Source organism: Cetorhinus maximus, unplaced genomic scaffold (assembly GCF_964194155.1).
Source record: "Cetorhinus maximus unplaced genomic scaffold, sCetMax3.hap1.1 HAP1_SCAFFOLD_380, whole genome shotgun sequence".
NCBI classification, from domain to species: Eukaryota; Metazoa; Chordata; class Chondrichthyes; order Lamniformes; family Cetorhinidae; genus Cetorhinus; species Cetorhinus maximus.
The window spans coordinates 22,078-166,256 of record NW_027596326.1 but is presented as its reverse complement, the minus strand read 5'-3'; the positions used below and the strand labels follow the sequence as shown (position 1 = coordinate 166,256).

At 48.6% G+C, this 144,179-nt stretch overlaps 1 protein-coding gene across 1 annotated transcript; it reads right to left on the bottom strand.

The window, feature by feature from the left end:
• Window positions 1-38,556: 38,556 nt before the first annotated feature.
• Window positions 38,557-120,615, bottom strand: LOC144673548 (BTB/POZ domain-containing protein 9-like). The gene is made up of 5 exons (XM_078535312.1): window positions 120,407-120,615; window positions 101,760-101,949; window positions 89,622-89,729; window positions 72,763-72,841; window positions 38,557-39,782 (listed from the first exon to the last, which is right to left on the bottom strand). The coding sequence occupies exons 1-5, from the start codon at window positions 120,447-120,449 to the stop codon at window positions 39,606-39,608; spliced, it is 597 nt and encodes a 198-aa protein (XP_078391438.1). The 5' UTR covers window positions 120,450-120,615; the 3' UTR covers window positions 38,557-39,605.
• Window positions 120,616-144,179: the final 23,564 nt, after the last annotated feature.

Genomic DNA, 144,179 nt, shown 5'->3' with positions numbered 1-144,179 from the left:
TCACACCTTGGGAATCTTTCACCTCGGGAATCTCTCACCTCGGGAATCTCTCACACCTCGGGAATCTCTCACACCTCGGGAATCTCTCACCTCGGGTCTCTCTCACACCTCGGGAATCTCTCACCTCGGGAATCTCTCACTCCTCGGGAATCTCTCACTCCTCGGGAATCTCTCACTCGCTCGGGAATCTCTCACTCCTCGGGAATCTCTCACACCTCAGGAATCTCTCACACCCTCGGGAATCTCTCACTCCTCAGGAATCTCTCACACCTCAGGAATCTCTCACACCTCGGGAATCTCTCACACCTCGGGAACGTCTCACACCCTCAGTAATCTTTCAGTCCTCGGGAATCTCTCACTCCTCAGCAATCTCTCACACCTCGGGAATCTCTCACACCTCAGGAACCTCTCACACCCTCGGGAATCTCTCACACCCTCGGGAATCTCTCAAACCTCGGGAATCTCTCACTCCTCAGGAATCTCTCACACCCTCGGGAATCTCTCACACCTCGGGAATCTCTCACACCTCGGGAATCTCTCACACCTCAGGAATCTCTCACACCCTCGGGAAACTCTCACTCCTCGGGAATCTCTCACTCCTCAGGAATCTCTCACTCCTTGGGAATCTATCACTCCTCGGGAATCTCTACCTCCTCTGGAATCTCTCACAACTAGGGAATCTCTCACTCCTCGGGAATCTCACACTCCTCGGGAATCTCTCACACCCTCGGGAATCTCTCACACCCTCGGGAATCTCTCACACCTCGGGAATCTCTCACACCTCGGGAATCTCTCACTCCTCGGGAATCTCTCACACCTCGGGAATCTCTCACACCTCGGGAATCTCTCACACCCTCGGGAATCTCTCACTCCTGGGGAATCTCTCACACATCGGGAATCTCTCACACCCTCAGAATCTCTCACTCCTCTGGAATCTCTCACACCTCAGGAATCTGTCACACCTCGGGAATCTCTCACACCCTCGGGAATCACTCACTGCTCGGGAATCTCTCACTCCTCGGGAAGCCTCTCACTCCTCGGGAATCTCTCACACCCTCAGGAATCTCTCACTCCTCGGGAATCTCTCACACCCTCGGGAATCTCTCACTCCTCGGGAATCTCTCACTCCTCGGGAATCTCTCACACCCTCAGGAATCTCTCACTCTTCGCGAATCTCTCACACCCTCAGGAATCTATCACTCCCTCGGGAATCTCTCACACCCTCAGGAATCTCTCACTCCTCAGGAATCTCTCACACCCTCAGGAATCTCTCACACCTCGGGAATCTCTCACTCCACAGGAAGCCTCTCACACCTCGGGAAACTCTCACACCCTCAGGAATCTCTCACTCCTCGGGAATCTCTCACACCCTCAGGAATCTCTCACTCCTCGGGAATCTCTCACACCCTCGGCAATCTCTCACTCCTCGGGAATCTCTCACACCCTCGGCAATCTCTCACTCCTCGGGAATCTCTCACTCCTCGGGAATCTCTCACACCTCGGGAATCTCTCACACCCTCGGGAATCTCTCACTCCTCGGGAATCTCTGACACCCTCGGGAATCTCTCACTCCTCGGGAATCTCTCACACCCTCGGTAATCTCTCACTCCTCGGGAATCTCTCACACCTCGGGAAACTCTCACACTTCGGGAATCTCTCACTACTCAGGAATCTCTCACTCCTCGGGAATCTCTCACTCCTCGGGAATCTCTCACTCCTCGGGAATCTCTCACACGTCGGGAATCTCTCACTCCTCCGGAATCTCTCACTCCTCGGGAATCTCTCACACCTCAGGAATCTCTCACACCTTGGGAATCTCTCACTCCTCGGGAATCTCTCACTCCTCAGGAATCTCTCACTCCTCAGGAATCTCTCACTCCTCGGGAATCTCTCACACCTCGGGAATCTCTCACTCCTCGGGAATCTCTCACACCCTCGGGAATCTCTCACACCTCGGGAATCTCTCACTCCCTCGGGAATCTCGCACTCCCACGGGAATCTTTCACTCCTCGGGAATCTCTCACACCTCGGGAATCTCTCACACCCTCGGGAATCTCTCACACCTCGGGAATCTCTCACACCTCGAAATCTCTCACACCTCTGGAATCTCTCACTCCTCGGGAATCTCTCACTCCTCGGGAATCTCTCACACCTCGAAATCTCTCACACCTCTGGAATCTCTCACTCCTCGGGAATCTCTCACTCCTCGGGAAGCCTCTCACTCCTCGGGAATCTCTCACTCCTCGGGAATCTCTCACTCCTCGGGAATCTCTCACTCCTCGGGAATCTCTCACTCCTCAGGAATCTCTCGCACGTCGGGAATCTCTCACACCTCGGGAACCTCTCACACCCTCGGGAAACTCTCACACCCTCGGGAATCTCTCACTCCTCGGGAATCTCTCACACCCTCGGGAATCTCTCACACCCTCAGGAATCTCTCACACCCTCGGGAATCTCTCACACCCTCGGGAATCTCTCACACCCTCGGGAATTTCTCACACCCTCGGGAATCTCTCACTCCTCGGGAATCTCTCACACATCGGGAATCTCTCACACCCTCAGAATCTCTCACTCCTCGGGAATCTCTCACACCTCAGGAATCTGTCACACATCGGGAATCTCTCACACCCTCGGGAATCACTCACTGCTCGGGAATCTCTCACTCCTCAGGAAGCCTCTCACTCCTCGGGAATCTCTCACACCCTCAGGAATCTCTCACTCCTCGGGAATCTCTCACACCCTCGGGAATCTCTCACTCCTCGGGAATCTCTCACTACTCGGGAATCTCTCACACCCTCAGGAATCTCTCACTCTTCGCGAATCTCTCACACCCTCAGGAATCTATCGCTCCCTCGGGAATCTCTCACACCCTCAGGAATCTCTCACTCCTCGGGAATCTCTCACACCCTCAGGAATCTCTCACACCTCGGGAATCTCTCACTCCACAGGAAGCCTCTCACACCTCGGGAAACTCTCACACCCTCAGGAATCTCTCACTCCTCGGGAATCTCTCACACCCTCAGGAATCTCTCACTCCTCGGGAATCTCTCACACCCTCGGCAATCTCTCACTCCTCGGGAATCTCTCACACCCTCGGCAATCTCTCACTCCTCGGGAATCTCTCACTCCTCGGGAATCTCTCACACCTCGGGAATCTCTCACACCCTCGGGAATCTCTCACACCCTCGGGAATCTCTCACACCGTCGGGAATCTCTCACACCCTCGGGAATCTCTCACTCCTCGGGAATCTCTCACACATCGGGAATCTCTCACACCCTCAGAATCTCTCACTCCTCGGGAATCTCTCACACCTCAGGAATCTGTCACACCTCGGGAATCTCTCACACCCTCGGGAATCACTCACTGCTCGGGAATCTCTCACTCCTCGGGAAGCCTCTCACTCCTCGGGAATCTCTCACACCCTCAGGAATCTCTCACTCCTCGGGAATCTCTCACACCCTCGGGAATCTCTTACTCCTCGGGAATCTCTCACTCCTTGGGAATCTCTCACACCCTCAGGAATCTCTCACTCTTCGCGAATCTCTCACACCCTCAGGAATCTATCACTCCCTCGGGAATCTCTCACACCCTCGGGAATCTCTCACTCCTCGGGAATCTCTCACTCCTTGGGAATCTCTCACACCCTCAGGAATCTCTCACTCTTCGCGAATCTCTCACACCCTCAGGAATCTATCACTCCCTCGGGAATCTCTCACACCCTCAGGAATCTCTCACTCCTCGGGAATCTCTCACACCCTCAGGAATCTCTCACACCTCGGGAATCTCTCACTCCACAGGAAGCCTCTCACACCTCGGGAAACTCTCACACCCTCAGGAATCTCTCACTCCTCGGGAATCTCTCACACCCTCAGGAATCTCTCACTCCTCGGGAATCTCTCACACCCTCGGCAATCTCTCACTCCTCGGGAATCTCTCACACCCTCGGCAATCTCTCACTCCTCGGGAATCTCTCACTCCTCGGGAATCTCTCACACCTCGGGAATCTCTCACACCCTCGGGAATCTCTCACTCCTCGGGAATCACTCACACCCTCGGGAATCTCTCACTCCTCGGGAATCTCTCACACCCTCGGTAATCTCTCACTCCTCGGGAATCTCTCACACCTCGGGAATCTCTCACTCCTCGGGAATCTCTCACACCTCGGGAATCTCTCACTCCTCCGGAATCTCTCACTCCTCGGGAATCTCTCACTCCTCGGGAATCTCTCACTCCTCGGGAATCTCTCACACGTCGGGAATCTCTCACACCTCGGGAACCTCTCACACCCTCGGGAACCTCTCACACCCTCGGGAATCTCTCACTCCTCGGGAATCTCTCACACCCTCGGGAATCTCTCACACCCTCAGGAATCTCTCACACCCTCGGGAATCTCTCACACCCTCGGGAATCTCTCACACCCTCGGGAATCTCTCACACCTCGGGAACCTCTCACACCCTCGGGAACCTCTCACACTCTCGGGAATCTCTCATTCCTCGGGAATCTCTCACACCCTCGGGAATCTCTCACTCCTCGGGAATCTCTCACACCCTCGGGAATCTCTCACACCCTCGGGAATCTCTCACACCCACAGGAATCTCTCACACCCTCGGGAATCTCTCACACCCTCGGAATCTCTCGCACCCTCGGGAATCTCTCACACCTCGGGAACCTCTCACACCCTCGGGAATCTCTCACACCTCGGGAACCTCTCACACCCTCGGGAATCTCTCACACCCTCGGGAATCTCTCACTCCTCGGGAATCTCTCACACCCTCGGGAATCTCTCACTCCTCGGGAATCTCTCACACCTCGGGAATCTCTCACACCCTCGGGAATCTCTCACTCCTCGGGAATCTCTCACACCTCAGGAATCTCTCACACCTCGGGAATCTCTCACTCCTCGGGAACATCTCACACCCTCAGGAATCTCTCAGTCCTCCGGAATCTCTCACTCCTCAGGAACCTCTCACACCCTCGGAATCTCTCACATCCTCGGGAATCTCTCACACCTCAGGAACCTCTCACACCCTCGGGAATCTCTCACACCCTCGGGAATCTCTCACACCCGCGGGAATCTCTCACACCCTCGGGAATCTCTCACTCCTCGGGAATCTCTCACACCCTCAGGAACCTCTCACAACCTCGGGAATCTCTCACACCTCGGGAATCTCTCACACCTCGGGAATCTCTCACACCTCGGGAATCTCTCACACCTCGGGAATCTCTCACACCCTCGGGAATCTCTCACACCCTCGGGAATCTCTCACACCCTCGGGAATCTCTCACACCCTCGGGAATCTCTCACACCTCGGGAATCTCTCACACCTCGGGAATCTCTCACTCCCTCGGGAATCTCTCACTCCTCGGGAATCTCTCACACCTCAGGAATCTCTCACTCCTCGGGAATCTCTCACTCCTCGGGAATATCTCACTCCTCAGGAATCACTCACACCTCGGGAAACCTCTCACTCCTCAGGAAGCACTCACACCTCGGGAATCTCTCACTCCTTGGGAATCTCTCACACCTCGGGAATCTCTCACACCTCAGGAATCTCTCACATCTCAGGAATCTCTCACACCTCAGGAATCTCTCACATCTCAGGAATCTCTCACTCCTCGGGAATCACTCACTCCTCTGGAATCTCTCACACCTCGGGAATCTCTCACTCCTCGGGAATCTCTCACTCCTCGGGAAACTCTCACACCTCGGGAATCTCCCACTCCTCGGGAATCTCTCACACCTCGGGAATCTCTCAGGCCTCTGGAATCTCTCACTCCTCTGGAATCTCTCACACCTCGGGAATCTCTCGCACCTCGGGAAGCCTCTCACTCCTCGGGAATCTCTCACTCCTCGGGAATCTCTCACACCTCGGGAAGCCTCTCACAACCTCGGGAATCACTCACTGCACGGGAATCTCTCACTCCTCGGGAAGCCTCTCACTCCTCGGGAATCTCTCACACCCTCAGGAATCTCTCACTCTTCGGGAATCTCTCACACCCTCGGGAATCTCTTACACCCTCGGGAATCACTCACACCCTCAGGAACCTCTCACACACTCGGGAATCTCTCACACCCTCGGGAATCTCTCACACCCGCGGGAATCTCTCACACCCTCGGGAATCTCTCACTCCTCAGGAATCTCTCACACCCTCAGGAACCTCTCACACCCTCGGGAATCTCTCACACCTCGGGAATCTCTCACACCCTCGGTAGTCTCTCACACCCTCGGGAATCTCTCACACTTCGGGAATCTCTCACACCCTCAGGAATCTCTCACGCTTCGCGAATCTCTCACACCCTCAGGAATCTATCACTCCCTCGGGAATCTCTCACACCCTCAGGAATCTCTCACTCCTCGGGAATCTCTCACACCCTCAGGAATCTCTCACACCTCGGGAATCTCTCACTCCACAGGAAGCCTCTCACACCTCGGGAAACTCTCACACCCTCAGGAATCTCTCACTCCTCGGGAATCTCTCACACCCTCAGGAATCTCTCACTCCTCGGGAATCTCTCACACCCTCGGCAATCTCTCACTCCTCGGGAATCTCTCACACCCTCGGCAATCTCTCACTCCTCGGGAATCTCTCACTCCTCGGGAATCTCTCACTCCTCGGGAATCTCTCACACCCTCAGGAATCTCTCACTCTTCGCGAATCTCTCACACCCTCAGGAATCTATCACTCCCTCGGGAATCTCTCACACCCTCAGGAATCTCTCACTCCTCGGGAATCTCTCACACCCTCAGGAATCTCTCACACCTCGGGAATCTCTCACTCCACAGGAAGCCTCTCACACCTCGGGAAACTCTCACACCCTCAGGAATCTCTCACTCCTCGGGAATCTCTCACACCCTCAGGAATCTCTCACTCCTCGGGAATCTCTCACACCCTCGGCAATCTCTCACTCCTCGGGAATCTCTCACACCCTCGGCAATCTCTCACTCCTCGGGAATCTCTCACTCCTCGGGAATCTCTCACACCTCGGGAATCTCTCACACCCTCGGGAATCTCTCACTCCTCGGGAATCACTCACACCCTCGGGAATCTCTCACTCCTCGGGAATCTCTCACACCCTCGGTAATCTCTCACTCCTCGGGAATCTCTCACACCTCGGGAATCTCTCACTCCTCGGGAATCTCTCACACCTCGGGAATCTCTCACTCCTCGGGAATCTCTCACTCCTCGGGAATCTCTCACTCCTCGGGAATCTCTCACTCTTCGCGAATCTCTCACACCCTCAGGAATCTATCGCTCCCTCGGGAATCTCTCACACCCTCAGGAATCTCTCACTCCTCGGGAATCTCTCACACCCTCAGGAATCTCTCACACCTCGGGAATCTCTCACTCCACAGGAAGCCTCTCACACCTCGGGAAACTCTCACACCCTCAGGAATCTCTCACTCCTCGGGAATCTCTCACACCCTCAGGAATCTCTCACTCCTCGGGAATCTCTCACACCCTCGGCAATCTCTCACTCCTCGGGAATCTCTCACACCCTCGGCAATCTCTCACTCCTCGGGAATCTCTCACTCCTCGGGAATCTCTCACACCTCGGGAATCTCTCACACCCTCGGGAATCTCTCACACCCTCGGGAATCTCTCACACCGTCGGGAATCTCTCACACCCTCGGGAATCTCTCACTCCTCGGGAATCTCTCACACATCGGGAATCTCTCACACCCTCAGAATCTCTCACTCCTCGGGAATCTCTCACACCTCAGGAATCTGTCACACCTCGGGAATCTCTCACACCCTCGGGAATCACTCACTGCTCGGGAATCTCTCACTCCTCGGGAAGCCTCTCACTCCTCGGGAATCTCTCACACCCTCAGGAATCTCTCACTCCTCGGGAATCTCTCACACCCTCGGGAATCTCTTACTCCTCGGGAATCTCTCACTCCTTGGGAATCTCTCACACCCTCAGGAATCTCTCACTCTTCGCGAATCTCTCACACCCTCAGGAATCTATCACTCCCTCGGGAATCTCTCACACCCTCGGGAATCTCTCACTCCTCGGGAATCTCTCACTCCTTGGGAATCTCTCACACCCTCAGGAATCTCTCACTCTTCGCGAATCTCTCACACCCTCAGGAATCTATCACTCCCTCGGGAATCTCTCACACCCTCAGGAATCTCTCACTCCTCGGGAATCTCTCACACCCTCAGGAATCTCTCACACCTCGGGAATCTCTCACTCCACAGGAAGCCTCTCACACCTCGGGAAACTCTCACACCCTCAGGAATCTCTCACTCCTCGGGAATCTCTCACACCCTCAGGAATCTCTCACTCCTCGGGAATCTCTCACACCCTCGGCAATCTCTCACTCCTCGGGAATCTCTCACACCCTCGGCAATCTCTCACTCCTCGGGAATCTCTCACTCCTCGGGAATCTCTCACACCTCGGGAATCTCTCACACCCTCGGGAATCTCTCACTCCTCGGGAATCACTCACACCCTCGGGAATCTCTCACTCCTCGGGAATCTCTCACACCCTCGGTAATCTCTCACTCCTCGGGAATCTCTCACACCTCGGGAATCTCTCACTCCTCGGAAATCTCTCACACCTCGGGAATCTCTCACTCCTCCGGAATCTCTCACTCCTCGGGAATCTCTCACTCCTCGGGAATCTCTCACTCCTCGGGAATCTCTCACACGTCGGGAATCTCTCACACCTCGGGAACCTCTCACACCCTCGGGAACCTCTCACACCCTCGGGAATCTCTCACTCCTCGGGAATCTCTCACACCCTCGGGAATCTCTCACACCCTCAGGAATCTCTCACACCCTCGGGAATCTCTCACACCCTCGGGAATCTCTCACACCCTCGGGAATCTCTCACACCTCGGGAACCTCTCACACCCTCGGGAACCTCTCACACTCTCGGGAATCTCTCATTCCTCGGGAATCTCTCACACCCTCGGGAATCTCTCACTCCTCGGGAATCTCTCACACCCTCGGGAATCTCTCACACCCTCGGGAATCTCTCACACCCACAGGAATCTCTCACACCCTCGGGAATCTCTCACACCCTCGGAATCTCTCGCACCCTCGGGAATCTCTCACACCTCGGGAACCTCTCACACCCTCGGGAATCTCTCACACCTCGGGAACCTCTCACACCCTCGGGAATCTCTCACACCCTCGGGAATCTCTCACTCCTCGGGAATCTCTCACACCCTCGGGAATCTCTCACTCCTCGGGAATCTCTCACACCTCGGGAATCTCTCACACCCTCGGGAATCTCTCACTCCTCGGGAATCTCTCACACCTCAGGAATCTCTCACACCTCGGGAATCTCTCACTCCTCGGGAACATCTCACACCCTCAGGAATCTCTCAGTCCTCCGGAATCTCTCACTCCTCAGGAACCTCTCACACCCTCGGAATCTCTCACATCCTCGGGAATCTCTCACACCTCAGGAACCTCTCACACCCTCGGGAATCTCTCACACCCTCGGGAATCTCTCACACCCGCGGGAATCTCTCACACCCTCGGGAATCTCTCACTCCTCGGGAATCTCTCACACCCTCAGGAACCTCTCACAACCTCGGGAATCTCTCACACCTCGGGAATCTCTCACACCTCGGGAATCTCTCACACCTCGGGAATCTCTCACACCTCGGGAATCTCTCACACCCTCGGGAATCTCTCACACCCTCGGGAATCTCTCACACCCTCGGGAATCTCTCACACCCTCGGGAATCTCTCACACCTCGGGAATCTCTCACACCTCGGGAATCTCTCACTCCCTCGGGAATCTCTCACTCCTCGGGAATCTCTCACACCTCAGGAATCTCTCACTCCTCGGGAATCTCTCACTCCTCGGGAATATCTCACTCCTCAGGAATCACTCACACCTCGGGAAACCTCTCACTCCTCAGGAAGCACTCACACCTCGGGAATCTCTCACTCCTTGGGAATCTCTCACACCTCGGGAATCTCTCACACCTCAGGAATCTCTCACATCTCAGGAATCTCTCACACCTCAGGAATCTCTCACATCTCAGGAATCTCTCACTCCTCGGGAATCACTCACTCCTCTGGAATCTCTCACACCTCGGGAATCTCTCACTCCTCGGGAATCTCTCACTCCTCGGGAAACTCTCACACCTCGGGAATCTCCCACTCCTCGGGAATCTCTCACACCTCGGGAATCTCTCAGGCCTCTGGAATCTCTCACTCCTCTGGAATCTCTCACACCTCGGGAATCTCTCGCACCTCGGGAAGCCTCTCACTCCTCGGGAATCTCTCACTCCTCGGGAATCTCTCACACCTCGGGAAGCCTCTCACAACCTCGGGAATCACTCACTGCACGGGAATCTCTCACTCCTCGGGAAGCCTCTCACTCCTCGGGAATCTCTCACACCCTCAGGAATCTCTCACTCTTCGGGAATCTCTCACACCCTCGGGAATCTCTTACACCCTCGGGAATCACTCACACCCTCAGGAACCTCTCACACACTCGGGAATCTCTCACACCCTCGGGAATCTCTCACACCCGCGGGAATCTCTCACACCCTCGGGAATCTCTCACTCCTCAGGAATCTCTCACACCCTCAGGAACCTCTCACACCCTCGGGAATCTCTCACACCTCGGGAATCTCTCACACCCTCGGTAGTCTCTCACACCCTCGGGAATCTCTCACACTTCGGGAATCTCTCACACCCTCAGGAATCTCTCACGCTTCGCGAATCTCTCACACCCTCAGGAATCTATCACTCCCTCGGGAATCTCTCACACCCTCAGGAATCTCTCACTCCTCGGGAATCTCTCACACCCTCAGGAATCTCTCACACCTCGGGAATCTCTCACTCCACAGGAAGCCTCTCACACCTCGGGAAACTCTCACACCCTCAGGAATCTCTCACTCCTCGGGAATCTCTCACACCCTCAGGAATCTCTCACTCCTCGGGAATCTCTCACACCCTCGGCAATCTCTCACTCCTCGGGAATCTCTCACACCCTCGGCAATCTCTCACTCCTCGGGAATCTCTCACTCCTCGGGAATCTCTCACTCCTCGGGAATCTCTCACACCCTCAGGAATCTCTCACTCTTCGCGAATCTCTCACACCCTCAGGAATCTATCACTCCCTCGGGAATCTCTCACACCCTCAGGAATCTCTCACTCCTCGGGAATCTCTCACACCCTCAGGAATCTCTCACACCTCGGGAATCTCTCACTCCACAGGAAGCCTCTCACACCTCGGGAAACTCTCACACCCTCAGGAATCTCTCACTCCTCGGGAATCTCTCACACCCTCAGGAATCTCTCACTCCTCGGGAATCTCTCACACCCTCGGCAATCTCTCACTCCTCGGGAATCTCTCACACCCTCGGCAATCTCTCACTCCTCGGGAATCTCTCACTCCTCGGGAATCTCTCACACCTCGGGAATCTCTCACACCCTCGGGAATCTCTCACTCCTCGGGAATCACTCACACCCTCGGGAATCTCTCACTCCTCGGGAATCTCTCACACCCTCGGTAATCTCTCACTCCTCGGGAATCTCTCACACCTCGGGAATCTCTCACTCCTCGGGAATCTCTCACACCTCGGGAATCTCTCACTCCTCGGGAATCTCTCACTCCTCGGGAATCTCTCACTCCTCGGGAATCTCTCACTCCTCGGGAATCTCTCACACGTCGGGAATCTCTCACACCTCGGGAACCTCTCACACCCTCGGGAACCTCTCACACCCTCGGGAATCTCTCACTCCTCGGGAATCTCTCACACCCTCGGGAATCTCTCACACCCTCAGGAATCTCTCACACCCTCGGGAATCTCTCACACCCTCGGGAATCTCTCACACCCTCGGGAATCTCTCACACCTCGGGAACCTCTCACACCCTCGGGAACCTCTCACACCCTCGGGAATCTCTCATTCCTCGGGAATCTCTCACACCCTCGGGAATCTCTCACTCCTCGGGAATCTCTCACACCCTCGGGAATCTCTCACACCCTCGGGAATCTCTCACATCCACAGGAATCTCTCACACCCTCGGGAATCTCTCACACCCTCGGGAATCTCTCGCACCCTCGGGAATCTCTCACACCTCGGGAACCTCTCACACCCTCGGGAATCTCTCACACCTCGGGAACCTCTCACACCCTCGGGAATCTCTCACACCCTCGGGAATCTCTCACTCCTCGGGAATCTCTCACACCCTCGGGAATCTCTCACTCCTCAGGAATCTCTCACACCTCGGGAATCTCTCACACCCTCGGGAATCTCTCACTCCTCGGGAATCTCTCACACCTCAGGAATCTCTCACACCTCGGGAATCTCTCACACCTCGGGAACATCTCACACCCTCAGGAATCTCTCAGTCCTCCGGAATCTCTCACTCCTCAGGAACCTCTCACACCCTCGGAATCTCTCACATCCTCGGTAATCTCTCACACCTCAGGAACCTCTCACACCCTCGGGAATCTCTCACACCCTCGGGAATCTCTCACACCCGCGGGAATCTCTCACACCCTCGGGAATCTCTCACTCCTCGGGAATCTCTCACACCCTCAGGAACCTCTCACACCCTCGGGAATCTCTCACACCTCGGGAATCTCTCACACCTCGGGAATCTCTCACACCTCGGGAATCTCTCACACCCTCGGGAATCTCTCACACCCTCGGGAATCTCTCACACCCTCGGGAATCTCTCACACCCTCGGGAATCTCTCACACCTCGGGAATCTCTCACACCTCGGGAATCTCTCACTCCTCGGGAATCTCTCACACCTCAGGAATCTCTCACTCCTCGGGAATCTCTCACTCCTCGGGAATATCTCACTCCTCAGGAATCACTCACACCTCGGGAAACCTCTCACTCCTCAGGAAGCACTCACACCTCGGGAATCTCTCACTCCTTGGGAATCTCTCACACCTCGGGAATCTCTCACACCTCAGGAATCTCTCACATCTCAGGAATCTCTCACACCTCAGGAATCTCTCACATCTCAGGAATCTCTCACTCCTCGGGAATCACTCACTCCTCTGGAATCTCTCACACCTCGGGAATCTCTCACTCCTCGGGAATCTCTCACTCCTCGGGAAACTCTCACACCTCGGGAATCTCCCACTCCTCGGGAATCTCTCACACCTCGGGAATCTCTCAGGCCTCTGGAATCTCTCACTCCTCTGGAATCTCTCACACCTCGGGAATCTCTCGCACCTCGGGAAGCCTCTCACTCCTCGGGAATCTCTCACTCCTCGGGAATCTCTCACACCTCGGGAAGCCTCTCACAACCTCGGGAATCACTCACTGCACGGGAATCTCTCACTCCTCGGGAAGCCTCTCACTCCTCGGGAATCTCTCACACCCTCAGGAATCTCTCACTCTTCGGGAATCTCTCACACCCTCTGGAATCTCTTACACCCTCGGGAATCACTCACACCCTCGGGAACCTCTCACACACTCGGGAATCTCTCACACCCTCGGGAATCTCTCACACCCGCGGGAATCTCTCACACCCTCGGGAATCACTCACTCCTCAGGAATCTCTCACACCCTCAGGAACCTCTCACACCCTCGGGAATCTCTCACACCTCGGGAATCTCTCACACCCTCGGTAGTCTCTCACACCCTCGGGAATCTCTCACACTTCGGGAATCTCTCACACCCTCAGGAAACTCTCACACCCTCGGGAATCTCTCACACCCTCGGGAATCTCTCACACCCTCGGGAATCTCTCACACCCTCGGGAATCTCTCACACCCTCGGGAATCTCTCACACCTCGGGAATCTCTCACACCCTCAGGAAACTCTCATACCCTCGGGAATCTCTCACACCTCAGGAATCTCTCACACCTCGGGAATCTCTCACACCCTCGGGAATCTCTCACTCCTCGGGAATCTCTCACACCTCGGGAATCTCGCACTCCTCGGGAATAACTCACACCCTCGGGAATCTCTCACCTCGGGAATCTTTCACACCTTGGGAATCTTTCACCTCGGGAATCTCTCACCTCGGGAATCTCTCACACCTCGGGAATCTCTCACACCTCGGGAATCTCTCACCTCGGGTCTTTCTCACACCTCGGGAATCTCTCACCTCGGGAATCTCTCACTCCTCGGGAATCTCTCACTCCTCGGGAATCTCTCACTCGCTCGGGAATCTCTCACTCCTCGGGAATCTCTCACACCTCAGGAATCTCTCACACCCTCGGGAATCTCTCACTCCTCAGGAATCTCTCACACCTCAGGAATCTCTCACACCTCGGGAATCTCTCACACCTCGGGAACGTCTCACACCCTCAGTAATCTTTCAGTCCTCGGGAATCTCTCACTCCTCAGCAATCTCTCACACCTCGGGAATCTCTCACACCTCAGGAACCTCTCACACCCTCGGGAATCTCTCACACCCTCGGGAATCTCTCAAACCTCGGGAATCTCTCACTCCTCAGGAATCTCTCACACCCTCGGGAATCTCTCACACCTCGGGAATCTCTCACACCTCGGGAATCTCTCACACCTCAGGAATCTCTCACACCCTCGGGAAACTCTCACTCCTCGGGAATCTCTCACTCCTCAGGAATCTCTCACTCCTTGGGAATCTATCACTCCTCGGGAATCTCTACCTCCTCTGGAATCTCTCACAACTAGGGAATCTCTCACTCCTCGGGAATCTCACACTCCTCGGGAATCTCTCACACCCTCGGGAATCTCTCACACCCTCGGGAATCTCTCACACCTCGGGAATCTCTCACACCTCGGGAATCTCTCACTCCTCGGGAATCTCTCACACCTCGGGAATCTCTCACACCTCGGGAATCTCTCACACCCTCGGGAATCTCTCACTCCTGGGGAATCTCTCACACATCGGGAATCTCTCACACCCTCAGAATCTCTCACTCCTCTGGAATCTCTCACACCTCAGGAATCTGTCACACCTCGGGAATCTCTCACACCCTCGGGAATCACTCACTGCTCGGGAATCTCTCACTCCTCGGGAAGCCTCTCACTCCTCGGGAATCTCTCACACCCTCAGGAATCTCTCACTCCTCGGGAATCTCTCACACCCTCGGGAATCTCTCACTCCTCGGGAATCTCTCACTCCTCGGGAATCTCTCACACCCTCAGGAATCTCTCACTCTTCGCGAATCTCTCACACCCTCAGGAATCTATCACTCCCTCGGGAATCTCTCACACCCTCAGGAATCTCTCACTCCTCAGGAATCTCTCACACCCTCAGGAATCTCTCACACCTCGGGAATCTCTCACTCCACAGGAAGCCTCTCACACCTCGGGAAACTCTCACACCCTCAGGAATCTCTCACTCCTCGGGAATCTCTCACACCCTCAGGAATCTCTCACTCCTCGGGAATCTCTCACACCCTCGGCAATCTCTCACTCCTCGGGAATCTCTCACACCCTCGGCAATCTCTCACTCCTCGGGAATCTCTCACTCCTCGGGAATCTCTCACACCTCGGGAATCTCTCACACCCTCGGGAATCTCTCACTCCTCGGGAATCTCTGACACCCTCGGGAATCTCTCACTCCTCGGGAATCTCTCACACCCTCGGTAATCTCTCACTCCTCGGGAATCTCTCACACCTCGGGAAACTCTCACACTTCGGGAATCTCTCACTACTCAGGAATCTCTCACTCCTCGGGAATCTCTCACTCCTCGGGAATCTCTCACTCCTCGGGAATCTCTCACACGTCGGGAATCTCTCACTCCTCCGGAATCTCTCACTCCTCGGGAATCTCTCACACCTCAGGAATCTCTCACACCTTGGGAATCTCTCACTCCTCGGGAATCTCTCACTCCTCAGGAATCTCTCACTCCTCAGGAATCTCTCACTCCTCGGGAATCTCTCACACCTCGGGAATCTCTCACTCCTCGGGAATCTCTCACACCCTCGGGAATCTCTCACACCTCGGGAATCTCTCACTCCCTCGGGAATCTCGCACTCCCACGGGAATCTTTCACTCCTCGGGAATCTCTCACACCTCGGGAATCTCTCACACCCTCGGGAATCTCTCACACCTCGGGAATCTCTCACACCTCGAAATCTCTCACACCTCTGGAATCTCTCACTCCTCGGGAATCTCTCACTCCTCGGGAATCTCTCACACCTCGAAATCTCTCACACCTCTGGAATCTCTCACTCCTCGGGAATCTCTCACTCCTCGGGAAGCCTCTCACTCCTCGGGAATCTCTCACTCCTCGGGAATCTCTCACTCCTCGGGAATCTCTCACTCCTCGGGAATCTCTCACTCCTCAGGAATCTCTCGCACGTCGGGAATCTCTCACACCTCGGGAACCTCTCACACCCTCGGGAAACTCTCACACCCTCGGGAATCTCTCACTCCTCGGGAATCTCTCACACCCTCGGGAATCTCTCACACCCTCAGGAATCTCTCACACCCTCGGGAATCTCTCACACCCTCGGGAATCTCTCACACCCTCGGGAATTTCTCACACCCTCGGGAATCTCTCACTCCTCGGGAATCTCTCACACATCGGGAATCTCTCACACCCTCAGAATCTCTCACTCCTCGGGAATCTCTCACACCTCAGGAATCTGTCACACATCGGGAATCTCTCACACCCTCGGGAATCACTCACTGCTCGGGAATCTCTCACTCCTCAGGAAGCCTCTCACTCCTCGGGAATCTCTCACACCCTCAGGAATCTCTCACTCCTCGGGAATCTCTCACACCCTCGGGAATCTCTCACTCCTCGGGAATCTCTCACTACTCGGGAATCTCTCACACCCTCAGGAATCTCTCACTCTTCGCGAATCTCTCACACCCTCAGGAATCTATCGCTCCCTCGGGAATCTCTCACACCCTCAGGAATCTCTCACTCCTCGGGAATCTCTCACACCCTCAGGAATCTCTCACACCTCGGGAATCTCTCACTCCACAGGAAGCCTCTCACACCTCGGGAAACTCTCACACCCTCAGGAATCTCTCACTCCTCGGGAATCTCTCACACCCTCAGGAATCTCTCACTCCTCGGGAATCTCTCACACCCTCGGCAATCTCTCACTCCTCGGGAATCTCTCACACCCTCGGCAATCTCTCACTCCTCGGGAATCTCTCACTCCTCGGGAATCTCTCACACCTCGGGAATCTCTCACACCCTCGGGAATCTCTCACACCCTCGGGAATCTCTCACACCGTCGGGAATCTCTCACACCCTCGGGAATCTCTCACTCCTCGGGAATCTCTCACACATCGGGAATCTCTCACACCCTCAGAATCTCTCACTCCTCGGGAATCTCTCACACCTCAGGAATCTGTCACACCTCGGGAATCTCTCACACCCTCGGGAATCACTCACTGCTCGGGAATCTCTCACTCCTCGGGAAGCCTCTCACTCCTCGGGAATCTCTCACACCCTCAGGAATCTCTCACTCCTCGGGAATCTCTCACACCCTCGGGAATCTCTTACTCCTCGGGAATCTCTCACTCCTTGGGAATCTCTCACACCCTCAGGAATCTCTCACTCTTCGCGAATCTCTCACACCCTCAGGAATCTATCACTCCCTCGGGAATCTCTCACACCCTCGGGAATCTCTCACTCCTCGGGAATCTCTCACTCCTTGGGAATCTCTCACACCCTCAGGAATCTCTCACTCTTCGCGAATCTCTCACACCCTCAGGAATCTATCACTCCCTCGGGAATCTCTCACACCCTCAGGAATCTCTCACTCCTCGGGAATCTCTCACACCCTCAGGAATCTCTCACACCTCGGGAATCTCTCACTCCACAGGAAGCCTCTCACACCTCGGGAAACTCTCACACCCTCAGGAATCTCTCACTCCTCGGGAATCTCTCACACCCTCAGGAATCTCTCACTCCTCGGGAATCTCTCACACCCTCGGCAATCTCTCACTCCTCGGGAATCTCTCACACCCTCGGCAATCTCTCACTCCTCGGGAATCTCTCACTCCTCGGGAATCTCTCACACCTCGGAATCTCTCACACCCTCGGGAATCTCTCACTCCTCGGGAATCACTCACACCCTCGGGAATCTCTCACTCCTCGGGAATCTCTCACACCCTCGGTAATCTCTCACTCCTCGGGAATCTCTCACACCTCGGGAATCTCTCACTCCTCGGGAATCTCTCACACCTCGGGAATCTCTCACTCCTCCGGAATCTCTCACTCCTCGGGAATCTCTCACTCCTCGGGAATCTCTCACACCCTCGGGAATCTCTCACTCCTCGGGAATCACTCACACCCTCGGGAATCTCTCACTCCTCGGGAATCTCTCACACCCTCGGTAATCTCTCACTCCTCGGGAATCTCTCACACCTCGGGAATCTCTCACTCCTCGGGAATCTCTCACACCTCGGGAATCTCTCACTCCTCCGGAATCTCTCACTCCTCGGGAATCTCTCACTCCTCGGGAATCTCTCACACCTCGGGAATCTCTCACTCCTCGGGAACATCTCACACCCTCAGGAATCTCTCAGTCCTCCGGAATCTCTCACTCCTCAGGAACCTCTCACACCCTCGGAATCTCTCACATCCTCGGGAATCTCTCACACCTCAGGAACCTCTCACACCCTCGGGAATCTCTCACACCCTCGGGAATCTCTCACACCCGCGGGAATCTCTCACACCCTCGGGAATCTCTCACTCCTCGGGAATCTCTCACACCCTCAGGAACCTCTCACAACCTCGGGAATCTCTCACACCTCGGGAATCTCTCACACCTCGGGAATCTCTCACACCTCGGGAATCTCTCACACCTCGGGAATCTCTCACACCCTCGGGAATCTCTCACACCCTCGGGAATCTCTCACACCCTCGGGAATCTCTCACACCCTCGGGAATCTCTCACACCTCGGGAATCTCTCACACCTCGGGAATCTCTCACTCCCTCGGGAATCTCTCACTCCTCGGGAATCTCTCACACCTCAGGAATCTCTCACTCCTCGGGAATCTCTCACTCCTCGGGAATATCTCACTCCTCAGGAATCACTCACACCTCGGGAAACCTCTCACTCCTCAGGAAGCACTCACACCTCGGGAATCTCTCACTCCTTGGGAATCTCTCACACCTCGGGAATCTCTCACACCTCAGGAATCTCTCACATCTCAGGAATCTCTCACACCTCAGGAATCTCTCACATCTCAGGAATCTCTCACTCCTCGGGAATCACTCACTCCTCTGGAATCTCTCACACCTCGGGAATCTCTCACTCCTCGGGAATCTCTCACTCCTCGGGAAACTCTCACACCTCGGGAATCTCCCACTCCTCGGGAATCTCTCACACCTCGGGAATCTCTCAGGCCTCTGGAATCTCTCACTCCTCTGGAATCTCTCACACCTCGGGAATCTCTCGCACCTCGGGAAGCCTCTCACTCCTCGGGAATCTCTCACTCCTCGGGAATCTCTCACACCTCGGGAAGCCTCTCACAACCTCGGGAATCACTCACTGCACGGGAATCTCTCACTCCTCGGGAAGCCTCTCACTCCTCGGGAATCTCTCACACCCTCAGGAATCTCTCACTCTTCGGGAATCTCTCACACCCTCGGGAATCTCTTACACCCTCGGGAATCACTCACACCCTCAGGAACCTCTCACACACTCGGGAATCTCTCACACCCTCGGGAATCTCTCACACCCGCGGGAATCTCTCACACCCTCGGGAATCTCTCACTCCTCAGGAATCTCTCACACCCTCAGGAACCTCTCACACCCTCGGGAATCTCTCACACCTCGGGAATCTCTCACACCCTCGGTAGTCTCTCACACCCTCGGGAATCTCTCACACTTCGGGAATCTCTCACACCCTCAGGAAACTCTCACACCCTCGGGAATCTCTCACACCCTCGGGAATCTCTCACACCCTCGGGAATCTCTCACACCCTCGGGAATCTCTCACACCTCGGGAATCTCTCACACCCTCAGGAAACTCTCATACCCTCGGGAATCTCTCACACCTCAGGAATCTCTCACACCTCGGGAATCTCTCACACCCTCGGGAATCTCTCACTCCTCGGGAATCTCTCACACCTCGGGAATCTCGCACTCCTCGGGAATAACTCACACCCTCGGGAATCTCTCACCTCGGGAATCTTTCACACCTTGGGAATCTTTCACCTCGGGAATCTCTCACCTCGGGAATCTCTCACACCTCGGGAACCTCTCACACCTCAGGAATCTCTCACCTCGGGTCTCTCTCACACCTCGGGAATCTCTCACCTCGGGAATCTCTCACTCCTCGGGAATCTCTCACTCCTCGGGAATCTCTCACACGCTCGGGAATCTCTCACTCCTCGGGAATCTCTCACACCTCAGGAATCTCTCACACCCTCGGGAATCTCTCACTCCTCGGGAATCTCTCACACCTCAGGAATCTCTCACACCTCGGGAATCTCTCACATCTCGGGAACGTCTCACACCCTCAGTAATCTTTCAGTCCTCGGGAATCTCTCACTCCTCAGGAATCTCTCACACCTCGGGAATCTCTCACACCTCAGGAACCTCTCACACCCTCGGGAATCTCTCACACCCTCGGGAATCTCTCAAACCTCGGGAATCTCTCACTCCTCAGGAATCTCTCACACCCTCGGGAATCTCTCACACCTCGGGAATCTCTCACACCTCGGGAATCTCTCACACCTCAGGAATCTCTCACACCCTCGGGAAACTCTCACTCCTCGGGAATCTCTCACTCCTCAGGAATCTCTCACTCCTTGGGAATCTCTCACTCCTCGGGAATCTCTACCTCCTCTGGAATCTCTCACAACTAGGGAATCTCTCACTCCTCGGGAATCTCACACTCCTCGGGAATCTCTCACACCTCGGGAATCTCTCACACATCGGGAATCTCTCACACCCTCGGGAATCTCTCACTCCTCGGGAATCTCTCATACCCTCAGGAACCTCTCACACCCTCGGGAATCTCTCACACCTCGGGAATCTCTCACACCCTCGGGAATCTCTCACTCCTCGGGAATCTCTCATACCCTCAGGAACCTCTCACACCCTCGGGAATCTCTCACACCTCGGGAATCTCTCACACCCTCGGGAATCTCTCACACCTCGGGAATCTCTCACACCCTCGGGAATCTCTCACTCCTGGGGAATCTCTCACACATCGGGAATCTCTCACACCTCGGGAATCTCTCACACCCTCGGGAATCTCTCACACCCTCGGGAATCTCTCACACCCTCGGGAATCTCTCACACCTCGGGAATCTCTCACACCTCAGGAATCTCTCACATCTCAGGAATCTCTCACACCTCAGGAATCTCTCACATCTCAGGAATCTCTCACTCCTCGGGAATCACTCACTCCTCTGGAATCTCTCACACCTCGGGAATCTCTCACTCCTCGGGAATCTCTCACTCCTCGGGAAACTCTCACACCTCGGGAATCTCCCACTCCTCGGGAATCTCTCACACCTCGGGAATCTCTCAGGCCTCTGGAATCTCTCACTCCTCTGGAATCTCTCACACCTCGGGAATCTCTCGCACCTCGGGAAGCCTCTCACTCCTCGGGAATCTCTCACTCCTCGGGAATCTCTCACACCTCGGGAAGCCTCTCACAACCTCGGGAATCACTCACTGCACGGGAATCTCTCACTCCTCGGGAAGCCTCTCACTCCTCGGGAATCTCTCACACCCTCAGGAATCTCTCACTCTTCGGGAATCTCTCACACCCTCGGGAATCTCTTACACCCTCGGGAATCACTCACACCCTCAGGAACCTCTCACACACTCGGGAATCTCTCACACCCTCGGGAATCTCTCACACCCGCGGGAATCTCTCACACCCTCGGGAATCTCTCACTCCTCAGGAATCTCTCACACCCTCAGGAACCTCTCACACCCTCGGGAATCTCTCACACCTCGGGAATCTCTCACACCCTCGGTAGTCTCTCACACCCTCGGGAATCTCTCACACTTCGGGAATCTCTCACACCCTCAGGAAACTCTCACACCCTCGGGAATCTCTCACACCCTCAGGAATCTCTCACACCCTCGGGAATCTCTCACACCCTCGGGAATCTCTCACACCTCGGGAATCTCTCACACCCTCAGGAAACTCTCATACCCTCGGGAATCTCTCACACCTCAGGAATCTCTCACACCTCGGGAATCTCTCACACCCTCGGGAATCTCTCACTCCTCGGGAATCTCTCACACCTCGGGAATCTCGCACTCCTCGGGAATAACTCACACCCTCGGGAATCTCTCACCTCGGGAATCTTTCACACCTTGGGAATCTTTCACCTCGGGAATCTCTCACCTCGGGAATCTCTCACACCTCGGGAATCTCTCACACCTCAGGAATCTCTCACCTCGGGTCTCTCTCACACCTCGGGAATCTCTCACCTCGGGAATCTCTCACTCCTCGGGAATCTCTCACTCCTCGGGAATCTCTCACACGCTCGGGAATCTCTCACTCCTCGGGAATCTCTCACACCTCAGGAATCTCTCACACCCTCGGGAATCTCTCACTCCTCGGGAATCTCTCACACCTCAGGAATCTCTCACACCTCGGGAATCTCTCACATCTCGGGAACGTCTCACACCCTCAGTAATCTTTCAGTCCTCGGGAATCTCTCACTCCTCAGGAATCTCTCACACCTCGGGAATCTCTCACACCTCAGGAACCTCTCACACCCTCGGGAATCTCTCACACCCTCGGGAATCTCTCAAACCTCGGGAATCTCTCACTCCTCAGGAATCTCTCACACCCTCGGGAATCTCTCACACCTCGGGAATCTCTCACACCTCGGGAATCTCTCACACCTCAGGAATCTCTCACACCCTCGGGAAACTCTCACTCCTCGGGAATCTCTCACTCCTCAGGAATCTCTCACTCCTTGGGAATCTCTCACTCCTCGGGAATCTCTACCTCCTCTGGAATCTCTCACAACTAGGGAATCTCTCACTCCTCGGGAATCTCACACTCCTCGGGAATCTCTCACACCTTGGGAATCTCTCACACATCGGGAATCTCTCACACCCTCGGGAATCTCTCACTCCTCGGGAATCTCTCATACCCTCAGGAACCTCTCACACCCTCGGGAATCTCTCACACCTCGGGAATCTCTCACACCCTCGGGAATCTCTCACTCCTCGGGAATCTCTCATACCCTCAGGAACCTCTCACACCCTCGGGAATCTCTCACACCTCGGGAATCTCTCACACCCTCGGGAATCTCTCACACCTCGGGAATCTCTCACACCCTCGGGAATCTCTCACTCCTGGGGAATCTCTCACACATCGGGAATCTCTCACACCCTCAGAATCTCTCACTCCTCTGGAATCTCTCACACCTCAGGAATCTGTCACACCTCGGGAATCTCTCACACCCTCGGGAATCACTCACTGCTCGGGAATCTCTCACTCCTCGGGAAGCCTCTCACTCCTCGGGAATCTCTCACACCCTCAGGAATCTCTCACTCCTCGGGAATCTCTCACACCCTCGGGAATCTCTCACTCCTCGGGAATCTCTCACTCCTCGGGAATCTCTCACACCCTCAGGAATCTCTCACTCTTCGCGAATCTCTCACACCCTCAGGAATCTATCACTCCCTCGGGAATCTCTCACACCCTCAGGAATCTCTCACTCCTCAGGAATCTCTCACACCCTCAGGAATCTCTCACACCTCGGGAATCTCTCACTCCACAGGAAGCCTCTCACACCTCGGGAAACTCTCACACCCTCAGGAATCTCTCACTCCTCGGGAATCTCTCACACCCTCAGGAATCTCTCACTCCTCGGGAATCTCTCACACCCTCGGCAATCTCTCACTCCTCGGGAATCTCTCACACCCTCGGCAATCTCTCACTCCTCGGGAATCTCTCACTCCTCGGGAATCTCTCACACCTCGGGAATCTCTCACACCCTCGGGAATCTCTCACTCCTCGGGAATCTCTCACACCCTCGGGAATCTCTCACTCCTCGGGAATCTCTCACACCCTCGGTAATCTCTCACTCCTCGGGAATCTCTCACACCTCGGGAATCTCTCACACTTCGGGAATCTCTCACCACTCAGGAATCTCTCACTCCTCGGGAATCTCTCACTCCTCGGGAATCTCTCACTCCTCGGGAATCTCTCACACGTCGGGAATCTCTCACTCCTCCGGAATCTCTCACTCCTCGGGAATCTCTCACACCTCGGGAATCTCTCACACCTTGGGAATCTCTCACTCCTCGGGAATCTCTCACTCCTCAGGAATCTCTCACTCCTCAGGAATCTCTCACTCCTCGGGAATCTCTCACACCTCGGGAATCTCTCACTCCTCGGGAATCTCTCACACCCTCGGGAATCTCTCACACCTCGGGAATCTCTCACTCCCTCGGGAATCTCTCACTCCCACGGGAATCTCTCACTCCTCGGGAATCTCTCACTCCTCGGGAATCTCTCACACCTCGGGAATCTCTCACTCCTCGGGAATCTCTCACACCCTCGGGAATCTCTCACACCTCGGGAATCTCTCACTCCCTCGGGAATCTCTCACTACCACGGGAATCTCTCACTCCTCGGGAATCTCTCACACCTCGGGAATCTCTCACACCCTCGGGAATCTCTCACACCTCGGGAATCTCTCACACCTCGAAATCTCTCACACCTCTGGAATCTCTCACTCCTCGGGAATCTCTCACTCCTCGGGAAGCCTCTCACTCCTCGGGAATCTCTCACTCCTCGGGAATCTCTCACTCCTCGGGAATCTCTCACTCCTCGTGAATTTCTCACACCCTCAGGAATCTCTCACACCTCGGGAATCTCTCACTGCTCGGGAATCTCTCACTCCTCGGGAATCTCTCACTCCTCGGGAATCTCTCACACCTCGGGAATCTCTCACTCCTCGGGAATCTCTCACACCCTCGGGAATCTCTCACACCTCGGGAATCTCTCACTCCTCGGGAATCTCTCACTCCTCGGGAATCTCTCACACCCTCGGGAATCTCTCACTCCTCGGGAATCTCTCACTCCTCGGGAATCTCTCACTCCTCGGGAATCTCTCACACCCTCAGGAATCTCTCACTCCTCGGGAATCTCTCACACCTCGGTAATCTCTCACTCCTCGGGAATCTCTCACACCTCGGGAATCTCTCACACCTCGGGAAGCCTCTCACTCCTCGGGAATCTCTCACACCCTCAGGAATCTCTCACTCCTCGGGAATCTCTCACTCCTCGGGAAGCCTCTCACTCCTCGGGAATCTCTCACTCCTCGGGAATCTCTCACACCTCGGGAATCTCTCACTCCTCGGGATTCTCTCTCTCCTCGGGAATCTCTCACTCCTCGGGAATCTCCCACTCCCTCTGGAATCTCTGACACCTCGGGAATCGGTCACTCCTCGGGAATCTCTCAATCCTCAGGAATCTCTCACACCCTCAGGAATCTCTCACACCCTCGGGAATCTCTCACTCCTCGGGAATCTCTCACTCCTCGGGAATCTCTCACACCTCGGGAATCTCTCTCTCCTCGGGAATCTCTCACTCCTCGGGAATCTCTCACTCCTCGGGAATCTCTCACTCCCTCAGGAATCTCTCACACCTCTGGAATCTCTCACACCTCGGGAATGAATCTCTCTCACCACCTGTCCACACATTCCTGGACTCCCAGACATGAGGCGAATGCAGAAATCTCCAATATGGAAAGGGGCAGAAAAACGGCATCAATCAGCACGAAGAGGGACTAGAGGCCGTTCTGCCCAGAGTGGGAATGCTGCTGCCCCCCCAGAGCACCTACTGTCAACCTCCCTCCCTCCCTCCCTCTCTCGCTCCCTCCCTCGCTCCCTCACTCCCTCCCTCCCTCCCTTGCTCCCTCACTCACTCACTCACTCACTCACTCGCCACCCACTCACTCACTCACTCACTCACTCTCTCACTCACTCACTCACTCCCTCCCTCGCTCCCTCCCTCACTCGCTCCCTCCTTCCCTCGCTCGCTCCCTCCCTCCCTCACTCCCTCGCTCACTCACTCACTCACTCACTTCCACACTCACTCACTCACTCACTCCCTCACTCACTCGCCACCCACTCACTCACTCACTCACTCACACTCCCTCACTCACTCGCCACCCACTCACTCACTCACTCTCTCACTCCCTCCCTCACTCACTCACTCACTCACTCCTTCCCTCACTCTCTCACTCCCTCACTCACTCACTCAATCTCCCTCCCTCGCTCAGTCACTCACTCACTCCTTCCCTCACTCTCTCACTCACTCACTCACTCACTCCCTCACTCCCTCACTCTATCACTCACTCCCTCACTCACTCCTTCCCTCACTCCCTCACTCCCTCACTCAATCTCCCTCACTCCCTCACTCAATCTCCCTCCCTCACTCCCTCACTCACTCCCTCACTTACTCACTCCCTCCCTCACTCACTCACTCACTCCTTCACTCATTCACTCACTCACTCCCTCACTCACTCCCTCCCTTACTCACTCCCTCCCTCACTCACTCACTCACTCACTCCTTCACTCACTCACTCACTCACTCCCTCACTCACTCCCTCCCTCACTCACTCCCTCCCTCCCTCCCTCACTCCCTCCCTCCCTCACTCCCCTCGTCTACAGTGCCAAGCACAGCATCAGTACAAACTCTACAAATCCGGGGCTCCTCCGAGCTGGAGAACTGGAGAAAGATGAGCCACAGTCAGGAAAACAATAGCAGATGGAGCTGGGAAGGCCAGATCAATACAGAAAAGAAACATCCAAACATAGAAACTAGGAGCAGGAGTAGGCCATTCGGCCCTTTGAGCCTGTTCCACCATTCAATATGATCATGGCTGATCCTCTATCTCAACACCATACTCCCACTCTCTCCCAGACCGCTTGATGCCTTTAGAGTCCAGAAATCTATCTATTTCCTTCTTAAATATATTCAGTGACTTGGCCTCCACAGCTTCTGTGGTAGAGAATTCCACAGGTTCACCACCCTCTGAGTGAAGACGTTTCTCCTCATCTCAGTCCTAAATGGTCTACCCTGTATCCTGAGACTGTGACCCCTTGTTCTAGACCCCCCAGCCCAGAGGAAATATCATCCCTGCATCTAGTCTGTCCATCCCTGTCAGGATTTTATACGTTTCAATGAGATCCCCTCGTATTCTTCTAAACTCCAGTGAATACAGGGCCTAGTCGGCCCAATCTCTCCTCATACGACAATCCCGCCATCCCAGGAATCAGTCTGGTGAACCTTCGCTGCACTCCCTCTATGGCAAGTATATCCTTTCTTAGGTAAGGAGACCAAAACTGCATAACTTCTCCAGATGTGGTCCCACCAAGGCCCTGTACAGCTGCAGTAAGACATCCTTGCTCCTGTACTCAAATCCTCTGGCAATGAAGGCCAACATGCCATTTGCCTTCTTAACTGCTTGCTGCACCTGCATGCTTGCTTTCAGTGACTGGTGTACAAGGACACCCAGGTCCCTTTGTACATCAACATTTCCCAATCTATCACCATTTAAATAATACTCTGCCATTCTGTTTTTCCTACAAAGTGGATAACTTCACACTTATTCATTTGATGCATTTTTGGAGGGGTAACACAGCAAGGGAATATGCAATGAATGGTAGGACCCTAGGAAGTACAGAGGATCAGAGGGACCTTGGTGTACATTTCCATAGATCCCTGAAGGCAGCAGCACAGGTAGATATATATTGTGAATAGCTGGGGCCCAAGCACTGATCCCTGTGGTACCCTACAAGTCACTGCCTGCCACTCTGAGAAAGACCCATTTATTCCTACTCTCTGTTTCCTGTCTGCTTAATTCTCAATCCATGTCAATATGTTAGCCCCAATCCCATGTGCTTTAATTTTACACACTAACCTCTGATGTGGGACTTTATCAAAAGCTTTCTGAAAATCCAAATACACCACATCCACTGGTTCTCCCCTTATCTATTCTGCTAGTTACATCCTCAAAAAACTCCAGTAGGTTTGTCAAACATGATTTCCCTTTCATAAACCCATGCTGACTTTGTCTAATCCCGTTGATATTTTCTAAGTGTCCTGTTATCACATCCTTTATAATAGACTCTAGCATTTTCCCTAATCCTGATGTTAGACTAACCGGTCTGTAATTCATTGTTTTCTCTCTCCCTTTTTTAAATAGTGGGGTTACATTCACCACCCTCCAATCTGCTGGGACTGTTCCAGAATCTACAGGATTTTGGAAGATGACAACCAACACATCCACTATTTCCATGGTCACCTCCTTTAATACCCTGGGATGTAGATTATCAGGTCCCGGGGATTTATCGGCTTTCAGTCCCATTAATTTCTCCAGCACTGTTGTTTTAGTAATACTAATTTCCTTCAATTCCACCTTCTCACTAGATTCTTGGTTCCCTAGTATTTCTGGGAAGTTATTTGTGTCTTCCTCTGTGAAGACAGAACTAAAGTAGTTGTTGAATTGCTCTGCCATTTCCTTGTTCTCTATTATAAATTCTCTCATTTCAGACTGTAAGGGACCTACATTTGTCTTCACTAATCTTTTTCTTTTTACATACTAATAGAAGCTTTTATAGTCTGCTTTTATGTTCTTCACGAGTTTACTCTCATACTCTATTTTTCCCTCTTATTCAATCTCTTGGTCCTCCTTTGCTGAATTCCAAACTGCTCCCAATCCTCAGGCTTGCTACTTTTTCTAGCAACTTTATATGACTCCTCTTTGGATCTAATACTATCCTTAATTTCTTTTGTTAGCCATGGTTGGGCCACTTTTCCTGTTGTGTTTTTGTACCAGACAAGAATGTGTAACGGATGCAATGCATACATTCATTCCTTAAATATTAGTCATTGCCTTTCCACTGTCATGTATTAGGACACAGCCAATGGTAAAGGCTGAGTTGTTCAAATCCCAGAGGGAAACTTGAAACAACTGTCATAACCCATTTTTGAAATTTGCATGTTTCGAGATGCAGGCTTTGAATTCAGTAGTAATAAGACCACCGAGTCTCAAGAGATTTTTTTATAAAGCTAAATTAAACATTTATTAATACAGGAAAGATTGTAAACACAAACATACATCTACAAAATTTCCATGATAATAACTACAAAAATCCCCTAATTAATCTGACTCTCAGTTGCACAACATTAAAACTCAGATCTAACAGACCTCTGGCAAAGCTCACCCTGGACAGTCACATTCAAAATGAGTTTCTTTCAGCTCTGGTCCTTGCAGACAGCAGCTTGAGGCCTAGAGGCTGGAGGCTTTAGATCTTAGAACCCCTCTCCTTTTACCAACAATCTTCTCTACCTTTATATACATTTTCCTCTTTGAATGGAAATTCCCATTGTATCATTAGATTTTTGGAACTTCACCTCTTCTAACAATAATACCCTTTCATAATACCAATTTTATTAGTAATCCTTGGGAAAAATAAACAAACACAAGGTTTCTGAGCTTCACTAGGTTAGGTGTAATATTTCACCCCCTCTCTTTGAATACAAGCTACACTTGTTTGTTTAAATAAAGAATGCAAATTACCCCAATGTTTACTTAATTAACATTTCAAAGCTACTTCTCTTCTATACATCAAAGCCTCTTGACCTGCTGGCTTTAATCCAATTAAGACACACACACACACACACATAAACTTAGACACAGGCACCATTAAGCTCTATTTTAAAATCATTTCCAATAACATTAAAGACATTATTATATCTTCTTGACACATGCCTTTAAATGAAGTTCCCCAATCTATCTTAGCCAACTCACACATCATACTTTTGTAGTTTCCTTTGTTTAGATTTAGGGCCCTAGTTTCGGATTAGACTACTTCACTTTCCATCCTAATGAAGAATTCTATCATGTTATGGTCACTGTTCCCTAATGGACCCCGCACAAGAAGATTATTCATTAACCCCTTCTCACTGCACAAAACCAAATCTAGGATAGCCTCTTCCTCAGTCGGTTCCTCGATGTTCTGGTCAAAAAGACCCATCTCGTACACACTCCAGGAATTCATGTGCCACAGTATTATTGCTAATTTGGTTTGCCCCGTCTATATGTAGATTAAAGTCACTCATGGTTACTGCAGCACCCTTGTTACATGCATCTCTAATTCCCAGTTTAACGCTGTCCCCTACTTCATCCCTACTGTTTGGAGGCCTATCGACAACTCCCACTATGTTTTCTGCCCCTTGTTGCTTTTTAGCTTCACCCAGACTGGTTCGACATCGAGATTTCCTGAGCCAATATCCACTCTCACTATCTCACATTCATCCTAAACTAACAACACCACCTCACCTCCATTTCCTTCCAGGTCTACATAGCGATACCCTTGGATATTCAGTGCACAGCTGTGGTCACCATACAGCCATGTCTCTGTAATCGCAATCAGATCGAATACGCTTACATCTACTTGTGCTGTTAATTTGTCTACCTTATTGTGGATGTTCCGTGCATTCAGATACAGTGACTGTACACTTGGATTCTTAAAATCTTAACCCATCTCTGTTAATACCAGGCTCCAATAGGCTAACAGCCCTTGTTTCCTTTGCATTGCACTTTTGGTTTCTACTTGGTTGACTTTCATTCCTATCGTTGTTTCCTTCTCTTGTGTCTCCCCAATCTGGCTCCCATCCATCGGCCAGCATAGTTTCAAACCTCACCTACAGAACCAGCAAATACATCTGCAAGGGTATTTGGTCCAGGGCCTGCTAGGGTGCAACCCGTACAGTCTGTAAAGGTTAGGGTCTGGAATACAACATCTGAGAGTGTGGTGGAGACAGGGTGAATCGAGTGGTTAGGATCTGGAATGCACTGTCTGAGAGTGTGGTGGAGACAGGGTCAATCGAGTGGTTAGGATCAGGAATGCACTGTCTGAGAGTGTGGTGGAGAAAATGTCAATCGAGTACTTAGGATCTGGAATGCACTGTCTGAGAGTGTGGTGGAGACAGGGTTAATCGAGTGGTTAGGATCTGGAATACACTGTCTGAGAGTGTGGTGGAGACAGGGTCAATCGAGTGGTTAGGATCTGGAATGCACTGTCTGAGAGTAACGTGGAGACAGGGTCAGTCGAGTGGTTAGGATCTGGAATGCACTGTCTGAGAGTGTGGTGGAGACAGGGTCAATCGAGTGGTTAGGATCTGGAATGCACTGTCTGAGAGTGTGGGGGAGACAGGGTCAATCGAGCGGTTAGGGTCTGGAATGAACTGTCTGAGAGTGTGGGGGAGACAGGGTCAATCGAGCGGTTAGGATCTGGAATGCACTGTCTGAGAGTGTGGTGGAGACAGGGTCAATTGTGTGGTTAGAAACATAGGAACTAGGAGCAGGAGGAGGCCATTCGGCCCTTCGAGCCTGCTCCCCCATTCATTATGATCATGGCTGATCATCCAACTCAATAGCCTGCTCCCGCTTTCTCCCCATACCCTTTGATCCCTTTCACCCCAAGAGCTATATCTAACTCCTTCTTGAAAACATACAATGTTTTGGCCTCAACTACTTTCTGTGGTAGTGAATTCCACAGGCTCACCGCTCTCTGGGTGAAGATATTTCTCCTCATCTCAGTCTTAAATGGTCTACCCCATATCCTCAGACTATGACCCCTGGTTCTGGACTTCCCCACCATCGGGAACATCCTTCCAGCATCTACCCTGTCTAGTCCTGTTAGAACTTTATAGGTTTCTATGAGATCCCCCCTCATTCTTCTGATCTCCAGCGAATATAATCCTAAATGACTCAATTTCGCCTCATATGTCAGTCCCGCCATCCCAGGAATTAGTCGGGTAAACATTCGCTGCACTCCCTCTATAGCAAGAACATCCTTCCTCAGATAAGGAGACCAAAGCAGCACACAATATTCCAGGTGTGGTCACACCAAGGCCCTGTATAATTGCAGTAAGACATCCCTGTTCCTGTACTCGAATCCTCTGGCTATGAAGGCCAATGTACCATTTGCCTTCTTTACCGCCTGCTGCACCTGCATGCTTACCTTCAGCGACTGGTGTACGAGGACACCCAGGTCTCGTTGCACATTCCCCTCTCTCAATATATCGCGATTTAGATAAGAAGCTGCATTCCTGATATTGCTACCAAAGTGGATAACTTCACATTAATCCACATTATACTGCACCTGCCATGCATTTCCCAATCGGATATGGAATGAACAGTCTGAGAGTGTGGTGGAGACAGGGTCAATCGAGTGGTTAGGATCTGGAATGCACTGTCTGAGAGTGCGGGGGAGACAGGGTCAATCAAGTGGTTAGGATCTGGAATGCATTGTCTGAGAGTGTGGTGGAGACAAGGTCAATCGAGTGGTTAGGATCTGGAATGCACTGTCTGAGAGTGTGGTGGAGACAGGTTCAATCGAGTGGTTAGGATATGGAATGCACTTTTTGAGAGTGTAGTGGAGAGAGGGTCAATCGAGTGGTTAGGATTTGGAATGCACTGCCTGAGAGTGTGGGGGAGACAGGGTCAATCAAGTGGTTAGGGTCTGGAATGAACTGTCTGAGAGTGTGGGGGAGACAGGGTCAATCGAGCGGTTAGGATCTGGAATGCGCTGTCTGAGAGTGTGGTGGAGACAGGGTCAATTGTGTGGTTAGAAACATAGGAACTAGGAACAGGAGGAGGCCATTCGGCCCTTCGAGCCTGCTCCCCCATTCATTATGATCATGGCTGATCATCCAACTCAATAGCCTGCTCCCGCTTTCTCCCCATACCCTTTGATCCCTTTCGCCCCAAGAGCTATATCTAACTCCTTCTTGAAAACATACAATGTTTTGGTCTCAATTACTTTCTGTGGTAGTGAATTCCACAGGCTCACCACTCTCTGGGTGAAGAAATTCCTCCTCATCTCAGTCCTAAATGCTCTACCCCATATCCTCAGACTATGACCCCTGGTTCTGGACTTCCCCACCATCGGGAACATCCTTCCAGCATTTACCCTGTCTAGTCCTGTTAGAATTTTATAGGTTTCTATGAGATCCCCCCTCATTCTTCTGATCTCCAGTGAATATAATCCTAAATGACTCACTTTCGCCTCATATGTCAGTCCCGCCATCCCAGGAATTAGTCGGGTAAACATTCGCTGCACTCCCTCTATAGCAAGAACATCCTTCCTCAGATAAGGAGACCAAAGCAGCACACAATATTCCAGGTGTGGTCTCACCAAGGCGCTGTATAATTGCAGTAAGACATCCCTGTTCCTGTACTCGAATCCTCTGGCTATGAAGGCCAACATACCATTTGGCTTCTTTACCGGCTGCTGCACCTACATGCTTACCTTCAGCGACTGGTGTACAAGGAAACCCAGGTCTCGTTGCACATTCCCCTCTCTCAATATATCGCGATTTAGATAAGAAGCTGCTTTCCTGATATTGCTACCAAAGTGGATAACTTCACATTAATCCACATTATACTGCACCTGTCATGCATTTCCCAATCGGATATGGAATGCACTGTCTGAGAGTGTGGTGGAGACAGGGTCAATCGAGTGGTTAGGGTCTGGAATGCACTTTCTGAGAGTGTGGTGGAGACAGGGTCAATCGAGTGGTTAGGGTCTGGAATGCACTGTCTGAGAATGCGGTGGAGACAGGGTCAATCGAGTGGTGAGGATCTGGAATGCACTGTCTGAGAGTGTGGGGGAGACAGGGCCAATCAAGTGGTTAGGATGTGGAACGCACTGTCTGAGAGTGTGGTGGAGACAGGGTCAATGGAGTGGTTAGGATCTGGAATGTACTGTCTGAGAATGCGGTGGAGACAGGATCAATCGAGTGGTTAGGATCTGGAAAGCACTGTCTGAGAGTGTGGGTGAGACAGGTTCAATCGAGTGGTTAGGGTCTGGAATGGACTGTCTGAGAGTGTGGGGGAGACAGGGTCAATCGAGTGGTTAGGATCTGGAATGCACCGTCTGAGAGTGTGGGGGAGACAGGGTCAATCGAGTGGTTAGGGTCTGGAATGCACTGTCTGAGAGTGTCATGGAGACAGGGTCAATTGTGTGGTTAGAAACATAGGAACTAGGAGCAGGAGGAGGCCATTCAGCCCTTCGAGCCTGCTCCCCCATTCATTATGATCATGGCTGATCATCCTACTCAATAGCCTGCTCCCGCTTTCTCCCCATACCATTTGATCCCTTTCGCCCCAAGGGCTATATCTAACTCCTTCTTGAAAACATACAATGTTTTGGCCTCAACTACTTTCTGTGGCAGTGAATTCCACAGGCTCACCACTCTCTGGGTGAAGAAATTTCTCCTCATCTCAGTCTTAAATGGTCTACCCCATGTCCTCAGACAGTGACCCCTGGTTCTGGACTCCCCCACTATCGGGAACATCCTCCCTGCATCTACCCTGTATAGTCCTGTTAGAATTTTATTGGTTTCTATGAGATCCCCCCTCATTCTTCTGATCTCCAGTGAATATAATCCTAAATGACTCAATCTCGCCTCATATGTCAGTCCCGCCATCCCAGGAATTAGTCGGGTAAACATTCGCTGCACTCCCTCTATAGTAAGAACATCCTTCCTCAGATAAGGAGACCAAAGCAGCACTCAATATTCCTGATGTGGTCTCAGCAAGGCGCTGTATAATTGCAGTAAGACATCCCTGTTCCACTACTCAAATCCTCTGGCTATGAAGGCCAACACACCATTTGGCTTCTTTACCGCCTGCTGCACCTGCATGCTTACCTTCATCGACTGGTGTACAAGGACACCCAGGTCTCTTTGCACATTCCCATCCCTCAATATATCGCGATTTAGATAAGAAGTTGCCTTCCTGATTTTGCTACCAAAGTGGATAACTTCACATTTATCCACATTATACTGCACCTGTCATGCATTTCCCACTCGGATATGGAATGAACTGTCTGAGAGTGTGGGGGAGACAGGGTCAATCGATTAGTTAGGATCTGGAATGCACTGTCTGAGAGTGTGGTGGAAACAGGGTCAAATGGGTGGTTAGGGTATGAATGCACTGTCTGAGAGTGTAGTGGAGACAGGGTCAATCGAGTGGTTAGGATCTGGAATGTACTGTCTGAGAATGCGGTGGAGACAGGTTCAATCGAGTGGTTAGGATCTGGAATGCACTTTCTGAGAGTGTGGTGGAGACAGGGTCAATCGAGTGGTTAGGATGTGGAATGCACTATCTGAGAGTGTGGTGGAGACAGTGTCAATCGAGTGGTTAGGATCTGGAATGCACTGTGGAGGCAGGGTCAATCGAGTGGTTAGGATCTGGAATGCACTGTCTGAGAGCGTGGTGGAGACAGGGTCAATCGAGTGGTTAGGATCTGGAATGCACTGTCTGAGAGTGTGGTGGAGACAGGGTCAATCGAGTGGTTAGGATCTGGAATGCACTGTCTGAGAGTGTGGTGGAGACAGGGTCAATTGTGTGGTTAGAAACATAGAAACTAGGAGCAGGAGGAGGCTATTCGGCCCTTCGAGCCTGCTCCCCCATGCATTATGATCATGGCTGATCATCCAACTCAATAGCCTGCTCCCACTTTCTCCCCATACCCTTTGATCCGTTTTGACCCAAGAGCTATATCTAACTCCTTCTTGAAACATACAATGTTTTGGCCTCAACTACTTTCTGTGGTAGCGAATTCCACAGGCTCACCACTCTCTGGGTGAAGAAATTCCTCCTCATCTCAGTCCTAAATGGTCTACCCCATATCCTCAGACTATGACCCCTGGTTCTGGACTTCCCCACCATCGGGAACATCCTTCCTGCATCTACCCTGTCTAGTCCTGTTAGAATTTTAAGGTTTCTATGAGATCACCCCCTCATTCTTCTGATCTCCAGCGAATATAATCCTAAATGACTCAATCTCGCCTCATATGTCAGTCCCGCCATCCCAGGAATTAGTCGGGCAAACATTCGCTGCACTCCCTCTATAGCAAGAACATCCTTCCTCAGATAAGGAGACCAAAGCAGCACACAATATTCCAGGTGTGGTCTCACCAAGGCCCTGTATAATTGCAGTAAGACATCCCTGTTCCACTACTCGAATCCTCTAGCTATGAAGGCCAACATACCATTTGGCTTCTTTACCGCCTGCTGCACCTACATGCTTACCTTCAGCGACTGGTGTACAAGGACACCCAGGTCTCGTTACACATTCCCATCTCTCAATATATCGCGATTTAGACAAGAAGCTGCCTTCCTGATTTTGCTACCAAAGTGGATAACTTCACATTTATCCACATTATATTGCACCTGCCATGCATTTCCCACTCGGATCTGGAATGAACTGTCTGAGAGTGTGGTGGAGACAGGGTCAATTGAGTGGTTAGAAACATAGAATAGATTCCTTTAACCTGTGGGCCAGTTACCTTATTCCTTACAACCTGTGGGCCAGTTACCTTATTCCTTACATCCTGTGGACCAGTTACCTTATTCCTTACATCCTGTGGGCCAGTTACCTTATTCCTTACAACCTGTGGGCCAGTTACCTTATTCCTTACATCCTGTGGGCCAGTTACCTTATTCCTTACAACCTGTGGGCCAGTTACCTTATTCCTTACATCCTGTGGACCAGTTACCTTATTCCTTACATCCTGTGGGCCAGTTACCTTATTCCTTACATCCTGTGGACCAGTTACCTTATTCCTTACACCCTGTGGACCAGTTACCTTATTCCTTACATTCTGTGGGCCAGTTACCGTATTGCTCTTAATCTGTGGACCAGTTACCTTATTCCTTACATCCTGTGGGCCAGTTACCTTCTTCCTTACATCCTGTGGGCCAGTTACCTTATTCCTTACATCCTGTGGGCCAGTTACCTTCTTCTTTCCAACATGTGGACCAGTTACCTTATCCCTTACATCCTGTGGACCAGTTACCTTATTCCTTACATCCTGTGGGCCAGTTACCTTATTCCTTACATCCTGTGGGCCAGTTACCTTATTCCTTACATCCTGTGGGCCAGTTACCTTATTCCTTACATCCTGTGGGCCAGTTACCTTCTTCTTTCCAACATGTGGACCAGTTACCTTATCCCTTACATCCTGTGGACCAGTTACCTTATTCCTTACATCCTGTGGGCCAGTTACCTTATTCCTTACATCCTGTGGGCCAGTTACCTTCTTCTTTCCAACATGTGGACCAGTTACCTTATCCCTTACATCCTGTGGACCAGTTACCTTATTCCTTACATCCTGTGGACCAGTTACCTTATTCCTTACATCCTGTGGGCCAGTTACCTTATTCCTTACATCCTGTGGGCCAGTTACCTTCTTCTTTCCAACATGTGGACCAGTTACCTTATCCCTTACATCCTGTGGACCAGTTACCTTATTCCTTACATCCTGTGGACCAGTTACCTTATTCCTTACATCCTGTGGACCAGTTACCTTATTCCTTACATCCTGTGGACCAGTTACCTTATTCCTTACATCCTGTGGACCAGTTACCTTATTCCTTACATCCTGTGGACCAGTTACCTTATTCCTTACATCCTGTGGGCCAGTTACCTTATTCCTTACATCCTGTGGACCAGTTACCTTATTGCTTACATCCTGTGGTCCAGTTACCTTATTCCTTACATCCTGTGGACCAGTTACCTTATTCCTTACATCCTGTGGACCAGTTACCTTATTCCTTACATCCTGGGGCCAGTTACCTTATTCCTTACACCCTGTGGACCAGTTACCTTCTTCCTTACACCCTGTGGACCAGTTACCTTATTCCTTACATCCTGTGGACCAGTTACCTTCTTCCTTACACCCTGTGGACCAGTTACCTTATTCCTTACATCCTGTGGACCAGTTACCTTATTTCTTACATCCTGTGGACCAGTTACCTTATTCCTTACATCCTGTGAGCCAGTTACCTTATTCCTTACACCCTGTGGGCCAGTTACCTTATTCCTTACACCCTGTGGACCAGTTACCTTATTCCTTACATCCTGTGGACCAGTTACCTTATTCCTTACATCCTGTGGGCCAGTTACCTTATTCCTTACATCCTGTGGACCAGTTACCGTATTCCTTACATCCTGTGGGCCAGTTATCTTATTCCTTACATCCTGTGGACCAGTTACCTTATTCCTTACATCCTGTGGGCCAGTTACCTTATTCCTTACATCCTGGGGCCAGTTACCTTATTCCTTACATCCTGTGGGCCAGTTACCTTATTCCTTACATCCTGTGGGCCAGTTACCTTATTCCTTACATCCTCTGTGGCTGTTACTTCCTGCAGATTACAACAGTGCTACTGCTGCTGAGGGGAAGACCCCACCTGTTTTTAAACATTTCTTTTTGAAAATCATAGCAGATCTCAATTGTTGGTATTCATGTCTTGTTTGAGTCTCCTGAAGCTACAAGATATTGTGTTCTGTGCGGAACGAGCTGACAAGTGGGACTAATTGGAGAGCTGTTTTAAAAAGCCTGAGCAGGCGAGATGGGCTGAATTGCCTCCTGCTCTTTTCCATTCCGTTAGTGAGAAGACATTCCACATCCAAGCTGTGAAATGTGTAGGAAAACGCTCCTGTTGTGTTCTGTTTCAGTGGAGAGACACACAGTTGTTGTCGCTCCAACACCAAGCCTCATATTTAAATAAAATCTGGTTTGATGCTATCTACCCTCTGTGCCTGTCTATTAGGATGAAACCATCGAATAAACAAGAAATACATTTGGTTTTTTATTTGCTTGCCTTTACAAGAGTTTGCGATTGAGGATGGCTTTATTTGAATGTATGCAGTGGCCTGTCACTTGTCCAGATTCATCAACATGAGCCCAGGTCAGAAGATGACCGCTATACCTGGGCCCTCTTCTCTCACCATTGACTCGGTCAGAATGGAAGGAATTTCCAAGTGCTTGCATTTCACAATGACCCAAAATTTAAATGGCAAGGTCTTCCACTCCTTCTTACAAAACATAAATACAGTTTCCAGCCCAGCACACATGCCAAACTACCCTGGACAGTAACATTGATATCTTGTGCAGTAATGCCCTTCAGGCAATCATTCAACAATTCTCACATTTTCATTGAAAAATTATACATTAACCAGCCTCTGAAATTAAACCCACCCCGAGTTAAACAACGCGAATGAACGCAGCTCATCTCCGGCGAGGTCCGATTTGCTTGACTGGCTCTTGATCAGAAATCCTTGTGACCAACATTTGAAGACCAACATTTGAAAACCAACAGGATAAAACTGGAGCTCATATGAAGGATTGTTTTGTAAACGGGTAAAACAAGGAAACACTGAACTCTGCAAAGAGACAGGCAGAAGTTCCTATAAATGACTGTAGAGCAGTTACAATCAATCCCATCCTCGTGGCAATTAGTCCATGACTGGAACACGGGTTTGATTTTGTGTGGAACCTCACACAGCAAAGCTGCAGCAGGATATGGGCACTGCGCTCAGATAGAATCACCTTCAGCCTCTGCATTAAGACAAGTTCCACCTCTGAGGATGCAAACAGTTCCTGATTGGAAGTAGGATCCTAATCCCAGTTCCTCCCACATGCTGGATAAGTGATATAAACATGACAATTTGTAGCGTACTGATTATGCATGGATCATGGAAATGGTCTACATCAGGCAGTTATTCATCAGGTAACTAGGGTTGACCAAACTTGCCATGTTGTGCAATATGGACAAAAACAGGGATTTGACCATCTGGAATTCCCCTCCATTGGAATCAGTCTGGTTTTGTTTTAAAGTCATGGCCAAGAATGATAGGGATCATTTTCTAAATGTGCCAAACTCAGCGGCTGAACTGTGGCCCGGTTCTTGCATTAGTGACAGACTGAGTCTGTGTTCCAGTTGAGAGTCCTTGTCCAGATCTATATTCTGGTGCATCACTTGCTCCTGATGCATCTTCACTTGCTTCCTGGTGGATGTTCCTTTGTGCTGGACATTCAAAGTGCACACAGTGGAATACCTACATCAGAAAGTAATGGTTAGAATTGTAACTCATATTGTGCTTTGTCTGCTTCTGAATGGAGACTCTGGATCCTTAAATCTGTGAGCAAAGAAACTTGCCCAATTAACACATCTATTAATCCACCAAAACCTTTCAAAGACTGTACAGCTGTAAACCAATGGCCTAACAAGTAATATGACATAACACGATCTGCATCATGTGCGCTCTCTGACATTACTGATCACAAGACCATGAAAACATCAGCTCATTCTGACTGAAACTTAACTGAGACTTAATCCCACTTCCCCACCTCACTCCACCAACATATCACTTTATATTTTCTCCCTTATTATCAATTTCTAGGTGGTTCTTTGCTGATTGAACAATCAGATCGGCTATGCTCTTACTGCATATTGGAACAGTCTGGAAGGGCTGAATGACCAGTCTCTCTGCCTACTTCTAATTATCTTATTCTGATTTTAAAAATCCTCCCAATCCTCAGGTACTTTTTCTGATAACGTTGCAAACCTCTTCTTTTAATCTAAAACTATCCTCAACTTTCCTAGCTAACCACGGTGTGTACCATTTCACCGGGGGAGCTGACCATGGTGTGTACCATTTCACCAGGGGAGCTAACCACGGTGTGTACCATTTCACCAGGGGAGCTAACCACGGTGTGTACCATTTCACCAGGGGAGCTAACCACGGTGTGTACCATTTCACCAGGGGAGCTAACCACGGTGTGTACCATTTCACCAGGGGAGCTAACCACGGTGTGTACCACCTCTCCGGGGGAAATTGACCATGGTGTGTACCATTTCAGCGGGGGGAGCTGACCATGGTGTGTACCATTTCACCGGGGGGGAGCTGACCACGGTGTGTACCATTTCACCAGAGGGGAGCTAACCACGGTGTGTACCATTTCACCGGAGGGGAGCTAACCACGGTGTGTACCATTTCACCGGAGGGGAGCTAACCACGGTGTGTACCATTTCACCGGGGCGGAGCTAACCACGGTGTGTACCATTTCACCAGGGGAGCTAACCACGGTGTGTACCATTTCACCAGGGGAGCTAACCACGGTGTGTACCATTTCACCGGGGGGGGGGGGGGGGGGGGGGGGGGGAGCTGACCATGGTGTGTACCACGTCACCGGGGGAGCTAACCACGGTGTGTACCACGTCACCGGGGGAAATTGACCATGGTGTGTACCATTTCACCGGGGGGAGCTGACCATGGCGTGTACCATTTCACCAGGGGAGCTAACCACGGTGTGTACCATTTCACCGGGGGGGAGCTGACCATGGTGTGTACCATTTCACCGGGGGGGAGCTGACCATGGTGTGTACCATTTCACCGGGGGGAGCTGACCATGTGTGTACCATTTCATCGGGGGGAGCTGACCATGTGTGTACCACGTCACCGGGGGAAATTGACCATGGTGCATACCACGTCTCAATGGCAAATTGACCATGGTGTGTACCACTTCTCCGGGGGAAAGTGACCACGGTGTGTACCACTTTTCAATGGGAAATTGACCATGGTGTGTACCACTTCGGGGGAAATTGACCACTGTGTGTACCATTTCACCGGGGCAATTGACCATGGTGTGTACCACTTCCTCAGGCGGAGCTGACCACGGTGTGCACCACTTTTCCGGGGGAAATTGACCACTGTGTGCACCACTTCTCTGGGGGAAAGTGACCATGGTGTGTACCATTTCTCCGGAGGGAAGCTGACCATGGTGTGTACCATTTCTCCGGAGGAAGCTGACCATGGTGTGTACCACTTCTCCGGGGGAATTTGACCATGGTGTGTACCATTTCTCCGGAGGCAGCTGGCCATGGTGTGTACCACTTCTCCGGGGGAATTTGACCATGGTGTGTACCATTTCTCCGGAGGCAGCTGGCCATGGTGTGTACCCTTTCTCCGGAGGGAAGCTGACCATGGTGTGTAGCACTTCTCCGGAGGAAGCTGACCATGGTGTGTACCACTTCTCTGAGGGAAGCTGACCATGGTGTTTACCACTTCTCCGGAGGGAAGCTGACCATGGTGTGTACCACTTCTCTGAGGGAAGCTGACCATGGTGTGTACCACTTCTCTGAGGGAAGCTGACCATGGTGTGTACCACTTCTCTGAGGGAAGCTGACCATGGTGTGTACCATTTCTCCGGCGGGAAGCTGACCATGGTGTGTAGCACTTCTCCGGAGGAAGCTGACAATGGTGTGTACCATTTCTCCAAGGGAAGCTGACCATGGTGTGTACCATTTCTCCAAGGGAAGCTGACCATGGTGTGTACCACTTCTCCGGAGGGAAGCTGACCATGGTGTGTACCATTTCTCCAAGGGAAGCTGACCATGGTGTGTACCATTTCTCCAAGGGAAGCTGACCATGGTGTGTACCATTTCTCCAAGGGAAGCTGACCATGGTGTGTACCATTTCTCCAAGGGAAGCTGACCATGGTGTGTACTATTTCTCCAAGGGAAGCTGACCATGGTGTGTACCACTTCTCTGGAGGAAGCTTATATTTATCAAGGGGCACTATGTTTATTGAGAATTATATATTATTTATTTAAGTTCCTGCCATTGCTTATCCACTGTCAAATCTAACCTAATTTCCTAGGCTACCTGTTCATATCTCCAAAACTGGCTTCATTTAAATTTAAGACCCTAGTTTCTTACTTAACATCACTCAGAAACTTAACATGAAATATATTAGATCACTTTTTTCCCAAGGATCGTTAACTATGAGACTACTAATTCACAATACTAGATCTAAAATGCCGTGTTTCAGTTAGTTCCTTGACATATTTTTCTGTTTATATTTCATTGCCTCTTTCCCCAGTCGATGTCCTCCACTGTTCTCTTCATTGTTTACTACATTTTCAAGTTTTGTATCATCTTTAAATTTTGAAATTGTACCCTGCATACCCAAGTTAAAGAGAGCAATGGTCTCAATACCGGCACCTGGGGAAGACCACTGAGAGCCCTCCAGTCTGAAAAACAACTCGCCACTACTCTCTTGTAGCTATGTTGCAACTGTTCCTTGAATTCCATGGGTTTTAATTGAGTTATCAAGTCTATTATAGAATCAGAGGGGGATAGTCAATTCGAGGGGGATAGATAATCAGAGGGGGATAGTCAATTCGAGGGGGATAGATAATCAGAGGGGGATAGTTAATTCGAGGGGGATAGATAATCAGAGGGGGATAGTCAATTCGAGGGGGATAGATAATCAGAGGGGGATAGTTAATTCGAGGGGGATAGATAATCAGAGGGGGATAGTTAATTCGAGGGGGATAGATAATCAGAGGGGGATAGTTAATTCGAGGGGGATAGATAATCAGAGGGGGATAGTTAGTTCGAGGGGGATAATTACTGGGCAGTAATTCAGAGGCCTGGACTAAGCCTCTCAGACCTGACTTCAAATTCCACTGTGACGTTTGGAGGAACTGAAATTTCATTAAGAAGATAAGAAATAGGAGCGGGAGTAGACAATATATCCACTCGAGTCTGTTATAAACCTGAGGCCGGCAGCCACTCATTTCTGCAATTTTGAATTTTTGCATTTTATTTCTGCTTTAGCTTTGATTTTAAGCCTATGGTGAATATTTAAGAATATTTAAAGAGAGATTGGACAAACTTTACCTGTACTCTCTAGAATTTCGGAGAATAAGAGGTGAAACCTACGAAATACTTAAAGGGATAGACAGGGTAGATGCAGGTAAGATGTTTCTCCTGGCTGGGGAGTCTAGAACCAGGGGACACAATTTCAAAATAAAGGGGAACCTGACCAAACACTGAGTATCAGACTATTCAGAGCCACCAAGCCTGAGCACAAGAAACTGGAATAAATGGAAATTTTCATCCCATTTAGGACCGAGATGGGGAGAAATGTCTTTACTCAGAGGGTTGTGAATCTTTGGAATTCTCTACCCCAGGGGGCTGTGGAAACTCAGTCACTGGTTGTGTTTAAGTTACAGATTGATAGATTTCTGATTAACAATAACGTAAAGGGTTATGGGGATAGTGTGGGTAAAAGGTATTGAAGTGTTCGATCAGACATGATGGTATTGAATGGTGAAGCAGGCTCGATGGGCTGAATGGCCTTCTCCTGTTCCCATGTTCCTAAATCTTAGATTGATTGTAACGAGCTATGACTGTGCTTTGATGAATTAATCAATAATGATCCGTAGAGGCCTGTTTTCCCAGATCTTGTTTTTTCCACACTGGCTATACACAACTGGGATTTAGGCTACATCTTTCTTTTCCATTTTTCAAGCTAGAATATGAAAATGAGTTGTCTTTTGTTTATTATTTTTCTGACTGCATTCAGTGACCATTGGACTACAGGCCAGAGCGATGAGTAACCATATGGTGGTCACCCAATATGGTCACCATAAGATGCAGTCTAATTGATGGATGTAACACTTGAAGGATGACACAGGGGAAGAACCATTAAAAGATTCATCAGCAGATTGGACATTGTGAAGTCTGTGCAGCTTTGCAGAGCCCATGAGAAGAATTGATAAGAACTGAGGCTTGTTTTGGGAAAGGATTCTGCAGGTCTCCGAAAGCTCGAATGGATCCAGAAATTTGACTGAAAGGGAATGTTGCTACCGATGCAGCCATAGTGGAATGGTCACCACTGAAAGCAGGAGGAAGGGCCAGGGACGGAGTGACTGACCGTAGTGCCCACCTTTAGGTTACTGGGAGACTTGGTAATGTATGTACCAAGGAAATGGTAAAGTATGGACCAATTAGGGAGCTGTCATGGAACAGGACAAATTGGGGTTATTCTTGGTGCTTTAGAAAAATCTCTCTGTCTTCTTTCCTTCTGATGTTTTTTAAAGTGCTTTCTCCTTTCAATGAAGTGATCTTTCCTTCTCTTTACTTATTTTTCTTTTATATATATTAATATATCAATTAGAATTGTCATATTATTATAATCATTATTCAATATTCAATAAAATTGTTGTTTTGACACATTACTTGTCATAGTCACTCATTCCTGTTATGACCAGAGAACAGCTCCGAACCTCAGTGAGACTCTGATAGGGACTCACGGGCCCCTCCCTAGAGATTACTGACAAGGCAGCCTGGAGTCCGAAGACAAACATGGACGAGGCTATAGAGAAGTATCTTAGAGCTAAGTTACCCCTGAAGGAGAGATGGATTCAACTCATTGAGCAGTCAGATAACCCAGACTTTGAGGTGGAACTCTGGATGGAGGAGATCCCTGTGTAAAAGAGGGCTGTCAATGGCAGGCTGGCTGTTGGCACAATGGGAGAAATGCATGAGATTGGAGAGCCAGACGGCGATGTAACGATCAGGAGCAGGAGTATAAAACTAATCGGCTGATAAAGAAGCCAAAGCGATACAGCAGGAAGATGAATTGGCGAAACATTTCAGAGAATGGGAAGGGCAGCTTGTACTGAAGAACATATTCTGGGTCGGCTCCAAGTGGAGAGGCAAGGGTGAAAGAGGGACTGGGAAAAATATGCCACAGGAGTTGACTGATGGGCAGGGGAGGTGGAATAGATTACAACCCAGTTTGTGGAGGAATGTGAAGGCAGGGAGCTTTGGGAAAGTTACATGAGGAGCTCAGAAAGGAGTCAGAGAAGGGTTAGGGGGAATTAAATTGTAAACACCACAGTATGTGAAAAAGACAATAAACTTGTGTGCAAGGTTTTGTTTGGATGTTTGTGTATATTATTAGTATTCTGTGGTCTGGTTCTGCAGATAGTTTAAGTGGCTGCATTTCTTTTTACACAGAAAAATTTTAAATTACTAAAGCATTTTTTTTTGTTCTGGAGAAAGAGAGAGTAAGAGAGAGAGGAGGGATACCCTTGGTGAGAGAGTGAGAGAGGAGGGATACCCTTGGTGAGAGAGTGAGAGAGAGAGAGAGGAGGGATGCCCTTGGTGAGAGAGTGAGAGAGGAGGGATACCCTTGGTGAGAGAGTGAGAGAGAGAGAGGAGGGATACCCTTGGTGAGAGAGTGAGAGAGGAGGGATACCCTTGGTGAGAGAGTGAGAGAGAGAGAGAGGAGGGATACCCTTGGTGAGAGAGTGAGAGAGAGAGGGATAACCTTGGTGAGAGAGTGAGAGAGAGAGAGGGATAACCTTGGTGAGAGAGAGAGAGAGAGAGAGGAGGGATAACCTTGGTGAGAGAGTGGAGGGATAACCTTGGTGAGAGAGTGAGAGAGTGGAGGGATAACCTTGGTGAGAGAGTGAGAGAGAGAGGAGGGATAACCTTGGTGAGAGAGTGAGAGGGATAACCTTGGTGAGAAAGTGAGAGAGAGAGAGGGGGGATACCCTTGGTGAGAGAGAGAGAGGAGGGATACCCTTGGTGAGAGAGAGAGGGGAGGGATATCCTTGGTGAGAGAGTGAGAGAGAGAGGAGGGATATCCTTGGTGAGAGAGTGAGAGAGGAGGGATATCCTTGGTGAGAGAGTGAGAGAGAGAGAGAGGAGGGATAACCTTGGTGAGAGAGTGAGAGAGAGAGAGAGAGAGAGAGAGGAGGGATATCCTTGGTGAGAGAGTGAGAGAGGAGGGATACCCTTGGTGAGAGAGTGAGAGAGGAGGGATACCCTTGGTGAGAGAGTGAGAGAGGAGGGATATCCTTGGTGAGAGAGTGAGAGAGAGGAGGGATAACCTTGGTGAGAAAGTGAGAGAGAGAGGAGGGATACCCTTGGTATGCGGTGTATGCAATGACACTCAAGGAAAGAGGGATAGTGAGCTTCTGTCAATTCAATTATTCCTCTTGGTGAAAACTTCGAACATAACTTCACCTCCCCCCAACTAACTCATCACCCCACCTTCCTATTTGTAACTAACTTATCACCCCACCTTCCCATTTGTAACTAACTCATCACCCCACCTTCCCATTTGTAACTAACTCATCACCCCACCATCCCATTTGTAACTAGCTCATCATCCCACCATCCCATTTGTAACTAACTCATCACCCCACCTTCCCATTTGTAACTAACTCATCACCCCACCTTCCTACTTGTAACTAACTCATCACCCCACCTTCCCATTTGTAACTAACTCATCACCCCACCATCTCATTTGTAACTAACTCATCACCCCACTTTCCCATTTGTAACTAACTCATCACCCCACCTTCCCATTTGTAACTAACTCATCACCCCACCTTCCCATTTGTAACTAACTCATCACCCCACCTTCCCATTTGTAACTAACTCATCACCCCACCATCCCATTTGTAACTAACTCATCACCCCACCATCCCATTTGTAACTAACTCATCACCCCACCATCCCATTTGTAATATGTTTTGCGAAAGCTGTATTGTGCAAATTTATCCTTTTCTTTACGTTTGAATTAGTTTTATTTGAAAAGAATTCCGACCACTGATGTAATTTATTCCATTTGTTTTTTTAAAATAAAACTATATGCTACTTTGTTGTTTTGACTTGAGTTTTAATTTAAGATAAATGTTGGAAGAATGGTGTAGAAGGTGGAAACTTCCATGGATGTAGTGTGTGTAATGTGTATATGTGGGAGCGTTAGTCTGTTTCTTTCTTTAGATTGTAACTTTGCAGAGGAGTTCCAGCATTTGAATTCACAATGAGGATTGTGAGATGGATGAAAAAGGAAAATTTAATTAAATAAGCTAAATATTTGAAGTTATAAGGGTCAAGTTGTGATTTCTTGCCAAAAATCACAATTCAAATAGGTTTTGAGCAACATATGGGAATTTTAATCATGATAAATTCACACGTGTGAGAAAGGATTTCACAGTGTCAGCTAGAATTCTGAAACAACAGATACTGAGTTAGATTAATCTTGGGTGAGAAACGTTTTACGAAGCATTAGGATGTTCTGAAATAATTGGAATTTGATGTACAATTAGGACAAAATCAAGAGATTTCTTCATCTCAGAAATTTAAAAGATATCAGCAGTTTGAAAAGATTTAGTATTTGTCCTCTGTTGAGAAACCAGAGCAAATGGCAGTGCCTTTACCCTGTGAGGTGATGTCACCATTAGCTCCTGTGAGAACCTTTGCTCTGCCCTCCCTTACAGTAGCAAAGAATTAACCCTTTCCGCTCGTAGCTTAAGGGTGTTGAATTAAGCCATATAGCCTTGTTTACAGGGTGACTGCAAATGCAGCAAGATTTCCAGGATTTATCTGCAGATGTTTAATATCACTGCATTGTCACAGACTAAAGGCTTTACTTTGCTTTTTTTTCAAAAAGAAAACTCATCCCATTCAGGCCAACTGGAACAAAGTGTCTAAGAGTGGGAGATCTGATCTTCCGCTCTCAAACACTGACCAATGAGTATCAGACTTTTCAGAGCCACCAAACCTGGGCACAAGAAACTGGAATTGATGGAAATTTTCCTGTCTTTTAAGGGGACAAATTCTAATTTTCCAAAAAAAAGCTAATGGAGAAACAGTCTGGGTGGTTTCTCAGTATCAAAGAAAAGGTTTGTTTTTGGAAGAAATACATTGAACACGAACAAACCTGTCAGCCAACAACACTGCTATTTGAATTTGACATAATGTTACTAGAACTGCGACTTAATTTAGCAAAGTTACTTCTAGGAAACGAAGAGGCACCGAAGATAAAGGATAAACAAGCAAAATATGCTAATGCCTGGAATCAAACAGAAATGATTGATTTCTGTTGTAAATATATTATGAAAAATGTTATTTGACTGTAAAGTTTCTCCAGGGATCCTGGAAGAGAGACAATGGTAATTAATGGGATGGTCACTTAAAAATACCGTCAGAAAGTCAAATTCAAGTAAAGAAAGTAATTTGAATAATTAAGGGTTTGGGAGTAAGGACACTTAAGGGAGAATTATCCACAAGGTAAACACAGATAAAGGGAGGACTGGAGGATCTTTTCAGTCCATATATGATGTTATTTTAATATTATTAAGTGAGGTAATCTACAAGTGAGGAACTCAGGGAAAGTTCATCACACTCATGAGTTCGAATAAGAAAGAGTGATCCAGAACAATGATGAGATAGGAAATGAGAGGGGATAAGGTCATGTCCTATGAAAATGGAATACTTAATAGAATGGTTTAGAGTTAATATTATTGGGGAATTGTTGTACCATGATGGGCATCACGAGCTGGTACCAATAATGTCGAATTTGATGGGGAAAAGGGACGTAACCACAGATTAATGACAGAACCACAGATTTAACATGGGGCACCACTAATGAATAGTTTGGATTTAACCTGTCTGGAGGTGGAGATGGAAAACCTAAAAAGGAAATGAAAGATATTTAGCCAAAGGGAATATCAACCAGGGTTCTGAGCTAAAGGAGTTCCAAATCATTGACCATTGCCAATGTTGTGTGGAAAACACAGGATTGATTCGGGATGGCAATATACAATATCACAATACCTATCCATATACAGTAAATTAGGGAGATTATGTATGAGGAACTCAGCTGGAAGGCTCTAACACACGGAGAGAAGTGATTGTGCCCATACAAGATAAGGGGCCACCTCGAAGCAACATGTGGGTTTAATCAAACAAAAGTAAATTGTACAATGGGAGCTGTTAGAGCTGAATTGAAGGTGACACAAACTGTATGTGTAGGAGAGGGGGAATACTGTGTTACCACTATTGAAAGGGAATATAATTATGGATACGAAAATCCACGACCTGGTCCTGAAACAACCTTTTGTTTAAGCCAGAAACACCTGTCAGAACTGGTGATTGAGAATTGATAAATATTTACCATTGCAATATGACAGAAATTAGTGTAAAAGATAGCATGAAGGGGCGCTTATGGGAGATGGTGGAAAGATTCGGTTATGATACCTCACAGTTACCAGGCCAACTTGCAGCAATATAATGAGTTTATTGATAAAAAAATTTGATGCTATCAAAATTACATGGTGGGAAAATTTGTGGAATTGGATTGGGGTATGAATGTAAATATTAATCCATGGATTAGGATTATATTCCATGTATTAGTCTTTATTCAATTACTGATAATTCTGTTTCTTTTTATTTTAATTCATTCATGGGATGTGGGTGTCACTGGCTGGGCCCAGCATTTATTGCCCATCTCTAATCGCCCTTGTTCAGAGGGTATTTAAGAGTCAATGGCAGATTTCCTTCCCTAAAGGACATTGGTGAACCAAATGGGTTTTTACAACAATCGATGATGGTTTCATGGGGTCATCATTAAACTTTTAATTCCAGATTTTATTGAATTCCACTATCTGCCGTGGTGGGATTCGAACCCGGGTCCTCAGAGCATTCCCCTGGCTCTCTGGATTACTAGTCCAGAAACAATACCACTATTCCATCTGCTCATTAACTGCTCTATAAAGCAACATGTAAGTAATATGTTCTAACGACTGCCCTCACGAGTAACCCAACTCGAAATACAACCTTGGTGAGCAATGAAAGCTCAATGATATAAAAAAAATCATTCCAACTGGATAAATTACAAAAATTACTCAGTTTAAAGTACAAATTAAAACAGCGTTTGACAATCAAAGAGAGGAGGCTGTAGGCCTGAGACTGGCAGCCACTAATTTTTGCAATTTTGTATTTTTGCATTTTATTTCTGTTTTACTCTTGATTTTAAGCCTATGGTGAATATTTAAAGTTATTTTGTATTAAATCTTACATTGGTCTTAATCGAGCTATGATTGTGCTTTGATTAATCAATAATAATCCATAGTGACCTGTTTTCCCAGATCTTGTATTTTTCATACTTTTTTAATTCATTCACAGGATGTGGGTTTCGCTGGCTGGGCCAGCATTTATTGCACATCCCTAATTGCCCTTGAGAAGGTGGTGGTGAGCTGCCTTCTTGAACCGCTGCAGTCGATATGGTGTAGGTACACCCACAGTGCTGTTAGGGAGGGAGTTCCAGGATTTTGACCCAGTGACAGTGAAGGAACGGTGATATATTTCCAAGTCAGGATGGTGAGCGACTTGGAGGGGAACTTCCAGGTGGTGGTGTTCCCATCTATCTGCTGCCCTTGTCCTTCTAGATGGTAGTGGTCGTGGGTTTGGAAGGTGCTGTCTAAGGAGCCTCGGTAAATTCCTGCAGTACATCTTGTAGATGGTCCACACACTGCTGCTACTGTGCGTCGGTGGTGGGGGGAGTGAATGTTTGTGGATGTGGTGCCGATCAAGCGGGGCTGCTTTGTTCTGGATGGTGTCAAACTTCTTGAGTGTTGTTGGAGCTGCACTCATCCAGGCAAGTGGGGAGTATTCCATCACACTCCTGACTTGTGCCTTGTAGATGATGGACAGACTTTGGGAAGTCAGGAGGTGAGTTACTCGTCACAGGATTCCTAGCTCTTGTAGCCACAGTATTTATATGGTTAGTCCAGTTCAGTTTCTGGTCAATGGTAACCCCCAGGATGTTGATAGTGGGGGATTCAGTGATGGTAATGCCATTGAATGTCAAGGGGCAATGGTTAGATTCTCTCTTGTTGGAGATGGTCATTGCCTGGCAATTGTGTGGCGTGAATGTTACTTGCCACTTGTCAGCCCAAGCCTGGATATTGTCCAGGTCTTGCTGCATTTGGACATGGGCTGCTTCAGTATCTGAGGAGTCGCGAATGGTGCTGAGCATTGTACAATCATCAACAAACATCCCCACCTCTGACCTTATGATGGAGGGGAGGTCATTGATGAAGCAGCTGAAGATGGTTGGGCCGAATGCACTATCCTAAGGAACTCCAGCAGTGATGTCCTGGAGCTGAGATGATTGACCTCCAACAACCATAACCATCTTTGGGCAAATCAAATTAGTAACAATTCCATAGAAGAGGAATTTCTGGAGTGTATACGGGATGGTTTTCTGGACCAATACTTTGAGGAACCAACTGGTGAACAGGCCATCCTAGACTAGATATTGTGTAATGAGAAGGGAATAATTGGCAATCTAGTTGTGCGAGGCCTCTTGGGGATGAGCGACCATAATATGATGGAATTCTTCATCAAGACGGAGAGTTGCATCGTTGATGCTGAGACTAGGGTTCTGAGTCTTAATAAAGGAAACTACAATGGTATGAGGCGCGAGTTGGCTATGATGGATTGGGAAACGTTACTTAAAGGGATGACGGTGGATAGGCAATGGCAAACATTCAAAGAGCGCATGGGTGAACTGCAACAATTGTTTATTCCTGTCTGGCGCAAAAGTAAAACAGGAAAGGTGGCCAAACCATGGCTTACAAGGGAAATTAGGGATAGTGTTAGATACAAGGAAGAGGCAGACAAATTAGCCAGAAAAAACAACAGACCTGAGGATTGGGAGCAGTATAGAATTCAGCAAAGGAGGACCAAGGGATTGATTAAGAAGAGGAAAATAGGGTACGAGAGTAAGCTTGCGGGGAACATAAAAACTGACTGTAAAAGTTTCTATAGTTATGTGAAGGGAAAAAGATTGGTGAAGACAAATGTAGGTCCCTTACGGTCAGAAACAGGGGAATTTATAATGGGGAACAAAGAAATGGCTGACCAACTAAATACATACTTTGGTTCTGTCTTCACAAAGGAGGACACTAATAACATTCCAGAAATGTTGGGAAACACTGTGTTTAGTGAGAGGGAGGGACTGAAAGAAATCAGTATTAGTTGGGAAAGGGTGTTGGGGAAATTGATGGGATTGAAGGCCGATAAATCCCCAGGGCCTGATAATCTACATCCCAGAATACTTAAGGAAGTGGCCCTAGAAATAGTGGGATACATTGGTGGTCATCTTCCGAGATTCTATAGACTCTGGAACAGTTCCTACAGATTGGAGGGTAGCTAATGTAACCCCGCTATTGAAAAAGGAAGGCAGAGAGAAAACAGGGAATTATAGACCAGTCAGCCTGACATCAGTAGTGGGAAAAATTCTAGAGTCCATTATATAAAAGATTTGATAGCTGAGCACTTGGAAAACAGAGGCAGAATTGGACAGAGTCAGCATGGATTTACGAAAGGGAAATCATGCTTGACAAGTCTACTGGAAATTTTTGAGGATGTAACTAGTAGAGTTGATGAGGGGGAGCCAGTGGATGTGGTTTATTTGGACTTTCAAAAGGCTTTCGACAAAGTCCCACATAAGAGATTAGCGTGTAAAATTAAAGCACATGGGATTGGGGGTAGTGCATTGAGATGGATAGAAAACTGGTTGGCAGACAGGAAACAAAGAGTAGGAATAAATGGGTCTTTTTCCAAATGGCAGGTAGTGACTAGTGGGATACCGCAGGGATCGGTGCTGGGACCCCAGCTATTCACAATATATATTAATGATTTAGATGAGGGAACTAAATGTAATATCTCCAAATATGCAGATGACACAAAGCTGGGTGGGAAGGTGAGCTGTGAGGAGGATGCAGAGATGTTTCAGTGTGATTTGGACAAGCTGAGTGAGTGGGCAAATGCATGGCAGATGCAATGTAATGGAGATAAATGTGAGGTTATCCACTTTGGTAGCAAAAACAGGAAGGCAGATTATTATCTGAATGGTTATAATTTGAGAGAGGGGAATGTGTAACGAGACCTGGGTGTCCTCGTACACCAGTTGCTGAAGGTAAGCATGGAGGTGCAGCAGGCGGTAAAGAAGGCAAATGGTATGTCGGCCTTCATAGCCAGAGGATTCGAGTACAGAAGCAGGGATGTCTTGCTGCAATTATACAGGGCCTTGGTGAGACCACACCTGGAATATTGTGAGCAGTTTTGGTCTCCTTATCTGAGGAAGGATGTTCTTGCTATAGAGGGAGTGCAGCGAAGGTTTACCAGACTGATTCTTGGGATGGTGGGACTGACATATGAGGAGAGATTGAGTCGCTTAGGATTATATTCGCTGGAGTTCAGAAGAATGAGGGGGGATCTCATAGAAAGCTATAAAATTCTAACAGGACTAGACAGGGTAGATGCAGGAAGGATGTTCCTGATGGTGGGGGAGTCCAGAATCAGGAGTCACAGTCTGAGGATACGGGGTAGACCACAGAAAGTATTTGAGGCCAAAACACTATGTTTTCAAGAAAGAGTTAGATATAGCTCTTGGGGCAAAAGGGATCAAAGGATATGAGAGTAAGCGGGAACAGGCTATTGAGTTGGATGATCAGCCATGATTACGATGAATGGCGGAGCAGGCTCGATGGGCCGAATGGCCAACTCCTGCTCCTAGTTTCTACGTTTATATGCATCCTTTGTGCTAGGTATGATTCCGACCAGTGGAGAGTTTCCCCCCTGATTCCCATTCACAGAATCACATTGCAGAAGAGGCCCTTTGGCCCATCAAGTCTGCACCAACACATGAGAAACACCTGACCTACCTATCTAATCCCATTTACCAGCACTTGGCCCATAGCCTTGAATGTTATGATGTGCCAAGTGCTCATCCAGGTACTTTTTAAAGGACGTGAGGCAACCTGCCTCCACCACCCTCCCAGGCAGCGCATTCCAGACCGTCACCACCCTCTGGGTTAAAAACGTTTTACCTCGCATCCCCCCTGAACCTCCTGCCCCTCACCTTGAACTTATGTCCCCTCGTGACTGACCCTTCACCACCCCACTAACATGCCCCTCTGCCTTCAGAGATCTATGGACACACACGCCAAGGTCCCTTTGTTCCTCAGAACTTCCTAGTGCCATGCCGTTCATTGAATATTTCCTTGTCAAATTACTCCTTCCAAAGTGTATCACCTCACACTTTTCAGGGTTAAATTCCATCTGCCACTTATCTGCCCATTTGACCATCCCGTGTATAACTTCCTGTAGCCCAAGACACTCAACCTCACTGTTAACCACCCGGCTAATCTTTGTGTCATCCACAAACTAACTAATCCTACCCCCCACATAGTTATTTATGTCGTTTATATAAATAAACAAATAATAGGGGACCTAGCACAGATCCCTGTGGTACGCCACTGGACACTGGCTTCCAGTCACTAAAGCATCCTTCTGTCATCACCCTCTGTCTCCTACAATTAAGCCAATTTTGAATTCACCTTATCAAATTACCCTGTTTCCCATGTGCATTTGCCTTCTTTATAAGTCTCCCATGTGGAACCTTGTCAAAGGCTTTGCTGAAATCCATATAAACTACATCAACTGCACTACCCTCATCTACACACCTGGTCACCTCCTCAAAAAATTCAATCAAATTTGTTAGGCATGACCTCCCTCTGACAAAGCCATGCTGACTATCCCTGATCAAACCTTGCCTCTCCAAGTGGAGATGGATTCTCTCCTTCAGATATTTCTCCAATAGTTTCCCTATCGCTGACGTGAGACTCACTGGCCTGTAGTTCCCTGGCTTATCTCTACAACCCTGCTTAAATAGCGGAACCACATTAGCTGTTCTCCAGTCCTTTGGCACCTCCCCCGTGGCCAAGAGAGGAATTAAAAATTCGAGTCAGAGCCTCTGCGATCTCCTCCCTTGCCTCCCTCAGCAGTCTGGGACACAAATCATCCGGACCTGGAGATGTCAACTTTTAAGCCTGCCAACACCTCCATTACCTTGTCACTCCCTATATCAATTTGCTTAAGAACCTCGCAGTCTCGCTCCCCGAGTTCGATACCTTCATCCTCATTCTCTTGGGTGAAGACGGACGTGAAGGGTTCATTCAACACTCTACCGATGTCCTCTGGCTCCACCTATAGATTGCCCCCTTGGTCCCTAATGGGCCCTACTCTTTCCCTGGCTATCCTCTTCCCATTGATGTACTTATAGAATATCTTGGGATTTTCCCTACTTTTACCATTGACTCCAGTTTTGCTTGGGCTCCTTGATTCCACACTCGGTCAAATGCGGCCTCGATGTCAAGGGCAGTCACTCTCACTTCACCTCGGGAGTTCAGCTCTTTTGTCCATGTTTGAACCAAAGCTGTAATGAGGTCAGGAGCTGAGTGACCCTGGTGGAACCAAACTGGGCATCAGTGAGCAGGTTATTGCTAAGCAAGTGCTGCTTGATAGCACTGTTGATGACCCCTTTCATTACTCTACTGATGATTGAGAGTAGACAGATGGGGCGGCAATTGACTGGGTTGGATTTGTCCTGCTTTTTGTGTACAGGACATACCTGGGCAATTTTCCACATAGCTGGGTAGATGCCAGTGTTGTAGCTGTACTGGAACAGCTTGGCTAAGGACACGGCAAGTTCTGGAGCACAAGTCTTCGGTACTATTGCCGGAATATCGTCAGGGCCCATAGACTTTGCACTATCTAATGCCTTCAGCTGTTTCTTGATATCACGTGGAGTGAATCGAATTGGCTGAAACTGGCATCTGTGTTGCTGGGGGCCTCCATACGAACAAGGAGCAGGAGTAGGCTATTCGGCTTCTCGAGCATGCTCCACCATTTAATAAGATCATGGCTGATCTGATGGTAACCTCAAATCTGAATCTTGCCTACCCCTGAATTCATGCCCTTGGTCACCAAGAATCTATCCATCTCTGCCTTAAAAATATTCAAAAACACTCTTCCTGAACAGGTGGTGGAAGCAGAATTCCAAAGCTTCTTGACCCTCAGAGAAAAATCTTTGCCTCAACTGTCTTAAATGAGCGACCCCTTATTTTGAAACAGTGATCTCTAGTTCTAGATTCTTCCACAAGAAAAGACATCACCTCCACATCCACCCTGTCAAGTCACCTCAGGACTTGTTTCAATCAAGTTGCCTTTTACTCTTCTAAACTCCAGTGGATACAAGCCTAACCTGTCCAACCTTTCCTCATAAGACAACCCACCCATTCCAGGTGTTGATCTGGTAAACCTTCTCTGAACTGCTTCCAACGCATTTATGTCCTTCCTTAAATAAGGTGACCAATACTGTACACAGTACTCCAGATGTGGTCTCACCAGTGCACTGTACAACTGAAGCATAACCTCCTATTTTTGTATTCAATTCCCTTCACAATAAATGATAACATTGTATTAACTTTCCTAATTATCAGCTGTACCTGCATTCTAACCTTTTGTGATTCATGCACTATGACACCCAGGTCCTTCTGAATCTCAGCGCTCTGCAATCTCTCACCATTTAGATAATAAGCTTCTTTTTTATTTTTCCTGCCAAAATGGACAATTTCACATTTTCCCACAATATACTCCATTTGCCAGATCTTTGCTCACTCACTTAACCTATCTGTGTCCCTTTGTAGCCTCCTTATGTCCTCTTCATGCCTTACTTTCCTACCTATCTTTGTGTTATCAGCAAATTTGGCAACCATCCCGTCCATCCCTTCATTCAAGTCATTTATATAAATTATAAACAGTTGAGGTCCCAGCACTGATCCCTGTGTCACACCACTCATTACATCTTGCCAACCTGAAAAGATCCACTCATGTCTACTCTCAGCTTCCTGTTAATCTCATATCTATGTGTCAGCCTGTTCCTGCCCCACGGAACTCATTTCTTGACTCCATTCTCTCTCCCCTTGTCCAGTCTCTTCCCACCTACATCCGCGATTCCTCTGATGCCCTACATCATATCAACAATTTCCAGTTCCCTGGCCCCATCCGCCTCCTCTTCACCATGGACATCCAATCCCTCTACACCTCCATCCCCCACCGGGACGGTCTGATGGCTCTCCGCTTCTTCCTCGAACAGAGGCCCGAACAATCCCCATCCACCACTACTCTCCGTCTGGCTGAATTTGTTCTCTCACTGAATAATTTCTCCTTAAACTCGTCTCACTGCCTCCAGTTAAAAGGTGTGGCTATGGGTACTCACATGGGCCCCAGTTATGCCTGTCTCTTTATGGGGTATGTGGAACATTCCTTGTTCCAATCCTACTCAGGCTCCCTCCCACAACTCTTTCTCTGGTGCATCGATGACTGTTTCGGTGCTGCTTCATGCTCTTGTCTGGACCTGGAAAAATTTATTTATTTTGCTTCCAATTTCTACCCCTCCATCACTTTCACATGGTCCATCACTGACACTTCCCTTCCATTCCTTGACCTCTCTGTCTCAATTTCTGGTGATAGACTGTCCACCAATATTCATTACAAGCACACCGACTCCCACAGCTACCTCGACTACAGGTAACGAGTAGGTTAGACAAAGGAGAGCCAATGGATGTTATCTACTTGGACTTCCAGAAGGCCTTTGACAAGGTGCCGCACAGGAGGCTGCTCAGTAAGATAAGAGCCCATGGTGTTAGAGGCAAGGTACTAGCATGGATCGAAGATTGGCTGTCTGGCATGAGGCAGAGAGTGGGGATAAGGGGGTCCTTCTCAGGATGGCGGCCGGTGACTAGTGGAGTTCCGCAGGGGTCAGTGTTGGGACCACAACATTTCACTTTATACATTAATGATCTAGATGAAGGAACTGAGGGCATCCTGGCTAAGTTTGCAGATGATACAAAGATAGGTGGAGGGACAGGTAGTATTGAGGAGGCGGGGAGGCTGCAGAAGGATTTGGACAGGTTAGGAAAATGGGCAAAGAAGTAGCAGGTGGAATACAACGTGGGGAAGTGTGAGGTCATGCACTTTGGTAGGAAGAATAGAGGCATGGACTATTTTCTAAATGGGGAGAGAATTCAGAAATCTGGAGTGCAAAGGGACTTGGGAGTCCTAGTCCAGGATTCTCTTAAGGTTAACTTGCAGGTTGAGTCGGTAGTTAGGAAGGTAAATGCAATGTTGGCATTTATTTCAAGAGGACCAGAATATAAAAGCAGGGATGTGCTGCTGAGGCTTTATAAGGCTCTGGTGAGACCACATTTAGAATATTGTGAGCAATTTTGGGCCCCGTATCTCAGGAAGGATGTGCTGGCCCTGGAGAGGGTCCAGAGGAGGTTCACGAGAATGATCCCAGGAATGAAAGGCTTAACATATGAGGAGCGTTTGAGGACTCTGGGTCTATACTCGATGGAGTTTAGAAGGATGAGGGGGGATCTGATTGAAACTTACAGAATACTGAAAGGCCTGGATAGAGTGGACGTGGGGAAGTTGTTTCCATTAGTAGGAGAGACTAGGACCCGAGGGCACAGCCTCAGAGTAAAGGGAAGACCTTTTAGAACAGAGATGAGGAGAAACTTTTTTAGCCAGAGAGTGGTGAATCTATGGAATTCATTGCCACAGAAGGCTGTGGAGGCCAGGTCATTGAGTGTATTTAAGACCAAGATAGATAGGTTCTTGATTGGTAAGGGGATCAAAGGTTACGGGGAGAAGGCGGGAGAATGGGGTTGAGAAACTTATCAGCCATGATTGAATGGTGGAGCAGACTCGATGGGCTGATTGGCCTAATTTCTGCTCCTATGTCTTATGGTCTAACTCCTCACACCCTGCTTCCTTTAAGAGCTCCATCCCATTCTCTCAGTTCCTTTGCCTCCATCACATCTGTTCTGATGATGCCACTTTCAAAAACAGTTCCTCTGACACGTCTTCCTTCTTCCTCAACCGAGGTTTTCCACCCACGGTGGTTGACAGGGCCCACAACCGTGTCCGGCCCATCTCCCGTGCCTCTGCCCTCACCCCTTTCCCTCCCTCCCAGACCATGATAGGGTCCCCCTTGTCCTCACTTATCACCCCACCAGCCTCCTCTTTCAAAGGATCATCCTCCGCCATTTCCGCCAACTCCAGCATGATGCCACCACCAAACACATCTTCCCCTCACACCCACTGTCGGCATTCCACAGGGGTTGTTCCCTCCGGGACACCCTGGTCCACTCCTCCATCACCCTCTACACCTCAACCCCCTCCCACGGCAACTTCCCATGCAATTGCAGAAGGTGCAACACCTGCCCCTTTACCTACCCCCTCCTCCCTGTCCAAGGACCGAAACACTCCTTTCAAGTGAAGCAGCATTTCACTTGCACTTTCCTCAATTTAATCTACTGCATTCGCTGCTCCCAATGCGGTTTCCTCTACATTGGAGAGACCAAACGTAGACTGGATGACCGCTTTGCGGAACACCTTCGGTCTGTCCGCAAGCATTACCCAGACCTCCCTGCCGCTTTCCATTTCATCACTCCACCCTGCTCTCATGCCCACATGTCCGTCCTTGGCCTGCTGCATTGTTCCAGTGAAGCTCAACACAAACTGGAGGAACAGCACCTCATCTTCCGACTAGGCACTTTACAGCCTTCCGGACTGAATATTGAGTTCAACAACTTCAGACCATGAACTCTCTCCTCCATCCTCACCCCCTTTCCGATCCCCCTTTTCTCAAATATTTATTTTTAAATTTTTATATAAACATTTTTCCCCCCACCTATTTCTATTATTATTTTAAAAAATGATTTTCATTCATTGTTTTATCCTCACCTTTTAGCCTATTTTGATCCTTGCTCCCACATCGTCCCTTCCCCCCACCCCACCCCCACTGGGTCCATCTGTCACTTGCTCATCCTGCTTTCTACTCTTAATGTCACCATTAGCACCTCCTTTAGCCAGTATCACCAACATCAAAACCCTCTGACCTTTTGTTTATGACATCTTTGGCAATCTCTCCTTTGCCTCCACCTATCGCTGCCCTTCTATCCAGCTTCACCTGTCCCACCCCCCCTTAAACAATATCTATTTCACCATATTTCTATTTCTCTTTAGTTCTGGAGAACAGCTATCTGGACTCGAAACGTTAACTCTTTCTCTCCACCGATGTTGTCAGACCTGCTGAGTTTTTCCAGCAATGTTGTTTTTGTTTCATATCCATGTCAATACGTTATTCCATCCACCATGAGCTTTTATTTCCTGCAATAACCTTTGATGTGGCATCTTATCAAATGCCTTTTGGAAATCTATGTACAGCACATCCACCAGTTCCCCTTTATCCACAGAACATGTTAAGAAATGGGTAGAGAAAGGGAAAATAGAATATGAATGCAATCTAGCAAAAAACATAAAAACAGACTGTAAAAGCTTCTATAGGTTTGTAAAAAGGAAGCGTTTGGATCAGACAAATGTGGGTCCATTACAGGCAGAATTAGGAGAATTTATAATGGGGAATTGAGAAATGGCAGAGAGGCTAAATGATCATTTTGTGTCTGTTTTCACTGAGGGAGAAACAGGAAATCTTCCAGATTTAGAGATCCAATGGACTAGGGAGAATGAGGAGTTGAAGGAAATTAGTATGTGTAAGAAAGTTGTATTGGTAAAACTAATGGGACTGAAAGTTGATAAGTCCCCAGGGCCTGATATTTTGCATCTCAGAGTGTTGAAAGAGGTTGCCATGGAGATAGTGGATGCATTAGTGATCAACTTCCAAAATTCTATAGATTCTGGAATGCTTCCTGTAGATTGGAAGGTAGCAAAAGTTACCCCATTATTTAAGAAGGGAGGGGAGAGAAAACAGGGAACTACAGACCTGTTAGCCTTACATCAGCGGTAGGGAAAATGCTAGAATCTATTATAAAGGATGTGATAAATGGACACTTGGTTAATCATGGTCTGATTGGGCATAGTCAGCATGGATTTTCAAATGGGAAATCATGTTTGACAAACTTGGAGTTTATTGAGGATGTTACTCCCAAAATTGATAAAGGAGAGTCGATGGACTAGTATACTTGGATTTTCAGAAGGCTTTTGATAAAGTCCCCCACAGGAGGTTGATTAGCAAAATAAAAGCACATGGGATAGGTGGCAATATACTGGCATGGATTAAGGATTGGCTAATAGGCAGAAAACAAAGAATAGAAATAAACGGGTCATTCTCGCCTTGACAGGCTGTGACTAATGGGGTACCGCAAGGATCAGTACTTGGGCCCCAGCTGTTCACAATGTATATCAATGATTTGGATATAGGGGCCAAGTGTAATATTTCCAAGTTCATGGATGATACAAAGCTAGGCGGGAATGTGTGTTTAAAGGAAGATGTAAAGCGGTTCCAGGAGGATCTGGACAGACTCAGTGAGTGGGTAAGAACATGGCAGATGGAATATAATGTGGAAAAATGTGAGGTTATCCACTTTGGTTGAAGGAACAGGTGTGCAGAGTATTTCTTAAATGGTAAGAGGTTAGAAAGTGTAGATGTACAAAGGGACCTGGGTGTCCTTGTCCATAAGTCACTGAAAGCTAACATGCCAGTGCAGCAGGCAATTAGGAAGCTATTGGAATGTTAGCCTTTATCACAAGAGGATTTGAGTACAGGAGTAGAGAAGTCTTGCTTCAACTGTACAGAAACTTGGTTAGACCGCACCTGGAGTACTGGGTGCAGTTTTGGTCCACTTACCTCAGAAAGGATATTATTTCCACGGAGGAAGTGTAACGAAGGTTCACCAGACTTTCACCATGTTCCGGGGATGGCGGGACTGTTTTATGAAGAGAGACTGGGGAAACTGGGCCTGTGTTCTCCAGAGTTTCAAAGAATGAGAGGTGATCTCATTGAAACCTACAAAATACTTAAAGGGATAGACAGGGTAGATTCAGGTGAGATGTTTCCCCTGGTCGAGGAGTCTAGAACCAGGGGACACAATTTCAAAATAAGGGGGAAGCCATTTAGGACCGAGACAAGGAGAAATGTCTTTACTCAGAGGGTTGTGAATCTTTGGAATTCTCTACCCCAGGGGGCTGTGGAAACTCAGTCACTGAGTGTGTTTAAGGTAGAGATTGATAGATTTCTGATTAACAATAACGTAAAGGGTTATGGGGATAGTGTGGGTAAAAGGCATTGAAGTGTTCGATCAGACATGATCGTATTGAATGGTGGAGCAGGCTCGATGGGCTGAATGGCCTTCTCCTGTTCCCATGTTCCTTCCTCAAAGAACTTCAATAAGTTGGTTAAACATGATTTCCCTTTCACAAAACCATGTTGACTCTGCCTGATTATCTTGAACTTATCCAAGTGCCCTGCTATAACATCTGTAATAATAGCTTCTAACGTTTTCTCCATGACAGATGTTAGGCTAACTGGCCTGTAGTTTCCTGCTTTCTGTCTCCCTCCTCTTTTGAATAACGGAGTTACATTTGCTATTTTCCAATCTAATGGGACCTTCCCTGTTTTGGGGAGTTAAAATCAATACATCAACTATCTCACTAGACACTTCTTTTAAGACCTTAGGATGAAGTCCATCAGGACCCGGGCACTCCCACAGCTCCAACAGTTTACTCAGTGCTACTTCTCTGGTGATAGCAATTTTCCTGAGTTCCTCCCTACCTTCCATTTCCTGATTTATAGCTGCTTCTGGGATGTTACTTGTATCCTCTATAGTGAAAACTGATGCAAAATACCTGTTCAATTCAACTGCCATTTCCTTGTTTTCCATTATCAATTCTCCAGATTCACTTTCTATCGGACCAACGCTCACTTTGTTAACTTGTTTCTTTTTCAAATATTTATAGAAATTCTTAATATCTGTTTTTATATTTCTGGCTAGCTTTTTCTCGTATTCTAATTGTTTCCTCCTTGTTAACATTTTAGTCATCCTTTGCTCTTCCTTATATTCTGTCCAATCTTCTGGCCTTCCACCTATCTTTGCACAATTATATACTTTTTCTTTAAGTTTGATTCTATCTTTAACCTTTCTAGTTAACCACGGATGGTGTGTCCGTCCCTTGGACTTTTTCTCACTTGTTGGAATGGGTCTATTGTGTATTCTGAAAAATTTCCTTAAATGTTAGCCACTGCACCGCTATTGACCTATCCCTTAACCTAGTCTATATGCAGATTAAAATCTCCCATGATTATCGCTGCGCCTTACTGACAAGCTCCCATTATTTCTTCTTTGATGCTCCATCCTAGCATGTGGTTACTGTTAGGGGGCCTGTACACAACTCCTACAAGCGACTTCTTGTCTTTACCATTTCTCATCTCTACCCAAACTGTTTCCACATCCTGGTTTCCTGAACTTAGGTCATCCCTCTCCATTGTGCTAATACCATCATTAACTTCACCAAGGCTCCTTAGACAGCACCTTCCAAACCCGCGACCACTACTATCTAGAAGGACAAGGGCAGCAGATAGCTGGGTAGATGCCAGTGTTGTAGCTGTACTGGAACAGATTGACTAGGAACACGGCAAGTTCTGGAGCACAAGTCTTCAGTACTATTGCTGGAATATTGTCAGGGCCCATAGCCTTTGCAGTATCCAGTGCCTTCAGCCATTTCCTGATATCACGTGGAGCGAATCGAATTGGCTGAAGACTGGCATCTGTGATGCTGGGGACCTCCAGAGGAGGCCGAGATGGATCATCCACTTGGCACTTCTGGTTGAAGATTGTATCAAATGCTTCAGCCTTATCTTTTGCACTGATGTGCTGGGTTCCTCCATCATTGAGGATGGGGATATTTGTGGAGCCTCCTCCTCCAGTGAGTTGTTTAATTGTCCACCACCATTCACAACTGGATGTGACAGGACTGTAGAGCTTAGATCTGATCCGTTGGTGGTGGGATCGCTTAGCTCTGTCTATCACTTGCTGCTTATGCTGTTTGGCACTCAAGTAGTCCTGTGTTATAGCTTCACCGGGTTGACACCTCATTTTTAGGTGTGCCTGGTGCTGCTCCTGGCGTGCACTCCTGCACTCTTCATTGAACCAGAGTTGATCCCCTGGCTTGATCGTAGTGGTAGAGTGGGGGATATGCCGGGCCATGAGGTTACAGATTGTGTCCGAGTACAATTCTGCCTCTGATGGCCCACAGCGCCTCATGGATGCCCAGCCTTGAGCAGCTAGATCTGTTTGAAATTTGTCCCATTTAGCACGGTGTAGTGCCAAATGGAGGCAGATGGAATACAATGTGGGAAAATGTGAGGTTATGCACTTTGGCAGGAAGAATAGAGGAGCTGAATATGATTTAAATGGAGAAAGGCTGCAGAAATCTGCAGCACAGAGGGATTTGGGGGTCCTCATGCATGAATCACAAAAAGTTAACATACAAGTTCAACAGATAATAGGGAAGGCAAATGGAATATTGGTCTTTATTTCAAAGGGAATGGGATATAAAAATAGGGAAGTCTTGCTAAAACTATCCAAGGCACTAATTAGACCACACTTAGAATACAGTGAATAGTTTTGGTCCCCTTATCTAAGGAAAGATATACTGGCATTGGAGGCAGTCCAGAGAAGGTTCACTAGGTTGATCCCAGGTATGGAGGGATTTTCTTATGAGGAGAGGTTGAGTAGGTTGGGCCTGTACTCACTGGAGTTTCGAAGAATGAGAGGCAACCTTATTGAAACATATAGGAGTCCCCTGGGGTCCCCTCTCGCAAATCGGTATTCCATTTTGGAGACTGATGAGGGCGCTGGTTCCTCCAGGGAGTGCGGACAGAACCAAGCTTCTGGCACCACAAGCAGCCTGTCTGTACAGGAGGGGAGGAAGAGCAATAGTAATAGGGGATTCTATAGTCAGGGGAACAGATAGGTGCTACTGTGGCTGTCAATGTGACTCCAGGATGGTGTGTTGCCTCCCTGGTGCCAGGGTCCGGGATGTCTCTGAACGGCTGCAGGGCATCCTGAAGGGGGAGGGTGATAAGGCAGAGGTCATGGTACATGTTGGTACCAATGACATAGGTAGAAAGAGGGATGAGGTCTTGCATCAAGAATTCAGGGAGTTAGGCAGTAGATTAAAAAGCAAGACCTCTCGGGTTGTGATCTCTGGATTACTCCCAGTGCCATGTGCTAGCGAGCTCAGAAATAGGAGAATAGCACAGATAAATACGTGGCTTAAGAGCTGGTGCAGGAGGGAGGGTTTTAGATTCCTGGATCACTGGGACAGTTTCTGGGGAAGGTGGGACCTGTACAAGTGGGATGGTCTACATCTGAACCAGAGCGGGACTAACATCCTTGCGGGCGGGTTTGCTAGTGCTGTTGGGAGGAGTTTAAACTAATTCGGCAGGGGGAGGGGACACAGAATGTTAGCAGAATAGGGACACATCATAATACAGTAAAACAATCAAGTCAGAGGGAGTACAGCTGCAATAAGCTTCAAGGGAGCAAGGCAAGGCTGGATGGCCTCTACTTTAACGCCAGGAGTATTACAGGTAAAACGGATGAGTTAAGGGTGAGGATTGACATGTGGAATTGTGATATAGTAGCCATCACTGAGACGTGGTTGAGGGAGGGGCAGGATTGGCAGCTCAACATTCCGGGATATAGAATCTTCAGGCGAGACAGGGGAGGGGGTAAAAGAGGAGGCGGCACTGTATTATTAGTAAAGGAGTCAGTTACTGCAGTAAGGAGAGATGATATCTTGGAGGGGGCATCAAATGAAGCTTTGTGGGTAGAGCTTAGGAATAAAAAAGGGGCAGCCACATTGTTAGGTGTTTATTATAGACCCCCAGATAGTCAGCGGGAAATTGAGGAGCAAATATGTGCACAATTTGTGGAGGTGTGTAAAAACAATAACAATAGGGTAATTATATTGGTGATTTCAACTTTACCAACATTAATTGGGATAGACATAGTGTTAAGGGCTTGGATGGAGTGGATTTCTTGAAATGTGTACAGGAGAACTTTTAGGTCAATATGTAGAGGGTCCAACAAGGGACGGCGCAGAGCTGGACCTAATTCTGGGAAATGAAGCAGGACAGGTGGCTGAGGTGGTGGTGGGCGAGCATTATAGTGATAGCGACCACACCATGGTACAGTTTAAGTTTGTTATGGACAAAGAAATCGACAAGTTGCATAAAAATGTTTTGGATTGGGGGAGAGTGGATTTTAATAAAATAAGACAGGAGGCCAAGGTAGACTGGGAACAGCTACTTGTGGGGAAATCTACAGAGGAGCAGTGGGGGGGGGGGGGGGGGGTGGTGTTCAAAAAGGAAATGGGGAGGGTACAGGGTCAACATGTTCCCTCTAGGGTGATAGGAAGGAGTAACAAGCCCAGAGAACCATGGATGACCAGAGATATTCAGGTTACGATGAGAAGGAAAAGAGAGGCTTTTAGTAGTTACAAGGGAAGTAAATCTGCGGAGGCATTAGTGGAGTACAGAAAGTGCAGGGTGGAGCTTAAGAAAGCAATTCGGAGAGCAAAGAGGGGATATGAGGAAGCTCTGGCTGGTAAAAGTAGGGAAAGTCCCAAGATATTCTATAAGTATATCAATGGGAAGAGGATAACCAGGGAAAGAGTAGGGCCTATAAGGGACCAGGGGGGAAATCTATGGGTGGAGCCAGAGGACATCGCTAGAGTGTTGAATGAATCTTCACGTCCATCTTCACCCAAGACAATGAGGATGAAGGTATCGAACTCGGGGAGAGGGACTGCGAGGTTCTTGAGAAAATTGATATAGGGAGTGACAAGGTATTGGAGGTGTTGGCAGGCTTAAAAGTGGACAAATCTCCAGGTTCGGATGATTTGTGTCCCAGACTGCTGAGGGAGGCAAGGGAGGAGATCGCAGGGCTCTGACCCAAATTTTTAATTCCTCTCTGGCCACGGGGGAGGTGCCAGAGGACTGGAGAACAGCTAATGTGGTTCCGCTATTTAAGCAGGGTTGTAGAGATAAGCCAGGGTACTACAGGCCAGTGAGTCTCACGTCAGTGGTAGGGAAACTATTGGAGAAATTTCTGAAGGAGAGTATCTATCTCCACTTGGAGAGGCAAGGTTTGATCAGGGATAGTCAGCATGGCTTTGTCAGAGGGAGGTCATGCCTAACAAATTTGACTGAATTTTTTGAGGAGGTGACCAGGTGTATAGATGAGGGTAGTGCAGTTGATGTAGTTTATTTGGATTTCAGCAAAGCCTTTGACAAGGTCCCACATGGGAGACTTATAAAGAAGGCAAATGCACATGGGATACAGGGTAATTTAATAAGATGGTTTCAAAATTGGCTTAGTTGTAGGAGGCAGAGGGTGATGACAGAAGGATGCTTTAGTGACTGGAAGCCAGTGTCTAGTGGCGTACCACAGGGATCTGTGCTAGGTCCCCTATTATTTGTCATTTATATAAACGACATAGGTGACTATGTGGGGGGTAGGATTAGGAAGTTTGCGGATGACACAAAGATTGGCCAGGTGGTTAACAGTGAGGTTGAGTGTCTTGGGCTACAGAGGATGATCAAATTGGCAGATAAGTGGCAGATGGAATTTAACCCTGAAAAGTGTGAGGTGATACACTTTGGAAGGAGTAATTTGACAAGGAAATATTCAATGAACAGCATGGCACTAGGAAGTTCTGAGGAACAAAGGGACCTTGGTGTGTGTCCATTGATCTCTGAAGGCAGAGGGGCATGTTAGTGGGGTGGTGAAAAAGGCATATGGGACTCTTGCCTTTATTAATTGAGGCATAGATTACAAAAGTAGGGAGGACATGTTGGAGTTGTATAGAACCTTGGTGAGGCCACAGCTGGAGTACTGTGTGCAGTTCTGGTCGCCACATTATAGGAAGGATGTGATTGCACTGGAGGGGGTGCAGAGGAGATTCACCAGGATGTTGCCTGGGATGAAACATTTAAGTTATGAAGAGAGGTTGGATAGACTTGGGTTGCTTTCGTTGGAGCAGAGAAGACTGAGGGGCGACCTGATCGAGGTGTACAAGAGTTTGAGGGGCATGGACAGGGTGGATAGGGAGCAGCTGTTCCCCTTAGTTGAAGGGCCAGTCACAAGGGGGCATAAATTCAAGGTGAGGGGCAGGAGGTTTAGGGGGGATGTGAGGAAAAACTTTTTTACCCAGAGGGTGGTGACGATCTGGAACGTGCTGCCTGGGAGGGTGGTGGAGGCGGGTTGCCTCACATCCTTTAAAAAGTATCTGGATGAGCACTTGGCACGTCATAACATTCAAGGCTATGGGCCAAGTGCTGGTAAATGGGATTAGGTAGGTAGGTCAGGTGTTTCCCACGTGTCGGTGCAGACTCGATGGGCCGAAGGGCCTCTTCTGCACTATGATTCTGTGATTCTTAGGGGGCTTGAAGGGTAGATGCTGAGAGGTTGTTTCCCCTTGTGGGAGAGTCTAGGACCAGAGGGCACAATCTCAGAGTAAGGGGTCACCCATTTAAAACAGAGATGAGGAGGAATTTCTTCTCTCAGAGGGTAGTTAATCTGTGGAATTCTTTACCACAGAGTGCTGTAGAGACTGGGTCGTTAAGTATATTCAAGGCTGAGATAGACAGATTTTTAATCAGTTAGGGAATCAAAGTTATGGGGAAAAGGAAGGAAAGTGCAGTTGAGGATTATCAGATCAGCCATGATCTCATTTAATGGCGGAGCAGACTCGATGGGCCGAATGGCCGACTTCTGCTCCTATGTCTTATGGTCTTATAACACGATAGAGGGTATCCTCAATGTGAAGGCAGGACTTTGTCTCTACAACGACTGTGCGGTGGTCACTCCTACCGATATTGTCATGGACAGGTGCATCTGCGGCAGGCAGGTTGGTGAGGATGAGGTCAAGTATGTTTTTCCCTCTTGTTGGTTCCCTCACCACCTGCCGCAGACCCAGTCTAGCAGCTATGTCCTTTAGGACTCAGCCAGCTCAGTCAGTGGTGGTGCTACTAAGCCACTCTTGGTGATGGACATTGAACTCCCCCACCCAGAGTACATTTCCACCCTCAGTGCTTCCTCCAAGTGATGTTCAACATGGAGGAGGCACTGATTCATCAGCTGAGGGAGGGCGGTACGTGGCAATCAGCAGGAGGTTTCCTTGCCCATGTTTGACCTCATGACATGAGACTTCATGGGGTCCAGAGTCGATGTTGAGGACTCCCAGGACAACTCCCTTCTGACTGTATACCACTGTGCCACCACCTCTGCTGGGTCTGTCCTGCTGGTGGGACAGGACATACCCAGGGATGGTGATGGTGGTGTCTGGGACATTATCTGTAAGGTATGATTCTGTGAGGATGACTATGTCATTGCTTGACTAGTCTATGAAATTTTGGCACTAGCCCCCAGATGCTAGTAAGGAGGACTCTGCAGGATTGACAGGGCTGAGATTGCCGTTGTCATTTCCGGTGCCTAGGTTTGTGCCAGGTGGTCCGTCCTGAAAGCAAGCATACAGGTACAGCAAGCAGTTAAGAAGGCAAATGGCATGTTGGCCTTCATTGCCAGAGGACTTGAGTACAGGAGCAAGGATGTCTTACTGCAGCTGTACAAGGCCTTGGTGGGACCACATCTGGAGAAGTATGTGCAGTTTTGGTCTCCTTACCTAAGAAAGGATATACTTGCCATAAAGGGAGTGCAGTGAAGGTTCACCAGACTGATTCCTGGGATGGCAGGATTGTCATATGAGGAGAGATTGGGCCGACTAGGCCCTGTATTCACTGGAGTTTAGAAGAATACGAGGGGATCTCATTGAAACGTATAAAATCCTGACAGGGCTGGACAGACTGGATGCAGGGATGATATTTCCTCTGGCTGGGGGGAGTCTAGAACAAGGGGTCACAGTCTCAGGATACAGGGTAGACCATTTAGGACTGAGATGAGGAGAAACGTCTTCACTCAGAGGGTGGTGAACCTGTGGAATTCTCTACCACAGAAGCTGTGGAGGCCAAGTCACTGAATATATTTAAGAAGGAAATAGATAGATTTCTGGACTCTAAAGGCATCAAGCGGTCTGGGAGAGAGTGGGAGTATGGTGTTGAGATAGAGGATCAGCCATGATCATATTGAATGGCGGAGCAGGCTCAAAGGGCCGAATGGCCTACTCCTGCTCCTAGTTTCTATGCTTCTAAGAATCACTTGATCAAGAGTGAGGTCACCAAGAGGTTTTCATCACAGACTCTGATAGCAATGTGGTCTCGAATAAGTTCACCTTTCAATGCGCTGTATCTGCAAGAACTAGCTCACTGATATAGGTTGGTAAGAAATAATTCAACGAATCCCCCTGGTCTTTGGGATCTTTGATTAAAGCACACACACCCGTTGAATCACAAGGTCTCAATTTGGGCTAAAATATGTGTCGAAGGCTTTAAGGACAGTCTTGAAGTCTGCGGAGGTCCCTCCCTCCCCCTTCTCAAGCGGACATCGTCGGTGACCAGTCCTACGAAGTAAAGGAATGAACTAACCTGGTGCTTCTGCCCTTTCAAATGGAGGCCCCCAATGCTGCTCAATATCCAAGGAAGTGTTTTTTCCATAACTCCCACTTTTGGCCTCTCTGTGGGCTCTCGAGATTTTTGAACGGGCGGGGCAGTGACTGATCGCCAGGTACAGACATCGTTACCACTTTCCAGTTTGCTGCCTCATTTAGCTACGCTTGCAGATCCTCACTTTGGTCAGGTTTTCTTCTAGTCTTGTGCCAGGGTGTTCCGTCGATGGCACCAACTCTTTGTTAGATTGGTGTCACTTCACTGCCACCATGTTTTGTAAACTGGTCGTGTGGCCTTTCTTATCTGGGAAGACTGTCGTCTGACTCAAGTGGTTCCCTCAAACTGATTTATTAATACTATATACCAGATAGGTTAGAGTAGGTATGTCTCTCATGAGTACAGAGTGTTCCATCCTCTCTCTCAAGAGTCTAGCACATTACTGCTGATGTCACTGTTACATCATGACCACATCACTCACTACCAAAACTATTCTATTAGCCCATTATGAGTCAGTAACTGCCCCTTTTTATTCCATGGGCTTTAATTTTCCTACAAGCCATTATTATGTGACATATTATTAAATGCTTTTTGGAAGCCCAGTTCTACCACATCAACTGCATTATCCTCATCAACCCTCTGTTGCCTCAAAAAAGCTAAAATGAATAGATTTGCCTTTAACAATTCCATGCTGGCTTTCCTTAATTAATCCACACTTATCAAGAGACTATTAATTTTGAGCCAGATTATAGTTTATAAAAGCTTTTCCAGCACTGAGGTTAAACTGACTGGCCTGTAGTTGCTGGCTTTATCCTTATGCTCCTTTTTGAACATGGGTGTAACATTTGCAACTCTCCAGTCCTCTGGCACCACCCCTGCGTCTAAGGAGGATTGGAAGATTATGACCAGTGCCTCCACAATTTCCACCCTTACACCTCTCAGTATCAATGCAAGCATCCCATCCGATCCTGTTTGCTTATTCACTCTAAAATTACTGTCAGCCTTCATAGTATCTCCTCTTAACTATCTTAACAGAGCACCCCATCAACCTCCTCCTTTACCATTGTTTTGGTAAAGTCTTCTTTCTTGGTGAAGACCGATGCAAAGTAATCAATTAGTTCTCATGGCTTCTGCTTCAACCAATACGTCTCCATTTGGTCCCTAATTGGCCTCGGTGCCTCCTCTGACAACATTTTACTATTTATAAGTCTTTCGATTTCCTTTGAAGTTAGCTGCCAACCTATTCTCGTATTCTCTTTTTGTTCCTCTTATTTAATTTCTCATTTGTCCTCGATAGTTGTCATAGTTAACCCAATTCTTCCTTGTATTATCACCCTGGCATCAGTGGTGCCCACCCTTTTCCTGCTTCACCTTACCCATTAACTCCACCATCCAAGGAACTCAGGGTTTGTTTCCCTTCATTACACAGAGTATGTTAAGAACCTGGAACTCACTGCCTATGAGGGTGGTGGGAGCGCAGACGACCGATGATTTCAAAACAAAATTGGATGGGTACTCGAGGGGAATAAACCTCCAGGGCTATGGGGATAGATTAGGGGGATGGGACTGGCTGGATTGTTGGGCAGAGATGGCATGAGCTGAATGGGCTCCTTCTGTACATCATTAGTTTATGACTCCAGGAAATGAGCACAAAAAGCAAGGCTGGCACTCGAGTGCAGTAACGAGGGTGTGCTGCATTGTTGAAGTTGTCATCTTGTGGGTGACATGTTAAACCAAGGCCCCATCTATCCTCTCAGGTGGACGTAAAAGATCCCATGGCACTCTTTCAAAGAAGAGCAGGGGAGTTATCCCCAGTTTCCTAGGCCAATATTTATCTCCCAACATCACAAAGACAGATCATCTGGTCATTATCATACACAAATTGACTGCCGCATTTCCTACAATTCAACAGCAACTACACTTAAAAACCCATCATTGGCTGTAAAGTGCTTAGGGATGTTCTGTGGTCTAGAAAGGCACTATATAAATACAAGCTGATCTTTTTTGCTCTAGACACAGGAATTCTAGTTGATCTGTCCATTCCCCTAAACTGCTCAAGAACCATTGAGGGATTATCCACAGTGAACTCCTTTGTAAACAATTCCAGTCTGACTTCTCCTTCCACAAGAGTCTGAACTTTTGCTAGTAAAATCATACCTCGTTGGCTGTGTTATAGGTCCCCACGATCCTGATAAACACCACCGGCTGCCGCTCAAAGCTGATTGTTTGCCATGATCTGGAAAGAAAACATAGTTAACACAGAAAGAGTGCAAAGGTATTTAACTGGGAGTGCAGAATCAATACACAGACTGGGAGACTCCTTCCTTAATGAGGGAGTAATGGGGCCCAACAATCCCCAGAGTGATTCAGAGTTAGATCAACAACCAAACACTGGGAAATCGACACAGTACAAAGAGAAACAGTTTCAATATGGTTGGGGGTTTTATATTGAATTTGCTTTTCCTCATCAGGTGATTCTTTTGCTCCAAGAGAGATTTTCTGGAGGTAAGGCTCTTGGTGCAGATAATTCTCGAGTGTAATTCATAGCACAGATGGATTTCAGTCACTCCGAGCTCTCCCTGTCACAAGACTGCAGTGTGCAATGAGAAATTAACAAAAATAATGACTCAGCCATCTCCACAAAGAAAGAAGAAAGGGAGGTGGTGTTAGAAAGGGAGGATTAACTTGAGGAGCAAGAACAGAATCCATTTGGTTTGATTGAGAAGCGGATGATCAGGTTGCTGGGGATATTCTATAGGCCTTCAAAGAGTGAGAGGGAGATAGTGGAGCAAATCTAAGGGCAAATCACGAAGATGTGCAAGAACTATAGACTGGGGGACTTTAATCACCCTAATATAGACTGGGATAAAAGTGGAGAAAAGGAGAAGCAGGGAGAAGAATTTCTGAACTTGTTTTTAATTCGTTTACGGGATGTGGGCTTCGCTGGCTGGACCAGCATTTATTGCCCATCCCTAGTTGCCCTTAAGAAGGTGGTGGTGAGCTGCCTTCTTGAACCGCTGCAGTCCATGTGGTGTAGGTACACCCACAGTGCTGTTGGGGAGGGAGTTCCAGGATTTTGACCCAGCGACAGTGAAGGAACGGTGATATATTTCCAAGTCAGGATGGTGAGTGACTTGGAGGGGAACTTCCAGGTGGTGGTGTTCCCATGTGTCTGCTACCCTTGTCCTTCTAGGTGGTAGTGGTCATGGGTTTGGAAGGTGCTGTCTAAGGAGCCTTGGTGAATTCCTGCAGTGCATCTTGTAGATGGTACACACACTGCTGCTACTGTGCATCGGTGGTGGAGGGAGTGAATGTTTGTGGATGTGGTGTCAATCAAGCGGGGCTGCTTTGTCCTGGATGGTGTCGAGCTTCTTGAGTGCTGTGGGAGCTGCACTCATCCAGGCAAGTGGGGAGTATTCCATCACACTCCTGACTTGTGCCATGTAGATTGTGGACAGACTTTGGGGAGTCAGGAGGTGAGTTGCTCATAGGATTCCCAGCCTCTGAGCTGCTCTTGTAGCCACAGTATTTATATGGCTAGTCCAGTTCAGTTTCTGTTCAATGGTAACCCCCGGGATGTTGATAGTGGGGGATTCAGTGTTGGTAATGCCATTGAATGTCAAGGGGCGATGGTTGCTTCTCTCTTGTTGGAGAAGGTCATTGACTGACACTTGTGTGGCGCGAATGTTACTTGCCACTTGTCAGCCCAAGCCTGGATACTGTCCAGGTCTTGCTGAATTTGGACATGGACTGCTTCAGTATCTGAGGAGTCGTGAATGGTGCTGAACATTGTGCAATCATCAGCGAACATCCCCACTTCTGACCTTATGATGGAAGGAAGGTCATTGATGAAGCAGCTGAAGATGGTTGGGCCGAGGACACTACCCTGAGGAACTCCTGCAGTGATGTCCTGGAGCTGAGATGACTGACCTTCAACAACCACAACCATCTTCCTTTGTGCTAGGTATGACTCCAACCAGTGGAGAGTTTCTCCCTGATTCCCTTTGACTCCAGTTTTGCTAGGGCTCCTTGATGCCACACTCGGTCAAATGCTGCATTGATGTCAAGGGCAGTCACTCTCACCTCACCTTGGGAGTTCAGCTCTTTTGTCCATGTTTGAGCCAAGGCTGTAATGAGGTCAGGAGCTGAGTGGCCCTGGCAGAAACCAAGCTGACCGTCACAGAGCAGGTTATTGCTAAGCAAGTGCCGCTTGATAGCACTGTTGTTGACCCCTTCCATTACTTTACTGATGATGGAGAGAAGACTGATGGGGCGGTAATTGGCTGGGTTGGATTTGTCCGGCTTTTTGTGTACAGGACATACCTGGGCAATTTTCCACATAGCTGGGTAGATGCCAATGTTGTAGCTGTACTGGAATAGCTTGGCTCGGTCAGTAGTGGTGCTACCGAGCTACTCTTGGTGATGAACATTGAAGTCCACCACCCAGAGTACATTCTGCGTCCTTGCCACTCTCAGTGTTTCCTCCAAGCGGTATGGAGGAGTACTGATTCATCAGCTGAGGGAGGACAGTACATGATAATCACCAGGAGATTTCCTTGCCCATGTTTCACTTGGTGCCATGAGACTTCATGGGGTACGAAATCGATGTTGAGGACTCCCAGGGCAACTCCCTCCTGACTGTATACCACTGTGCCACCACCTCTGCTGGGCCTGTCCTGCCGGTGGGACAGGACATACCCAGGGATGGTGATGGTGTCTGGGACATTATCTGTAAGGTATGATTCCGTGAGGATGACTATGTCAGGCTGATGCTTGACTAGTCTATGAGATAGCTCTCCCAATTTTGGCACTAGCCCCCAGATGTTAGTAAGGGGGACTTTGCAGGGTCGACAGGGCTGAGTCTGACGTTGTCGTTTCCAGTGTCTAGGTTGATGCCGGGCGGTCAGTCCAGTTTCATTCCTTTTTATTGATTTTTTAGCAGTTTGATACAACAGAGTGTCTGGCTAGGCCATTTCAGAGTCAACCACATTGCTGTGGGTCTGGAGTCACATGTAGGCCAGACCAGGTAAGGACAGCAGATTTCCTTCCCTAAAGGACATTAGTGAACCAACAATCGACAAGGTTCGTGGTCATCATCAGACAGCTGCCGTGGTGGGATTCGAACTCAAGTTTCCCAGAGTATTACCCTGAGTCTCTGGATTACCAGTTCAGAGACAATACCACTTCACCACAGTGATGTTAGGGAGGAAGTTCCAGGATTTTGACCCAGCGACAGTGAAGCAACGGCGATATATTTCCAATTCAGGATGGTGAGTGACTTGGGGGGAACTTCCAGGTGGTGGTGTTCCCATGTATCTGCTGCCCTTGTCCTTCTAGATGGTAGTGGTCGTGGGTTTAGAAGGTGCTGTCTAAAGAGCCTTGGTGAATTCCTGCGGTGTATCTTGTAGATGGTACACACTGCTGCCTCTCTTTCTTCAGTTATTATTACGATTGTCAATTGACAGGGATGTGGGGAGTCACACTCGCTAAATTGCTCCTACGTAGAACAGGTTGGGCCAAATGGCCTCCTTCTGTGTTGTAACAATTCTGTGACTCTGACTATGTTCTCAGCCCAACTAGCAAGGAGGCATTGCTGGATCTGGTGCTGGGAAATGAAGGTGGACCAAGTGTCAGTGGACAAACACTTTGTATCTTAGGGTTTAAGCTAAATGCAGAACAGCAAGGAATAATTGGAAGTAGATTGTCTAAATTTGAAGAGGGCTAATTTCAATGTAATGGGAAGGGATGTGTCAAGAGTAAAATGGAACCAGAGGCTGAGCGGGAAGCTAAAATAGACAATAGATGATCTTTATCGAGGAGATGTTTGAGGTACAGGCTGCAACATTCCAACAAGGGCAAAATATAAAATTAAGGGAACCAAAAAAGAGGACACCTTGAATGACAAAGGAGATAGAGATTATGATGAAATTCAAAACGAGGCTGTATGATGCATGTTGGGGGAATTATTCAAGTGAGGAACAAGTGAAGTACAATAGGTTGAGAAAGGAGGTAAAGAGGGAGTATGAGGATAGAATAGCTGTTAACAAAAAAGAGAATCCAAAAATCTTCTACTGGGAGTAAGAGGTGAGGTGGGTGCTATTAGGGAAAGAGAGCATGATATATGCTTAGAGGGACAGGATAAGGCTAGGATACTTGAATGTTTCGTGTCAGTGTTTACGAAGGAAGGGGAATCTGACAAAACATAAGTAGTGGAGATAGTAGAGACAGTGGATAGGATGAAAAGTACGAGGCATTATTGGAAAGGTTGGCAATGCTTAGACTGGATAAGTCACCTGGTCCAGATGGCTTGCATCCCAGGTTGCTAAGGGTAGTGGGGTGGAGATAGTAGAAGGGTTTGCCTTAATCTTCCAATCTTCCCTAGATATGAGAGAGGTGTTAGAGCACTGGAGAGTGGTAAATATGATTCTTATTCAATGGGCAAAGGTTTAGAAACAATAATTGAGAAAAAAAATCAAGGGGCAGTTGAAGAGGTTTGGGTTAATTAAACATAGCCAGCATGGATTTGGAAAAAGTAGATTATTCTTGACCAATCTAACTGAATTTTTTTAAATTGAAGATCGAGGAAGGGAACATGGTACATGATATCTTTATGGATTTTAAGAAAGCATTTGACAAAATACCAGATCAAAGACCAACTAAGAAAATGAATGGAATAGGATGGGCAGTATTGGGCTGGATAAAAATGGATTTAAGACAGAAAACAACGAGCTGTGGCAGATGGTTGTTTTTCAGACTGGAGTATGGTTGACAGTGGCGTTCCCCAAGGGTCAGTGCTAGTACTGCTGCTCTTTTTTGCTATATATAAATGACTTAGATTTTCAAATAAGGAATAAAATTTCAGAATTTGCCAATGATACCAAACTTGGAAGACAGGATGGTACGAATTGCCTGCAAAAGGACATAGATAGGCTAGCAAAATGGGCAGATAAATGGCCTTCTTGAGCCACTGCAGTCCTTGTGGTGTAGGTACACCCACAGTGCTGTTAGGGAGGGAGTTCCAGGATTTTGACCCAGTGACAATGAAGGAACAGCGATATATTTCCAAGTCAGATAGTGACTGGCTTGGAAGGGAACTTCCAGGTGATCGTGTTCCCATCTATCTGCTGCCCTTGACCTTCTAGATAGTAGTGGTCGTAGGTTTGGAAGGAGCTGTCTAAGGAGCCTTGGTGAGTTACTGCAGTGCATCTTGTAGATGGTACACACTGCTGCTACTATGTGTCAGTGGTGGAGGGAGCGAATGTTTGTGGATGTGGTGCCAATCAAGCGGGCTGCTTTGTCCTGGACAGTTTGGAGCTTCTTGAGTGTTGTTGGGAGCTGCACTCATCCAGGCAAGTGGGGAGTATTCCATCAGGCTCCTGACTTGTGCATTGTAGATGGTGGACAGGCTTTGGGGAGTCAGGAGGTGAGTTAATCGCTGCAGGATTCCTAGCCTCTGACCTGCTCTTGTAGCCACAGTATTTATATGGCTAGTCCAGTTCAGTTTCTGGTCAATGGTAACCCCCAGGATGATGATAGTGGGGATTCAGTGATGGTGATGCCAATGAATGTCAAAGGGCGATGGTTGGATTCTCTTTTGTTGGAGATGGTCACTTGTGTGGCGTGAATATTACTTGCCACTTGTCAGCCCAAGCCTGGATATTGTCCAGGTCTTGCTGCATTTGGACATAGACTGCTTCAGTGTCTGAGGAGTCGTGAATGGTGCTGAACATTGTGCAATCATCAGCGAACATCCCCACTTCTGACCTTATGATGGAAGGAAGATCATTGATGAAGCAGCTAAAAATGGTTGGGCCGAGGACACTACCCTGAGGAACTCCTGCAGTGATGTCCTGGAGCTAGATGACTGACCTCCAACAACCACGACCATCTTCCTTTGTGCTAGGTATGATTCCAACCAGCGGAGAGTTTTCCCCGATTCCCATTGACTCCCATTGGCTATGGGCCGGGTGCAGGAAGGTGGGATTAGAAAAGGCACCTGGGTGTCCTTGGGCTGGCATGGACACGATGGGCCAAATGGCCTCCTTCTGTGCTGTAACTTTTCTATGGTTCTATGGACTCCAGTTTTGCTAGGGCTCCTTGATGCCACACTCGGTCAAATGCTGCCTTGATGTCAAGGGCAGTCACTCTCACCTCACCTCGGGAGTTCAGCTCTTATGTCAATGTTTGAGCCAAGGCTGTAATGAGGTCAGGAGCTGAGTAGCCCTGGCGGAACCCATACTGGGCATCAGTGAGCAGGTTATTGCTGAGTAAATGCCGCTTGATAGCATAATAGACATGTGTGAGGTAATATATTTTGGCAAAAAGGATAGGGAGAGGCAATATGGACTAAATAGCACAGTTTGAAAGAGTGTTCAGGAATAGAGGGACCTGGGGGTGCAAGTACATCGATCTTTGATGGTGGCAGGACATATTGAGAGAGAGGTTTGCAAAGCAAATGGGATCTTGGCTTCATAAACAGAGGCATTGAGCACACAGGCAGGGAGGTTATGCTGAACCTTTATAAAGCTCTGGTTAGACCACAACTAGAGCATTGCGTCCAGTTCTGGTCACCACACATTAGCAAGGATGTGTGGATCGTTGAGAGGGCGAGGAGGAGATTTACCAGAATGGCTCCAGGCATAGACTAGAAGGGCCGAATGGCCTGTTTTCTGTGCTGTAGTGTTCTATGGTACTATGGGTCATAGGGGATTTCATTTACCAGGTTAGGCTGGAGAAGCTGGGATTGTTCTATTTGGAGAGAAGGAGATTGAGTGGAGATTTGATAGAGGTGTACAAGATACAAGATAGACGAGTAAAAACTGTTCCCAATAGCTGATTGTACAAGGACAAGAGGACACAGATTTAAGGCTTTGGTCAAGAGCTGCAGGGGGGGAAGTGAGAAAGAACTATTTTATTGTTGAAAAGAGAAACATGTTGCTGAAGCTTTTTGTCTTAGAGTTATCAGGACAAATGGAAGAATGCCAAATTTCAAACGATCACAACAATTTATACTACAAGAGAAACAAGGTTGGCAAGTCCACTCTGATTGGCTGCAGTGCTGCCATGGAGAACTGTAAGCTTCCAAAGCTCCCGGGTTATTCAAAAAAGGTTTGAACATATTCCTTTTGCTTGCAGAGAATGGGTCCCTGGGTAGAAATGTATGTTGCTTCTAGCAAGCGAAAATGAGCCACATTATGATCTCCAATGATTATCTGCAATTGGTTCTTCGTGTAGCTATGACACACTCAGGATTGTTCAGCAAGTGCTGCCCAATCACAGAAACACATCCAATAGCAGCCATTGCAGCAAGAACGGCTAAACAAGTTAGGCCTTTATTCATTAGAGTTTAGAAAAGTGAGGGGTGATCTTATTGAAACGTATGAGATTCTGAAGGGGCTTGGCAGGGTAGATGTTAAGAAGATGTTTCCACTAGTGGGGGATTTGCGAACTAGGGAACATAGTTACAGAATAAGGGGACACTCATTTAAAACTGAGATGTGAAGGAATTTCTTCTCTCAGAGGGAAGTGAATGTCTGGAATTTTCTGCCTCAGAGAGTTGTGGAGGCTAGATCACTGAGAGTATTTAAAGAGGAGGTAGATCGATTTTTGAAATATCGGGGAGTTAAGGGCTATGAGGAGCTGACACAAAAGAGGAGTTGAGGCCTGGGGCAGATCAGCCATGATCTTACTGAATGGTAGGGCAGGCTTGAGGGGCTGAATGGCCTACTCCTGCTCCTATTTCTAATGTTCTTATGAAAGTGGTGCTCTTTGGCCCCTTTGTGAGTTTATGTGGTACATAGTGAACAATGATCTGATCAGGATAGTTTTGATGCACTCTATTTCTGCATCAAGCTTGCAAGGTAACATCGAGCAGGCTCGAACGTTAACTCTGTTTCTCTCGCCACAGATGCTGTCAGACCTGCTGAGTTTTTACAGCTTTTCCTGTTTTCATTTCATTTGATCATTTCCTCTTTCTAACTTTCTCACTCCATGGATATTGGTTCTGAGCTAGCTGTTTGGTGAGTGTCTGGTAAGTGGGTAAGTTATATTCTACCCCTAAGGTTTAAAATAGTACATAATTTGGTGGTAAAGTTAATCAAATATATTAGAAAGCAACATAAATAAGTGATTAATATAATTAAGTGATTACTTAAGACACATTAAGGACAGCAGAACAGGTGATGTGTCAAAGCTGCAGCATGTGGAAACTCCTGGATACCAATGTGATCCTGGACAAACATGTCTACAGTAAGAGTTTGCAGCTCGGGGAACTTTGGCCATTGAGTTGGAGGCTGAGCTGCAGACACTGCGACACATGAGCAAGGGGGAAAGTTACCTGGATGCTTCATACCAGGAGGCAGTTACACCACTTAGGATAGGGTCTTCTGATTTGGTCAGTGGCCAGGGACAGGAGGGTCTGATTGCGAGTGAGGCAGGTAAGAGGACCCAGAGGACAGGAGTGTAGGAGTGTGAGCCTCAGCAATTGTCCAACAGGTTTGAGGCTCTCTCAGCTTGTTTGGGTGAGAGTGGGGGCTGCAGGGTGGATGAGCAAACTGACCATGGCACCGTGGTACAGGAATCCATCCAAGTGGGGGCAGCAAACAGGAATGTAGTGGTAGTAGCGGACAGTATAGTGAGGGAGATTAACACTGTTCTCTGTAGCAAAGAGCGAGAGTCCAGATGGGTGTATTGCCTGCCCAGCACTAGGATTCGGGACATCTGCTCAGGGCTGGAGGGGAACTTGCAGTGGGAGGGGGAGGATCCAGTGGTCGTGGTCCATGTAGGTACCAACAATACAGGCAGCATGAAGGAGGAGGCTCTGCAGAGTCAGTATGAGGAGCTAGGCACCAAATTAAAAAGTAGAACCTCAAAGGTAATCATTTCTGGATTATTACCTGAGCCACGTGCAGATTGGCAGAGGACAAATAAGATTAGCATAGGAAAAGTAAGATTAGAGAGACCTTTTTTTACCCAGAGGGTGGTGACGGTCTGGAATGCACTGCCTGGGAGGGTGGTGGAGGCGGGTTACCTCACATCCTTTAAAAAGTACCTGGATGAGCACTTGGCACGTCATAACATTCAAGGCTATGGGCCAAGTGCTGGTAAATGGGATTAGATAGGTAGGTCAGGTGTTTCTCACATGTCGGTGCAGACTCGATGGGCCGAAGGGCCTCTTCTGCACTGTGAAATTCTGTGATTCTGAGATGAATGCACAGCTCAAAAACTGGTGTGGGAGAAGCGGGTTCCAGTTCATGGGGCACTAGCACCAGTACTGGGGAAAGCGAGATCTATACCATTGGACGGTCCACACCTGAACTGAGCTGGGGCTGGTGTTCTCGTGAGCTGCCTAACTAGGGAAGTAGAGAGGGTTTTAAACTGAATAGTGGGGGCAAGGGATTAAATTTGGGAAGATATGTTAAACCAGAGTAGAGACAGGGCAAGAGAGAAAGGTACTAATATGAGATAGGATAATCAGACCCTGATAGGAAGGGACAAAGAGCACAAATCTGAGTAAATCAGCAAATGAGGCTAGACGCTACAAAAATAATCACAGCTCGCCCCTCAGTCTTCTCTGCTCCAACAACAACCCAAGTCTATCCAACCTCTCTTCATAACTTAAATGTTTCATCCCAGGCAACATCCTGGTGAATCTCCTCTGCACCCCCACCAGTGCAATCACATCCTTCCTATAATGTGGCGACCAGAACTGCACACAGTACTCCAGCTGTGGCCTCACCAAGGGTCTATACAACTCCAACGTGACCTCCCTACTTTTGTAATCTATGCCTTGATTGATAAAGGCAAGTGTCCCATATGCCTTTTTCACCACCTCATTAACATGTCCCTCTGCCTTCAGAGATCTATGGACACACACGCCAAGGTCCCTTTGTTCCTCAGAACTTCCTAGTGCCATGCTGTTCATTGAATACTTCCTTGTCAAATTACTCCTTCCAAAGTGTATCACCTCACACTTTTCAGGGTTAAATTCCATCTGCCACTTATCTGCCCATTTGACCATCCCGTGTATATCTTCCTGTAGCCCAAGACACTCAACCTCACTGTTAACCACCCGGTCAATCTTTGTGTCATCCGCAAACTTACTAATCCCACCCCCCACATAGTCATCTATGTTGTTTATATAAATGACGAATAATAGGAGACCCAGCACAGATCCCTGTGGTACGCCACTGGACACTGGCTTCCAGTCACTAAAGCATCCTTCTGTCATCACCCTCTGTCTCCTACAACTAAGCCAATTTTGAAACCACCTTATCAAATTACCACCTTAATAAAAAGACAAAATAAAGGCTTTGTATCTAAACGCACATAGCATTCGAAATAAAACAGATGAACTGATAGCGCAAATGGAAATAAATAAGTACGATCTGTTGGCCATTACAGAGACATGGCTAGGTGATGACATAGATTGGGACCCCCCTGAATATTGAAGGGTATGTGGTATTTAGGAAGAACAGGAAGTTAGGAAAAGGTGGAGGGGTGGCTGTGTTAATTAATGATGGTATTAGCGCATTAGAGAGGGATGACCCAACAGGGCTAGACAGAGTAGATACAGGAAGGATGTTCCCGATGGTGGGGGAGTCCTGAACCAGGGGTCACAGTCTGAGGATATGGGGTAGACCATTTAGGACTGAGATGAGGAGAAATTTCTTCACCCAGAGAGTGGTGAGCCTGTGGCATTTGCTACCACAGAAAGTAGTTGAGGTCAAAACATTGTATGTTTTCAAGAAGGAGTTAGATATAACTCATGGGGTGAAGGGGATCAAAGGATAAGGGGAGAAAGCAGGAGCAGGCTATTGAGTTGGATGATCAGCCATGATCATAATGAATGGTGGAGCAGGCTCGAAGGGCTGAATGGCCTCCTCCTGCTCCTATTTTCTATGTTTCAGGAAACCAGAGTGTAGAAGCATTTTGGGTTGAGATGAGGAATGATAAAGGCACAAAGTCACTTGTGGGATGTCGTAGAGGCCCCCTAATTGTAACTACACAGTAGGACATAGTATAAAAGAAGAGATAATGGGAGCTTGTCAGAAAGGTACAGCAATAATTATGGGGGATTTTAATTTACATATAGACTGGAAAATCGGATGGGCACAGGTAGTATAGATGAGGAGTTCATAGAATGTTTTCGGATAGTTTCTTAGAACAGCACATTCTGGAGCCAACCAGAGAGCAGGCTATAGTAGATCTGGTATTGAGCAATGAGATAGGATTAATTGATAACCTCCCAGTGAAGTCACCCCTAGGTAGCAGTGATCATAATATGATTTAATTTTTCATTCATTTTGAGGGCGAAACAAGTGCGTCCAAGACTAGTATTTTAAACTTAAATAAGGGAAATTATGAGGCCATGAAAACAGAGCTAGCTAAAGTGAACTGGCAAATGAGGTTAAGGGCTGTGTCAATAGGGGTTCAGTGGCAGACATTGAAAGGGATATTTCAGAATACACAGAATAAATACATTCCAATGAGAAAGAAAAATCTCAAGGGGAGAATCCACCATCCATGGTTAACTAAAAAAGTTAAAGACAGAATCAAACTTAAAGAAAAAGCATATAATTACACAAAGATGGGTGGCAGGTCAGAAGATTGGAAAGAATATAAAGAACAGCAAAGAATAACAAAAAGATGAATAAGGAGGGAAAAATTAAAGTATAAGAGGAAGCTAGCTAGTAATATAAAGATGGATAGTAAGAGTTTCCACAGATATTTAAATAAGAAAAGAGTTAACAAAGTGAGCATTGGTTCTATAGAGACTGCGTCTGGGGAATTGATAATGGAAAGTAGGGAGATGATGGATGAATTAAACAGTATATTGCTTCAGTCTTCACAGAAGACACAAGTAACATCCCAGAAATAGGTGTAAATCAGGAAATGGAAGGGAGGGAGGAACTCGGGAAAATTACAATCACCAGGGAAGTGGCATTGAGCAAATTGTTGGGGCTGCGGACTGACAAATCCCCAGGTCCGGATGGACTTCACCCTAAGGTCTTGAAAGAAGTGGCTAGTGAGATAGTTGATGCACTGGTTTTAATTTTCCAAAATTCCCTAGATTCAGGGAAGGTTCCATTAGATTGGAAAATAGCAAATGTAATTCCTTTATTCAAAAAGGGAGGGAGATAGAAAGCAGGAAACTATAGGCCAGTTAGCCTAACATCTGTCATGGGGAAAATGTTAGAAGCTATTATTACAGATGTTATAGCAGGGCACTTAGAAAAATTCAAGGCAATCAAGCAGAGTCAACATGGTTTTGTGAAAGGGAAATCATGTTTAACCAATTTATTGGAGTTCTTTGAAGGAGTCACATGTGCTGTGGATAAAGGGGAACTGGTGGATGTGCTGTACTTAGATTTCCAGAAGGCATTTGGTAAAGTGCCACATCAAAGGTTATTGCAGGAAATAAAAGCTCATGGTGTAGGGGGTAACATATTGGCACAGATAGAGGATTGGCTAGCTAACAGGAAACAGAATTGGCATAAATGAGTCTTTTTCTGGTTGGCAGGATGTGACGAGTGGTTTGCCAGAGGGATCAGTGCTGGGGCATCAGCTTTTTACAACTTATAGAAATGACTTGAATGAGGGGACTGAAGGAATGGTGGCTAAATTTACTGATGACACAAAGATAGGTAGGAAAGTAAATTGTGAAGAGGACATAAGGAGGCTACAAAGTGACACAGATAGGTTAAGTGAGTGGGCAAAGATCTGGCAAATGGAGTATAATGTGGGAAAATGTGAAATGTTTATTCTTCCTGCCAAAATGAATAAAGAAGCTTATTATCTAAATGGTGAGAGATTGCAGAGCTCTGAGATGCAGAAGGATCTGGGTGTCCTAGTACATGAATCACTGTCTCCCCATGAATCACAAACTGTTAGTTTGCAGGTACAGCAAGTGATCAGGAAGGCAAATGCAGCGTTGGTATTTATTGCAAGGGGAATGGAATATAAAAGTAAAGAAGTTTTACTGCAGCTGTACAGGGCCTTGGTGAGGCCACATCTGGAATACTGGTCTCCTTATTAAAAAAATAAAATATAATTGCTTTAGAAGCAGTTCAGAGAAGGTTCACTGGACTCATTCTTGGGATGAAGGGGTTGAAGGTTGCACAGGCTGGACCTGTATCTATTGCAGTTTAGTAGAATGAGAGGTGATCTGATCGAAACATCTAAGATCCTGAGGGGACTTGACAGGGTGGATGCTGAAAGGATGTTTCCCCGTGTGGGAGAGACTAGAACTAGGGACACAGTTTAAAAATAAGGGGTCTCTCATTTAAGATGAAGATGAGAATTTATTTTTCTTGGTGGGTCTTGAGTCTTTGGAACTCTCTTCCCCAGAGAGCAGAGGAGACAGAATCATTGAATATTTTTAAGGCTGAGTTAGATAGATTCTTGACTGACAAGGGAAAAAAAAAGTTTGGGGGTGGACAGGAAAGTCATGTTGACACCACAATCAGATCAGCTGTGACTTCTCAAATTGGGGAGCAAACATGAGGGGGTAAATGTCCTACTCCTGCTCCTAATTTATATGTTCCTGTGTTCAATAAGTATCGACTTGCCAGCTAATCAGCACCTTTTTCTACTGTAGTAAACATTACTGTGATTGAAATTTGGCCGTGTGTTTGTCCTGATGAGGCAAGACATAAGCTTCGCCAACATGTCTCTCTTCAGCAAAGTTCAAGAGTTTTTTTACACAGCGACTGGTAACTGGAAGTCGCTGCCCACAAGGATGGTGGAAGTGGAAACAAAAATGAAGGAAATTGAATGGGCACTCGGAGGATTGAGCAAGGGAGTGGGACTGTCTCCACAGAGTCGACATAGACTCAATGGGCCTAAGGGCCTCCTGCTTTGTCGCTCTCTTCCTGTAACTAGCTGAAGGAGATTTTGAGATAGTTGAACAGAATTAGCTCCCAAATATGCTTCCCTTGGCATTCTCCAGATGAATGTCAGTGAGCTGGGAACAGTACGCTCTTTCTGTGCCCCGACCTTCCAGATTCTTCCACTGGTTCATCTTCCTGTGATGAGCCAGCTGAAATACCGCAGCACCTTCCACCAGCACAACATCCTCATCCACGTTTTCCATCATCTGTTTATGTTTCACAGATTTGAAAACATTCTGCTCTCTCTCCTCGCAACAAGACTTGAAATCAAACTGAGCTCCAAGTCCCAGCCAGGGAGAGACTCCAAGGACCATGGCCTTTAGGTGAGAGAAGCTGGGATTGTTCTACTTGGGGCAAGTTGACTGAGGGGAGATGTACAAGATTATGACAGATTCGGGTGAAGTGGAGAAAGAAAAGTTGTTCCTGTTAGCTGATAGTACAAGGACCAGAAGAGGCATTTTAACATTCTTGGTAAGAGAGGTGATGAGAGAAAAACATTTTTACACAGCAAGTGATAAAGACTGGGAAACCCACAATGACGGTGACGCTGGAGGCAATGATTTGAAAAGGCAACTGGATAGGCTTTGAGGGACACAAATTTGCAAAGCCACGGGGATAGAGAGCGGCAGAATTCCCTCTACAAAACTGGCCAGAGGCAAGAGACCGAATGGCTTCCTTCAGGACTGTCAATGACTCTATTACTAACTCAGGGATAGTCACAACCCGGAGACGCCCCGGAGTCTGATCCCGACACCGAGACGGAGTCTGACCCCAACACGGAGACACCCCGGAGTCTGACCCCGACCCGGAGACGGTGTCTGACCCCGACACGGAGACGCCCCGGAGTCTGGCCCCGACACGGAGATGGAGTCTGACCCCGACCCGGAGACGCCCCGGAGTCTGACCCTGACCCGGAGACGCCCCGGAGTCTGACCCCGACCCGGAGACGGAGTCTGACCCCGACCCGGAGACGGAGTCTGACCCCGACCCGGAGACGCCCCGGAGTCTGACCCCGACCCGGAGACGCCCCGGAGTCTGACCCCGACACGGAGACGCCCCGGATTCTGACCCCGACACGGAGACGCCCCGGAGTCTGACCCCGACACGGAGACGCACCGGAGTCTGACCCCGACACGGAGACGCACCGGAGTCTGACCCCGACACGGAGACGCCCCGGAGTCTGACCCCGACACGGAGACGGAGTCTGACCCCGACACGGAGACGGAGTCTGACCTCGACACGGAGATGGAGTCTGACCCCGACACGGAGACGCACCGGAGTCTGACCCCAACACGGAGACGGAGTCTGACCCCGACACGGAGATGCCCCAGAGTCTGACCCCGACACGGAGACGCCCCGGAGTCTGACCCCGACACGGAGACGGAGTCTGACCCCGACACGGAGACGGAGTCTGACCCCGACACGGAGACGGAGTCTGACCCCGACACGGAGACGGAGTCTGACCCCGACACGGAGACGGAGTCTGACCCCGACACGGAGACGGAGTCTGACCCCGACACGGAGACGGAGTCTGACCCCGACACGGAGACGCCCCGGAGTCTGACCCCGACACGGAGATGCCCCGGAGTCTGACCCCGACACGGAGACGCCCCGGAGTCTGACCCCGACACGGAGACGCCCCGGAGTCTGACCCCGACACGGAGACGCCCCGGAGTCTGACCCCGACACGGAGACGCCCCGGAGTCTGACCCCGACACGGAGACGGAGTCTGACCCCGACACGGAGACGCCCCGGAGTCTGGCCCCGACACGGAGATGCCCCGGAGTCTGACCCCGACACGGAGACGCCCCGGAGTCTGACCCCGACACGGAGACGCCCCGGAGTCTGACCCCGACACGGAGACGCCCCGGAGTCTGACCCCGACACGGAGACGCCCCGGAGTCTGACCCCGACACGGAGACGCCCCGGAGTCTGACCCCGACACGGAGACGCACCAGAGTCTGACCCCGACACGGAGACGCCCCGGAGTCTGACCCCGACACGGAGACGCCCCGGAGTCTGACCCCGACACGGAGACGCCCCGGAGTCTGACCCCGACACGGAGACGGAGTCTGACCCCGACACGGAGACGGAGTCTGACCCCGACACGGAGACGGAGTCTGACCTCGACACGGAGATGGAGTCTGACCCCGACACGGAGACGGAGTCTGACCTCGACACGGAGATGGAGTCTGACCCCGACACGGAGACGGAGTCTGACCCCGACACGGAGACGGAGTCTGACCCCGACACGGAGACGGAGTCTGACCCCGACACGGAGATGGAGACGCCCCGGAGTCTGACCCCGACACGGAGACGCCCCGGAGTCTGACCCCGACACGGAGACGGAATCTGACCCCGACACGGAGACGGAGTCTGACCCCGACACGGAGACGCCCACGAGTCTGACCCCGACCCGGAGTCGCCCCGTAGTCTGACCCCGACACGGAGACGGAATCTGACCCCGACACGGAGACGCCCACGAGTCTGACCCCGACACGGAGTCGCCCCGGAGTCTGACCCCGACACGGAGACGCCCCGGAGTCTGACCCCGACAGGGAGACGGAGAAGCCCCGGAGTCTGACCCCGACACGGAGACGGAGACGTCCCGGAGTCTGACCCCGACACGGAGTCGCCCCGGAGTCTGACCCCGACACGGAGTCGCCCCGGAGTCTGACCCCGACACGGAGTCGCCCCGGAGTCTGACCCCGACACGGAGTCGCCCCGGAGTCTGACCCCGACACGGAGTCGCCCCGGAGTCTGACCCCGACATGGAGTCGCCCCGGAGTCTGACCCCGACACGGAGACGGAGACGCCCCGGAGTCTGACCCCGACACGGAGACGGAGACGCCCCGGAGTCTGACCACGACACGGAGACGGAGACGCCCCGGAGTCTGACCCTGACACGGAGACGCCCCGGAGTCTGACCCTGACACGGAGACGGAGATGGAGACGCTCCGGAGCCCATCGCGCAGACTGTCCTTACCCTGTGTCTATTACGAACTCTGTTATTACCTTTCCCTAGCTGTATTACTGAGAGTGAGTGTTACACTGAAGGGAATTTGCAAACGTCCAGGTTAGTTAGTGGTGGAAGGTGAACTGTGAAAAACGCAGAGAGGTTCTCACCTGCAAGTAACTTTTGTGCGATCAGCCACCATCCTCCATTGCTGCTGATTGTTGGAGACCTCGATGTAGAAACTGTAACTTCGATCATCACAATCCCAGAGCAGGAGCCTGATTAGAAACACAGAATTAAAACGGAGCATGCAACTTGTGAAGACATCACATCCTTGTCAACGACACACAGGAACAGGAGGAGGCTATTCATCCCCTCAAGCCTGTTACACAGGAACAGGAGGAGGCTATTCATCCCCTCAAGCCTGTTACACAGGAACAGGAGGCCAGTTAGGTCTTGTGAGCATTTTACACAGAGGTAGGACTAGTAATCCAGAGACACCAGGCTAATGTTTTGGGGACAAGGGTTCAAATCCCACCAAGGCAGCTGGTGGAGTTTGAATTTAACTAATAAAATCTGCAATTAAAAGCAAGTCTCAGTAATGATGACCATGAAACCACTGTCGATTGTTGTAAAAACCCATCTGTGTCACTAATATCCTTCAGAGAAGGAAATCTGTCATCCTTACCTGGTCTGACCTACATGTGACTCCAGACCCACAGCAATGTGGTTGACTCTGAAATATCCAAGCCAGACACTCAGTTCAAGAGCAATTAGGGATGTGCAGCAAATGCTGGCCAAGCCAGTGACGCTCACATCCAATGAAAGAATAAATAAATATATGCACAACATCAACAGCAATGCCCTCATCCACATACTGTATGATTTCATCAAGTTAGTCAAACACAATTTGCCTTTAATGAGTTAATTTTATTAATTAGCCCTTACTTTTCCAAGTGCCAATTATATTTGTCCCAAATTATTATCTCTAAAAAATGCCCTGCCACTGATGGTAAATTGGCTGGCCTGTAGTTGCTGGGTGCATCCCTCTCTGTTTAAGTAATATTCTGCTTTTTTATTCTTCCTGCCAAAGTGAACAACTTCACATTTTCCTACATTATACTCCATTTGCCCACTAACTCAACTTATCTATATCCGTCTGCAACCTCTTTATGTCCTCTTTACAACATACTTTCCTACTTATCTTTGTGTCATCTGTAAATTTAGCCACCATGTCTTCGCTCCCCTCATCTAAATCATTGATGTAAATTGTAAAAAGTGGAGGCCTCACCACAGACCCCTGGTCACATTCTGCCAATCAGATTCTCGATTTCCTGCGAGCCAATCTTCTATCCAGGCTAATATGTTACCACTTACACTATGAGTTTTTATTATCCGTAATAATCTTTGATGTGACACCTTGTCAAATACTTTCTGGAAATCCAAGTACAGTACGTCGTCAGGCTCCCCTTTATCCTCAGCCCATGTCACTTCTTCAAAGAACTCTAATAACTTGGTCAAATATGATTTCCCTTTCACAAAACCATGCTGACTCTTCCCAATTACTCATTGACTCATAGACATTTACAGCACAGGAGGCCATTCAGCCCATCGTGTCTGCGCCTGTCAACAAAGATCTGACTACACTAATCCCATTTCCCAGCACTTGGCCCATAGCCCTGGAGGCTATGGCAACACAAGTGAATGTCTAAATACTACTTAAATGTTACAAGAGTTTCTGACTCAACCACCCTTTCAGGCAGTGAGTTCCAGACTCCCCCCCACCCTCTGGGTGAAAACATTTCTTCTCAACTCCCCTCTTAGCCATCTACCCCTTACCTTAAATCTATGACCCTTGATTATTGACCCCTCTACTAATGGAAAAAGTGCCTTCCTACCCACCCTATCTATGCCCCTCATAATCTTATACACCTCTATCAGGTCCCCTCTCAGCCTTTGCTGTTCCAAGGAAAACAACCCCAGCCTATCCAATCTTTCCTCATAGCTCAGACCCTCCAGCCCAGGCAGCATCCTGGTAAATCTCCTCTGCACCCTCTCCAGTGCAATCACATCCTTCCTATAATGTGGTGCCCAGAACTGCACACAGTACTCCAGTTGTGGCCTAACCAGCGTTTTATACAGTTCCAGCAAAACCTCCCTGCTCTTATATTCTATGCCTCGGCTAATAAAGGCAAGTATCCCATATGTCTTCTTAACCTCCTTATCTACCTGCCCTGCTACCTTCAGGGATCTGTGAATATGCACACCAAGGTCCATCTGATCTTCAGTACTTTCCAGGGTCCTACCATTCACAGTGTAATCCCTTGTCTTGTTAGCCCTCCCCAAGTGCATTACAAAGAACACTTTTCCAGGTTGAATTCCATTAGCCACTGCTCTGCCCATCTGACCAGTCTATTGATATCCTCCTGCAGTTTACAGCTATTCTCCTCACTATTTACCAACCTATCAATTTTCATATCACCTGAGAGCCTCTTGATCATACCCCCTACATTTAAGTCCAAATCATTTATATACATCACAAACAGCAAGGGCTCCAACACCGAGCCCTGCGAAACCCCACTGGAAACAGACTTCCAGTCACAGAAACATCCCTCTACCATCACCCTCTGCTTCCTGCCTCTCAGCCAATTTTGGATCCAATGTGCCACTTTGCCTTGGATCCCGCGGGCTCTTACTTTCTTGACCAGTCTGCCATGAGGGACCTTATCAAAAGCCTTGCTAAAGTCCATGTAGACCACGTCAAATGCATTACCCTCATCAACAATCCTGGTTACCTCCTCAAAAAATTCAATCAAATTTGTCAAACACGGCCTTCCCTTAACAAATCCATGCTGACTATCCCTGATTAATCCATGTCTCTCCAAGTGTAGATATATTCTGTCTCTCAGAATTCTTTCTAGTAACTTCCTCACCACCAAGGTTAGACTGACTGGCCTGTAATTTCCTGGTCTATACCTTCCTCCCTTTTTTTAATAATGGGACAATGTTAGCAGTCCTCCAGTCCTCTGGCACCTCACCTGTGGCCAGGGAGGGTTTGAAAATTACCGTCAGGGCCCCTGATATCTCTTCCCTTGCCTCCCTCAACAGCCTGGGATACATCTCATCCGGGCCTGTGGATTTATCCACTTTTAAGGCTGCTAAACCCACTAGTTCCTCCTCTCTCTCTATCTTAATTTCCTCTAATATTTCACCGTCCTCCACCCTGATGTCTATACCTGCATCGTCCTTTTCCATTGTGAAGACATAGAAACATAGAAACTAGGAGCAGGAGTAGGCCATTTGGCCCCTTGAGCCTGCTCCGCCATTCAATATGATCATGGCTGATCCTCTATCTCAACGCCATATTCCCGCTTTCTCTCCATACCCCTTGATGCCCCTAATATCCAAAAAATTATCAATTTCTTTCTTGAATATACTCAATGACCCGGCCTCCACAGCCTCTGTGGTAGAGAATTCCACAGATTGACCACCCTCTGAGTGAAGAAATATTTCCTCATCTCAGTCCTAAATGGCCTGCCCCATATTCTGAGGCTGTGACCCCTGGTTCTAGACTCCCCAACCAGGGGAAACATCCTCCCTGCATCCAGTCTGTCCAGCCCTGTTAGAATTTTATACATTTCATTATATGACTAATGCAAAGTATTCACTGAGGACTGTACCCACGTCTTCCAGGTCCACACACACATTACCTCGATGGTCCCTAATTGGCCCAACTCTTTCCCTAGTTATTCTCTTGCTCTTTATATATTTAAAAATCCCCTTTGGGTTTTCCTTTATTCTGCCCACCAATGCTTTCTCATGCACTCTCTTAGCTTTCCTAATTTCCTTTTTAAGTTCCCCCTGCACTTTTTATACTCCTCCAGGGACTCTGCTGTATTGAGCCCTCGGTATCTGCCATAAGCTTCTCTTTTTCTCTTAATCCGAACCTTTATGTCCCTTGACATCCAGGGTTCTCCAGACTTGATCCCTCCCTTTGTCTTTACGGGAACATATTTACCCTGTACTCTCACTATTACCCACTTGAATGCCTCCCACTGCTCTGACACAGTTTTATCTGCAAGTAGCTGCTCCCTGTCCACTTGGGCCAAATCGTATCTCATCCTTAGTAAAATTAGCCTTTCCCCAGTTTAGAACTTTTATTCCCGGCCCAACCTTATTCTTTTCCATAACTATCCTCAATCTAACTGAGTTATGGTCACTATCCTCCCTACCTTGCACACTAAAACTATACCATGTTAATAAAATCCCCTTTTTACTGCCTTATTATTCTTACACTTCTCTGAAATTTGATTCCATATTTGATCCTCTGTCTCTCCCTGACTGTTTGGGGGCCTATAGTACACACCCAACTTGCCCCTTTTGTGGTTTTAACTTCTACCCACATGGTCTCATTTGATGATCCTTCCAAGATATCATCTCTCCTCACTGCCATAATTGATTCCTTGATCAATATTGTGAACCCCCTCCTCTTTTATCCCACTTTCTATTTTGTCTTAGTACCCTATAACCAGGAATGTTGAGCTGCCAATCCTGCCCTTCTTTTAGCTAAGTCTCAGTCGTAGCGATGATATCACACTCCCACATGCCTATCTGTGCCCTCAGCTCATCTGTCTTATTCCTCAGGCTACTTGCATTAAAATATATTCCATTTAGCCTTGCTAAACTCTCTTCTTTCTTATCTAGCCTAGGTTTCCTCTGCCTTCCAGTCTCACTAACTGTCTCTAATTCCATCTCAGCTTCTCTCCCCTTTGAACCACTTTTCAAGTCTTGCTGCATATGGACACGGACTGCTTAGTGATGAATGGTGCTGAACATTGTGCAATCATCAGTGAACATCACCACTTCTGACTTTATGATGAAGGGAAGGTCACTGATGAAGCAGCTGAAGACGTTTGCAAATACTTCAGCTTTGTCTTCTGTACTGACGTGGCAGCCTCCCCCATCATTGTAGGTGAGGATAGGCTAATAGACAAAGAGGTGTCAGTTGCTCAGGGTAGTGTCCTAGGCCCAACCATCTGGGAAATAGTGGACGTGTAGGTTGTCATTTTCCAAAATTCTGTAGATTCTGGAACAGTCCCGGCAGATTGGAGGGTGGCAAATGTAACCCCGCTCTTTAAAAAAGGAGGGAGGAAGAAAACAGGGAATTACAGACCGGTTAGCCTAACCTCAGTAGTAGGGAAAATGCTAGAGCCTATTATAAAGGATGTGATAACAGGACACTTAGAAAACGCCAATGGGATTAGACAAAGTCAACATGGGTTTATGAAAGGGAAATCATTTTTGACAAACCTATGGGAGTTTTTTTGAGGGCGTAACTAGCAGAATAGATAAGGGAGAAACAGTGGATGTGGTATATTTAGATTTTCAGAAAGTTTTTGATAAATTCCCACATCAGAGGTTAATGTGTACAATTAAAGCACATGGGATTGGAGTAATATATTGGCATGGATTGAGAATTAAGCAGATAGGAAACAAAGTAGGAATAAATGGGTCTTTTTCGGAGTGGCAGGCGGTGACTAGTGGGGTCAGTGCTTTTGCCCCAGTTATTCACAATGTATATCAATGATTTGGATGAGGGAACCAAATGTAATATTTCCAAGTTTGCTGACGACACGAAACTTGGTGGCAATGTGGACAATGAGAAGGGTGTTAAGAGGCTTCAAGGCGATTTAGACAGGTTGAGTGAGTGGGAAAATCCATGGCAGATGCAGTATAATGTAGGCAAGTGTGAGGTTATCCAGTTTGGTAGAAAAAACAGAATGGCAGAGTATTATTTAAATGGTGATAGATTGAGAAATGTTGATGTACAAAGAGACCTGGGTGTCCTTGTACACCAATCACTGAAAGCAAGCATGCAGGTGCAGCAAGCAGTTAAGAAGGCAAATGGTATGTTGGCCTTCATTGCGAGAGAACTTGAGTACAAGGGCTAGGATGTCTTACTGCAGCTGTACAGGGACTTGGTGAGACCACACCTGGAGTATTGCATGTAGTTTTGGTCTCCTTACCTAAGAAAGGATATACTTGCCATAGAGGGAGTGCAGTGAAGGTTCACCAGGCTGATTCCTGGGTTGGCAGGGTTGTCGTATGAGGAGAGATTGGACCGACTAGGCCTGTATTCACTGGAGTTTAGAAGAATGAGAGGGAATCTCAATCATACGTATAAAATTCTAACAGGGATGGACAGACCGGATGTTTCCTCTGGCTGGGGGTCTAGAACAAGGGGTCCCTGTCTCAGGATACAGGGTAGAGCATTTAAGACTGAGATGAGGAGAAACTCCTTCACTTAGAGGGTAGTGAACCTGTGGAATTCTCTACCACAGAGGCCGTGGAGGCCAAGTATTTAAGAAGGAAATAGATTTCTAGACTCTAAACACGTCAAGGGGTATGGGGAGAGAGCAGGTGTATGGTGTAGAGGATCAGCCATGATTATACTGAATGGTGGAACAGGCTCAAAGGACCGAATGACCTACTCCTGCTCCTATTTTCTATGTTTCTAAGTTAGCTTGAAATATGTCACGGGGAAAGTATTAGAATCAATCATTAAGGAGTTTATAGCTAGGCACTTAGAGAAACGCAAGGTAATCCCGTAATTTGCACTGGATGTGCAGGATGCACTATGTGGGAAATCTTAGACATTCCTGGCGGCCTGGATGACCATGTGTGCAGGAGATGCCTCCAACTGGAGCAACTCGAGCTCCGGGTTTTGGAGCTTGAGCGGCAGCTGGGGGCACTAGGGGGCATTCACGAGGCTGAAAGGTTCATGGACAGCGCGTTTCACGTTATGGTATTAGGGGCCCTAGCAGGAATTTTCAAATCTTCTCTGGCCACAGGTGAGGTGCCAGAGGACTGGAGGACTGCTAACGTTGTCCCATTATTAAAAAAGGGAGGAAGGGATAGACCAGGAAATTACAGGCCAGCCAGTCTAACCTCGATGGTGGGGAAGCTACTAGAAAGAATTCTGAGGGACAGAATATATCTGCACTTGGAGAGACACGGATTAATCAGGGATAGTCAGCATGGATTTGTTAAGGGAAGGTCGTGTTTGACAAATCTGATTGAATTTTTTGAGGAGTTAAACAGGATTGTTGATGAGAGTAATGCACTTGATGTTGTCTACATGGACTTTAACAAGGCTTTTGATAAGGTCCCTCATGGCAGACTGGTCAAGAAAATAAGAGCCCATGGGTTCCAAGGCAAAGTGGCACGTTGGATCTAAAATTGGCTGAGAGACAGGAAGCAGAGGGTGATGGTAGAGGGATGTTTCTGTGACTGGAAGTCTGTTTCCAGTAATGTTCCACAGGGCTTGGTGTTGGAGCCCTGGTTTACATACATGATTTGGACTTAAATGTAGGGGGTATGATCAAGAAGTTCTCAGGTGACATGAAAATTGGTAGGGTGGCAAATAAATAAATAAATAATAATGAGGAGAATAGCCATAAACTGCAGGATATCAATGGACTGGTCAGGTGGGCAGAGCAGTGGCTAATGGAATTCAACCTGGAAACGTATGAGGTAATGCACTTGGGGAGGGCTAACAAGGCAAGGGATTACACTATGAATGGTAGGACCCTGGAAAGTACTGAAGATCAGATGGACCTTGGTGTGCATATTCACAGATCCCTGAAGGTAGCAGGGCAGGTAGATAAGGTGGTTAAGTGGCATATGGGATACTTGCCTTTATTAGCCGAGGCATAGAGTATAAGAGCAGGGAGGTTATGCCGGAACTGTATAAAACACTGGTTAGGCCACAACTGGAGTACTGCGTGTAGTTCTTGAATCTGCATTATAGGAAGGATGTGATTGCACTTGAGAGGGTGCAGAGGAGATTTACCTGGGCTGGAGGGTCTGAACTATGAGGAAAGATTGGATAGGTTGGGGTGGTTTTCCTTGGAACAGCAAAGGCTGAGAGGGGACCTGCTAGAGGTGTATAAGATTATGAGGGGCATAGATAGGGTGGGTAGGAAGGCACTTTTTCCATTAGTAGAGGGGTCAATAATCAAGGGTCATAGATTTAAGGTAAGGGGTAGATGGCTAAGAGGGGAGTTGAGAAGAAATGTTTTCACCCAGAGGGTGGGGGGGAGTCTGGAACTCACTGCCTGAAAGGGTGGTTGAGTCAGAAATTCTTGTAACATTTAAGTAGTATTTAGACATTCACTTGTGTTGCCATAGCCTCCAGGGCTATGGGCCAAGCGCTGGAAAATGGGATTAGTGTAGTCAGATCTTTGTTGATAGGCGCAGACACGATGGGCTGAATGGCCTCCTGTGCTGTAAATGTCTATGAGTGTCTATAAATACTGTGGCTACATGGGCAGCTCAGAGGCTGGGAATCCTGCGATGAGTAACTCACCTCCTGACAACCCCCAAAGCCTGTTCACCATCTACAAGGTACAAGTCAGGAGTGTGATGGAATACTCTCCACTTGCCTGGATGAGTGCAGCTCCCACAACACTCACCATCCAGCTTGATCAGCACCCCATACATCACATTACAAATATATAATTACGATATTTTAGAATTTTAAGGACAACGGTTTGGAAAGCAGGTGTTTGCTAAAAAAAAAGTAAAAAGCCTTTGTTCAGAAAAGGGATGTATGGACAGAGAACTTGGCGCTTTTTTCTGCATTGGTTGAAAAACCCTATCAGACTGCAAGACGGGTCAGAAAAGACATTTTGAAATTAAATGAGTGTTCTACAAGTGTAATCGAGATCCTTCCACTTACTGCACTTCTTCCAGATAATTCACTGATAAGAATCTGAATGAAAAGCTATACAAGAACCCCAGGTGGGAGAATGGGTGTTTCAATGGCCAATACCGAATATGGAGGCTTGATTTATCAGTTTGGGAGCAGTCGTCTTTGGGCTCATACTAGAAAAAAAGGCTGGCGACGGCCTAAAGAGATAGCCATTCTGAACAGCATGAAAGAGACATCTTAAAACAGAAATTGCTTCTCAACAGGGAGAGGCTGAGCAAGGTTCCCAGAAACAGCTAATGGACTGCTACATTAAACCAGGTTCCCAAGGGCCACTTGCAGTACTACAAAAGTGAAAACAGGAAGCTTTAGTCTCTCCCAGGGCCTGTTCTACTTGTTGAGTCCACCTGCAAAGGAAAGCTTCAACTCCCCAGCAACTGATGCCATTGCAGCTGCTAAATGGAACCTGAAGTTTGAACATCTTCACTTCAGAGAGAAGGAATTTAAATAATGGGGCTCACAAAGATATCTCACACAGACTGATGGGGCCCACAAAGATATCTCACACAGACTGATGGGGCCCACAAAGATATCTCACACAGACTGATGGGGCCCACAAAGATATCTCACACAGACTGATTTAAACAATGGGGGGCCCACAAAGATATCTCACACAGACTGATTTAAACAATGGGGGGCCCACAAAGATATCTCACACAGACTGATTTAAACAATGGGGCCCACAAAGATATCTCACACAGACTGATTTAAACAATGGGACCCACAAAGATATCTCACACAGACTGATTTAAACAATGGGGGGCCCACAAAGATATCTCACACAGACTGATTTAATCAATGGGACCCACAAAGATATCTCACACAGACTGATTTAAACAATGGGACCCACAAAGATATCTCACACAGACTGATTTAAACAATGGGACCCACAAAGATATCTCACACAGACTGATTTAAACAATGGGGCCCACAAAGATATCTCACACAGACTGATTTAAACAATGGGACCCACAAAGATATCTCACACAGACTGATTTAAACAATGGGGGACCCACAAAGATATCTCACACAGACTGATTTAAACAATGGGACGCACAAAGATATCTCTCACAGACTGATTTAAACAATGGGACGCACAAAGATATCTCTCACAGACTGATTTAAACAATGGGACCCACAAAGATATCTCACACAGACTGATTTAAACAATGGGACCCACAAAGATATCTCACACAGACTGATTTAAACAATGGGGCCCAGAAAGATATCTCACACAGACTGATTTAAACAATGGGACCCACAAAGATATCTCACACAGACTGATTTAAACAATGGGGCCCACAAAGATATCTCACACAGACTGATTTATACAATGGGACCCACAAAGATATCTCACACAGACTGATTTAAACAATGGGACCCACAAAGATATCTCACACAGACTGATTTAAACAATGGGGCCCACAAAGATATCTCACACAGACTGATTTAAACAATGGGACCCACAAAGATATCTCTCACAGACTGATTTAAACAATGGGACCCACAAAGATATCTCACACAGACTGATTTAAACAATGGGACCCACAAAGATATCTCACACAGACTGATTTAAACAATGGGACCCACAAAGATATCTCACACAGACTGATTTAAACAATGGGACCCACAAAGATATCTCACACAGACTGATTTAAACAATGGAGCCCACAAAGATATCTCACACAGACTGATTTAAACAATGGGACCCACAAAGATATCTCACACAGACTGATTTAAACAATGGGGGGCCCACAAAGATATCTCACACAGACTGATTTAAACAATGGGACCCACAAAGATATCTCACGCAGACTGATTTAAACAATGGGGGGCCCACAAAGATATCTCACACAGACTGATTTAAACAATGGGGCCCACAAAGATATCTCACACAGACTGATTTATACAATGGGGCCCACAAAGATATCTCACACAGACTGATTTATACAATGGGACCCACAAAGATATCTCACACAGACTGATTTAAACAATGGAGCCCACAAAGATATCTCACACAGACTGATTTAAACAATGGGGCCCACAAAGATATCTCACACAGACTGATTTAAACAATGGGGGACCCACAAAGATATCTCACACAGACTGATTTATACAATGGGACCCACAAAGATATCTCACACAGACTGATTTATACAATGGGACCCACAAAGATATCTCACACAGACTGATTTATACAATGGGACCCACAAAGATATCTCACACAGACTGATTTATACAATGGGACCCACAAAGATATCTCACACAGACTGATTTATACAATGGGACCCACAAAGATATCTCACACAGACTGATTTATACAATGGGACCCACAAAGATATCTCACACAGACTGATTTATACAATGGGACCCACAAAGATAGCTCACACAGACTGATTTAAACAATGGGACCCACAAAGATATCTCACACAGACTGATTTAAACAATGGGACCCACAAAGATATCTCACACAGACTGATTTAAACAATGGGACCACAAAGATATCTCACACAGACTGATTTAAACAATGGGGGACCCACAAAGATATCTCACACAGACTGATTTAAACAATGGAGCCCACAAAGATATCTCACACAGACTGATTTAAACAATGGGACGCACAAAGATATCTCACACAGACTGATTTAAACAATGGGACCCACAAAGATATCTCACACAGACTGATTTAAACAATGGGACCACAAAGATATCTCACACAGACTGATTTAAACAATGGGGCCCACAAAGATATCTCACACAGACTGATTTAAACAATGGGGGGCCCACAAAGATATCTCACACAGACGGATTTGAAATCTCATCTTGAAGTATCTCTTTTTTCTTCATCTGCCTTCTAATCTTTGTATCTGTTTCAGTTAAAACCTTTATCACTTTTACCTAAATAATTTTCAGCAGTAGTTTTTGTAATAAACTAACTTTTATCTTCTTTAAGACTAAAACTTGTCCTCTGCATTGTTTTTAAACTGAACCACTAAAGAGAGCGACAGATACGCACATACCGATTCTTAGCTCATGGACCACTTTAAGGAAACATCTTTTATAGGGTTGTGACACACCTCCACAAACATTCACTCCCTCCACCACCGACACAGTAGCAGCAGTGTGTACCATCTAAGATGCACTGCAGGAATTCACCAAGGCTCCTTCGACAGCACCTTCCAAACCCACGACCACTACCATCTAGAAGGACAAGGGCAGCAGATAGATGGGAACACCACCACCTGGAAGTTCCCCTCCAAGTCACTCACCATCCTGACTTGGAAATATATTGCCGTTCCTTCACTGTCACTGGGTCAAAATCCTAGAATTCCCTCCCTAACAGCACTGTGGGTGTACCCACACCACATGGACTGCAGCGGTTCAAGAAGGCAGCTCACCACCACCTTCTCAAGGGCAATTAGGGATGAAAACTGGCCTGGTCAGTGATGCTCACATCCCAGGAATGAATGTAAAAAGACACAGGTGATGTACACACTGATCTTACACACTGCGGTCCGAGTGTGCAGACACCAGTTACCTCATGGATCCAATCATGAAGGGCTGTGCGAGCTGGACCATGATGGCTCCACTTCCCAGTTGATGGCAGGTGTAACCACAATCCCAGTCGTAGTTCTTCGTATCTCCATTTAGTAGAGCATTCCGAGTGCGACTTACTCCTTCAGTCACAGTGGCGCTGGCTTCAACTGTGGCCACGTTTTCTGTGGGAACTGAAGCATCATTTGTGTGAATTATTTTAAACACCACCGTGAGATACAGATCAGAATGGGGGGAAGGTGCAGACAAGTAAGAGATTTCTGGGAAAACTCAAAGGGAAGTAAACTGCAGGAAGCTGATGGCTGGGAGTTTGGGTAAGTAAGAGGGTGCTCATCTCTTTGTAAAAATCTAATTCTGTTTGAATTTAGCATTTAATTGAAATTGACTGGCTAAATTCTAAATTTCCCAGCCTTAAGCAGGGTTTCAGGGTCCTACAGGAAGAGCAGCTGAAGCTAGTGAAGGAAAACAGCATCTACTTGCTTTTCGGAAATTGGGGTCAGCTTGGTTTCAGAAGAATATATAATCAGACGTTTCAGTCAGACTTAGCCTGCAGTGTGACTTTGAACAGAGTGCTGGAGTTCGATATGAAGGGAGTTTGGCGAGAAGGGAAAACCACGGGCTCCTCAGCTTTTCCCTTTTCAAAATATTTCACCCTGTAGAAACTGGTTCTTGCTCGGCTACAGAGGGAGTTGCCCCTTCGACACTGTGTGATTCTGTGATAGAACCTAGCTGTTTGGTGAGTATCTGGTAAGTTGTTAAGGTCGATTCTATTCCTAGATGGAGATTTAAAAGAGAGCGAGAAGGAGTGAGACTGAGAGCGGAGTCGGAGAGTTAAAAGAGAGTGAGAAGGAGCGAGACTGAGAGCGGAGACGGAGAGTTAAAAGAGCGAGAAGGAGCGAGACTGAGAGCGGAGACGGAGAGTTAAAAGAGCGAGAAGGAGCGAGACTGAGAGCGGAGACGGAGAGTTAAAAGAGCGAGAAAGAGCGAGACTGAGAGCGGAGTCGGAGAGTAAAAAGAGCGAGAAGGAGCGAGACTGAGAGCAGAGACGGAGAGTTAAAAGAGCGAGAAGGAGTGAGATTGAGAGCGGAGTCAGAGAGTTAAAAGAGAGCGAGAAGGAGCGAGACTGAGAGCGGAGACGGAGAGTTAAAGGAGCAAGAAGGAGCGAGACTGAGAGTGGAGACGCAGAGTTAAAAGAGCGAGAAGGAGCAAGACTGAGAGCGGAGACGGAGAGTTAAAAGAGCGAGAAGGAGAGAGACTGAGAGCGGAGACAGAGAGTTAAAAGAGCGAGAAGGAGCGAGACTGAGAGCGGAGTCGGAGAGTTAAAAGAGCGAGAAGGAGCGAGACTGAGAGCGGAGACGGAGAGTTAAAAGAGCGAGAAGGAGCGAGACTGAGAGCGGAGACGGAGAGTTAAAAGAGAGCGAGAAGGAGCGAGACTGAGAGTGGAGACGGAGAGTTAAAAGAGAGCGAGAAGGAGCGAGACTGAGAGCGGAGTCGGAGAGTTAAAAGAGCGAGAAGGAGAGAGACTGAGAGCGGAGTCGGAGAGTTAAAAGAGCGAGAAGGAGCGAGACTGAGAGGGGAGTCGGAGAGTTAAAAGAGAGCGAGAAGGAGCGAGACTGAGAGCGGAGTCGGAGAGTTAAAAGAGAGCGAGAAGGAGAGAGACTGAGAGCGGAGTCGGAGAGTTAAAAGAGCGAGAAGGAGCGAGACTGAGAGCGGAGACGGAGAGTTAAAAGAGCAAGAAGGAGTGAGACTGAGAGCGGAGTCGGAGAGTTAAAAGAGCAAGAAGGAGTGAGACTGAGAGCAGAGACGGAGAGTTAAAAGAGCAAGAAGGAGTGAGACTGAGAGCAGAGACGGAGAGTTAAAGGAGCAAGAAGGAGCGAGACTGAGAGCGGAGTCGGAGAGTTAAAAGAGCGAGAAGGAGCGAGACTGAGAGCAGAGACGGAGAGTTAAAGGAGCAAGAAGGAGCGAGACTGAGAGCGGAGTCGGAGAGTTAAAAGAGCAAGAAGGAGTGAGACTGAGAGCGGAGACGGAGAGTTAAAGGAGCAAGAAGGAGCGAGACTGAGAGCGGAGTCGGAGAGTTAAAAGAGCGAGAAGGAGCGAGACTGAGAGCGGAGACGGAGAGTTAAAAGAGAGCGAGAAGGAGCGAGACTGAGAGCGGAGTCGGAGAGTTAAAAGAGCGAGAAGGAGCGAGACTGAGAGCGGAGACGGAGAGTTAAAAGAGCGAGAAGGAGCGAGACTGAGAGCTGTTTCAGTAGCCAAACGTGCGTGAGATGGAGTGAGACTGAGAGCGGTGTCGGGAGTTAACTCCATGGATCTCCCTCCCTAACAGCACTGTGGCTGTACCTACACCACATGGACTGCTGTGGTTCAAGAAGGCAGCTCACCACCTTTCCAAGGGCAATTAGGGATGGGCAATAAATGCTGATCCAGCCAGCGATCCCCACATCCTGTGAATGAATAAAAAACAAAGCAATAACTGTTTTCACAAGTCTGTTGTGTGGCATTGTGTCAAATGCCTTTTGAAATTCCATGTACACCACATCAACAGCATTACCCTCATTGACCTTTTCTGTTACCTTTTCAAAAAACTCCAGCAAATTAGTTAAACACGATTTCCCCTTTAGAAATCCAGGCTGGCTCTTCCTTATCAACCCATATTAAGATCATAAGAAATAGGGGCAGGCCATTCGGTCCCTCAAGCCTGCCCCGCCATTCAATAAGATCATGGCTGATTTGCCCCAGGCCTCAACTCCTCTTTTTTCATGTGATTACTAATTCTATCCCAAATAATTGTTTCCAGAATCTTGCCCACCACTGAAGTTAAACTGACTGGTTCATAATTTCTGGGCTTATCCTTACAACCTTTTTTTGAACACAGGCATAATGCTTGCAATTCTCCAGTCCTCTGAGTCTAGGGAAGACTGAAGGATTCTGGCCAGTGTCCCAGCAATTTCTACTTTCACTTACTTCAATATCCTGGGATGCAACTCATCATGTCCCGGTGCCTTGTCAACTTGAATTACCAACAGTCTATTCAACACTTCCTCCTCATCAATCTTGAACCCTTCTAGTGACAGAGTTTCCTCATCTATCACCATGGCCTGGGTAACATCTACCTCCAGTAAATTGTAATATACATAGGAATTATTCTAAACCGAGATAATAATTAAAATAAATTAGTAAATACTGTAGCAAACACTATATAAAGTGTAAGGTATGTCAGTGCAGCTCAGCCATTTGAAATGTGCATCCTGCGGGATGTGGGAAGTCATGCAGGCACAAAGTGCCGTCGATGACTACATCTGCAAGAAATGTCACCAGCTGCAGAAACCTAAGCTCCACATTGCAGAGCTTGAGCGGCAGCTAGAGTCACTGTAGTGCAATCACAAGACTGAGGCCTATGTTGATAGCATGTTTAAAGAGATGGCAGCTAATGAGTACACAGGAAGAGAGGGAATGGGTGACCGCTGGAGTATCTAAGAATAACAGGCAGGTAGTGTAGGAATCCCCTGAGGTTATCTCACTCTCTAACCGCGTTTCCATTTTGGATACAGGTGAGCGAGATGGTTCCTCAGAGGACTGGAACAAGAGTGAAGCCCGTGGCACCACGGGTGGCTCAGCTACACAGGAGGGCAGCAGGAAGAGTGGAAGTGTTACAGTGGTAGGGGATTTTATAGTTCGGGGAGCAGACAGGCATTTCTGTGGCCGTAGACGTGACTCCAGGATGGTATGTTGCCTCCTTGCTGCCAAGATCAAGGATGTCACAGAGTGGCTGCAGGACATTCTTCTAGAGGAGGTCGTGGTCTACATTGGGACTGGTAATATAGGTACGAAAAGGGGTGAGGTCCTCAAAGCAGATTTTAGTGAGTTAGGAAGGGAATTAAAAAGCAGGACCTCAGGAGCAGTAACCTCAGGATTATGTGCTAGTGAACATAAGAACAGGAAAATTCAGCAGTGTAAAATGTGGCTGGAGAAATGGAGTAGGAGGGAGGGTTTTAGATTTCTGAGGCATTGGGACTGGTTCTGGGGCAGGTGGGAACTGTACAAGAAGGATGGGTTACACCTTAACAGGACTGGGGCTAATGTCATTGTGGGGAGGTTTGCTAGTGCTGCTGGGGAAGGTTTAAACTCGATTGGCAGGGGGACGGGAACCTGAGGGGAAATTTAAACTAGATTGGCAGGAGGACGGGAACCTGAGGAGAAAAACTGGCAGTGGGATGTAGTGAAATATCAACTGATAACGAGAATATATCAGAGAGTCGTGTCAAGGTAAATAGAATACTTGGAGAGTTTGATAGAATTAGAGTAGGCAATAGCAAGTCATTAGATGGGGTCAGAATAAGGGGGAAAGGAAAAAAGTCTAAATCAGGGTTAATGTGCATGTATGTGAATGTACGGAGTGTGGTTAATAAATGAAATTATGATATTATTGCTATTACAGAGATCCAGCTCAAAGAAGGGTAAGACTGGGCGTTAAACATTCCTGGGTACAAGGTGTTTAGGAGAGACGGGGAAGGAAGAAAAGGGCTAGGGGGCGTGGTGGGGGCAGTAGCAATATTGATTAAAGATGGTATTACAGTACTGGAGAGAGAGGATGTTCCAGATGGGTCAAGGACAGAATCTTTCTGGCTAGAGGTAAGGAATGGGAAAGGTGCAATATCATTGATTGCTGTAGTATATAGACCACCAACTAGTGGAAGGGATGCGGAGAAACAAATTTGCAAAGGAATTACAGAGAGGTGCAAGAATTATAGAGTAATCATGTTGGGGGAATTCAATTATCCAAATATAGACTGGGATAGGAATAGTACAGAGGGACAAGAGGGTGAGAGTTCCTGGAATGTGTTCAAGATAATTTTCTGCAGCAATATGTTTCCAGTCCAACGAGAGGACAGGCACTGTTGGAACAAAAACAGAATTACCTGGAAAAACTCAGCAGGTCTGGCAGCATCAGTGGAGAAGAAAAGAGTCGACGTTTCGAGTCCTCACTGTTGAACCTGGTTCTGGGGAATGAGTTGGCCCAAGTGGATCAAATATCAGTGGGAGAGCCTCTAGGAAACAGTGACCATTGTATCATAAGGTTTAGGTTAATCATGGAAAAGGACAGGGAACAATCCAGAGCAGGGATAATTAATTGGGGGAAAGCCAACTTCGATGGGACGAGAATGCATCTGAGTCGAATGAGTTGGAATCAAACGTTGGTAGAAAAGACTGTGGCTGAACAATGGGCTACCTTCAAAGAAAAGTATTGCAGGAAATGTCAAAATATATTCCCTTGAAGGGGAAAGGGTAGGACAAATAAATCCAGAGCTCCCTGGATGACGAGAGTGATAGAGGTGAAGATGAAAAAGAAGAAGTGTGCATACGACAGATGTCAGGTAGAAAATGCAATGGAGAATCAGGCTGAATATAGAAGGACCAGAGGGGAAGTGAAGAAACTAACAAGAAAAGCAAGGAGAGAGCATGAAAAGAGGCTGGCAATGAACATAAAAGGGAAAGCCAAAGTCTTTTATAAGCATGTAAATAATAAAAGGGAGGTAAAAAATAACTTACAATTGAGAGGAAGGAGGTGTTAGAAAGGCTATCTTTATTTAAAATAGATAAGGTATCAGGACCGGATGAGATGCATCTGAGGGTGCTGAGGGAAGTCAGAGTGGCAATTGCAGAGGCACTAGTGATAATCTTCCAGTCTTCCTTAGACACAGGGTAAGTGCCAGAGGACTGGAGAATTGTGAATGTTACACCTGTGTTCAAAAAGGGATGCAAGGATAAAGCTGGTAACGACAGACCAGTCAGTTTGACCTCAGTGGTAGGGAAACTTCTGAAAACTACAGTGCAATAAAATCAATAATCACTTAGACAAGTGCAGGGTAATTAAGGAAAGACAGTACGGATTCATGAAGGGAAAATCATGTTTAACTAACTGGCTGGAGTTTTTTGAGGAGGTCACAGAGAAGGTTAATAAAGGAAATGCTGTTGATGTAGTGTATGTGGATTTTAAAAGGCATTTGATATAGTTCCTCACAACAGACTTGTGAGCAAAATTCTAGCCCATGGAATAAAAGGGAAAGTAGGCACTTGGATAAGAAATTGGCTGAGTGACAGGAAACAGAGAGTGGTGATAAATGGTTGTTTTTCAGATTGGAGGAAAGTTTGTAGTGGAGTTCCTCAGAGGTCAGTGTTGGGACCCCTGCTCTTCCTGATGTATATTAATGACATAGACTGTGGTGTGCAGGTCACGATTTCAAAATTTACAGATGATATGAAGACTGATACTGTGATGGTGATTGTCTTGAACTTCAAAAGGACATAGACATGTTGGTGGATTGGGCAGACATGTGGCAGATGAAGTTCAATGCAGAGAAGTGTGAGGTGATTCATTTTGGCAGAAAGAATGTGGAGAGACAGTATAAAATAAAGGGAGAGTCTGTAAAGGAGGTGCAGGGACAGAGGGACCTTGGTGTATATGTACATAGGTCATTGAAGATGGCAGGGCATGTTGAGAGAGCAGTTAAAGTATATAGTATCTTAGTCTTTATTAATAGGGGCATTGAGTACAAGAGTAAGGAGATCATGTTGAACTTGTATAAGACACTAGTTAGGCCTCAGCTGGAGCACTGTGTCCAGTTCTGGGCGCCATACTTGAGGAAGGATGTGAAGGTATTAGAGAAAGTACAGGAGAGATTCACAAGAATGATTCCCAGGATAAAGAACTGTAGTTGTGAGGATATACTGGAGAGGTTGGGATTGTTTTCCTTGGAGAAAAGAAGGCTGAGAGGAGACTTGATAAAGGTATTCAAGATCCTGAGGGGTATGGACAGGATAAATAGTGAGAAACTGTGCCCACTCAAGAGAACATCAAGAACTAGAGGGAACAGATTCAAAATAATTGGCAAAAGGAGTAAATGTGATGTGAGGAAACATTTTTTCACCCAGAGGGTGGTTGGAGTCTGGGACAAACTTCCTGAGAGGGTGGAGGCAGGTCTGTTTGAGGGATTCAGAAGGGAATTGGATTGCTATCTGAAAAGAGAGAATGTGCAGGGTTACGGGGATAAGGCAGGGGATTGGGACTAGTTGGAATGTTCTTTCAGAGATCCAGTGCAGACTAGATGGGACGAATAGCCTCCTTCTGCACTGTAAAGATTCTGTGAAAGAAAGAATACAAACTGGTGGTAAGGTTAATAAAATATATTTTAAAAATAATTAATTGAATAAAATAATTTAAGTAGTTAACAATGACACGTGAAGGATTGCAGGACAGGTGATGTGTCAAGGATGCAGCATGTTGAGCTCCTGAATAACATTGTGATCCAGGGCAAACACGTCTGCAGTAAGTGTTTGTGGCTCGAGGGATTTTGGTTCAGAGTCATCGAGCTGGAGGCTGAGCTGCAGACACTGCGACACATCAGGGAGGGGGAAAGTTACCCGAGGTGGTCGCACCACTTAGAATAGAGTCTTCTGATTTGGTCAGTGGCCAGGGACAGGAGGGTACGACTGTGGGTGAGGCAGGTAAGAGGACCCAGAGGGCACGAGTGTAGGAGTGTGAGACTCTGTAATTGTCCAAGAGGTTTGAGGCTCTCTCAGCTTGTTTGGGTGAGAGTGGGGGCTGCAGGGTGGATGAGCAAACTGACCATGGCACCGTGGTACAGGAAGCCATCCAGGTGGGGGCAGCAAACAGGAATGTAGTGGTAGTAGCGGACAGTATAGTGAGGGAGATTAACACTGTTCTCTGTAGCAAAGAGTGAGAGTCCAGATGGGTGTATTGCCTGCCCAGCACTAGGATTCGGGACATCTGCTCAGGGCTGGAGGGGAACTTGCAGTGGGAGGGGGAGGATCCAGTGATCGTGGTCCATGTAGGTACCAACAACATAGGTAGAACTAGGAAAGAGGTTCTGTATAGAAAGTATGGGGAGCCAGGCATCAAACTAATGTCCCAGACACCACCGTCACCATCCCTGGGTATGTCCTGTCCCACCAGCAGGACAGGCCCAGCAGAGGTGGTGGCACAGTGGTATACAGTCAGGAGGGAGTTTCCCTGAGAGTCCTCAACATCAATGCCAGGCTCCATGAAGTCTCATGGCATCAGGTCAAACATGGGCAACGAATAATCTCAGCATCACAGAATTTTAACGGCACAGAAGGGTCCCAATACTGGTCCCTGGGGAACTCCACTACAAACCTCCCTCCAGCCTGAAAAATATCCATTGACTATTATTCTCTTCTACTTCTTCCTACTTCTCAACCAATTTTGTATCCATGTTGCTACTGTCCCTTTTATCCCATGAGCAATAACTTTTCTCACAAGTCGGTTGTATGGCATTGTGTCAAATGCATTTTGAAAGGCAACGTACAGCACATCAACAGCGTTACCCTCATCGACTGAGTGGTTATGTCACTGAACTAGTAATTCAGGTTAATGCTCTCGTCCCACCATAGCAGCTGGTGGAATTTGGGGGAGGCAGTGGTGCCATGGCACTGCCATTAGCTAATCAGGAAACTCAGGGTAATGCAATGGAAACCCAGGTTCGAATCCTACCATGGCAGATGGTGCAATTTGAATTCAATAAAAATATGGATTAAAAGTTGAATGATAGTCATGGGACCATTGTCGATTGTTGTAAAAATCCATCAGATTCATTAACGTCGTTTAGGGAAGGAAATCTGTCGTCCTTACCTGGTCTGGCCTACATGTGACTCCAGACCCACAGCGGAATGTGGTTGACTCTGAAATGGCCGAGCCAGACACTCAGTTGTATCAAACCGCTAAAAAGTCACAAAAAAGGGATGAAACTGGACGGACCACCCGACATCGATCTAGGCACCGGAAATGACAATGACAATCTCAGCCCTGTCGACCCTGCAAAGTCCTCCTTACTAACATCTGGGGGCTAGTGCCAAAATTGGGAGAGCTCTCCCACAGACAAATCAAGCAACAGCCTGACATAGTCATCCTCACGGAATCACACCTTACAGATAATGTCCCAGACACCACCATCCCCATCCCTGGGTATGTCCTATCCCAACCGGCAAGACAGGCCCAGCAGAGGTGGTGACACAGTGGTATACAGTCAGGAGGGAGTTGCCCTGGGAGTCCTCAACATCGAATTCGTACCCCAGACGTGAATGGTGGTGGGCAATTAAACAACTCAGTGGAAGAGGAGGCTCCACAAATGTCCCGATCCTCAATGATGGAGGAGCCCAGCACAGCACTGCAAAAAGTAAGGCTGAAGCAATTGCAACAATCTTCAGCCAGAAGTGCCGAGTGGACGATCCATCTTGGCCTCCTCCAGGTCTCCAGCATCACAGATGCCAGTCTTCAGCCAATTTGATTCAACCCACGCGATATCAGGAAACGGCTGAAGGCACTGGATACTGCAAAGGCTTCAGACCCTGACAGTATTCCGGCAATAGTACTGAAGACTTGTGCTCCAGAACTTGCTGCACCCCTAGCCAAGCTGGTCCAGTACAGCTAAAACACTGGCATCTACCCAGCTATGTGGAAAATTGCCCAGGTATGTCCTGTATACACAAAGCAGGGCAAATCCAAACAGGCCAATTACCGCCCTGTCAGTCTACACTCCATCATCAGTAAAGTAATGGAAGGGGTCATTAACAGTGCTATCAAGTGGCACTTGCTTAGCAATAACCTGCACACTGATGCCCAGTATGGGTTCTGCCAGGGCCACTCAGCTCCTGACCTCATTACAGCCTTGGTTCAAACATGGACAAAAGAGCTGAACTCCCGAGGTGAGGTGAGAGTGACTGCCCTTGACATCAAGGCAGCATTTGACCGAGTGTGGCATCAAGGAGCCCCAGCAAAACTGGAGTCAATGGGAATTGGGGAAAACTCTCCACTGGTTGGAGTCATACCTAGCACAAAGGAAGATAGTTGTGGTTGTTGGAGGTCAGTCATCTCAGCTCCAGGACATCACTGCAGGAGTTCCTCAGGGTCGTGTCCTCGGCCCAACCATCTTCAGCTGCTTCATCAATGACCTTCCTTCCATCATAAGGTCAGAAGTGGGGATGTTCGCTGATGATTGTACAATGTTCAGCACCATTTGCAACTCCTCAGATACTGAAGCAGTCCATGTCCAAATGCAGCGAGACCTGGACAATATCCAGGTTTGGGCTGACAAGTGGCAAGTAACATTCGCGCCACACAAGTGTCCAGCAATGACCACCTCCAACAGGAGAGAATCTAACCATTGCCCCTTGCCCCTCAGATTAAAGGTGACGACTGAGGCCCAGAATCGGAGGCCAAACACTTAGAGAGCGAGTTCCAGTTGATTTTAAAAAGTGTATTTTGAATCTCTATTCTAATTTGCTTTCAGATTAAAGGTAAATAGGAGAAATATTTTACAGATTGATAACCGAAAGACCAGTAGGAAATTTAAAAACAAATTGAAAAGCTAATTAAATAAAATAGAGATGCAGGGCCAGGCGATGTGTTGTAGCTGCATGATGGGGAACCTGTGGACCCCATTGTGGTTCCTAGTGACCACATCGTAGCAAACGTTGGTTGCTCGAGGAACTCCGGCTCAGAGTTGATGAGCTGGAGTCTGAGCTTCGGACACTGCGACACATCAGGGAGGGGGAGAGTTACCTGGACACTGTGTTTCAGGAGACAGTCACACCCCTTAGATTAACTACCTTAAATTCGGCCAGTGGTCAGGGACAGGAGGATGTGACTGAGTGAGGCAGGTAGAGGGATCCAGGGAGAACAGGTTTGGGAGTTGAATATCCAAGGGTACACAGTGTTTCGGAAGGATCGGCAGGAAGGAAAAGGAGGTGATGTAGCTTTGTTAGTAAAGGAAGAGATCAGTGCTATAGTGAGGAATGATATAGACACTGGAGAGCAAGATGTAGAGTCAGTCTGGGTAGAAATAAGAAATAGCAAGGGAAAGAAGTCCCTGGTGGGAGTGATCTATAGGTCCCCAAACAGTAGTTCAGCAGTAGGGCACAGCATAAACCAGGAAATACTGGGAGCATGTATGAAAGGCACAGCAATAATCATGAGTGATTTTAATATGCATATAGACTGGACTAATCAAATTGGCAAGGGTAGCCTCGAGGGAGAGTTCATAGAGTGTATTAGAGATTGTTTCTTGGAGCAATATGTTGTGGAACCAACCAGGGAGCAGGCTATTCTGGATTTGGTTTTGTGTAATGAAATGGGATTAATTATTGATCTCATAGTAAAGGATACTCTAGGGAAGAGTGATCATAACATGCTAGAATTTCAAGTTCAGTTTGAGAGCGAGAAACAGTGTTCTGGAGTTAAACAAAGGGAACTACATAGGTATGAGGGCAGATTTGGCCCTAGTGGACTGGGCAGGAAGACTACAAGGTAGGACAGTTGATGAACAGTGGCAGATATTTAAGGAGATATTCAATTCCTCTCAAGTAAAATATATTCCAAAGAGGAAGAAAGATGGTAAGAGAGGGAAAAAGCATCCATGGCTAAGCAAGGAAGTTAAAGATAACATAAAGGCAAAAACTAAGACATACCAAATTGCAAAGATCAGTGGCAGGCTGGAAGATTGGGAAACTTTTAAAGATCAACAAAGGGTTACTAAAAAAATAATAAAAAGAGCAAAGGTAAATTATGAAAGAAAACTAGCGCAAAATGTAAAAACTGATAGCAAAAGCTTCTCCAAGTATATAAAAGGAAAGAGAGTAGCTAAAGTGAGTGTTGGTCCCTTGGAGAATGAGACTGGGGAGTTAATAGTGGGGAACACAGAAATGGCAGAGATGCTTAATCAATATTTTGCCTCAGTTTTCACGGTGGAGGACACTAGTACCACCCCAATAGTAACAGGTAGTGCAGAGGGCATAGGGAAGGAGGAACTTAGAATAATCACCATCACTAGAGAAAAAGTACTGAGCAAACTATTGGGATTAAAGGGTGACAAGTCCCCAGGACCTGATGGCCTACATCCCAGGGTCTTAGAACCATAGAACACTACAGCACAGAAAACAGTCCATTCGGCCCTTCTAGTCTGTGCTGAAATATTATTCCGCTAGTACCATTGACCTGCACCTAGTCCATAATCCTCCAGACCTCTCCCATCCACGTATCTATCCAATTTATTCTTAAAACTTAAGAGTGAGCCCGCATTTACCATGTCAGATGGTAGCTCGTTCCACACTCTCACCACTCTCTGAGTGAAGAAGTTCCCCCTAATGTTCCCCCTAAACCTTTCCCCTTTCACCCTAAAGCCATGTCCTCTCGTGTTTATCTCTCCTAATCTAAGTGGAAAGAGCCTACTCGCATTTACTCTGTCTATACCCCTCACAATTTTGTAAACTTCTATCAAATCTCCCCTCATTCTTCTACGCTCCAAGGAATAAAGTCCTAACCTGTTTAATCTTTCCCTGTAACTCAACTACTTAAGACCCGGCAACATCCTAGTAAATCTTCTCTGCACTCTCCCAATCTTACTGATATCCTTCCTGTAGTTAGGCGACCAGAACTGCACACAATACTCCAAAGTTGGCCTCACCAATGTCTTATACAACCTCACCATAACATCCCAACTCCTATACTCAATACTTTGATTTATGAAGGCCAGTATGCCAAAAGCTTTCTTTACAACCCTGTCTACCTGTGACGCCACTTTCAGGGCATTCTGTATCTGAACTCCCAGATCCCTTTGTTCCTCCGCACTCCTCAGTGCCCTACCATTTACTGTGTATGTCCTACCTTGGTTTGACCTTCCAAAATGCAACACCTCACACTTTTCCGCATTAAATTCCATCTGCCATTTTCTGGCCCATTTTTCCAGTTGGTCCAGATCTCTCTGCAAGCTTTGAAAGCCTTCCTCGCTGTCCACAACGCCTCCAATCTTAGTGTCATCGGCAAACTTGCTGATCCAATTCACCACATTATCATCCAAATCATTGATATAGACAACAAACAACAATGGTCCCAGTACAGATCCCTGAGGCACACCACTAGTCACAGACCTCCAATCTGAGAAGCAATCATCCACTACCACTCTCTGTCTTCTCCCACACAGCCAATTTCGAATCCAGTTTACAACCCCTCCATGGATACCAAGTGTCTGAACCTTCTGAACTAACCTCCCATGTGGGACCTTGTCAAAGGCCTTACTAAAGTCCATGTAGACAACATCCACAGCCTTTCCTTCATCTACTTCCTTGGTAACCTCCTTGAAAAACTCTACAAGGTTCGTTAAACACGACCTACCACGCACAAAGCCATGCTGGCTATCCTTAATCAGCCCTTGGCTGTCCAAATAATTATATATCTGATCTCTCAGAACACCTTCCAATAATTTACCTACTACTGACGTCAGGCTCACTGGCCTGTAATTACCTGGTTTACTTTTGGAGCCTTTTTTAAACAACGGAACAACATGAGCTACCCTCCAATCCTCCGGCACCTCACCCGTGGCTAAGGACATTTTAAATATTTCTACCAGGGCCCCTGCAATTTCTACACTAGTCTCCCTCAAGATCCGAGGGAATATCATGTCAGGCCCGGGGGATTTATCTACCTTTATTCGCTGTAAGGCAGCAAGCACCTCCTCCTCTTTAATCTCTATATGTTCCATGACACTACTGCTTGTTTCCCTTCCTTCCTTATACACTATGCCAGTTTCCTGAGTAAATACTAATGCTTAAAGTAAGTGACAGCAGAGATATTGGATGCATTGGCTGTAATAGTCCAAAATTCCCTGGATTCTGGTCAGGCTCCAGTGGATTGGAAAAGTGCTAATATAACGGCGTTATGCAAAAAGGGGGGGAGGCAGAAAGTAGGAAACTATAGACCAGTTAGTTTAACGTCTGTCGTTGGGAAATTGTTGGAATCCATTATTAAGGAAGTAGTAATGAGGCATTTGGAAAGTCGAAACGCAATCCATCAGAGTCAGCATGGTTTTATGAAGAGTAAATCGTGTTTGACTAATTTACTAGAGTTCTTTGAAGATGTGACAAGCAAAGCGGATAATGGGGATCCTGTAGATGTAGTATATCTGGACTTCCAGAAGGCCTTTGATAAGGTGCTGCACAAAAGATTAATACACAAGATAAGATCACACGGAGTTAGGGGTAATATATTAGCTTGGATAGAGGATTGGCTAACCAACAGAAAGCAGAGAGTCGGGATAAATGGGTCTTTTTCTAGATGGCAAGCTGTAACTAGTGGGGTGCCACAGGGTTTGGTCCTTGGGCCCCAACTATTTACAATCTATATTAATGACTGGGATTCAGGGATAGAAGGTACTATAGCTAAGTTTGCAGATGACACCAGAATAGGTGGGAAAGTTGCAATGAAGAAATAAGAAATTTACAAATGGATATGGACAGATTAGGTGAATAGGCCAAAATTTGGCAGGTGGAGTTTAAGGTGGATAAGTGTGAGGTTATCCATTTTGGTCGGAAGAATAAAAAGGCGACTTATTATTTAAATGGAGAGAAACTTCAGAATGCTTCTGTGCAGAGGGATCTGGGTGTCCTAGTGCATGAATCGCTGAAAGCTAGTATGCAGGTACAGCAGGTAATAAGGAAGGCAAATGGAATTTTGGCATTTATTGCTAAAGGAATAGAGTATAAAAATAAGAAAGTGTTGTTGCAACTGTACAAGGCATTGGTGAGACCGCACCTGGAGTACTGCGCACAGTTTTGGTCCCCTTACTTGAGGAAGGATGTAGTTGCACTGGAGGCGGTTCAGAGGAGGTTCACTAGATTGATTCCAGAGATGCAGGGCTTGTCTTATGAAGAGAGATTGAGCAGTTTAGGCCTATACTCACTGGAGTTTAGAAGGATGAGAGGAGATCTAATTGAGGTATATAAAATGCTAAAGGAGATAGACAAAGTAGACGTGGAGCGGATGTTTCCCCTTGTGGGGCATTCTAGAACGAGAGGCCATAGTTTTAGGCTAAGGGGTGATAGATTTAAATCAGAGATGAGGAGGAATTACTTTTCTCAAAGGGTCGTGAATCTGTAGAATTCACTACCTCAGAGTGCAGTGGATGCCGGGACGCTGAATAAATTTAAGGAGGAGATAGACAGATTTTTAATTAGTAACGGGTTGAAAGGTTATGGAGAGAGGGCGGGAAATTGGAGTTGAGGCTGAAATGAGATCAGCCATGATCATAATGAATGGCAGGGCAGACTCGAGGTGCTGAATTACCCTACTCCTGCTCCTAGTTCTTATGTTATGTTGAATGACATTACCATTACTGAATCCCCACTATCAACATCCTGGGGGTTACCATTGACCAGAAACTGAACTGGACTAACCATATAAATACTGTGGCTACAAAAGCCGGTCAGAGGCTAGGAATTGTGCGACGAGTAACTCACCTCCTGACTCCCCAAAGCCTGTCCACCAGCTACAAGGCACAAGTCAGGAGTGTGGTGGAATACTCCCCACTTGCCTGGATGAGTGCAGCTCCCACAGCACTCAAGAAGCTCGACACTGTCCAGGACAAAGCAGCCCTTTTGAGTGGCACCACATCCACAAACATTCACTCCCTCCACCACCGACACACAGTAGCAGCAGTGTGTCTACCATCTACAAGATGCATTGCAGGAATTCACCAAGGCTCCTTCGACAGCACCTTCCAAACCCACGACCACTACCATCTAGAAGGACAAGGGCAGCAGATAGATGGGAACATCACCACCTGGAAGTTCCCCTCCAAGTCACTCACCATCCTGACTTGGAAATATATCGCCGTTCCTTCACTGTCGCTGGGTTAAAATCCTGGAACTCCCTCCCTAACAGCACTGTGGGTGTACCTATACCACATGGACTGCAGCGGTTCAGGAAGGCAGCTCATGGCCACCTTCTCAAGGGGCAACTAGGGATGGGCAATAAATGCTGTTCCAGCCAGCGAAGCCCACATCCTGTGAATGAATAAAAAAATTTTTGTTTTTAAAGTGGGGGTGAGCTGCCTTCTTGAACCGCTGCAGTCCATGTGGTGTAGGTACACCCACAGTGCTGTTAGGGAGGGAGTTCCAGGATTTTGACCCAGCGACAGTGAAGGAACGGTGATATATTTCCAAGTCAGGATAGTGAGTGGCTTGGAGGGGAACTTCCAGGTGGTGATGTTCCCATTTATCTGCTGCCCTTGTCCTTCTAGATGGTAGCGGTCGTGGGTTTGGAAGGTGCTGTCGAAGGAGCCTTGGTGAATTCCTGCAGTGCATCTTGTAGATGGTACACTCTGCTGCTACTGTGCGTCGGTGGTGGAGGGAGTGAATGTTTGTGAATGTGGTGCCAATCAATCAGCTGCTTTGTCCTGGATGGTGTCGAGCTTCTTGAATGTTGTGGGAGCTGCACTCATCCAGGCAAGCGGGGAGAATTCATTCACACTCCTGACTTGTGCCTTGTAGGTGGTCTAGCCTGGGGTTGTTTTCCTCAGAACAGAAGAGGCTGAGGGGTGACCTAATTGAGATGTACAAAATTATGAGGGGCCTGGATAGGGTGGACAGGAAATACTTGTTTCCTCTAGCTGAGGGGTCAGTTACCCGGGGCATAGATTTAAGGTGATTAGTAGAAGGATTAGAGGGGACACGAGGAAAACTTTTTCACCCAGAGGTTGATGGGTGTCTGGAATTCACTGCCCAAGTTGGTGGTCAAGGCCGAAACACTCAATTCATTTAAAAGGTACCTGGGTCTACATCCGAAGTGCTGTAACCTGCAAGGCTACGGACCAGGTGCTGAAAAGTGGGGTTAAAATGAGTGGCTGGTTTATTTTTCATCTCTTTTTATGGCCGGTGCAGACATGATGGGCTGAATGGCCTCTTTCTGCACCTTAACTTCTCTATGGTTCTGTTGTAGACAGACTTTGGGAGTCAGGAGGCGAGTTATTCGCCGCAGGATTCCACAGTATTTATATGGCTAGTCCAGTTCAGTTTCTGGTCAATGGTAACCCCCAGGGTGTTGATAGTGGGGGATTCAGTGATGGTAATGCCATTGAACATCAAGAGGCGATGGTTAGATTCTCTCTTGTTGGAGATGGTCATTGCCTGGCTCTTGTGTGGCGTGAATGTTACTTGCCACTTGTCAGCCCTGAGCCTGGATATTGTCCAGGTCTTGCTGCATTTGGACATGGACTGCTTCAGTATCTGAGGAGTCGTGAATGGTGCTGAACATTGTGCAATCATCAGCGAACATCCCCACTTCTGACCTTGTGATGGAAGGAAGGTCATTGATGAAGCAGCTGAAGATGGTTGGGCCGAGGGCACTACCCTGAGGAACTCCTGCAGTGATGTCCTGGAGCTGAGATGACTGACCTTCAACAACCACAACCATCTTCCTTTGTGCTAGGTATGACTCCAACCAGCGGAGAGTTTTCCCCAATTCCCATTGACTCCAGTTTTGCTAGGGCTCCTTGATGCCACACTCGGTCAAATGCTGCCTTGATGTCAAGGGCAGTCACTCTCACCTCGCCTCAACTGATTGCGCTGAGAACAAATGCATATTTTGCACAAAGTTATCAAAACTGGAGAGAATACGTGTATAGTTTGCCTGATGCAAAGCCAACTCCAAGAGGTGAGTGCCAAGATCGCAGGATCACAAGTTTGAGCATGCGGAGAAAGTGAATGCCCTGGCTTCTTGGGTTGTGGGGTGGTAGCATTTGGGGAATAGTGATCATAATATCAACAGATTTAGGATAGTTACGGAAAAGGTCAAGGAGCAATCAAGTATAAAAATAGTTAACTGGGGAGTTGGACTATTTTCAGTGAGTTCAAAAGGGATCTGGTCCAGTTGGATTGGAATTAAAAGTTAGTAGGCAGACCAACCTTTGAAGAGTAAGAGGTCTTCAAAATGCAATAGACTTGTGCACAGAGTACCTACGTTTCCATGAAGGGAAAGGGAAAGGCATCCCACGCCAGAGTTCCCTGGATTATTAACGATATAGAAGTTAAAATTAGAGCATAATTTCAAGCAGAGGTATCTTCTTACTGGGTTTATTGACAACCACCTTATAGTTATGACCTCTCGTTTTATTTTCCTCCATAAGTGGAAATGTCTTCTTGATGTCCACCCTATCAAACCCAATTTGGTAAGCCTCTATCAGGTCACTCCTCTTTTCTGGAGCAGAGAGCCCCAGTTGGTTCAGTCTTTCCTGATAGAGATATCCCATCAGCTCTGAAAGCAAAGTTAATAAAAAAATGCCCCCGAACTGTGCCTGGAAATGAAAGGTTATTATGTTCCCCTTGTTTGTGACTGTTTGTTTTACAGCTGGAGGAGTTTACAGAGAGAGGAAGTAGTGATACCATGAAGGGATTTGAACATGAAGATGAGAATGTTAAGATTGAGGCTGGGAGCCAGTGTTGGTCAATGAACATGGGGTCAATGGGACTTTGAGTGACTTAAGATGCAGGCAGTAGTGTTTTGGATGAGTTCAGGTTTATGGAGGGTGGAAGGTGGGAGGTAGGCAAGGAGAACATTGGAATAGTCAAGTCTGAAGCTGACAAAGGCCTGGATGAGGGTTGCAGCAGGGGCAGTATCAGGTGGTGTTATGGAGGTGACGATAGGTGGTGTTGGGGGTGGAGTGGTTAACTCAAAATCCAAAAGGACCAGGTTGCCCAAGGTCAGACAACAGAAACAGACAAAACACATATATGACAGCAGAAAGGGAGAAAATGATGACTTACCCAGTAATCCAGAATCCAATGAGAAGGGTTTGTTGGTAAACATGCACTCAAACGAGACTAAGTGGAAAACCTTGTTCACAGTGTTGTGTGTTCCAACAATGCGGATATATCTGCAAAGAATTATATTCAGTATCAGGAAAAGCTCATCATTCCATCATACGTCCACACATTCCGACAGGACACATCTGCTTACAGGGACAGCTATGATTAATAACAGGATCTGCAAGAGACCTCTGATCAGGATAATAATGCAAGTGTTAGTGATGACGGTAAATAGGTAAAAGGTATTACATTGCAAAATGGATGCTGTCAATTAATCAAACATTAACTCAAAATGACAAAATGGAATTGAGAGAGGTACTGAGTTATCACATTTCACATTCCCCAATTGTCAAACCTGTTTTACATTTCAAACTATTATCTGCCTGCACTGTCTCTTCATGCAATCTATTTCACATCCAGTACACATAGTGTCAAGTGGATCAATTCAAACATTCTGTTTAACCCTTTGCTTCCTGGTTGACCCAGTGCCCCAGATATTTTTACACGGATTTTTCAGGTTCAGTCTATTTGCATCTCTCAGAATCCTGAAAACCTTGATACAGCAATTTTATTGTCTCCACCTCCAAACAGTTTCAAATTCATTAATCTTCCAAATAGGTCATCAGTATCCATTTAGTTTGGCACCCACTTAAAACCCAGACCGTGTAATTAGGATGGTGAGTGCTGTGGTCTGCGGTGCTGCAGTCTGTGGAGGTGAGCTCTGCAGTGCGGTGCTGCAGTCTGTGGAGGTGAGCTCTGCAGTGCGGTGCTGCAGTCTGTGGAGGTGAGCTCTGCAGTGCGGTGCTGCAGTCTGTGGAGGTGAGCTCTGCAGTGCGGTGCTGCAGTCTGTGGAGGTGCGCTCTGCAGTGCGGTGCTGCAGTCTGTGGAGGTGCTGCAGTCTGTGGAGGTGAGCTCTGCAGTGCGGTGCTGCAGTCTGTGGAGGTGAGCTCTGCAGTGCGGTGCTGCAGTCTGTGGAGGTGAGCTCTGCAGTGCGGTGCTGCAGTCTGTGGAGGTGAGCTCTGCAGTGCGGTGCTGCAGTCTGTGGAGGTGCGCTCTGCAGTGCGGTGCTGCAGTCTGTGGAGGTGCGCTCTGCAGTGCGGTGCTGCAGTCTGTGGAGGTGCTGCAGTCTGTGGAGGTGAGCTCTGCAGTGCAGTGCTGCAGTCTGTGGAGGTGAGCTCTGCAGTGCGGTGCTGCAGTCTGTGGAGGTGAGCTCTGCAGTGCGGTGCTGCAGTCTGTGGAGGTGAGCTCTGCAGTGCGTTGCTGCAGTCTGTGGAGGTGCGCTCTGCAGTGTGGTGCTGCAGTCTGTGGAGGTGAGCTCTGCAGTGCGGCGCTGCAGTCTGTGGAGGTGAGCTCTGCAGTGCGGTGCTGCAGTCTGTGGAGGTGCGCTCTGCAGTGCGGTGCTGCAGTCTGTGGAGGTGAGCTCTGCAGTGCGTTGCTGCAGTCTGTGGAGGTGAGCTCTGCAGTGCGGTGCTGCAGTCTGTGGAGGTGAGCTCTGCAGTGGGGTGCTGCAGTCTGTGGAGGTGAGCTCTGCAGTGCGGTGCTGCAGTCTGTGGAGGTGAGCTCTGCAGTGTGGTGCTGCAGTCTGTGGAGGTGAGCTCTGCAGTGCGGTGCTGCAGTCTGTGGAGGTGAGCTCTGCAGTGCGGTGCTGCAGTGCGGTGCTGCAGTCTGTGGAGGTGAGCTCTGCAGTGCGGTGCTGCAGTGCGGTGCTGCAGTCTGTGGAGGTGCGCTCTGCAGTGCGGTGCTGCAGTCTGTGGAGGTGAGCTCTGCAGTGCGGTGCTGCAGTCTGTGGAGGTGAGCTCTGCAGTGTGGTGCTGCAGTCTGTGGAGGTGAGCTCTGCAGTGCGGTGCTGCAGTCTGTGGAGGTGCGCTCTGCAGTGTGGTGCTGCAGTCTGTGGAGGTGAGCTCTGCAGTGCGGTGCTGCAGTCTGTGGAGGTGCGCTCTGCAGTGCGGTGCTGCAGTCTGTGGAGGTGAGCTCTGCAGTGTGGTGCTGCAGTCTGTGGAGGTGCGCTCTGCAGTGCGGTGCTGCAGTCTGTGGAGGTGAGCTCTGCAGTGTGGTGCTGCAGTCTGTGGAGGTGAGCTCTGCAGTGCGGTGCTGCAGTCTGTGGAGGTGCGCTCTGCAGTGCGGTGCTGCAGTCTGTGGAGGTGAGCTCTGCAGTGCGGTGCTGCAGTGCGGTGCTGCAGTCTGTGGAGGTGAGCTCTGCAGTGCGTTGCTGCAGTCTGTGGAGGTGAGCTCTGCAGTGTGGTGCTGCAGTCTGTGGAGGTGAGCTCTGCAGTGCGGTGCTGCAGTCTGTGGAGGTGAGCTCTGCAGTGCGGTGCTGCAGTCTGTGGAGGTGCGCTCTGCAGTGTGGTGCTGCAGTCTGTGGAGGTGAGCTCTGCAGTGCGGTGCTGCAGTGCGGTGCTGCAGTCTGTGGAGGTGAGCTCTGCAGTGCGGTGCTGCAGTCTGTGGAGGTGAGCTCTGCAGTGCGTTGCTGCAGTCTGTGGAGGTGCGCTCTGCAGTGCGGTGCTGCAGTCTGTGGAGGTGAGCTCTGCAGTGCGGTGCTGCAGTCTGTGGAGGTGAGCTCTGCAGTGCGGTGCTGCAGTCTGTGGAGGTGAGCTCTGCAGTGCGGTGCTGCAGTCTGTGGAGGTGCGCTCTGCAGTGCGGTGCTGCAGTCTGTGGAGGTGCTGCAGTCTGTGGAGGTGAGCTCTGCAGTGCGGTGCTGCAGTCTGTGGAGGTGAGCTCTGCAGTGCGGTGCTGCAGTCTGTGGAGGTGAGCTCTGCAGTGCGGTGCTGCAGTCTGTGGAGGTGAGCTCTGCAGTGCGGTGCTGCAGTCTGTGGAGGTGAGCTCTGCAGTGCGGTGCTGCAGTCTGTGGAGGTGAGCTCTACAGTGCGGTGCTGCAGTCTGTGGAGGTGCGCTCTGCAGTGCGGTGCTGCAGTCTGTGGAGGTGCGCTCTGCAGTGCGGTGCTGCAGTCTGTGGAGGTGCTGCAGTCTGTGGAGGTGAGCTCTGCAGTGCGGTGCTGCAGTCTGTGGAGGTGAGCTCTGTAGTGCGGTGCTGCAGTCTGTGGAGGTGAGCTCTGCAGTGCGTTGCTGCAGTCTGTGGAGGTGCGCTCTGCAGTGTGGTGCTGCAGTCTGTGGAGGTGAGCTCTGCAGTGCGGCGCTGCAGTCTGTGGAGGTGAGCTCTGCAGTGCGGTGCTGCGGTCTGTGGAGGTGAGCTCTGCAGTGCGTTGCTGCGGTCTGTGGAGGTGAGCTCTGCAGTGCGGTGCTGCAGTCTGTGGAGGTGAGCTCTGCAGTGGGGTGCTGCAGTCTGTGGAGGTGAGCTCTGCAGTGCGGTGCTGCAGTCTGTGGAGGTGAGCTCTGCAGTGTGGTGCTGCAGTCTGTGGAGGTGAGCTCTGCAGTGCGGTGCTGCAGTCTGTGGAGGTGAGCTCTGCAGTGCGGTGCTGCAGTCTGTGGAGGTGAGCTCTGCAGTGCGGTGCTGCAGTGCGGTGCTGCAGTCTGTGGAGGTGAGCTCTGCAGTGCGGTGCTGCAGTGCGGTGCTGCAGTCTGTGGAGGTGCGCTCTGCAGTGCGGTGCTGCAGTCTGTGGAGGTGAGCTCTGCAGTGCGGTGCTGCAGTCTGTGGAGGTGAGCTCTGCAGTGTGGTGCTGCAGTCTGTGGAGGTGAGCTCTGCAGTGTGGTGCTGCAGTCTGTGGAGGTGAGCTCTGCAGTGCGGTGCTGCAGTCTGTGGAGGTGCGCTCTGCAGTGTGGTGCTGCAGTCTGTGGAGGTGAGCTCTGCAGTGCGGTGCTGCAGTCTGTGGAGGTGCGCTCTGCAGTGCGGTGCTGCAGTCTGTGGAGGTGAGCTCTGCAGTGTGGTGCTGCAGTCTGTGGAGGTGCGCTCTGCAGTGCGGTGCTGCAGTCTGTGGAGGTGAGCTCTGCAGTGTGGTGCTGCAGTCTGTGGAGGTGAGCTCTGCAGTGCGGTGCTGCAGTCTGTGGAGGTGCGCTCTGCAGTGCGGTGCTGCAGTCTGTGGAGGTGAGCTCTGCAGTGCGGTGCTGCAGTGCGGTGCTGCAGTCTGTGGAGGTGAGCTCTGCAGTGCGTTGCTGCAGTCTGTGGAGGTGAGCTCTGCAGTGTGGTGCTGCAGTCTGTGGAGGTGAGCTCTGCAGTGCGGTGCTGCAGTCTGTGGAGGTGCGCTCTGCAGTGCGGTGCTGCAGTCTGTGGAGGTGAGCTCTGCAGTGCGGTGCTGCAGTCTGTGGAGGTGAGCTCTGCAGTGCGGTGCTGCAGTCTGTGGAGGTGAGCTCTGCAGTGCGGTGCTGCAGTCTGTGGAGGTGAGCTCTGCAGTGCGGTGCTGCAGTCTGTGGAGGTGAGCTCTGCAGTGCGGTGCTGCAGTCTGTGGAGGTGCGCTCTGCAGTGCGGTGCTGCAGTCTGTGGAGGTGAGCTCTGCAGTGTGGTGCTGCAGTCTGTGGAGGTGAGCTCTGCAGTGCGGTGCTGCAGTCTGTGGAGGTGAGCTCTGCAGTGTGGTGCTGCAGTCTGTGGAGGTGAGCTCTGCAGTGCGGTGCTGCAGTCTGTGGAGGTGCGCTCTGCAGTGCGGTGCTGCAGTCTGTGGAGGTGAGCTCTGCAGTGCGGTGCTGCAGTCTGTGGAGGTGCGCTCGGCAGTGCGGTGCTGCAGTCTGTGGAGGTGCGCTCTGCAGTGCGGTGCTGCAGTCTGTGGAGGTGAGCTCTGCAGTGCGGTGCTGCAGTCTGTGGAGGTGAGCTCTGCAGTGCGTTGCTGCAGTGCGGTGCTGCAGTCTGTGGAGGTGAGCTCTGCAGTGCGTTGCTGCAGTCTGTGGAGGTGAGCTCTGCAGTGTGGTGCTGCAGTCTGTGGAGGTGAGCTCTGCAGTGCAGTGCTGCAGTGCGGTGCTGCAGTCTGTGGAGGTGCGCTCTGCAGTGCGATGCTGCAGTCTGTGGAGGTGAGCTCTGCAGTGCGGTGCTGCAGTGCGGTGCTGCAGTCTGTGGAGGTGCTGTTTGTGGGGGTGCGCTCTGCAGTGCGTTGCTGCAGTCTGTGGAGGTGCTGTTTGTGGGGGTGCGCTCTGCAGTGCGGTGCTGCAGTCTGTGGAGGTGCGCTCTGCAGTGCGGTGCTGCAGTCTGTGGAGGTGCGCTCTGCAGTGCGGTGCTGCTGCTCTGTGGACGTGAGCTCTGCAGTGCGGTGCTGCAGTCTGTGGAGGTGCGCTCTGCAGTGCGGTGCTGCAGTCTGTGGAGGTGAGCTCTGCAGTGCGGTGCTGCAGTCTGTGGAGGTGCGCTCTGCAGTGCGGTGCTGCAGTCTGTGGAGATGAGCTCTGCAGTGCGGTGCTGCAGTCTGTGGAGGTGAGCTCTGCAGTGTGGTGCTGCAGTCTGTGGAGGTGAGCTCTGCAGTGCGGTGCTGCAGTGCGTTGCTGCAGTCTGTGGTGGGGCCGCTCTGCGGTGAGGCCGCTCTGCGGTGGTGCTGCCGCTCTGCGGTGGTGCTGCCGCTCTGCGGTGGGGCCGCTCTGCGGTGGGGCCGCCGCTCTGCGGTGCGGCCGCTCTGCGGTGGGGCCGCTCTGCGGTGGTGCTGCCGCTCTGCGGTGGTGCGGCCGCTCTGCGGTGGGGCCGCTCTGCGGTGGGGCCGCTCTGCGGTGGTGCGGCCGCTCTGCGGTGGTGCGGCCGCTCTGCGGTGGGGCCGCTCTGCGGTGGTGCTGCCGTTCTGCGGTGGTGCTGCCGCTCTGCGGTGGGGCCGCTCTGCGGTGGTGCTGCCGTTCTGCGGTGGTGCTGCCGTTCTGCGGTGGTGCTGCCGCTCTGCGGTGGTGCTGCAGCTCTGCGGTGGTGCTGCCGTTCTGCGGTGGTGCTGCCGCTCTGCGGTGGTGCGGCCGCTCTGCGGTGGGGCCGCTCTGCGGTGGTGCTGCCATTCTGCGGTGGTGCTGCCGCTCTGCGGTGGGGCTGCCGCTCTGCGGTGGGGCTGCCGTTCTGCGGTGGTGCTGCCGCTCTGCGGTGGTGCTGCCGCTCTGCGGTGGGGCCGCTCTGCGGTGGGGCTGCCGCTCTGCGGTGCGGCTGCCGCTCTGCGGTGCTGTCTGCTAACCAAATTCCAAATTCTTGAGCTCCATTACTCTGAGTCTTCTTCCACCTACACCATCCTTACTGCTACTTTTAGAAACTAAAGAGGTGGGGAGTTCCCTGCATGTCTTATGTAACAATGTCCCTCGGCCAATAATTACCTGATGCCCCAAATCTACTTCAGATGAAGACTGTGTCAGCTGCAACCACCTCCCCCTGCGACAGCCAGGCTGCATCCTCCACCCTGTGTGATCAGACATCCACCTGCCTGCCCGAATTCTAGCCAGCCAACCACATCACGCATAAAAATGACTTATTGCCAGAGTTTACAAGCCCTTAATTCTGTGGAGCCTCTCTAGTGATTGAGTTGGAGCTGTTCTCACTTCGCCTGTGAGTTGGGAAACAAGGAGTGTGGTTCCTTTCAGGCCCAGACACCCCTGGTTAGAGCTTTTACTTGAAGATCATTAATTACAAAAACTTGCATTTATATAGTGCCTTGTAAAATGGTCCAAGGCACTTTTTACAGGAGCAGTTATCAAACAGAAATGAACACCACCAAAGCAGCAGATATTAGGAGGGGTGAACGAAACCTTGGTCAGATAGGCAGGTTTAAGGAGCGTCTTAAAGGTGAGGAAGTTGGAGAGGTTTAGTGAGGAAAGTCCTGAACTTGGGACCCAGCCATCTGAAGGCCCAGCCAGCAAAGGTGGAGTGAAGGAGATCGGGAACGCACAAGAGGCCAGAATGAGAGAAGTGCAGATTTCTCAGAGGGAGGAAATTACAGAGATACTGGGGCGGGGGGCGAGCCCACGGGTGGATTTGAAAACATGGATGGGAATTTGAAAGTTGAGGCATTGGTGGACCGAGAGCCAATGTGAAGATGTGATCGCTCTAGAGAGGGTACAGAGGAGATTTACAAGGGAATTGTCAGAAATGAGAATGTTAGCGATGAGGAAAGATTGGATAGGCTGGGATTGTTTCCTTTGGAAAAGAGAAGGCTAAGGGGAGTTTTAAATGAGGTGAAATAGTTTTGAGGGACCTGGATAGAATGTACAGTAAGGACCTGTTTCTCTCAGCAGAGAGGTTAATGAGCAGGAACACAGATTTAAAGAAATTGGTGGAAGAATTAGAGGGAGTTGAGGAGATTTTTTTCACCCAGAGGGTGGTGGGAATCTGGAACTCACTGGCTGAAATGGAGGTAGAGGTAGAAACCCTCATCGCATTTAAAAATATTTGGATATGCACTTGAGGTGCTATAGGCTACGGACAAAGAGGTGGAAAGTGGGATTAGACTGGATAACACTTTCTCAGCTGGTACAGACATGATGGGCTGTGTTGGGGGAAATTAAATATATACATATAATAAAAAAGATGCACACAGTAAGAATGTGCTAAACATTCTTAAAAACTCCAGGCAGCCATGGATGCTAAACCTATTGACAGCTGAGGGGAAGCAGATGGACAGTGCACACAAAGGAGCTTTGAGTTTGTGTGATTTACAAAGTTTCAAGAGATGAGCTAATATCCAGTCACAGGCAGAACCATTCAAGTGGTGCAATGGTGCGGTGAAGCCTTGAGAGCTGAACTGGAGATAAACCATAACATCAAGTTAGACTAGGTATACTCCTCTCTCAGATAGGGACGGGGCAGATACTCCTCTCTCAGATAGGGACGGGGCAGATACTCCTCTCTCAGATAGGGACAGGGCAGATACTCCTCTCTCAGATAGGGACAGGGCAGATACTCCTCTCTCAGATAGGGACAGGGCAGATACTCCCCTCTCAGATAGGGACAGGGCAGATATTCCTCTCTCAGATAGGGACAGGACAGATACTCCTCTCTCAGATAGGGACGGGCCAGATACTCCTCTCTCAGATAGGGATGGGGCAGATACTCCTCTCTCAGATAGGGACAGGGCAGATACTCCTCTCTCAGATAGGGACGGGGCAGATACTCCTCTCTCAGATAGGGACGGGACAGATACTCCTCTCTCAGATAGGGATGGGACAGATGGTTTAGCTTAGATATGGGAGGACATACAAAGACAAGAGAGGGCTTTAATGAAACACAAGCAGTCTTGCGTTGTGAGAACCAAGGTCTTTGCGAACGTGTTTTAATTTTGATTGGATAATATAATTATATATACACCCTTTAGAATAATTGGTTAGCAAAATCACATGTTTACGTACTCAATAGGAAAGTTTTAACATGGTACCTGTGTGTTGGTTACTGATTGGATATATTCAAATGTACTCAAATGTATTGTGATAAGAAAAAGTACAAAAGTAATGAAATGTAATCAATCTGGGAGCTGGGTCATTTTCAGGAATGATTGCGGCTCCCCTGCATAGGCTTGAATAAAACCGGTTAAAGGAAGCCTGAGTCTCTCTGGTCGCTATGTGGTCAGAGATTGTAGTTTCTCCTCTTCAACTGGCCTATGTGGTAGTTGTAGGATTGGAGGGAACACCCTCTTCAGGCTGAATGGCCTTCTTCTGTGCCACCAACTTTCTATGTTTCAGTGTAGGTCAGTGGGCACAGGAATGATGGGTGAAAGGCACTTGGTGTGAGTTATGACATAGGCAGCAGAGCTTTGGATGACCTCAAGTTTATGGAGGCTGGAAGATTGGCAGTTGGCCAGGAATGTGTTGGAATAGTCAAGTCCATAAGGTCATAAGACGTAGGAGCAGAAGTCGGCCATTCGGCCCATCGAGTCTGCTCCGCCATTCAATGAGATCATAGCTGATCTGATAATCCTCAACTCCACTTTCCTGCCTTTTCCCCATAACCCTTGATTCCCTAACTGATTAAAAATCCGTCTATCTCAGCCTTGAATATATTTAATGACCCAGCCTCTACAGCCCTCTGTGGTAAAGAATTCCACAGATTGACTGCCCTCTGACAGAAGAAATTCCTCCTCATCTCTGTTTTAAATGGGTGACCCCTTACTCTGAGATTATGCTCTCTGGTCCTAGACTCTCCCACAAGGGGAAACAACCTCTCAGCATCTACCCTGTCAAGCCCCCTAAGAATCTTATATGTTTCAATAAGGTCACCTCTCATTCTTCTAAACTCCAGCGAGTACAGGCCCAACTTACTCAACCTCTCCTCCTAAAATAATCCCTCCGTACCTGGGATCAACCTAGTGAACCTTCTCTGCTCCTGTAAAAAGTGCCTTGGATCATTCTACCAGGCACTATATAAATGCAAGTTTTTGTAATTAATGATCTTCAAGTAAAAGCTCTAACCAGGGGTGTCTGGGCCTGAAAGGAACCACACTCCTTGTTTCCCAACTCACAGGTGAAGGGAGAACAGCTCCGATGCCAGTAAATCTTTCCTTAAACAAGGGCACCAAAACTGTTCTCAGTATTTTAAGTGTGGTCTAACTAGTGCCTTGTATAGTTTTAGCAAGACTTCCCTATTTTTATACTCCATTACCTTTGAAATAAAGACCAACATTCTACTTGCCTTACCTGTTACCTGCCGAACTTGTATGTTAGCTTTTTGTGATTCATGCACGAGGACCCCCAAATCCCTCTGTGCTGCAGCTTTCTGCAGTCTTTCTCCATTTAAGTAATATTCAGCTCCTCTATTCTTCCTGCCAAAGTGCATAACCTCACATTTTCCCACGTTATATTCCATCTGCCAAGTTTTTGCCCACTCACTTAACCTGTCTATATCCCTCTGTAGACTCTTTTTCCGGAATTTTCCAAGCCCGTTGGCAGCGGGCGTGTTAGGAGGCGTGCGCAGAAAATATGGGGCGAGCTGCTTCACAACAGTGGGAAGGCAGGTTCGCTCAGCCTGCTGACAGCGGGGAGCTAATTGTAATACATCAGCATCTCATTAAAAGGCCAAGATAAAAGCAAAACACTGCGGATGCTGGAAATCTGAAACAAAAACAGAAATGCTGGATAAACTCAGCAGGTCTGACAGCATCTGTGGAGAGAGAGACAGAGTTAACGGTTCGAGTCCAAATGCTTTGAAGAAGAGTCATATGGACTTGAAATGTTAACTTTGTTTTTCTCTCCACAGATGGTGTCAGACCTGCTGAGCTTTTCCAGCATTTTCCGTTTTTGTTTGGAATTAAAAGGCCATCCTGCCAGGCTCTGGACCCCCACTGTACCGTCCGTCCACATCGGCAGGAAAACACGCCAGTGACGTGCACTTGTCGGCCTTCCTTTGGGGGAACTGAGGTAAGTGAACAGCAGGGTTCTCCATAGCTCGCCCGCTGTTTACAGGCCTCAGGATGGCCAGGGGACAGGTGATAGTGCTGGCCAGCCTTGGAGGCAACCGTTGTCGGTGGGGAGGGAGGGGGGAGGGTTGAGTGCTGTCCTGGCGCTGCCTCTCGCGCACAGGCAATCGAGGTGGGGGGCAGGGTAAACGAGGGAAGTGGCCACACATTCGGGACACCTGTATAAACTGACCATCCCTCTGCAACTGAGGCAGATCAGGCGCAGCCACAGGGATATGACTGAGGTCAGGCTCCTAGTCTGCTCACCCACATAAGCAATGCGGAGACACCAAAGGGCCATCAAGTGCCCCATACCTTACCCCCCCCATTACCCCCCCTGTCCCCCCAAGACAGACTTCGAGTCCACCACCACTTTATTGCACCGTGGAGCAGTTGGACTGCACACGTTGTACAATCTCCTCGCCAACACTGGCCATGCAGCAGTCACTGCTGGAGGCGCCCACAGCCCCTTGCAATCTCCGCATCCCGGTTTGGACCAGTCTCCCCCATGTCGCAGGTTGACAGGGCAGCCATGCAGCGCACTCATCTCTGGCCATCCGAGGGGTGACCAGCACTCTCTGGGAAGCGTTAAGTGGCGGTCACACAGGGCCAGGAACATAGAACCATCAAACCATAGAAAAGTTACAGCACAGAAGGAGGCCATTCAGCCCATCTTGTCCATGCCAGCCCGAGGATACCCAGGTGCCCTTTCTAATCCCACCTTCCTGCACCCAGCCCATAGCCCTGCAGTTTACAGCACTTTAGGTGTAGATCCAGGTACTTTTTAAAAGAGTTTAGAGTTTCTGCCTCTACCACCAACTTGGGCAGTGAATTCCAGACACCCACTACCCTCTACGTAAAAAAGTTCTTCCTCATGTCCCCTCTACGCCTTCTGCCACTTATCTTGAATCTAAGTCCCCTGGTTCTAGAATTCTCCATCAAGGGAAACAATTTTATCCTGTCCACTCTATCTATTCCCTTCATCATTTTGTACACCTCAATCAAGTCACCTCTCAGCCTTCTTTGTTCTAAGGAAAATAACCCCAACCTATCCAATCTCTCCTCGTAGCTACACTTTTCTAACCCTGGCAACATTCTTGTAAACCTCCTCTGCATTCTCTCCAGAACTATTACATCCTTCCTGTAATGTGGTGACCAGATCTGCACACAATACTCCAGTTGTGGCCTCACCAGTGTTTTATACAATTCCAACATTATATCCTTACTTTTATATTCTATACCTCTGCCAATAAAGGAGAGCATTCCATATGCCTTCTTTACAACCTTGTCTACTTGAACTGCTGCCTTCAGGGACCTGTGTACTTTTACGCCAAGATCTCTCACTTCATCTACCCCTCTTAGTATATTCCCATTTATTGTGTAATCCCTGTAACTGTTTGGCCTCCCTAAATGTATGACCTCACACTTCTCTATGTTAAAATCCATCTGCCACTTTACTGCCCACTCCACCAACCCATCTATATCGTTTTGGAGATTATGGCTATCCTCTACACTATCCACTACTCGGCCAATCTTTGTCTCACCTGCAAATTTCCCAATCATGCCCCCCACATTCACATCCAAATCGTTAATATATAACACAAACAGCAAGGGTCCCAACACCGAGCCCTGTGGAACACCACTTGAGACAACTTTCCATTCACAAGGGCATCCATCGACCATTACCCTTTGCTTCCTGTTACAAAGCCAACCTTTTATCCAGTTTGCCACATTACCCTGAATCCCATGGGCTTTTACTTTCCTAACCAATCTGCCATGTGGGACCTTGTCAAATGCCTTGCTAAAATCCATGTACATAACATCCACTGCACTACCTTCATCAACCCTTCTTGTCACTTCCTCAAAGAATTCACTTAAATGTGTGAGGCAAGACCTTCCTTTAACCAATCCATGCTGACCATCCCTGACTAGTCCATGCCTTTCCACATGACAGTTAATCCTGGTGTTATCTAACTCTGAAAACACTGCCAATGTCAGATAGTCTGTCCATATTAATAATCAGTGTTATCTAACACTGATAACAAAGGTAGTGTCGGATAATCTGTCTGTATTAAGAGTCAGTGTTATCTAACTCCGATAACACAGACAGTGTCAGATAGCCAACAGTGCTAAGTGCAGCCATGATAACCACGTCTCTCTCTCTCTCTTTCATGCTGCAGGAGGACCATGTCAGGATCATGGATCCTGGTGACCTAGCTGTGTGCCTGGTGGCCTACAGAGACCGTAGAAGACAGAGGAAAGAGTGACTGAGGCACCTGGCCATGCAAAGGCAGGAGCAGCAACCTCATGAAGAAGGGGCAGCAGGGGCTCCTGCACAAGTTCCCCAGGAGCGACAGCGAGCTGTGGCTGGTCAACGCCTAGTGACACCCAGGGTCTATAGACACCGCCTGCCATTCCTGCAGATGATGGAGAACCAGTGTCGCTGACGACTGCGCATGTCTAGGGAGCTGGTCACTCACATCTGCCATTTACTGCAGGACTTGGCGCCAAGGGGACATGGAGGGCATCCACTGCCAGTGGCTGTGAAAGTGACTACGGTGCTCAATTTCTATACCAGTGGCTCCTTCCAGGGCTCCACAGGCGACCTCTGTGGGATTTCACAATCCGCCACCCACAAATGTACCCATGAGGTCATGGATGCATCTTCTCCATGGTACACAACTTTGTGCATTTCGCCCGGGACCGGGACAACCAGGATACAAGGGCCATTGGATTCTCCCTGATCTCGGGATTCCCACAGGTGCAGGGTGTGATCGACTGCACTCATGTGGTGTTCAGGTCTCCATCGCTACACTCAGTGAACTTCATCAACCGCAAGGGCTTTCACTCACTGAACGTGCAGCTGGTATGCAACCACCAGAAACGCATCCTGCAGGTGTGCGCACGGTTTCCTGGGAGTGTGCACGATGCCTACATCCTGAGTCGCTTGCAGATCCCTGATGTCTTCCAGGGTCCACAGAAGCTGCAGGGTTGGCTCCTCGGGGACAAGGGCTTCCCACAGAGGCTGTGGCTGATACACCCGTGGGGTGGCCTCAGACTGCAGCAGAGCGACGCTATAATGAGGCTCATGCTGCAGCTCACAACTTGGTGGAGCAGACCATCGGGATGCTGAAGATGTGGTTCCAGTGCCTGAACTGGTCTGGTGGAGCCCTGCAATACAGTCCAGAGAGGGTGTAACACATCGTCATCGTCTGCTGCGCCCTTTACAACCTGGCACTGTAACGGGGAGAGCAGCAGGCTGAGGAGGAGATGGAGAAGGCAGAGGTGTCCTCGGATGAGGAGGATGCCAACGGGGATAAGGGTGAGGAGGTCCTTGGTGGTGATGATGATGGGGATGAGGCGCTCGCACTGGTCAGACGAGGCAGGTACACTTGGGAGGCCCTCATAGCTGCCAGATTTGTGGAGGATGATGAGGACATGCAGTGAGGTGTCCCCATAGATCCTCACATCGCAGTTGTGAACGATTCACTCCAGTCTGGCTTATTGCAGCATGAATACCCTCTGTGAGAATGCTCCTGTCATGGAGACGCAGTGGAAGCCCTAATAGTCGCTCGATCGCAGGAGGATGATGACAACATGCAGTGAAGACACTCCATAGATCTTAGAAACATAGAAAATAGGAGCAGGAGTAGGCCATTCGGCCCTTTGAGCCTGCTCCGCCATTCATTATGATCTTGGCTGATCATCCAACTCAATAGCCTGTTCCCGCTTTCTCCCCATACCCTTTGATCCCTTTCGCCCCAGGAGCTATATCTAACTCCTTCTTGAAAACATACAATGTTTTGGTCTCACCTACTTTCTGTGGTAGCGAATTCCACAGGCTCACCACTCTCTGGGTGAAGAAATTTCTCCTCATCTCAGTCCTAAATGCTCTACCCCATATCCTCAGACTGTGATCCCTGGTTCTGGACTCCCCCACTATCGAGAACATCCTTCCTGTATCTACCCTGTCTAGTCCTGTTAAAATTTTATAGGTTTCTATGAGATCCCCCCTCATTCTTCTGAACTCCAGCGAATATAATTCTAATCGACTCAAATCTCTCCTCATATGTCTCACCAAGGCCCTGTACAATTGCAGCAAAACATCCCTGTTCCTGTACTCGAATCCTCTGGCTATGAAGGCCAACATACCATTTGCCTTCTTTACTGCCTGCTGCACCTGCATGCTTACCTTCAGCGACTGGTGTACAAGGACACCCAGGTCTCGTTACAAATTCCCCTCTCTCAATTTATAACCATTCAGATAACAATCTGCCTTCCTGTTTTTGCTACCAAAGTGGATAACCTCACATTTATCCCCATTATATTGCACCTGCCATGCATTTGCCCACTCACTCAGCTTGTCCAAATCACAGTGAAGCATCTCTGCATCCTCCTTACAGCTCACCCTCCCACCCAGCTTTGTGTATTCTGCAAATTTGGAGATATTATATTTAATTCCCTCACCTAAATCATTAATATACGTTGTGAATAGCTGGGGTCCCAGCACCTATCCCTGCAGTACCCCACTAGTCACTGCCTGCCATTCGGAAAAAGACCCATTTATTCCTACTCTTTGTTTCCTGTCTGCCAACCAGTGTTCTATCCACCTCAATACACTACCCCCAATCCCATGCGCTTCCCCTCATCAACTCTACTAGTTACATTCTCGAAAAATTCCAGTAGATTTGTCAAGCATGATTTCCCTTTCGTAAATCCATGCTGACTCTGTCTGATTCTGCCACTGTTTTCCAAGTGCTCAGCTATTAAATCTTTTATAATGGACTCTAGAATTTTTCCCACTACCGATGTCAGGCTGACTGCTCTATAATTCCCTGTTTTCTCTCTATCTTTCTTTTTCAATAGTGGGGTTACATTAGCTACCCTCCAATCTGTAGGGACTGTTCCAGAGTCTATAGAATCTCGGAAGATGACCACCAATGCATCCACTATTTCTAGGGCCACTTCCTTAAGTACTCTGGGATGTAGATTATCAGGCCCTGGGGATTTATCGGTCTTCAATCCCATCAATTTCCCCAACACCATTTCCCTACTAATACTGATTTCTTTCAGTTCCTCCCTCTCACTAAACTCTGTGTTCCCAAACATTTCTGGAATGTTATTAGTGTCCTCCTTTGTGAAGACAGAACCAAAGTATGTATTTAGTTGGTCAGCCATTTCTTTGTTCCCCATTATAAATTCCCCTGTTTCTGACTGTAAGGGACCTACATTTGTCTTCACCAATCTTTTTCTCTTCACATAACTATAGAAACTTTTACAGTCAGTTTTTATGTTCCCCGCAAGCTTACTCTCGTACTCTATTTTCCCTTTCTTAATCAATCCCTTGGTCCTCCTTTGCTGAATTCTAAACTGCTCCCAATCCTCAGGTCTGTTGTTTTTTCTGGCCAATTTACGTGCCTCTTCCTTGGATCTAATACTATCTTTAATTTCCCTTGTAAGCCATGGTTTGGCCACCTTTCCTGTTTTACTTTTGCACCAGACAGGAATAAACAATTGTTGCAGTTCACCCATTTGCTCTTTGAATGTTTGCCATTGCCTATCCACCGTCATCCCTTTAAGTAACGTTTCCCAATCCATCACAGCCAACTTGCGTCTCATACCATCGTAATTTCCTTTGTTAGGATTCAGGACCCTAGTCTCAGAATCAACTACGTCACTCTCCATCTTGATGAAGAATTCCATCATATTATGGTCGCTCATCCCCAAAGGGCCTCGCACAACTAGATTGTCGATTATTCCTTTCTCATTACACAATACCCAGTCTAGGATGGCCTGTTCTCTCGTTGGTTCCTCATTGTATTGGTCCAGAAAACCATCCCGTATACACTCCAGGAATTCCTCCTCTACGGTATTATTACTAATTTGATTTGCCCAATCTATATGCAGATTAAAGTCACCCATAATTACAGATGTTCCTTTATTATATGTGTTTCTAATTTCCTGTTTCATGCCATTCCCAACATCACCACTAAAGTTTGGGTGTCTATATACAACCCCCGCTAACGTTTTTTGCCCCTTAGTGGTTCTCAGCTCTACCCATACAGATTCCACATCGTCGGAGCTAATATCTTTCCTCACTATTGCGTTAATTTCCTCTTAAACCAGCAATGCAACTCCACCACCTTTTCCCTTTTGTCTGTCCTTCCTAAATACTGAATACCCCTGGATGTTCAGTTCCCCTTCCTGGTCACCCTGCAGCCATGTCTCCGTAATCCCGACTATATCATACCTGTTTACATCTATTTGCGTGGTTAATTCATCCACTTTATTGCGAATGCTCCTCACATTAAGGCACAAAGCTTTATAGCTATGGGCCGGGTGCAGGAAGGTGGGATTAGAAAGGGCACCTGGGTGTCCTCGGGCTGGCATAGACAAGATGGGCTGAATGGCCTCCTTCTGTGCTGTAACTTTTCTATGATTCTATGGCTTGTCTTTTTAACATTACTTATCCCGTTCCCACTATTTTTCACTGAGGCCCTGTTTGATTCTTGCCCTTGATTTCTCTATCACTTTTCTTATTCCGCTTTCTGTCTTTTGTTCTTGTCTTTGATTCCCCCTCCTCTGACTCCTTGCATAGGTTCCCATCCCCCTGCCATTTTAGTTTAAAATCTTCACACAGCCTCTGAGAATGTCTGACTCCTGTCTGGCTGAGGGCAGCTCGCTTGCGCTCCATGATCAGGGCCATCTCAGAGACGCAGCCATGAAACTTTAGACACATCTGATGCTGCATCCGCCTTCAGCACTTCAGCCCTTCAGGAGCTGGTGCACAGCATCACTGGTCGCAAATGCTGGTGTGATGGGGGCCAGACCCACCTTAAAGGTGCTGAGAGCACACAGAGAGAATGAGGGAACTCTGTGCCGCCTGCCCACTACATTCTGGCAGCAATGACCAGCACCACTGAGGTGCAGACATCAGTAACTTGTCCAGGGAGTGTGAGGCTGGACCATCACTGTGGTCTGAAGGCTGCACAGACACAGGGAAGAGGCCCTGGACTGAGACAACTGCCTTTACCTTGTGCAGAAAGGCTTCACATCTGAGTGACAAGAACACTGCTCATCAGAACAAGGAGCCATAGGCAGGGAGACGTTCGCGGGAGTTTATTGACAATAGTGATCAGTTTGTATAAGTGATTAACACCCGTGCCCAGGCTGTGCAACTAATTCTCCTTAACTTTCCTAACCCTGCCGCCAAGTCATGGTGCTCCCCGGACATCCACAGTGGAGGTGGGGGCAGCCTCCTGTCTGCGACGCCCTGTCTGTGACGCCCTGTCTGTGACGCCCTGTCTGCGACTCCCTGTCTGCGACTCCCTGTCTGTGACGCCCTGTCTGTGACGCCCTGTCTGCGACGCCCTGTCTGCGATGCCCTGTCTGCGATGCCCTGTCTGCGACGCCCTGTCTGCGTCGCCCTGCCTGCGAAGTCCTGTCTGTGACGCCCTGTCTGTGACGCCCTGTCTGTGACGCCCTGTCTGTGACGCCCTGTCTGCGACTCCCTGTCTGCGATGCCCTGTCTGCGACGCCCTGTCTGTGACGCCCTGTCTGTGACGCCCTGTCTGCGACTCCCTGTCTGCGACTCCCTGTCTGTGATGCCCTGTCTGTGATGACTTTGACGGGTGTCCTCTGGAGGGCCGAGACCTGGAGGGTCCCGGCCTGCTTTCGGGGTCCTGCTGTGTGGCAGTGACACCCTCCTCGGCCTGTGGAGCTGGAGCTGCGGAGGTCACAGGAAGAGGGGATTCGGATGGGCCGGTCACTCCCAGAGTCACCTGGGTGGATGGCCTCGGACTGTGCACCTGCTGATCCTCCTCCCTACGGGTGCCCGAGGGCCCCTGGCTGACTCTGTGAGGGGAAGGGGTAGCTGGAGTGAGATCGAGCTGCCCAGCACCCCTCTCGCGTACACACTGTCAGAGGCCAACTATGGCATCAGCGATGGAGTTAAGCCCGTGCAGCAGTGCAGGGGCGACGTCCTGGACCAAGGTCTCCATGGCGGCCGCCATCCTGCCAGTGTTGACCTCGGTGCGTTGCAATGCCGGCGCTATCACCTCAGAGTGAAGATGGATGGACTCCTCCATCGTGCTTTGCAATCTGAGGAGTGCGGTGGACATCCCTTCCTGATGTTCCTGAACTTGCCTTTGCAGCTCCAGCAACTGTGACATGACTGAGTCCAGAGGCTCCTCATCTGACTCAGACTCAGCAACGTTCTGGCCTCCAGCAGTCCTCCGAGTGCCGGGGACCTGGGAAGTCTCTGCCTCTGCCTGCTGTGGATCAGACAGTGCGATGTGCTCACCAGATTGTGATCCCGAGGCTACTTTAAAGCTGGGCCCCACCGAGGTGTGTGTCTCTGCGCTGGTGGAGGGTGTGGGTGAGGCTGTGATGGGACTTTAGGGAGGGTGCCTTCAGATTCCTCTTCAGAGGCTTCGTCAGGGCTTGATTGGAGGCCCTGGGTCATGGACTGTGTCGGCTGTTTGACCATTGTGCCTGTGGAAGCAAGGGGAGATAATGAGTGCCTGGCAGTGGCCTGTGAAACAGGACACATCACTCACAGCATGGTTGTCTGATGGATGTTGCACTGCTGGATCCTCACTTGGGAGAGCAGCGCCGACCTCACCGTCAGCACAGGACCGGTCATTGCCAGCCAGCTGGATGGCTCTGTTTTCAAAGCCAGTGAGGACCTTGATTTCGAGCATTCCTCCACTGGTCTGTGACCTCTCTCCTGTTGTGAGCCAGTCTGTCCTGCATGGATAGAGATGGGGAGAGTGTAAGCAGGACACTTGCTGGGCCAGATGATAAGTATACCTGGCCTGTGTGGGTGGTGAGTGGTCCCATGGAAGGGATGAGGACAATGATGGTGAGATTGAGAGAGTGAATGGTGATGTCCCTCACACTGACAGTGAGTGAGGGCCCTGTGGGTGTGTGATGGGTTTGTGAGGGTGTGAGTTGAGAGTGATGACTTACCCTGGGGAACGGAGGAGATCATTCATCCTCTTGTGGCACTGGGAGGCTGTCCTCCTCTGCAGAGCATTGGCGCTGACCACCACTGCCCCTGCCTCCATAGCCGGATTGGTCACATTGCAGCCGATTGTGCAGCCAGAGCGGGGGTAAAGCACATCCCAGCAGGACTCCACAGCATCCACAGTCGCTCGAGGGGCCTGTCATTGAAGCAGGGGGCTGCAGTCTTTTTTCCTTTGCCAGCCATGTCTCCCAGGCAGCGGTGGTGATGAGCGCTTTGCCGGCCATGTCTCCCAGGCAGCAGTGGTGATGAGCGCTTTGCTGGCCATGTCTCCCAGGCAGCGGTGGTGAGCTGGTGGTGATGAGCGCTTTGCCGGCCATGTCTCCCGGGCAGCGGTGGTGATGAGCGCTTTGCCGGACATGTCTCCCGGGCAGCGGTGGTGATGAGTGCTTTGCCGGCCATGTCTCCCGGGCAGCGGTGGTGATGAGTGCTTTGCCGGCCATGTCTCCCGGGCAGTGGTGGTGAGCTGGTGGTGATGAGCGCTTTGCCGGCCATGTCTCCTGGGCAGCGGTGGTGAGCTGGTGGTGATGAGCGCTTTGCTGGCCATGTCTCCCGGGCAGTGGTGGTGAGCTGGTGGTGATGAGCGCTTTGCTGGCCATGTCTCCCAGGCAGCGGTGGTGATGAGCGCTTTGCTGGTCATGTCTCCCGGCCAGCGGTGGTGAGCTGGTGGTGATGAGCACTTTGCTGGCCATGTCTCCCAGGCAGCGGTGGCGAGCTGATGGTGGTGAGCGCTTTGCTGGCCATGTCTCCTGGGCAGCGGTGGTGATGAGCGCTTTGCTGGCCATGTCTCCCAGGCAGCGGTGGTGATGAGCACTTTGCCGGCCATGTCTCCCAGGCAGCGGTGGTGAGCTGGTGGTGATGAGCGCTTTGCTGGCCATGTCTCCCGGGCAGCGGTGGTGAGCTGGTGGTGATGAGCACTTTGCCGGCCATGTCTCCCAGGCAGCGGTGGTGAGCTGGTGGTGATGAGCGCTTTGCTGGCCTTGTCTCCCAGGCAGCAGTGGTGAGCTGGTGGTGATGAGCACTTTGCCGGCCATGTCTCCCAGGCAGCGGTGGTGAGCTGGTGGTGATGAGCGCTTTGCCGGCCATGTCTCCCGGGCAGCGGTGGTGATGAGTGCTTTGCCGGCCATGTCTCCCGGGCAGTGGTGGTGAGCTGGTGGTGATGAGCGCTTTGCCGGCCATGTCTCCTGGGCAGCGGTGGTGAGCTGGTGGTGATGAGCGCTTTGCTGGCCATGTCTCCCGGGCAGTGGTGGTGAGCTGGTGGTGATGAGCGCTTTGCTGGCCATGTCTCCTGGGCAGCAGTGGTGAGCTGGTGGTGATGAGCGCTTTGCCGGCCATGTCTCCTGGACAGCGGTGGTGAGCTGGTGGTGATGAGCGCTTTGCTGGCCATGTCTCCTGGGCAGCGGTGGTGAGCTGGTGGTGATGAGCGCTTTGCCGACCATGTCTCCTGGACAGCGGTGGTGAGCTGGTGGTGATGAGCGCTTTGCTGGCCATGTCTCCTGGGCAGCGGTGGTGATGAGCGCTTTGCCGGCCATGCCTCCCGGGCAGTGGTGGTGAGCTGGTGGTGGTGAGCGCTTTGCCGGCCATGTCTCCTGGGCAGCGGTGGTGAGCTGGTGGTGATGAGCACTTTGCCGGCCATGTCTCCTGGGCGGTGGTGGTGAGCGCTTTGCCGGCCATGTCCCCCGGGCAGTGGTGGTGAGCTGGTGGTGATGAGCGCTTTGCCGGCCATGTCTCCCAGGCAGCAGTGGTGAGCTGGTGGTGCTGAGCGCTTTGCCGGCCATGTCTCCCAGGCAGTGGTGGTGATGAGCGCTTTGCCGGCCATGTCTCCCGGGCAGTGGTGGTGAGCTGGTGATGATGAGCGCTTTGCTGGCCATGTCTCCCGGGCAGCGGTGGTGATGAGCGATTTGCCGGCCATGTCTCCCGGGCAGTGGTGGTGAGCTGGTGGTGATGAGCGCTTTGCCGGCCATGTCTCCCGGGCAGTGGTGGTGAGCTGGTGATGATGAGCGCTTTGCTGGCCATGTCTCCCGGGCAGCGGTGGTGAGCTGGTGGTGATGAGCGCTTTGCTGGCCATGTCTCCCAGGCAGTGGTGGTGAGCTGGTGGTGGTGAGCGCTTTGCCGGCCATGTCTCCTGGGCAGTGGTGGTGAGCTGGTGATGATGAGCGCTTTGCTGGCCGTGTCTCCCGGGCAGCGGTGGTGAGCTGGTGGTGGTGAGCGCTTTGCTGGCCATGTCTCCCGGGCAGCGGTGGTGAGCTGGTGGTGGTGAGCGCTTTGCTGGTCGCTGCCTTTTAAACATGGCGGCCGGCGTGATGTAACGGAGGGGTGATGGCATGTTTCGCGGGAGTCATCTTTTGTTGGTTTTTAAACTTTCCCAATCCTCTGGCTTACCACTGATCTTTGCCAAATTATGTGTTTTTTCTTTCAATTTGATCCTATCCTTAACTTCCTTGGTTAACCATGGTTAGTTTATCCCCTTCCTTGAATCCTTCTTCCTCACTGGGATAGCTAAAGGTCACAAAGGTATGGGTGAGGGTATCAGCAGCAGATGAGCTAAGACAGATGCAGAGTCAGGTGCTGTCACAGAGGTTGAAATAGGTGGTCTTAGTGATTGAGCAGATATGGAGTTTGAAACTTAGCTCAGGGTCAAACAGGGCACCGAGGTTCAGCCTTCTCACAGTTTTCCTTCTACTGACTATTAACTTTCAATGAACTTAGACAAGTCAGCAGAGCAGAAATATATACCAGATAATCCATTGCCCGTAAACCACCATCTGCCAGATCAGCTCAACAGGAGCCATTCAGCCGCTTAGCATTTTAATAGTTGTGGCAACTTTATCCTTGTAATCTCACCTGCCTGCATTTTATCTGTCTCTTAATGCCCTTACTTTCCACTTTTCCGATTTTAACCACTTCAATTTTTTTTTATTCATTCACGGGATGTGGGCTTCACTGGCTGGGCCAGTATTTATTGCCCATCCCTAATTGCCCTTGAGAAGGTGGTGGTGAGCTGCTTTCTTGAACGCTGTAGTCCATGTGGTGTAGGTACACCCACAGTGCTGTTAGGGAGGGAGTTCCAGGATTTTGACCCAGTGACAGTGAAGGAACGGTGATATATTTCCAAGTCAGGATGGTGAGTGGCTTGGAGGGGAACTTCCAGGTGCTGGTGTTCCCATCTATCTGCTGCCCTTGTTCTTCTAGATGGTAGTGGTTGTGGGTTTGGAAGGTGCTGTCTAAGGATCCTTGGGGAGTTCCTGCAGTGCACCTTGTAGCTGGTACACACACTGCTGCTACTGTGCGTCGGTGGTGGGGGGAGTGAATGTTTGAGAATGGGGTGCCAATCAATCGGGGCTGTTTGTCCTAGACGGTGTAAAGCTTCTTGAATGTTGTGGGAGCTGCACTTATCCAGGCAAAAGGAGAGTATTCCATCGCACTCCTGACTTGTGCCTTGTAGATGGTGGACAGGCTTTGGGGAGTCAGGAGGTGAGTTACTCATCGCACAATTCCCAGCCTCTGACCTGCTCTTGTAGCCACAGTATTTATATGGCTAGTCCAGTTCAGTTTCTGGTCAATGGTAACCCCTGGATATTGATAGTGGGGATTCAGTGATGGTAATGCCATTGAACATCAAGGGGCGATGGTTAGATTCTCTCTTGTTGGAGATGGTCATTGCCTGACACTTGTGTGGCACGAATGTTAATTGCCACTTGTCAGCCCAAGCCTGGATATTGTCCAAGTCTTGCTGCATTTGGACATGGATTGCTTCAGTATCTGAGGAGTCGCAAGTGGTGCTGAACATTGTGCAATCATCAGCAAACATCCACACTTCTGACCTTATGATGGAAGGAAGGTCATTGATGAAGCAGCTGAAGATGGTTGGGCCAAGGACACTACCCTGAGAAACTCCTGCAGTGATGTCCTGGAACTGAGATGGCTGACCTCCAACAACCACAACTATCTTCCTTTGTGCTAGGTATGACTCTGACCAGCGGAGAGTTTTCCCCCGATTCCCATTGACTCCAGTTTTGCTGGGGCTCCTTGATGCCACACTCGGTCAAACGCTGCCTTGATGTCAAGGGCAGTCACTCTCACCTCATCTTGGGAGTTCAGCTCTTTTGTCCATGTTTGAACCAAGGCTGTAATGAGGTCAGGAGCTGAGTGGCCCTGGCGGAACCCATACTGGGCATCAGTGAGCAGGTTATTGCTAAGCAAGTGCCACTTGATAGCACTGTTAATGACCCCTTCCATTACTTTACTGATGATGGAGAATAGACTGATGAGGCGGTAATTGGCCTGTTTGGATTTGCCCTGGTTTGTGTGTACAGGACATACCTGGGCAATTTTCCACATAGCCGGGTAGATGCCAGTGTTGTAGCTGTACTGGAACAGCTTGGCAAGGGACGTGGCAAGTTCCGGAGCACAAGTCTTCAGTACTATTGCTGGAATATTGTCAGTATCCAGTGCCTTCAGCGTTTCTTGATATCATGTGGAGTGAATCGAA

Coding starts and splice junctions, on each gene's coding strand:
- LOC144673548 (XM_078535312.1), bottom strand. CDS start 120,449: ATGTTTACCAACAAACCCTTCTCATTGGATTCTGGATTACTGG. Junction 72,842..89,621: donor CGCACAAAAGTTACTTGCAG/GTGAGAACCTCT, acceptor TTTTCTTTCCAG/ATCATGGCAAACAATCAGCT. Junction 39,783..72,762: donor CCTATAACACAGCCAACGAG/GTATGATTTTAC, acceptor TTTCTGATGTAG/GTATTCCACTGTGTGCACTT.